Source organism: Trichomycterus rosablanca, chromosome 3, assembly GCF_030014385.1.
Source record: "Trichomycterus rosablanca isolate fTriRos1 chromosome 3, fTriRos1.hap1, whole genome shotgun sequence".
NCBI lineage: Eukaryota > Metazoa > Chordata > Actinopteri > Siluriformes > Trichomycteridae > Trichomycterus > Trichomycterus rosablanca.
The window spans coordinates 14388064-14532242 of record NC_085990.1 but is presented as its reverse complement, the minus strand read 5'-3'; the positions used below and the strand labels follow the sequence as shown (position 1 = coordinate 14532242).

At 40.4% G+C, this 144179-nt stretch overlaps 8 protein-coding genes across 10 annotated transcripts; 5 read left to right on the top strand and 3 right to left on the bottom strand.

Moving 5' to 3' along the window:
• The first annotated feature begins 568 nt into the window (after positions 1-568).
• Positions 569-39536, top strand: ddr1 (discoidin domain receptor tyrosine kinase 1). Its single transcript, XM_062992748.1, has 17 exons — positions 569-679; positions 3293-3395; positions 7320-7548; positions 9969-10116; positions 10491-10593; positions 12189-12375; positions 16832-17081; positions 19820-19945; positions 21803-21978; positions 23341-23542; positions 27846-27959; positions 29579-29868; positions 32917-33044; positions 33150-33347; positions 34022-34286; positions 34701-34850; positions 39289-39536. The coding sequence occupies exons 1-17, from the start codon at positions 583-585 to the stop codon at positions 39427-39429; spliced, it is 2907 nt and encodes a 968-aa protein (XP_062848818.1). The 5' UTR covers positions 569-582; the 3' UTR covers positions 39430-39536.
• Positions 39537-45971: 6435 nt separating this feature from the next.
• Positions 45972-63142, bottom strand: flot1b (flotillin 1b). Of its 2 annotated transcripts, none has more exons than XM_062992761.1 (13): positions 63036-63142; positions 59894-59954; positions 58203-58278; positions 57480-57570; positions 56620-56763; positions 54521-54640; positions 54323-54418; positions 53059-53211; positions 52796-52977; positions 50414-50459; positions 50182-50319; positions 49783-49947; positions 45972-49604 (listed from the first exon to the last, which is right to left on the bottom strand). In XM_062992761.1, the coding sequence occupies exons 2-13, from the start codon at positions 59934-59936 to the stop codon at positions 49581-49583; spliced, it is 1278 nt and encodes a 425-aa protein (XP_062848831.1). In that variant the 5' UTR covers positions 59937-59954; positions 63036-63142; the 3' UTR covers positions 45972-49580. The 2 variants fall into 2 exon arrangements, with proteins under 2 accessions (XP_062848831.1, XP_062848832.1); XM_062992762.1 differs by having other exon boundaries at positions 63047-63137.
• Positions 63143-65125: 1983 nt separating this feature from the next.
• LOC134310101 (uncharacterized) lies at positions 65126-68115 on the top strand. The gene is made up of 10 exons (XM_062991618.1): positions 65126-65191; positions 65525-65641; positions 65751-65912; positions 66012-66101; positions 66356-66459; positions 66562-66610; positions 66698-66951; positions 67057-67096; positions 67235-67963; positions 68038-68115. Exons 1-10 carry the CDS (start codon positions 65165-65167, stop codon positions 68113-68115), a joined length of 1650 nt encoding a protein of 549 aa, XP_062847688.1. The 5' UTR covers positions 65126-65164.
• On the top strand, positions 67447-69788 carry LOC134310962 (uncharacterized). Of its 2 annotated transcripts, none has more exons than XM_062992760.1 (3): positions 67447-69188; positions 69305-69436; positions 69531-69788. In XM_062992760.1, the coding sequence occupies exons 1-3, from the start codon at positions 68207-68209 to the stop codon at positions 69644-69646; spliced, it is 1230 nt and encodes a 409-aa protein (XP_062848830.1). In that variant the 5' UTR covers positions 67447-68206; the 3' UTR covers positions 69647-69788. The 2 variants fall into 2 exon arrangements, with proteins under 2 accessions (XP_062848830.1, XP_062848829.1); XM_062992759.1 differs by having other exon boundaries at positions 69302-69436.
• Positions 69789-73343: 3555 nt separating this feature from the next.
• Positions 73344-79775, top strand: si:ch73-54f23.4 (zinc-binding protein A33). The gene is made up of 6 exons (XM_062992763.1): positions 73344-73482; positions 73856-73951; positions 75117-75350; positions 76799-76821; positions 77623-77738; positions 79222-79775. The coding sequence occupies exons 1-6, from the start codon at positions 73417-73419 to the stop codon at positions 79773-79775; spliced, it is 1089 nt and encodes a 362-aa protein (XP_062848833.1). The 5' UTR covers positions 73344-73416.
• Positions 79776-87117: 7342 nt separating this feature from the next.
• si:dkeyp-77h1.4 (uncharacterized) lies at positions 87118-121541 on the bottom strand. The gene is made up of 9 exons (XM_062992773.1): positions 121451-121541; positions 108030-108082; positions 106243-106263; positions 105828-106097; positions 102745-103041; positions 98429-98716; positions 96954-97132; positions 88229-88327; positions 87118-88011 (listed from the first exon to the last, which is right to left on the bottom strand). Exons 2-9 carry the CDS (start codon positions 108073-108075, stop codon positions 87205-87207), a joined length of 2007 nt encoding a protein of 668 aa, XP_062848843.1. The 5' UTR covers positions 108076-108082; positions 121451-121541; the 3' UTR covers positions 87118-87204.
• Positions 97819-110952, top strand: LOC134310972 (cilia- and flagella-associated protein 251-like). Its single transcript, XM_062992772.1, has 2 exons — positions 97819-99305; positions 110932-110952. Exons 1-2 carry the CDS (start codon positions 98958-98960, stop codon positions 110935-110937), a joined length of 354 nt encoding a protein of 117 aa, XP_062848842.1. The 5' UTR covers positions 97819-98957; the 3' UTR covers positions 110938-110952.
• A 4454-nt stretch (positions 121542-125995) lies between the features above and the next one.
• On the bottom strand, positions 125996-143322 carry mdc1 (mediator of DNA damage checkpoint 1). Its single transcript, XM_062992747.1, has 11 exons — positions 143260-143322; positions 141417-141561; positions 140635-141207; positions 139542-139623; positions 137564-138441; positions 135119-135373; positions 130033-133553; positions 129194-129376; positions 128957-129082; positions 126680-126790; positions 125996-126382 (listed from the first exon to the last, which is right to left on the bottom strand). Exons 2-11 carry the CDS (start codon positions 141553-141555, stop codon positions 126188-126190), a joined length of 6063 nt encoding a protein of 2020 aa, XP_062848817.1. The 5' UTR covers positions 141556-141561; positions 143260-143322; the 3' UTR covers positions 125996-126187.
• Between the last annotated feature and the right edge of the window lie 857 nt (positions 143323-144179).

Here is a 144179-nt window from a genome sequence, read left to right as displayed (position 1 = left end):
CTGTTAGTAGTGTGTCTGAATAACCAGTCTTATAAGTCGACTTATTAGAATCCTCTTTGCTTAGGCAGCTGCCTATGTAGACAGTAAACAGCAAGGCTGTTATTAGGTTTTCGAACAGACCCCTTGATTGACCAGTGAGGGAACATTGTGAGAGCAGAAGGGTACAAGGTTTTATCTAGGATAGTCTTGTACGTGATTTAGATACATAATTCCTTCACAAAGACAAATCTGCTCGAGTCCAGCCTCGCTGAGACCCACCCAGATCATCAACGTCCCTTTAACATAATTCACGACATATCTGAGACGCTGTGGCTTTTAGGCCTTTGCAGGTCTTCATCTAACCATTAGCTGAAAATTCAGTCCCTCCAGTTTACATATATTTTGTGTTTTTATTTCAATGACTGAAACATTAAGAGGTGAACAGTGGCTGCACATGTATGTACCTAAACAAGCTTCTCAGTCATCTGATCATGTGCTGTAATACCAAAGGAATTGACGTGGTCATCTTTTCTTTTTTCTCACTTTCACAGGTATGCCTGGCACAGTCACTTCAGACAGGTAACTGGGTGTGTCGTCGTTGCTATGGCAACACGGCCGTGGCCGACGTTGCGCCTACTCCTTGCCTCCGTCCTGGTGTCCTTGGGAACAACGCAGGACCATGAGTGGCATTTCGACACAGGTAAAGAGAAAGGGCTTTTGTCCAGCAACTACTTGTATGTCAGTTTTGAATGTATGATGGGTGGGATTTAACCACTAAATGTGGGCTCACAGATTTAAAAAGTACTGTACCAGAGGGTACCATGTAGTGAAAAGGCGGTTTATCATCACACACAGTATGGCTGGCCATGCTAAATAAAAAATATCTGTATTTGTGTGGACAGAGACGTACACTCTAAGGATTGGGGTTCATCTTTAGACTGCTGAAGAGAGGGGATCTGGAAGCACAGAGTCATGTGACTTGAAGCGAAGTGGTGTGATATATTGTGTGTGTGTGTGTGTGTGTGTCTCAGCAGGGGGCAGAATTTGTCTTACAGCCCTAACATTCTTGTTGAGTGACTCATGAACAGCAACTTAGAGTCCCTCCCTGTGTACACACACACACACACACACACACACATACACGTTAGATCACAGTCGTTTTTTTTCTCCCTTTTATTTACTGTTTTGTTTCTCTAAAAGCTTTCTCACTATTTTGGGGTGTGTCTAAGAAATGTGCCCCTTAACACGCTTTTAAAAAGGTGATTCCATTGCCAAGTGACCTGTACCTTACCCACTTACCCGTGCTAAATTTGATTAACGTTCCTGTTCAGAGACCTAGCGCATTGAGGTGGAGAGAGAGAGAGAGTGCAGTCTGTGGATTGGTCAAACGCAATCATGACAGAATTGCCGGTGCGAGACAATACAGACACCATATTTAAAACCCAGCTACAACAGATTGTATCAAACTGGTGTCAGGAATAAATAAAAACTCTAATCAGTGCTACAACAATGACAGTTGCTGCTGCTATGGTATGGGTGGCATCACAGCTTCACCTTATGCCGAGTTCACACTACACGATTTTTGCGCTGATTTTCGCTCGGCGACTGGTCGGCGCTAGATTTGCCGGCTCGGAAGCAACTCGGCTCTCAATCGCTATGTGTGAACTGCTCAACAACTCAATCCAACCGAAGAGAGATATTTAGCTTGTCGAATATCTGGATCTGAGTTGCCCGACTAGCAATGAGTGCTATGTCGAACAGCCAATGAGAACGCAAGATACGGTGTGAAGGGAAACGCAGGGGAGGAGTTGTAAAAAGGTGGGACAGGGGGATAATATAGTTTAAATCAGAATAAATCGGTACACACACAGGTTTTACAGTATTTCTGACCTGATCGTTCTCTACAAAACATAACACAAACGTTGCATTGCAAAAAATATATTTATATTAACCTCAGACTCACTATAGAACAATCCATACTGTTCATGTAGCCAAATCCACTCAGATTCATTTATTTTTTCCTCTTTGTTTTTACGCTCACATCAGCGCACAAACTTTGATCGCTCGCTACTTGTTGACGTGCATTTTTGGACGTGGTATCATTAAACCCCTCGTCACTTCTCGCATTTGTTTTTGTGACAAAACGTAGTTTGGGAGACCAGAGAAGCATGCCTGCGATTCCAGTTGGTGACAGATCGTGTAGTGTGAAACCCCCTATCGCCGATCGGTCGTGTAGTGTGAATGCCACACCGACTTGAACAACTCCCGATTACAAGAGATCCAGTTGTGTTGTGTGAACTGTACAGTGACCTGATGACTTGGAAAGCAAACTCATCCAATTTTCCCTGGTACCTTTGTGTAATCGGAAGCAGGCAATCACACATTAAGGATACTGTAGGTACGGTAGAGATATTTCTGGGTTTGGATGTGTACCGTATTGTACTGTAGGTTAGTGTTCAATAAAAAAGGGACACACATAGAATTTGTGAGGTCAGACACTGATATTGGATTGGAGGCCTGGCTCACTGTTGTTCAAAGGGCCAGAGGGCATCTGGACATCCTCTATACCAGTGGTTCCCAACCGGTACCAGTCCGCGGGTCATTTATTACCGGGCCGCACAGAAAGAATAAATAATTAGAGATCACTACAAGAGCAAATATCCAGCAATTTCCAAAACTCTTTGGGTGTTATTGTCTCCAATCACCACTAGGTGGGAGCAGTGTCTCGTTGCATCGAAAAAAGCTCAGGATTCAATTCACACTGATTTTCCATTTTACAGTTATCCTATGTTCACACCCCTGCCGGTCTGTGAAATTATATCTTATATAAAACCAGTCCGTGCTGCAAAAAAGGTTGGGGACCGCTGCTTTATACCAACCTTGTCAAGCATTTTTTTAAATAAAGACCTAAAACAAAGACAGATTGGCTTAAACACAAAATCATACTTTTAGCCATGTAGTGTATATAAATAATCTGAGAGAATATAAATATTTACCTTTACCCATGGTTACAAAGTGACTCATTAAATGAGGAAAAACAGAGGACCTGGCAACTGCTTCCAGCAACTTGGCTGCACTCGGTTGTGGAAGGCTACTGTTCTTACATGGCCCTACTTTGGCCATGTTGCACCCTTGACCAAGGCCCTTAACCCTGCTTGTTCCAGGCGTGCCGTACAATGGCTGACCCTGCGCTCTGACCCCAGTTTCCAAACTGTACTGTACACATGTATATGTATATATGACAAATAAATGTGTTCTTCTTCTTTTTATAAACAAACCTTTTTTCATTTACTTGTCTTTCTCACACATGCAGCTAGCTGTCGATATGCTCTGGGGATGGAGGACGGGGCGATTCCAGATTCGGACATCTCAGCCTCCAGCGCCTGGTCGGACTCCACCGAGGCAAAACACGGCAGGTAAAATCTTGTGCAGAAATTTGGGCGTGCACAATCTAGAAATCACACACTGTCACACTATTGCATTGCGTAAGCTGTCAGCAATGAGCTGTATCCTGATATAGAGCATTAGGTAATGACATTACAGAACCCAAGGTCCAGGGTGGAATCGCTTGATGTGGAACGCATGCCAACAAACACACTGTTTAAGAGGGTCTGGGGTGTGTGTGTATGTGTGTGTGCGTGCGTGTGTGTATCCTTGGCTAACATGCTGGTCATGTGTTTGTGATTAGACTGTGATTCGGTGTAAGGCGGGCGAGGGTATTTAGATGGAGTGGGGGAGCTTTACAGGGATCATGTGGTGGTTGGAACGATTTCAGGGTCTCCATCAGCGAGCTGGTGTGGAACGGTGTTAGATATACAAACTGTGAGGTTTCTGGATGTAATTTCAGTGCAGTTTGAAGAAGGTGCTCATTTGCACAAATGTTCAGGACGCCGCTCTTTCATTTGCATCCAAATTACGTTTTAAATGATTGTATACATGTCTTCATTAGGGGTTGCAAGCGGCTCTGGCTATGAACAAGTTACCAATATCAATATGTATGTATTTATTTGAATATACACTTCAACGACAGCCTTTGACACATGAATAAATTGTGGTTTTCTGAGGTATTTGATAGATTGCAGGTCTATGTTTCAGATATTCAACACCATATAGTCTATGGACATCCTAAACTGGGACTTCACCTATACACCGATCAGCCATAACATTAAAACCACCTCCTTGTTTCCACTTGTCTCCACTTACCATATAGAAGCACTTTGTAGCCCCCTTTCATGTTCTTCAATGGTCAGGACCCCCACAGAGCAGGTATTATTTGGGTGGTGGATCATTCTCAGCACTGCAGTGACACTGACATGGTGGTGGTGTGTTAGCGTGTGTTGTGCTGGTAGTAGTGGATCAGACACAGCAGCCCTGCTGGAGTTTTTAAACACCTCACTGTCACTGCTGGACTGAGAATAGTCCACCATCCTAAAACATCCAGCCAACAGCACCCTGTGGGCAGCGTCCTGTGACCACTGATGAAGGTCTAGAAGATGACCAACTCAAACAGCAGCAACTGTCGGCGGTTACATCTACAAGGTGAGTGCGAGGGTAGGTACGAGTGTTTAATAAAGTGGACAGTGAGTGGACATGATATTAAAAAACCCCAGCAGCGCTGCTATGTCTGATCCACTCAAACCAGCACAACACACACTAACACACCACCACCATGTCATTGTCACTGCAGTGCTAAGAATGATCCACAACCTAAATAATTCCTGCAGGCTAAAAAAAGTTTGTAGAGAAACAGATGGACTACAGTCAGTAATTGTAGAACTACAAAGTGCTTCTATATGGTAAGTGGAGCTGGTAAAATGGACAGTGAGTGTAGAAACAAGGAGGTGGTTTTAATGTTATGGCTGATCTGTGTATGTCATATAAATGACAAGGTGGACATTTTATTTGGACTGTGGCTATTCAATCGAATGAACATCTGTAAAGTCAGGCACTCATGCACAGAGGTGTTTAATGGCACTGAGGCCTGCGCTCTGTGTGAGCTCTGTGCACTGGAGTTCCTTGTCAAAATGTGTCAAACCACTGTGATGTGGTCGAAATGCCTGAACTCAATAATAAAAATATTGCACTAATATAATGGAGATTGCCTGCACTTTGACTGTCCGTTCATCTCTTTCATCTGCACCATGGTGTTGGCAGATGGTAATTCTATGCTGGATGATGTAATAGGTGTGTAATGTTAGCAAGAAGTTCATGATCTGGAAAATCTCAGGTAGGTCTCGTTTAGATCTCGGCAGCTTCTTAATGAATTACCGGCACAGCGAGACATTCTGCATGGTGGCTGTAACGTTCGGCCTGTTTTATAGCGTGCTTTGATTCGCAGCAGAGCTCACTCTCCAGGTGGGTGCTAATGGAGCATGTTCATGTTGGTGTGAGGTCTTGGCTGTAGGAAGGAAATCCATCATGTGCGTACGAAGGGTGTTGGGTAACGGAACAGCCAGGATTGTTATAACAGTAAAGCCTTAGATCATCTGCAGCCTGAGGGACTAGGCTTCATCACGATGATCTCCAGCGGCTCAGAGCTTGAGAGATTCAGGGTCGGGAATCTGAGAGAAAGTAAACGAAAGTAAACCAAAGAGTATAAAACAAAGTTAAAACAGAGATGTTCACAAGTCACAAAATACGAGTCCGCGTCAAGTCACGAGTCTTTAGGCTAGAGTAAGAGTCAAGTCACGAGTCTTTAGCCTAAAGTCTGAGTCAAGTCCTGAGTCTTTAGGCTAGAGTCAGTCAAGTCACGAGTCTTTAGGCTAGAGTCTGAGTCAAGTTCTGAGTCTTTAGGCTACAGTCAGAGTCAAGTCACGAGTCTTTAGGCTAGAGTCTGAGTCAAGTCCTGAGTCTTTAGGCTAGAGTCAGAGTCAAGTCACGAGTCTTTAGGCTAGAGTCCGAGTCAAGTCCTGAGTCTTTAGGCTACAGTCCGAGTCAAGTCCTGAGTCTTTAGGCTAGAGTCCGAGTCAGGTCACGAGTCTTTAGGCTAGAGTCAGAGTCAAGTCACGAGTCTTTAGGCTAGAGTCCGAGTCAAGTCACGAGTCTTTAGGCTAGAGTCTGAGTCAAGTCCTGAGTCTTTAGGCTGGAGTCTTGAGTCAAGTCCTGAGTCTTTAGGCTAGAGTCAGAGTCAAGTCACGAGTCTTTATTCTAGAGTCGGAGTCAAGTCCTGACTCTTTAGGCTAGAGTCCGAGTCAGGTCACGAGTCTTTAGGCTAGAGTCTGAGTCAAGTCACGAGTCTTTAGGCTAGAGTCAGAGTCAAGTTCTGAGTCTTTAGGCTAGAGTCCGAGTCACGTCACGAGTCTTAAGGCTAGAGTCCGAGTCAAGTCACAAGTCAATATAATATACACAAAACATATTTTGGAAATGTAGCGCAGAAATAAACAAATGATATGTAAGTTCAGATAAAAAACAACAACAGATTAGCAATTGTATTTTGCCTTTTTACTTAGTAATTTTACTTTCCTAGTCATTGTGCCAATGAATGTAATTTCTGTAACAAGAAGGTACCAGTTAAGCGGCCAAAATCCAAAACACAGCAAAAAAAAAATCATTACCACTGCTTACCTTAGCTTATGTTCCTCCAGATGCTTTTAAACTTATAACCGTGTGTCCCATTAGGAATATAACCTGTTATTTTGTGAATGTGCTTATAATTAAGAACCTCCAAACTTTTGCCGGTTGTGAAGTAAAACACGAACTCGTTAGAAATCCAATCAAGTGTTTCATCGACAATCATCTGTGTGACGCAAACTGAATAAATGCAAATAACAGCATTTCTTACTAAAAATTAAAATCAGAAGGTCTGACTGGTTCAGAAAGCTGTTCTTTCAGCCATTAGCGCCAATTCTGGAGGAGCGTTCCATTCACCCGTTGTTCCTGTGAAGTGCACTACGTAGGGTATTCCACCATTTTAAGTGAGATTTTAATCCAAAGGTAACGAAAATGTTCAAATGAAGTGAACTTCAAACTGTGTAGGGAGTAGGAAGCGATGCTTCATTACTATGCCGGAAGCTGGCTGTAACATTTACCCATTGCATGTGTTGCAGGTTAAGACGGCCTAAATGGGTTAATTGTCACACGTAACACAGCACGCTAAAGACTTTTGTTGTTCACAAGTAATTTTTTCGAGTCATGAGTCGAGTCCGAGTCATTTGGAATGAGTCCGAGTCGAGTCTGAAGTCGCTGTGTGTGCGACTTGCGTGCTAAAAATCGTAATACATCCTAATAAACAGCTGTCACAGCTGTCAGAAAGAACCACCAACACTTGGTCTTTTATACAAGTGACATCTACTCTATATCATTTTATTTTCTAATAAAAACTGTCTCTCTCTCTTTGATAGGCTGAGTACAGGAGAGGGGGACGGTGCATGGTGTCCTTTAGGTTCCGTGTATCCCAGTGGATCAGAGTATCTCCAGGTGAACCTGCACACGCTTCACTTCCTGTCTCTGGTGGGCACGCAGGGCCGACATGCGGACGGCCTCGGACGGGAGTTTGCACGCAGCTACCGGCTCCGTTACTCCAGAGACGGACGCAGCTGGATAACCTGGAAGGACCGCTGGGGTCAGGAGGTCAGCAATAAAACTTTCGATCTCTGTTTCTCTCTTTTCCCACCTTGACAGGTTATGCTACAGTCAAAGCGGGGCGGCTCAACCCACAGCTCATGACACACAAGGGTGCAGGCTGTGCTGTGCTTCACTACAGGCACATTATACCTGGCCTTGCTTTCCACATGATTCCACTTGAAGCATTAAAAAAAAAATGCTTTTTTTTTTATTTTACCCCTTTTTCTCCCACTTTAGCGCATCCAATTTCTACCCATCAATCATCCTCTCACTAATGCTGGTCCCTGCTCCTGATTGGGGAGGACTAGGCTGCTCCACGCTCCCTCCGACACGTGCATAGCAATCGAACATCTTATCACCCACACTTGACTAGTGCAGTGCGGTACAGCGCTGTGCACGGAGGGCCACACCCTCTACCACACTCCCTCCTCATCTCCGTGCAGGCGCCACCAACCAGCCAGCAGAGGTCGTAATCGCACTAGTCTGAGAGAGAGTCCCCATCCGGCTTAGTTCCGCCCCTTATCTGAACAACAGGCCAATCGTTGTTTATGTAGCCACTCAGCCTCAGCCGGCAAGGCAGAGCCGAGATTCGATACGATGTATTCGAGATCTCAGCTCCGGTGAACAGCGTACGCTTTACCGCTGCGCCACCTGAGCGGCTTTGAAGCATATTTTAGTTTACATTGAATAATTGACAATAGTAATTATTTGGAGATGTATAAAGATTAAAATCCCAGTAAAAATGAAAGTAGGTTCATGAAATGCTTGTTTTGTCAGTCAATGAGTGAACTGAATCTAATTAAAGAGCTACTAAGCCATAACAAGCAATTCCATAATTAGAAAATTTTAAAGCAGAACCACAACAGGGTGAGCAACCACACATTTAAAGTCAAATTAAACAATTTAGAAACTGTTGCCTTTAAATGTTTAAATAAACAGTTTGTCGTATTGGTGGTGCTTTAAAAATGTCACTGGCACAGTGGGTCAAAGTTCACAGTCAGCTGTCCTATTGACCGGTGGTTGTCCATATAGACAATATTGGCTGTGTCTGAGGGAGGAATTGGTCTAACAGTTTCCTCATTGCTTCCACAACAGCTGCCTCTGCTGGTTGGTTGAAGAACCTTCACAAGGGATGGTTGAACCACAGACAGTAGCGTATGGTATTGTAGGGCGGCAGCCAGATACGCAGCACTGGCTCACTGGACTCAATAGAACAGCCAGTGCAAAGCGGTTTTGCTGCATATCATGTGAAAGCTGCTTAAATAGTAAGGCTATTGGATGCCGCTGTGGGCCCCTGTGGCCGAACTGACCTAAAGCCTATTGCGGACTACATTAGAACTTTATACACCAATTAGGCATAACATTATGACCACCTTCCTAATATTGTTTTGGTCCCCCTTGTGCTGCCAAAACAGCCCTGCAACTGCAATGCACTTTGTATTCTGACACCTTTCTATCAGAACCAGCATTAACTTCAGTGAGCCTTGGCCGCCCTTGACCCTGTCGCCGATTTACCACTGTTCCTTCCTTGGACCTTTTTGATAGATACTGACCACTGCAGACCGGGAACACCCCACAAGAGCTGCAGTTTTGGAGATTCTGACCAAGTCGTCTAGCCATCATAATTTGGCCTTTGGTCAAATTCACTCACATCCTTACGCTTGCCCATTTTTCCTGCTTCTAACACATCAACTTTGAGGATAAAATGTTCACTTGCTACCTAATATATCTCACCCACTAACAGGTGCCGTGATGAAGAGATAATCAGTGTTATTCACTTCACCTGTCAGTGGTTATAATGTTATGTTTGGTCGATGTATGTACTTTAAAAGATGTACATGACAGATGCAGGAAACAGAAAACGTGATTTGTTAGATATAGCAAGGGCCCTACTAAATTCACAGAAAAATGTTGGGAATTTTCCAAACACAATTGTCCGTGTAGTGTTTGTAGCTGCTTTAGACTTCGACACTTTGACTAACCGATTGCTAACCGAATTGTCCTAGGATTGTTTGTCTGACATACTGTTTTCTGTGGTGTAGTGTGCTGACAATGTTTGATGTATGTGTTTCTGTATTGAGTGCATTTTGTCTCTTTGGAGATTCCATAATCAATGGAAAAGTGTGCTTCTCTACTTACGTGATCATCTCTCTGTAGTCTGTAAACTCTGTAAACAGAGCCGACGCTGTTTCAGCTGACAATTTGAAGACCTGTGTGTCAAACTGCATATGTGTCAAACAATACAGGCACCTAAAATTGACCTCAGCATCGGTGAAGTTAGGGGAAGTCGGGTTTAAGGGGAATGTTTCATGTTGGAAAAATGACGTATTCTTCAAAACTTTTAATTTTCCTCTTTGCTTGAAAACCACTCAACAGCTGCAGCTCTAATCATTCTGAATTCTTTTTTTCCCCTCTTTATTTTTCAGGTGATCTCTGGCAATCAGAACACATATGATGTGGTTCTGAAGGACCTGGGTCCCCCCATCATTGCACGCATGGTCCGCTTCTACCCTCTGGCTGACCGTGTGATGAGCGTGTGTCTAAGAGTGGAGCTCTACGGCTGTGTTTGGAGTGGTGAGTTCAGGAATAGATTTTTGTAGCAAGTACACCAATTGTAATTCCTCTGCTGCTACAGAACCCTACCCTGACCCCTAGCATCATGCTATCCACACTATCATGCACACAATCAACAACCACTTCTTTTCACCCGGTGGAGACATGGTCTCACAGAGAGCCGTATTGTGTATGGAGAGCCATGCGCTACTATTTGTTAGTCATTTCTTACACAGACACCTCATCAACAGTGAGGAACTTATTTAACCAACCCTTCCTTTAGACACAGCCAGCTGTCAAGGCTAGTGCTCGTTTCTGGGCTAGTGCATTGTGTGCGTACTCGTACACGTCTGATTTGTTCTCTTTGGTGTATTTGTGTGTGTATCTATGCTTAGATGGACTGAAGGCCTACACTGCACCCATGGGTCATGTGATGCACCTCTCTGGCTCCCCTGTTAACCTCAATGACTCTATCTACGATGGCAGCATGGAAGCAGGGTAAGATTTACTGTAAATCTAATCTATCTAATGCTTTTAACTTTTGTGACAAGGCCTATCAATTCCTTGTTATTAGATATGATTAACAACACCTGTTGACTTCTCTGTGCCCACATAATTTGGCCGCACCTATTGAAATGATGCATGGAGCAGTGGTCTCTTTGTCATCGTTCAGGAAGAACTGAACGCTGACAAATGAGGACATTTTTATATCCAGAATGCAGGAACCCTCAAAATTTTGATCTGCTATAGGTTGGAAGCTGCACTTGGATGACACTGCCCACAGGCAACCAGCCAGTACTGCCATTCTCTAAATTCAACACCATAAAGCTTGTACATTGTATGGCAGTGCTACCACAGTGGTTAAGGTACTGTGATTAGTGATCAGAAGGTTGCTGGTTTGATCCACATCTTTGCCCCCTTGTCCAGTTGTTGCCTAGTGGTGAAAGTACTGGACTAGTAATTGAAAGGTTGTTGGTTCAAGCCTCACCACTCCCCGTTGTCACTGTTGGGCCCTTGAGCAAGGCCCTTAACCCACAATTGCTTAGATAAATGACTGTCACAGAACTGTAAGTCGCTTTGGATAAAAGCGTCTGCTAAATGCCGTAAATGTAAACAATGTAAACAATGTAAACAAGGCCCTTTACTATTAATTGTAAGTTGCTTTGGATAACACACAGCAATGCTGATTGAGTTTTTAAACACCTCACTGTCACTACAGCTACAAGGTGGACCAACTAGATAGGAGTGACTAACAGTGGACAGTGAGTGGACACAGTATTTAAAAACTCCAGCAGCGCTGCTGTGTCTGATCCATTCATACCAGCACAACACACACTAACACACCACCACCATGTCAGTGTCACTGCAGTGCTGAGAATGATCCACCACCCAAATAATACCTGCTCTGTGGTGGTCCTGTGGGGGTCCTGACCATTAAAGAACAGGGTGAAAGCAGGTTAAAAAAGTATGTAGAGAAACAGATGGACTACAGTCAGTAATTGTAGAACTACAAAGTGCTTCTATTTGGTAAGTGGAGCTGATAAAATGGACAGTGAGTGTAGAAACAAGGAGGTGGTTTTAATGTTATGGCTGATCAGTGTACAATTCAAGCTATTGAGGATTAAGGGCACAGATGTGAGGCTTGAACCAGCAACCTTCTGATTTAATAGTCCAGTACCCTAACCGCTGAGCTGTCTCTGCCTCATATAGCATTATTCATTATCCTTCACTCTTACTGAATTGAATACAGTAGAAACAGAATAGAAGTAGTTCAGTTGTCCATCTGTCCTGGTCCTGTGCTCTTCCTACTACAGTTTACTCACCCATTGTCGTCACTACTGTCAAATTCAGCGTGTATGGATACATCCGAGTCCGTACTCGAGCTGTGTAACAACTCACAGATGTGTTTTTAATAAGCTGACCTAACGTTTTCTCTGACCCAGGCCAGATGTGATTGTTGCAGCTGTGTGTGTCTATGGAACTTGCTGGATGATGTGTGCATGGGAATTGCCCATGTGTGTCATAACTGTATACCAAATTCCCTCTGCTCGAGTGTAAGTATTAGTCATTTATAATAGCTCTGTTTTTCACAGGGTGTCGTTTGGAGGTCTGGGGCAGCTGTGTGACGGGGTGTTGGGTGGAGATGATTTTGTGGAGACTAAGGAGCTGAGGGTCTGGCCAGGCTACGACTACGTTGGCTGGAGTCGGGAAGCACTCGGCAAAGCCACCGTCGACATCGAGTTCCACTTTGAGAGGCCACGCATCTTCCACTCCATGCAGGTGAGCATGTCTGTGTAGACAGGATTCGGTAGGTCAACAATGATTTGGATCAAAACATTGGCAGTTAATACACAATTGGTCCATAAGAATGGGTCAAAAGCCATGGACATCAACCAAGAATTGGTGGCTCAGTGGGTACTCGTCACAGCTGCCTATGAGAAACCCTTGCTGTCTTCCGCTAGTGGGGATCCCAATGGTGTCCAAGGAGGGTGTATTCGCCTGACGTGCTGATGTGTGCGTAGTCCACCGATCCCTTCCTATTTTCCCATACTTCGGTAGATTTACGTGCGAGGTCTCTTATACGTACGGAGAGCCATGCCCTGATCTCCCAGCTCTTCCACTTTTGTACTGGTGCCCTGGGCAACCAAGGTCCTTACACAGCATTGAAGACCTTATCTTCTTTTAGTCCAGTCTTTTCCCACTCAGCGGACTAGAGGCCAATTCTGCCTGCTAGGGGGTGCCCAGTCGACCTACGATTAAATCTCAGAATCTCAGCGCTGATGTGCTAGCAGAATATCCAATTTAGACCTTAATAAAGTTACCCAAATGATAATGCTGATTAGATCTGTTGCATTGAACATGATTATACTACGAGTAACTTGTGTCTCTACGCCTATGTGTGTTTCTGAGCCTGTGTGTGTGTCTCTTAGCCTGTGTGTGTCTCTGTCCGCTTGTGTGTGTGTCTTTAAACCTGTGTTTGTGTTTCTTAGCCTGTGTGTGTGTTTCGAAACCTGTGTATGTGTGTTTCTGATCTTGTGTGAGTGTTTGTCTCTGAGCCTGTGCGAGTGTGTCTCTGAGCTTTGTGTGTGTCCGAGCCTGTGTAAGTGTTTCTCAGTGTGTGTATGTGTGTCTCTGAGCGAGTGTGTGTGTGTCTCTAAGCCATTGTGTGTGTGTGTGTGTGTTTGTGTGTGCCTCTGAGCCTGTGTGCGTGTATGTCAAAACCTCTGCGTGTGTGTTTCTGAGCCTGTGCGAGTGTGTGTCTCTGAGCTTTGTGTGTGTCCGAGCCTGTGTGAGTGTTTCTCAGTGTGTGTATGTGTGTCTCTGAGCGAGTGTGTATGTGTCTCTAAGCCAATGTGTGTGTTTGTGTGCCTCTAAGCCTGTGTGCGTGTATGTCAAAACCTCTGTGTGTGTGTTTCTGAGCCTGTGTGCGTGTCTCTGTGCCCTTGCGAGTGTGTGTCTCTGTGCCTTTGTGTTTCTTAACCAGTGTATGTGTGTCTTTAAGACTGTGTGTGTGTGTGTGTGTGTGTCTGAGTCATTGTGCATGTGTCTCTGTGCCTGTGTGCCTCTGAGCCAGTGTGTGTGTTTCTGAGCCTGTGTGCAAGCGTGTGTCTCTCTGCCTGTGTGTGTTTCTTAGCTGGTGTTTGTGTGTGTCTCCGAGCTTGCATGCGGATATGTCCCAACCTCCATGTGTGTTTGTGTCTCTGACCCTGTGTGCGTGTATGTCCAAATATCTGGTTGTGTGTCTGTGTGTCTGAACCTCTGTGTGTGTTTGTATGTGTTTCTGAGCCTGTGTTTGTGTCTCTGTGCCTTTTGTCTCTGAACCAGTGTATGTGTGTCTTTAAGACAGTGTGTGTGCTTCTGAGCCTGTGTGTGTCTTTGAGACTGTGTGTGTGTGTATCTAAGTCTGTGTGTCTCTCTGTGTGATGACTTGAGAGCTGTTTTGATTAATGCCTGTCACATTTGAGCACATTTTAGCCTCCTGACCGGTCACAGCTCATGAACAGTTTGTTTGGACGGATCTTCTCCTCGTGTGCCTGTTTAAACCTGTATTTAGTTAAATTGACCCTACGCATGTCGGGTTAATCACTAACCTGTCACGCTAGTTGCCAGTGTGGCCCTTACTTCTGACCTTTCTTCTCATTCTCTCGCTTCCAGGCAGAGGTGTAAGAACATCTGGTTTAGATTTTCTACTCATGTGTTGTCAACAGATCTTTCCCCTGTGTCCTCTTCATTCCAGCCTTTCTTCTGTCTTTCTTTTTGTATTTGATTTTCAACACTGCTGAGAAGCAACGTCTCTCATCTTCTGGTCACACTGGAGTTTTAATTTATGGACGGTTGAACATTGACACAAAATTTATACGACTTAAGTGCTTTTAAATTTTTTCCCCATTTGCCATGTTTGAATCTTCTGGTTCATTGTTTTTTCACTGCAGTTTGGGACTTGCAAGCAAGCATAAATCATAGTAGCAGTGTTCAGAAAACCTTACTGTTACCTGGTAAATCTAAACTTCTTCAGTAATCTGATCAAACCACTTTGGATTTTTTAAAATATATTTTCAGAGTCTGATCTACTTCACATCATCTACACAGATTGTTAGAGAAACACGTGAACACGTTTGGGGATGAATTGAAATGTCTAGTACTAATTATTGTGCAACACAGAGGGCAGTGGTGGCTCAGCAGTAACCACCACCATTAATGCCAAGTTCACACTACACGATTTTCTGAGTTGTCGGGTCGCTGTACAGTTCACACTACACGACTGAATCATTTGCACTCGGGAGTCTTTCAGTCGGTGTGTATTTCACACTACATGACTGATCGGTGATAGGGGGTTTCACACTACACGATCTATCACCAATTGGAATCACAGGCGAGCTTCTCTGCTCTCCCAAACTAAGTTTTTTTTTTTTTTTTTTTTACAAAAACAAACGCGAGATTTGACAAAAGGTTTAATGATACCACGTCCAAAAATGCACGTCAACAAGTAGCGAGTGAGCAAAGTTTGTGCGCTGATGTGCAGCGTAAAATCAAGAAGGAAAAATAAATGAATCCGAGTGGATTTGGCAACACGAACAGTATGGATTGTTCTATGGTAAGTTGGAGGTTAATTAATATTTTTGCAATGCAGTGTTGGTGTTATGTTTTGTAGAGAACGATCAGGTCAGAAATACTGTAAAACGTGTGTGTGCTGGTGTATTCTGATATAAACTATATTAAGCCCCTGTCCCACCTGTTTACACTCCTCTCCTGCGTTTCCCCTCACACTGTATCCTGCGTTCTCATTGGCTGTTGGACATAGCACTCACTGCCAGTCGCACAACTCGGATCAGATATCTGACATGCTAGAAAACTCGATCCGGTCTCCGAGCGCTCGGCGAGCCGGTCGGATCGAGTTGTTGGGTAGTTCACGCTTGGCGATTGAGAGCCGAGTTTTGATCGCCGAGCAAACACTGAGTTGCTCCCGAGCCGGCAAATCTAGTGCCGACCAGTCGCCGAGCGAAAATCAGGGCAAAAATCGTGTAGTGTGAACTAGGCATAAGTTGACACTGTTGAGCCCCTGAGCAAGGCACTTAACCCTCAATTGCTTTCACTGTCATTAGCTAAAAAAGGTTAAGGCTGCCGTGACATACACCAGGGTTTTTTAAAAACCTTTGTCTAGAGCCAAAAATGGGTCGCAGAAAAAATTAACAATAATTAAATGAGCGATTTTTTTAACAGGCACATAAGGACGAACTGAACTTGTACATGAACGCCCCCTTGTGAAGGCTTTACTTCACACCCTGTAAACCACCATGGGACCAGATTGCCACCAATTTTATTTTTTAAGTATACAGTGGTACCTTGAAACTCAGTCAATTGGTTTATAAGGTTTCAAAGTATTTTTTCCCATAAGGATGTATGGGGGGAAACCTGTAAATGTGTTCCATGGTCCTGTGGAACTGCATATATTTTAGGCTTATGTAAAGTAATGGGGTTGTTTTTGACACTTATACACTGAAAATAACACAGATATAATATAAAAACTTTGAAATACAATTGAAAACAGTTAAATACAATAAAACCTGCACTTTACCTTTACTTTATTGTTTCCTTATGCTTCTTAATCGTGAAGATGCTTGATTTTGGAATACTGTATTCCTTAGTGATTTCAGTAAAGGCGCATTTACATGAGAAGTAGCACAATATCTTTTGCGCTGACTGTGCTGTTATTTCCTCTGGAGTGTGCCGGTGCACAAAACGTGGCTTATTGTACTAAAACGAGCGAGGAACTTATGATCAGTAAGAGAGGTTTAGTGTTCCTATGTTGTTGTTTTTAAATACACTAAGTTACAGTAAATGATAAGCGTTTTAGGCTCTCTTGGAAAAGCTGATTCTCACAATTTCTTAGCACCCCGAGCTATAACACAAGTTTAAAAGTGAAACAGGAGGAAAATCCAGCTAAACACAGATACACGTGGATGCTTTCAGAGTGAATTTGAGTTATTCCACACAAATGCAGATTCGTCTCATATTTGCACTTTACTGCACCGCTCAAGTGCTGAACAATGTGGCTGTTCACTGTTCATTTAAAATTAAATAAACACTTTTTTTTTTAAAAGCTGAACACGAGTTTAAGGGTACAAATATCTCGACAAAGGACAATATGACCAAAAGTATGTGGACGCCCATTCTTATTATTGAGTTCAAGTGTGTCAGTCACACCCATTGCTAACATCTGTCCATGTGCTTTCAGGTTCACAGCAACAACAGGCACATCCAGGGCGTGCGGGTGTTCTCCGAGGTGGTGTGCGAGTTCAAGCCGAGCTTGCTGAGCCCGTGGACCGAGCCGGCTCTGAGCTTGTCCGTACCCCTCAACGATTTGCGCGACCCCTCCTCACGCTCGGTCACGCTGCCTCTGGGTGGCCGAATCGCACACATCCTGCGCTGCCACTTCACCTTCTCCGACCAATGGCTGCTCATCAGCGAGATCAGCTTTTACTCCGGTACACACACACTCACAAACACTTACGCACACGCATGTACTGGGCAGTTTATTAGAACACATGTACACCTGCTTATTCTTGTAATGCTTTACTCAGCCATTAAACTTAGTCATGGGTCGAGAGCTTTAATAATCAGACATTTAAATGAAGGGGGGTGGGGGTGGGTGGGCTTGGAAATGATCAGTTGGAACTCCTCAGTTCGAATCTCAGCTCTGCCACCCGGCAGGCTGGGCACCTACATTGACAACGATTGGCTTGTTGTTCCAGGAAAGGGTACCAAAAGGAATTCCTCATAACTGATGCAATTACGACCTCTGCTGGCTGTTTGATGGCGCCTGCATAGAGACGGGGGATAATGAGGATCAGGGTGTGTATCTCCGTATGCAAAGCTGATCCACATTTGAACTCTCCTCGTGCAGGTGAAAACATGCAGTCGGCTACTGCACATGTGTCGGAGGGGGCGTGTGTTAGTCACGGCTCTCCTCAGTCAGAGTGGAGGTCAACATCAGTAGAGAGGAAGCATAATGCATTTGGGTAATTGGATACGACTCGATTGGGAGGAAAATTTGTGTAACTAAATGACCTTTGCAGGCCCCAATATCTATATCCATTAGAACACATCTGGACAGTGATAGAACGGGAGATTTGCAGAACAAATATGCAACAGTTCATTTATTCATGTCAATCTGGATCAAAATCTGGATCAAAATCTGAAAGCATACTTCTCACCACTTGTTCTAAGCCTGCTCTAAGAGCACAGGGGGTTCCGACCACATATCGGTATGTCATTCCTAATATCGGTATGCTTTTTCTAATAAAGTGGCCTTTAAGTATATGCACACCACACACTGTACGGCAGCACATGCTTACGTTCCTCAAACATTACACACACACATGCCTCACACAACTCGCATACACTCACATGTACACATTCCTGTACAGTACATTCCAATCACATACAGACCCTCAGTCATCACCCACACACTCTACAGTACACCTATGTACCACACACACTCTACAGAACACCCAAATACCACACACACACACACATTCTGCAGTACACCCAAATACTTTACTTACTCACACACACACACACACACTATAGTACACCTACAGGGGTTGGACAAAATAACTGAAACACCTGGTTTTAGACCACAACAATTTATTAGTATGGTGTAGGGCCTCCTTTTGCGGCCAATACAGCGTCAATTCGTCTTGGAAATGACATATACAAGTCCTGCACAGTGGTCAGAGGGATTTTAAGCCATTCTTCTTGCAGGATAGTGGCCAGGTCACTACGTGATGCTGGTGGAGGAAAACGTTTCCTGACTCGCTTCTCCAAAACACCCCAAAGTGGCTTAATAATATTTAGATCTGGTGACTGTGCAGGCCATGGGAGATGTTCAACTTCACTTTCATGTTCATCAAACCAATCTTTCACCAGTCTTGCTGTGTGTATTGGTGCATTGTCATCCTGATACACGGCACCGCCATTGGATGCACATGGTCCTCCAGAATGGTTCGGTAGTCCTTGGCAGTGACGCGCCCATCTAGCACAAGTATTGGGCCAAGGGAATGCCATGATATGGCAGCCCAAACCATCACTGATCCACCCCCATGCTTCACTCTGGGCATGCAACAGTCTGGGTGGTACGCTTCTTTGGGGCTTCTCCACACCGTAACTAACCATTGAAACCGACGTTTGGCATTGGCACGAGTGACCAAAGGTTTGGCTATAGCAGCCCGGCCGTGTATATTGACCCTGTGGAGCTCCCGACGGACAGTTCTGGTGGAAACAGGAGAGTTGAGGTGCACATTTAATTCTGCCGTGATTTGGGCAGCCGTGGTTTTATGTTTTTTGGATACAATCCGGGTTAGCACCCGAACATCCCTTTCAGACAGCTTCCTCTTGCGTCCACAGTTAATCCTGTTGGATGTGGTTTGTCCTTCTTGGTGGTATGCTGACATTACCCTGGATACTGTGGCTCTTGATACATCACAAAGACTTGCTGTCTTGGTCACAGATGCGCCAGCAAGACGTGCACCAACAATTTGTCCTCTTTTGAACTCTGGTATGTCACCCATAATGTTGTGTGCATTGCAATATTTTGAGCAAAACTGTGCTCTTACCCTGCTAATTGAACCTTCACACTCTGCTCTTACTGGTGCAATGTGCAATTAATGAAGATTGGCCACCAGACTGGTCCAATTTAGCCATGAAACCTCCCACACTAAAATGACAGGTGTTTCAGTTATTTTGTCCAACCCCTGTATATACCACACACATTCTGCAGTACACCCAAATACCACACACACTCTACAGTACACCCAGATACTTTATACACACACACACACACACACACACACTCTACAGTACACCTATGTACCACACACTCTACAGAACACCCAAATACCACACACACACACACACTCTACAGTACACCTATGCACCACACACATTCTGCAGTACACCCAAATACCACACACACACACACACACACACAGTATACCTATATACCATACACACTACAGTACACCCACACACAACACAGCACACCCATACTCTACACCAGCTTATGCATGCTCACATTTCATTATGTGGAATCTTTTCCATTACCTCATCTCATATGGAATGAGATCTCATTACAGTGTGATCTGCTTTTAATTACAACAGTTTAAACTTTGTATATACCCCAGTAATTTTTGTACCTGTTTCTCTTCCTCTCTGTCTTTTTTAGAACCGTTTAACAGTGGTTCACCATTTCCAACTGCAGCTATTCCTCCTACCACCTTTACTCCTCGCCCTCGTCTCCTTACCACCCCTGCCTTATCTCTCTCTCCCGTAACCTCAAATTCTAGCCGGCGCATTGGTAAGTACTGGGTATAGTACTAGGTTAATCTCTAGTGCTGTGTGTGAGAGAGGTATTAAGGAATGGGTTCAGTATTATAGACCTGTATTTTTAGCTCAGGAAATTATTTACTGCTGGGTGGCTGAAATCCCAGCTTTTCATCTATCTCACTAACTATGATCAAGTCAAGACTACTTTTCAGCACATGTACCTCAGACCAAAGTGCAAAACAGAGGAAAACCTAGAATCTAAGGAAATCTAGAGATGAGGTCTAGAAAGGGACTGTGTGCTTCTTTTACTACCTGCAGTATGAGTCTACATTTTTATTTAGTATTAAAATAACCCCCTAATTAAAGCTTCAAAATTCTTGCTAAAATTAGACTTAATACACAAATATAAAACAGACCCTAGTTAAATATAAAATGCTGCTCATGCGATGAATATCACAACAATGTGTGAACACGGCGTTAAACAAACAAACAAACAAAACAAATAAAGCTTTCCTGTTCAGTGTAAGGTGTGTAAGTCATTTAGATCAGCGGTCCCCAACCTTTTGTGCACCACGGACCGGTTTCATATAAGATATAAATTCACGGCCCGGCGGAAGTGAGAGTATTTACCCATACTGCTCACAAATTATTGAAAATGAGCTTTTTGGATGCAACGGGACTCCGCTCCCACCTAGGGGTGACAGGAGACAATAACACCCGAATAACACCTGAAATGGAAGCAGTGAAAACTGCTTTTCTATTGATCTCTGATTATTTATTCTTTCTATGTGGCCCGGTAAAAAATGACCCACGGGTCCGTGTCAGATTTGATCGGCTTTAAATAGAAAAAAAAAACCTGGAACAGTGATGAATCTTTCCTCAAAACAAAAGCAGAGCCAGAGATGGAACTTTCTTAAGTCCATGGTTCTGTTACTGTTACATCTGTACTTCTAATGCTTCTGTTATAAAATTTGTACTGCTCAGCATTTTCTATCAACTGTCTTTTTATCCAAGTGACATTCTGCATGTGCACAGGCCAATCTGACCGTCATTTCTATTTCTTTTATGTGGATCAAAGTGAATTGTATCCCCAAAAACATCTGTCTGACAGAGATGTGTCCACACGCACAGACATGACACACACCGACTGCCACGTGTTTGGCTTTGGAAGTGTGTCAGTAAGCCAGGTCTCTGCTGCCTGAGTGAGTCAACACATTAAGAGACGATAAGCAGAGAAGATAACGCTTTCAGTGGCTCACTGTTCAAACTGTGTGAGCTGCTTCATAATGCTATTGTTCATATCACTCATTGTAGCCCTGTGCAAAACAGTGATTCATTTTATTTAATACTGCGGGCACAGAAGATTCTCATTTCTGATTGGCTGCTAGTGGTGTATTAATTCCACAATACTGAAGTGAAAAGATATGGCACAGATGATTGATTGCCTCCATGATAGATATCCTTTTGAGTCATGTTTGATGTTATTTATACATTTTTATATGAATTTTGAAATAAGTATATTGAGTTTTTTTCTTTTTTGTAGACCTTAATTCTGTTGCTTGGTCTAGACTTTGTAGTCTAGACATTTTAGCTGGTCAAGATTGTGTACGTTAAACTGTATGACTTTTGTTTAATTTTTGGAAAATGGGTGGATCTAATTGTAGGAAAAACCAAGATCAGCACCCCTGTTGAGTGCTACACACTAATCCACATACACTATATGGTCAAAAGTACCTAGACACCTGACCATGAGCTTGTTGACCTCCCATTTAAAAAACAAATGGTATTAAAATAGAATTATATATCTGTAATGTTTTCAGCTATAACAGCAGCCACTCCTCTGAGAAGGCTTCTCACAAGTCTTCTTTTGTGTTTCTTCAAGGTCATGTTGGCGAGGAATTTCCTGCAGGCACACCTAGAGCGGGACTTCCTGTCGCAAAGGATGACAGTAGCAACACCGCTATCCTGATTGGCTGTCTGGTGGGAATAATCTTGCTATTATTGGCGGTAATAGTTGGCATTCTGTGGAGGCAGTACTGGAAGAAGCTACTGGGCAAGGTGAGATGCACTATACAGCAGTCTTATTCTTCCACTACTGCGTTTTTCTTCCACAAATTTTGTAAGTTATGAAGGCGATAGAGAGGGTTGATGACCTTGTGTGTAAAAGGGATCTCATTCTTCAGATACAAGATCTTAGGTTTTGCAGGATGTTTCTGAGTGCTGTTTTTGTATAACACAAAAGAATATATGTTAGGAATTTTTCAGTCTGATTGCATCACTGATATTATTTGTACTTCTGTTGTTTATATGTAGAATTTAATATGTAGAAATAAGTTATAAACAACTTGAAGAAAATGTTGCATCTGTTTTGTTTTGGTCCTTTTGACTGCCTGTTTACTCTCGGCTGGAAGATGTTGCTAATTTAAGGAAAGCTTGGGAAAGCTGGAGAAATTTGTAAGCTGCATTAAAATATTACTGCACCTTAAGCCTACAATATACATTTTTTAAAAATATTATTAAAATATATTAAAATATGATTAAAGTGTCATTTCGATAAAATACACCTTATTTATTGATTCCAAAGCCTTAAGACCTTACTCTTCAAAAACTGGACTACCAAATATAGTGGAACCTCGATTTAACAGACTTCCATTTAACGCATTTAGGATTTAACGGACAAAATCTGGAAAACCGAATGTCCTGTTTAAAATTCCTGCGAGAAGCGTACCAAGACTAGTAGTTCAGTAATTGTCCACTAGTCGGCGCATGTCTCTCTGTTTACATGAGTGATAGACTTTGTTTTGCCTGGAGGCTTACTTTGTTCTCGCCCTTTTCTCTGTGTTTTATGCTTAATTTTTGCAAGTGCTTAGTTATGGCTTTGAAAGACGAAGCAAAATAGGTATTGCTGAAAATTTGGAACTTAAGATAGTGGAAAGTGTTTTTGTGGCTTACGTATGTGAGCAATATGGTATGAAGAAACAGACAGTAACTGATGTACGCAGCTCTAAAGAAAAACATAAGAGTATGCTGTGAAATTAAATATTAATTTACAGGCTTTACATTAGATATTTACATATCTATTTACTGTTTATCATATGTGCATGTTTAGAACTTTTGTGGATCTTGGTGCTGTAAAAAACCTCTGGAAAAAACCTTGCTGTTTCGGACAATCGCATTTTACAGATCAGTGCTCCCCACTTTTAGTCTGTTAATTTAAGGTTCATCTGTACTTCTGTTTGGTTCAAGAGCTTAATAGACTTTTTTGTTTACACTTTCAAGATTTTCACATCATCAAGATTTGATCTGTAATGACACTTTAGGAGGCATTATAAAGTCTTAATTGAAGTTTAAGTATACCAGCAGTTTGTTGGTTAATGGTGTGTAAAGGTCTACGTTGTGTGTGTTGTGTTGTGAGTGCAGGCCCAGAACAGTCTCTCCAGTGATGAGCTGCGGGTTCACCTCTCGGTTCCCTCAGATAACGTAGTAATCAACAACACGAACACACACACCTACTCCAGCCGTTACCAGCGCATACACACTTTCCCTGACGACAGGGACAGAGAGGGAGAGTACCAGGAACCCAGCACTGTAGTCCGCCCCCGAGATCAACGTGACAGCACAGGTGAGACACACTTACAAAACTGGATGCAAATCTGTTCTACAGTTGTGTTCAAAATAATAGCAGTGTGTTTAAAAAAGTGAATAAAGCTCAGAATTCTTATAATAGCTTTTATTTTCATACACACAAATGCATTGACAACACTGCACATTCTTTTCCAAATCAAAACATGAATTAAAATTGATCAAATGTGTTATTACTTTACAGAAAGTGAAGAAAAGGGAATATTAGGCTGTTCAAAAAAATAGCAGTGTCTGCATTTTTCTTTACAAACTCAAACATTTACTGTTTAAACTGAAAAATGCTTCAATATTTAGCTTTCCTGTAAACCACTAAACTAATAATCAGTTGTATAACCACTGTTTCTGAGAATTGCTTCACATCTGTTTCATGGAGTCAACCAACTTCTGGCACCTGTGAACAGGTATTCCAGCCCAGGACGATTGGACCACATCCCACAATTCCTCTGCATTTCTCGGTTTTGCCTCAGACACAGCATTTTTGTTGTCACCCCACAAGTTTTCTATTGGTTTAAGGTCTGGAGATTGGGCTGGCCAGTCCATAACATTAATCTTGTTGGTCTGAAACCAAGATGTTGCACGCTTACTGGTGTGTTTGGGGTCATTGTCTTGTTGAAACATCCATTTCAAGGGCATTTCCTCTTTGGCATGAGGCAACATGACCTCTTCAAGTATTTGGATGTATTCAAACTGATCCATGATCCCTGGTATGCGATAAATAGGCCTGACACCATAGTATGAGAAACATCCCCATATCATGATGCTTGCGCCACCATGCTTCACTGTCTTCACAGTGTACTGTGGCTTGAATTCAGTGTTCGGGGGTCGTCTGACAAACTGTCTGCGGCCACTAGACCCAAAAAGAACAATCTTGCTTTAATCAGTCCACAAAATGTTGCGCCATTTCTCTTTAGGCCAGTCAATGTGTTCTTTGGCAAATTGTAACCTCTTCAGCACATGTCGTTTTTGCAACAATGGGACTTTGCGGGGGCTTCTTGCCGATAGCTTGGCTTCACACAGGCGTCTTCTAACTGTCACAGTACTCTTAGGTAACTTTAGACCTTCTTTGATCTCCCTGTAGCTGATCATTGGCTGAGTCTTTGCCATTTTGGCTATTCTTCAATCCATCCGAATGGTAGTTTTCCATTTTCTTCCACGTCTTTCTGATTTGGGTTGCCATTTTAAAGCATTTGAAATCATTTTAGCTGAGCAGCCTATAATTTTCTGCACTTTTTTATGTTTTTCCCTCTCCAATCGACTTTTTAATCAAAGTACGCTGTTCTTCTGAACAATGTCTGGAACGACCCATTTCACTCTGTTTTTTAGAGAGAAATGCACCATAACCAGCATGTACAACATCTGCTGCTTTTATACTTTAATAAGGGCCACCTGTTTGACACCCATTTTTTCACAGAATGAATGACCTCACTAATTGAACTTTACACTGCTATTATTTTGAACACGCCCCTTTTAGTTACTTATTCAATTACACAGAATCAGCAGCATGCATGTCATGATGGTTGGGTCTGTTGGTTTTTTATTACTCTACTACACCTACTAGTAAGTTTTTTGCCATGTATAAATATAATTTCTACCAAAAACAGTGATTGATCTGGTTAGTGATGTTGGACTGCTATTATTTTGAACACAACTGTACATTTAACTATTGACACACTGAAGCATTTGCATAGACTACATACATACTTTGTTAGAAACACCATATTGCTACTAGGTGGAACCCCCTTTACTTTCACAACAGTCTCAGTTCTTTGTGGGATGTGTTTCATAAGCTGTGGAAACAGTCTGTTAGATTAATCCTACCACATCCTGAGCAGCAAGGTGGCTCAATGGGTAGCACTGGCACCTCACAGCAAGAAGGTCCAGGTGAAGCAGTCTGAGTCCTTTCTGTATGGAGTTTGCATGTTCTCCCTGTGTCTGCGTGGTTTCCTTGGGGAGCTCTGGTTTCCTTCCAAAGTTCAAAAACATGCAAGTGAGGTGAATTGAAGATACAAAATTGTCCATGAGTGTGTTCGATTGTGTTGACCTGTCCTGTCATGAATATAACCAAAGTATGTAAAAGATTACGTTAAAATCCTAATAAATAAATAAGTAAATAAATAAATGTACCACATTCCAAAATAGTTTTATTGGATTCAGATTTGGTGACAAGGAAGGCTATTAAGGTACACTTACTGCCTGTTTATGGAACCAGTTTAATATGACTTGTTCTTCAGTATGATTGCACTGCAAGTTGAAATTGAGGCCATATATGGATACACATGGTCAGAAACAACACACTGTGCCATTCACCACACTATTACACCACCACTATTGCCCTAATTTTCCAAAAGGCAGATAGACACAGACACAACTCATGCTGTTCACATCAAACTCACACCACAGATGAAATTTCAGCTGACCAAGTAAGGTTTTTTCATTCAGTTGTCCAGCATTGGTGAACCTGTGCCTACTGTATGTAGCCTTAGACTCCAGATCTTAATTAAATTAGTAAAACGTGATGTGGTCTGCTGTTATAGCCCATAGCCCACAAGTTTTGATGTGTCGTGAGTTCAGAGATACTTCTGCTTACTATGTTTGTAAAGCGTAGTTAGTGTCTGCAGAACTGCCACTTACTGGATGTTTATTCACACTACTTTGGGTACTATTTTGCAGATTTTGCAATATACCCAGAATGCACCCAGTAATTAATGCTTTTTCATCGGTTGTTGTAATAACTTATCTTCAACTGATTATCTGTGCATAAACCGTGATTGGCAAATTTATACCTGAATTACTGGAAACACCAAAATTAAATCCACTGATCCTAGAGTAAATTGTTATCAAGCTAGCTTCATGGAACGCCACACATACAAACTAGCAAACTAAATCTGGACCTTTCAACAAGACAACAACCTGAAACATTGGTTGTTGTTTTGGTGGACATGCTTGGATGGTCAAGCCTATCTTCTGAGGTAAATACAATTATAAACTGGGTATATAAGAAGAAGGACCATTGTGACCCTATGAAATTAAAGATGTAGGTCAAGAGAAAGTAGTCAAACTAGTATCACAATGCTGCAGTTTTTTTTTTCCTTATAAAAATACAGTCAAAAGACAGTTTGTGTAAGATTGAGGTGGCTGTATGCACTGAAAGTTATTAAATAGCAAAAACAAATGTTTAAATTAGGGGTGTCACACAATAAAAAATTTTCATCATTATTAATCGACTGCAAAAATAACCAAGCAAAATTTGAACAGTTGTGCACCTTTTTATTGCATTTTATTTTAATTAGGAAAATGTTTACCAATAAAAAATTTTAATAAAATTATGATGCAATTATTAAATCTAAATTATCTTTAGAAAGCCAGCCAATGCCTATATAGACAAGTCTGGCAACATTATCTGGCAAAAGTGAGAATCTGTTCATAACCCTGCCACTGAAAACAGGCGCTCAGGGTACTACAGTGAACCATTTCTAGATGCAACACGTATAACGTCATGTAGACCCACATCGTTAACTATGTTAAAGCGTCTACAGTCCATTGTGATCCATTTAACAGTGTTTGTAATGTTCCCACGACGTGTATAGTTCATGGGCTTTCCATCCAAATTCCTCTGAAATACAGTTAGACTGAGTCTGAGCTCATTTAGCCTGTAACAGGCTCAAACGGTATTTACACCCAAAATCTCAATCGCAAACCCATCCAGGTTTGAATCTCAGCTTTGCTATCAGCTGGCCAGACTTAATTGGCTGTGTCTAACTGGGCGGTGACAAAACTCCTGCAAAGGATTGGTGCACTGTCAAGGGTATTCTTATCTTGTGCCCAGTGTTTCCTGGTGAAACCAGACCGGCCTCAGCCCTAGGATAAAGTGTTTGATAAAAATGGAATAAGAAAAAGAAAGAAAGAACTGTAATATAAAGTGGTGCAATCATGCCCGTCATAGCTCTACATACCAACATTCTTTTCTGATGTGAAATCAATGACTGTATTGAATGCTGTATTGTATGCTGATGTGATATTGATTAACTGCTTGCTGTATGAGTAATAATAACCCTGCTTGCTCCGTTTTGTGGGTTTTGCATCTTGTCTATGACAGTTACATTCTTTTGTTCCTCCACCACCCCTAACAATCTTTTGTGTTTGTTTGTGTGTGTTGTGCTATGTTGTTCTATGTTGTGACTGACTGTATATTCGTCTTGCTGCATTCTTTGCACTGTTTATGTGTTGCACAATGCATTGTGGTGTGTTCTGTGTTCTGTGAATGTGTTTGTGTATCTGACCAGCCTTGCTGTTGAACAACCCAGCTTATCATCTCCTACTTTCTGACCTGAGACATGGCTCAAACAGTCTGACAAACTCCTCCAGAGGGCCAGAAAAACCCCAAAACCTGCCCCAGGGTAAGAGCGGGCCCCATATAGGGTAACAGAGAAATGGAGAACTGGCATGTAAAAGTAAAGAGACATTTCAGAGAAATATTGAATAAACATTAAGAATACTTGCTCAAATCTAATTGCATCTGCCTGTAATTAAACAATCTATTTACACTCTGGAGAGTAAATATTTCTCCAACTGTTCAACTTTTCTGTGACTAAACGATTATATTGAACTAAGCCACCACATAGACAGCATTGTTTCATGACCTTTTACACAGTTTTACCAAGGGTGCTAATACAGTGGTTCCTTAAAATGCGACATCATTTGGGTCTGGGAGTGGTGCTGAGTTTCAAGGTATTTTTTTCCCATAAAGATGTATGGGAAACCTGTAAATGTGTTCCATGGTCCCGTGGAACTGCATATATTTTAGACTTATGTAAAATAATGGGGTTGTTTTTGACACTTATACACTGAAAATAACACAGATATAATATAAAAACACTGAAATACAATTGACAAACAGTTAAAATGAGTAAAAATACAATAAAACCTTTACCTTTACTTTTTTAACCGCTGTGCTGTTATTTCCTATGACGTGTGCCGGTGCACAAAGCTTAATGTGGCTTATTGTACTAAAACAACGAGTGAGGAATTAAATTAGAGGAGAGAACTTATGGGTTGTAATAATTTAGAGAAGTTTAGTTCTTTTAATACATTGTCACATGACTCTCTCAGAAAAGCCGATTCTCACAATGTCTTAGCACCCTGAGCTGTAACGCAAGTTTAAAAGTGATACACAGATACATGTGGAGCTTTCAGAGTGAATTTGATGGTTATTTTACACAAACGCAGATTCGTCTCATATGCACACTTTGATGACATTTTACCACACCTCTCACAGGAAACGTCGAGTTTAAGGGTACACATTTCTCAACAAAGGGTGTCGAGTTTGTAAGTTTAGGGTACGTCGAGTTACAAGGTACCACGGTAATTCTAAAGTTGACATTATGTCTTGATATATTAAAGGATTAGCCCTATAGATTGTTTGAATGGTGAACCATATAACGGTGGTTAATGAAGCAAAACCAAAATGCATCAGGTCCTAGTGTTTTCTGCAGTACCATTGGCATTTGTTCATTCTGAGTACTACAAGAGCTTATACAGACACAGATATCTCTAGAATAGAGATAGAAAACGACGTTAAAAACAGGAACAGTACCAGATCATAACAGCTCTGTTGTTAGCATTATCTGCAGAATCAGAAATGTATACGTTGCAAAATGGTACAATCAGCTTAACTGTTAAAAAGTCCAGCACCATAAGTATTTGGACACTTAAAACAGTTAGTTTTTCAAGGCACAGTAAATTATAAGTGCCATGTTTTCCAATACACAATCATAACTTTCTAACTGCATGAACAGTATTTAATCACTACTTTGAGAAGCATGTTAGTCAGCCATTGCCATGGTCACACCAGAAACTCGTTGTTTACGTCACTTTGAGGGAATTTTTTTGGAAGATGGTGGTGGGGGGTATTAGTTTGTATTTGTTTTTAAGCTTTATAAATGCAAGTCATATTTGGGGACCAAATCAGGTCCTACATATTTACGTTTTTTGTTGTTCGTGTATCATATCTTCACAGCATGCGGCATAGATGTAGAGGATAAAGCCCTGCCAGTTCAGGAAGGACCGCCTCCGTATCCCGGAGCTCCGCCCCCCATGCTACCCGGAGCTCATTACGCCGAAGCCTCGGGACCCAGCGTGCCTCATTATGCCGAGGCGGACATAATCAGCCTGCAGGGCGTAAGTGGGAACAACACATACGCCGTTCCTGCCCTGTCGGCCACGCCCACCGAGTCCCTGCACCTTCCTGAACTACCACGGGAGCAGCTGGTCTTTAAAGAGAAACTCGGCGAGGGCCAGTTCGGAGAGGTACTGTACAAATGCGTGCACAGACACACACAATGAGGTTGTTATGGCAAGTAAAATGCAGTCATTTAGTTATTTTTCATAACATCCATGTGGCAGCTTTTCTGAGAAGGCTTCTGAAGTGTGTCTGCCCATTCAGTCCAAAGAGCGCTCGTGAGCTTAGGCATGACGTCAAATTGACATAAATTAAACCCAAAGGTGTTAGAGTTAAGATCAGGGTTCTGCCCAGGCCACTGAAGTTTCTCCATATCAAACTGGTCAAACCATGTCTTTATAGAGGGGTGTCCACATACTTTAGGTCATAGTGAGCTCAAGTGGTGTAATGATAGTCAGTGCCTGACTTCTTGTGGTCTAAATCCTGGGCTCACAGATACAGAAGGCGCATGCCGTTACGTAAACCTAGCCATTGGGGGTTGGCACCGTTGGTGCAGGTCCCAAGCACGGATAAATAAGTGGGTTTGGTCAAGAAGGGCATCCGGTGTGAAAGGAATCATTTATTCTGTGCATGTCTTTGAATGATGTCCAAAAAAATCTCCTGGGTCATGTGATACATAAATAAACTTTATGATCCATTAAACATCTAGTAAACTTTGCGGCATGGCCTCATTAGTGCTCGTTAGTGGTTATGATAAATTACAACTGGTGGCACACACTCAGAGGCACACTTTTAAAGCACAAACTGTCACGATCATGCATACACAAACATGGCAGGACATAAAATAACATGGAACACAGCAGAAAAAATTCAACAAACTAATCACCTAAAAAGAACAGTAGGTTTTGTCTGTATACAGATGTAATAAACATGAGACATTGAGACAATACCAAGTTTTGAAGCAGAAATGTCAGTCATTTAATTTTTTTATAGCTGGAAATCAGAAATACTTTACGAAGTTACCACAATGTTATCATTTTCTGTGTGGTTACTGTAATTATGAATAGAATTTAAACTGTGAGTGTTTCATTAGCTTCAGGAATAGAGATCTACTCTGCCAGAATGGGAAAAGATATCTACTGTTTATTTTAATTAGATAGTGATAGCCTCATGGGTCGAGCTTTGGGCTGTAAATCAAAAGGTTGGGGGTCTAAATCCCAGCTCTGCCATATGTCCACTGTTGGGGCCTTGAGCAAGGATGTACAGCTGACCCCAGCTTCGAAACATGCTCTTATATGAGGAAAATTTTATGTTTCTATGTACAGTGTATCACAAAAGTGAGTACACCCCTCACATTTCTGCAGATATTGAAGTATATCTTTTCATGGGACAACACTGACAAAATGACACTTTGACACAATGAAAAGTAGTCTGTGTGCAGCTTATATAACAGTGTAAATGTATTCTTCCCTCAAAATAACTCAATATACAGCCATTAATGTCTAAACCACCGGCAACAAAAGTGAGTACACCCCTTAGTGAAAGTTCCTGAAGTGTCAATATTTTGTGTGGCCACCATTATTTCCCAGAACTGCCTTAACTCTCCTGGGCATGGAGTTTACCAGAGCTTCACAGGTTGCCACTGGAATGCTTTTCCACTCCTCCATGACGACATCACGGAGCTGGCGGATATTCGAGACTTTGCGCTCCTCCACCTTCCGCTTGAGGATGCCCCAAAGATGTTCTATTGGGTTTAGGTCTGGAGACATGCTTGGCCAGTCCATCACCTTTACCCTCAGCCTCTTCAATAAAGCAGTGGTCGTCTTAGAGGTGTGTTTGGGGTCATTATCATGCTGGAACACTGCCCTGCAACCCAGTTTCCGGAGGGAGGGGATCATGCTCTGCTTCAGTATTTCACAGTACATATTGGAGTTCATGTGTCCCTCAATGAAATGTAACTCCCCAACACCTGCTGCACTCATGCAGCCCCAGACCATGGCATTCCCACCACCATGCTTGACTGTAGGCATGACACACTTATCTTTGTACTCCTCACCTGATTGCCGCCACACATGCTTGAGACCATCTGAACCAAACAAATTAATCTTGGTCTCATCAGACCATAGGACATGGTTCCAGTAATCCATGTCCTTTGTTGACATGTCTTCAGCAAACTGTTTGCGGGCTTTCTTGTGTAAAGACTTCAGAAGAGGCTTCCTTCTGGGGTGACAGCCATGCAGACCAATTTGATGTAGTGTGCGGCGTATGGTCTGAGCACTGACAGGCTGACCCCCCACCTTTTCAATCTCTGCAGCAATGCTGACAGCACTCCTGCGCCTATCTTTCAAAGACAGCAGTTGGATGTGACGCTGAGCACGTGCACTCAGCTTCTTTGGACGACCAACGCGAGGTCTGTTCTGAGTGGACCCTGCTCTTTTAAAACGCTGGATGATCTTGGCCACTGTGCTGCAGCTCAGTTTCAGGGTGTTGGCAATCTTCTTGTAGCCTTGGCCATCTTTATGTAGCGCAACAATTCGTCTTTTAAGATCCTCAGAGAGTTCTTTGCCATGAGGTGCCATGTTGGAACTTTCAGTGACCAGTATGAGAGAGTGTGAGAGCTGTACTACTAAATTGAACACACCTGCTCCCTATGCATACCTGAGACCTAGTAACACTAACAAATCACATGACATTTTGGAGGGAAAATGACAAGCAGTGCTCAATTTGGACATTTAGGGGTGTATTCTCTTAGGGGTGTACTCACTTTTGTTGCCGGTGGTTTAGACATTAATGGCTGTATTTTGAGTTATTTTGAGGGAAGAATAAATTTACACTGTTATATAAGCTGCACACAGACTACTTTTCATTGTGTCAAAGTGTCATTTTGTCAGTGTTGTCCCATGAAAAGATATACTTAAATATCTGCAGAAATGTGAGGGGTGTACTCACTTTTGTGATACACTGTATATATGACGAATAAAGGCATCCATCTCCCTTAGATTATTATGCCACATAGGGAAAAACATAATCCAAAATACTGTGGTAATTTTCAATGCAGTTACTGTAATAAAAACAAAAATCAATCCACGACCATCCTACACACCCTCACAGTTTTTTCTTTGCATGTTTTTATCCTTCATTGCGAAATCAGTGTCATCTTATTTGTGTCCTCTAAGGTTCACTTGTGTGAGATTGAAAACCCTCAAGACCTCCCAAACCTGGAGTTCCCCTTCAACGTGAGGAAAGGACGCCCTCTGTTGGTTGCTGTCAAAATCCTGCGCCCTGATGCTTCAAAAAACGCCAGGTTACTATCTTCATCGATTTTATCTACCAACAAAAAAAGCAGCAGATCCTTATTTATAGCTCAGTGCTATTCTTCTTAACTTGCTTTATTTATTCTGTACTGCAGGAATGACTTCCTAAAGGAGGTAAAGATCTTGTCCCGTCTGAAAGATCCGAATATTATCCAGCTGCTGGGGGTGTGTGTAAGCAGCGACCCACTGTGTATGGTTACTGAATACATGGAGAGTGGAGACCTCAACCAGTACCTCTCCCAGCGAGTACTCCTGGATAAGACCGGCCCATCGCACAACTCGCCAACCATCAGGTACCCACAGACTTGCTTGCATGCTTTTTAACTATAATAAAAATCAAATAATAGATTACTGATTCAGTTCTTACCTATTGGTTCCTTTAACAACCCATGCTGATGTTGATGTAGTTTTGGTGACACGACTCATTTAAGACAGGGATGTCCAAACTACGGCCTGCGGGCCATTTGCGGGCCGTTACCGTTTTTGAAAAGGCTCATGAGGTATTTTCGAAATAAAATGAAAGTTGGCCAACTATTAAGCAGGTTAAAAACAGCTTGAGCTACTCCAGATGTTTTTACAGGCACAAACATGAAATAAACTTGTACACAAATACCTCTTGTGGAGGCTTTATGTTACATCTTGTAAGCTACAGTGGGACCAGATTGCCACCATTTTTATTAATTAAGCATAGTTCGTTTGTGATTGAAGCATTGTTTGTGTTGCCTGGGTTGCGGTAATCATGCACAAAATGTGGGTCGCTTGAAAAATATTAGTAGTTGATGGGCCCATTGCATAGACGTAATTGCATGGACGAATAGATACATTGATAAACAGGCAGATTGATAGATGCATAAATAGATGAGCGGATAGGTTTTTTAGATATAAGATTTATAGCAGTACACATCAACACCTACATTAACTTAATCTGCATTGTAACACAAAGTTGCCTTTTGTTTTTGCGCATCAGCTACCCAGCTCTGATCTCCATGGCGAGTCAGATTGCATCTGGAATGAAGTTTCTGGCGTCTCTGAACTTCGTGCACCGAGACTTGGCTACGCGTAACTGTCTGGTGGGAGGAGAGAGAGGGGAGGGAGACGACAGAACAGGAGAGAGACACATCAAGATCGCCGACTTTGGCATGAGCCGAAACCTGTACGCTGGAGATTATTACAGGATCCAGGGGAGAGCAGTGCTGCCCATTCGCTGGATGGCCTGGGAGTGTATCCTCATGGTGAGAAGTCTTTACTTTCACATTTTATTATTAGGCCATGTTATTCTGATAAAATGGCCTAAAATTGACTGAAGTATGCGGCTAATGGTAGTTATTTTTAGCTCACATGTTGAATGCAGTAGATCTGATCAGTGACACTTTGATACAGGCAAAATCATTATGTAGCATCTCAGAAACTCCAAGTGGTGTTCACAGGCGGCTGTGGTGAGTACCTGGTCCGAGGAAGGAACCCCCCGACAGGTTGTTGGGTGGCCAAGACTCTGGGGTCTGATACCTACCCAGACAAGATCTGCTAGGGCTCGAATTGCACATCATTTTTGATACTGTGAATAGAAGTTACTAATGCTCTTCGATTGTGAGTCTACCTGAATGCATTATTGTTTATTAAGTCTGTGTGTGCATGTTTGTGTGCAGGGCAAGTTCACTACAGCCAGTGATGTGTGGGCGTTCGGGGTGACCCTGTGGGAGATGCTTAGTGTATGTCAGGAGCAGCCTTATGGTCACATGACTGACGAACAGGTCATCGACAATGCAGGGGAGTTCTTCAGAGATCATGGAAGACAGGTGAACACACATTTCTATTGGCTTGACATGAATCCAATAGAAGAATCTTTCTTCCTTCGATATACTCAGTTCCCCTGTCTACAACCATGAGGGCTAGGGGCTAACACGCGGCTCTTCTGAGGCACGTGAAGCCACTGGCTGCATCTTCACATTAGTCAACAGCTGATTCTTATAGTCTGATCACGTACAACATACTGCACTCTGTATTCTTCTGCCGCTTGTCCCAGCATCTCTACCAGGCAGAACGAGTTACTCTTGCTGCAGCAAGCAGGCTGTTTCTAATAAGTGTCCAGCCAGAACTGTGCCATCACCGAGAATTGTTCTTTTTCTTAATTAGATAGATAGATAGATAGATAGATAGATAGATAGATAGATAGATAGATAGATAGATAGATAGATAGACACACACTGTATTTATCCCAATATAAATTATTGGCCTCCAGTAGCTGAACAGGAAGAAAATAAGAAGAACTAATACAAATACAAAAGTAGGTAGGCTGTAGGCAATGTACAATGTGCATATATACAATATACTGTAGGGCAGTTGTACAATAGGGCAGTTGTAGCCTAGTGATTAAGGTACTGGTCCAGTAGTCAGAAGGTTGCCGGTTCAAGCCCCACCACTGCCGGGTTGCCACTGTTGGGCCCTGGAGCAAGGCCCTTAACCCTCAATTGCTTAGACTGCATACTGTCACAGTACTGTAAGTCGCTTTGGATAGAAGCGTCTGTTAAATGCCGACAATGTAAATGTACTGTATGCATATAGTGCAGTTTGTTCGTATGACGATGGCATGGACTACAATTTAAAATAATAATAGCAGCAGTAGTCTATATATTTTAATAAACAATATATACAAATGTACAAATTATACAAATACATGGCAATTGTAGCCTAGCGGCTAAGGTACTGGACTATTAATCAAAAGCTCACTGATTCAAGCCCCATCACTGCCAGGTTGTCACTGTTGGGCTCTTGAGCAAGACCCTTAACCCTCAACTGCTTAGACAATATACTGTACTGTCACAGTGCTGTAAGTCACTTTGGATAAAAGCGTCTGCTAACAATTACAAAAATGTAAATATATATATTAGGGCTGTCGAAGTTAACGCGATATAACGCATTAACGCGATCTCAATTTAACGCGATTAAAAATATACAGGAAAAATTTAGAAGGAGTGCCATGTAGAATTACATCAGACCCGCATTGTTATGTTTTGTACTTAACCACGAAATACAAATGACACTAGTTATGTGGAGAACGTGTTGTCTTTATTGCTTAATCCACAACTTGGAGCATCACACTTAAACATAACACGCCGTTACCCGCTGGTCACCTGATACACATATCAGCTCAGTGACGTACAACACAGTGGTAACGTGATACGCAGATCACGTAAATGATATATATCACACGCATGATAATAATAAGCTTTTTTCACTCTTAATTTTCCCTGACAAGTGAAAAACCAAAATATAGCAACCTTAACATTATGAGGAAGAATTTTTAAAGATATTCCTTTGCAATACTTTGTCATTTCAAGAATATGATACAGACTGACCAACACTAAGCCAAATCAGTATTGAAAATTGACTTTACTTTTAAAGTAAAGTTTTAAAGACTTTACTTTGCTTCTTAAAACTGAATATTTTCTTTTAAACAGAAGTGTTATTTAAATGCTATTAAATAGTTTTCCAACAAAATCTGCCCAATTTGGCGGATAACCGCCCAATCTGGCAACAGTGGAACGCGTTATTATTATCGCGTTAACTTTGACAGCCCTAATAAAACGTATTTTGATATCCAGTTAGCAGCGTAGGGTTTATATAGCAGCAGGAAGAATAAGGTGAGAATAAGGTGCAAAAACATGCAATATTGTGCAAAGATGCAAGTAATATAGTCACTAGTATGAGTTGTCATACTACTCATGAGTTCTCATACTAGTATGTGTTGATTGTGAATGAGTTTTTGTGTATGTTAGTGTATGTACACCGATCAGCCATAACATTAAAACCACCTCCTTTTAAAAAAAAAAAAAGCAAAGCAATTAATCGCGATTAACCATATGAAATTCTGAGATTACTCGCGATTACAATTTTTTATTGTTTGACAGCCCTAATATATATATATATATATATATATATATATATATATACAGTGTATCACAAAAGTGAGTACACCCCTCACATTTCTGCAAATATTTCATTATATCTTTAAATGGGACAACACTATAGACATGAAACTTGGATATAACTTAGAGTAGTCAGTGTACAGCTTGTATAGCAGTGTAGATTTACTGTCTTCTGAAAATAACTCAACACACAGCCATTAATGTCTAAATGGCTGGCAACATAAGTGAGTACACCCCACAGTGAACATGTCCAAATTGTGCCCAAATGTGTCGTTGTCCCTCCCTGGTGTCATGTGTCAAGGTCCCAGGTGTAAATGGGGAGCAGGGCTGTTAAATTTGGTGTTTTGGGTACAATTCTCTCATACTGGCCACTGGATATTCAACATGGCACCTCATGGCAAAGAACTCTTTGAGGATGTGAGAAATAGAATTGTTGCTCTCCACAAAGATGGCCTGGGCTATAAGAAGATTGCTAACACCCTGAAACTGAGCTACAGCATGGTGGCCAAGGTCATACAGCGGTTTTCCAGGACAGGTTCCACTCGGAACAGGCTTCGCCAGGGTCGACCAAAGAAGTTGAGTCCACGTGTTCAGCGTCATATCCAGAGGTTGGCTTTAAAAAATAGACACATGAGTGCTGCCAGCATTGCTGCAGAGGTTGAAGACGTGGGAGGTCAGCCTGTCAGTGCTCAGACCATACGCCGCACACTGCATCAACTCGGTCTGCATGGTCGTCATCCCAGAAGGAAGCTGACGCACAAGAAAGCCCGCAAACAGTTTGCTGAAGACAAGCAGTCCAAGAACATGGATTACTGGAATGCCCTGTGGTCTGACGAGACCAAGATAAACTTGTTTGGCTCAGATGGTGTCCAGCATGTGTGGCGGCGCCCTGGTGAGAAGTACCAAGACAACTGTATCTTGCCTACAGTCAAGCATGGTGGTGGTAGCATCATGGTCTTGGGCTGCATGAGTGTTGCTGGCACTGGGGAGCTGCAGTTCATTGAGGGAAACATGAATTCCAACATGTACTGTGACATTCTGAAACAGAGCATGATCCCCTCCCTTCGAAAACTGGGCCTCATGGCAGTTTTCCAACAGGATAACGACCCCAAACACAACCTCCAAGATGACAACTGCCTTGCTGAGGAAGCTGAAGGTAAAGGTGATGGACTAAACCCAATTGAGCACCTGTGGTGCATCCTCAAGTGGAAGGTGGAGGAGTTCAAGGTGTCTAACATCCACCAGCTCCGTGATGTCATCATGGAGGAGTGGAAGAGGATTCCAGTAGCAACCTGTGCAGCTCTGGTGAATTCCATGCCCAGGAGGGTTAAGGCAGTGATAATAATGGTGGTCACACAAAATATTGACACTTTGGGCACAATTTGGACATGTTCACTGTGGGGTGTACTCACTTATGTTGCCAGCCATTTAGACATTAATGGCTGTGTGTTGAGTTATTTTCAGAAGACAGTAAATCTACACTGCTATACAAGCTGTACACTGACTACTCTAAGTTATATCCAAGTTTCATGTCTATAGTGTTGTCCCATGAAAAGATATAATGAAATATTTGCAGAAATGTGAGGGGTGTACTCACTTTTGTGATACACTGTATATATATATATATATATATATATATATATATATATATATATATATATATATATATATAGGTATAAATCTTGAAATAAAAACGTAAATATCTGATATACGTATAGTTATGTGTACAGTGATTATAGGTGTAAATGTATACAATAGAAAGTTATAAAAGTACTGTTTTGTAGAATGTGTATTTGCTTTCCTTTAATACAATAGAATAAAAAGCCGGTGGGGTGCAAACTGTTGATGGGGTCATTTTAATTCAAAGGCTGTCCCAAAAAAGGGTTAACATTTTTAATACCTGTATTTTGGATCAGGTGCTTGGGTGGCACAGTGATCTATCTATTCCACTAGCTTATCACTGCTAAGATCTGGGTTGGAATCTCAGCTGTGCTATTGGCCAGACGGAGTCTAGACAGGCTTGATTGGCTCTGTATAAGGAAGAGGGGAGGCATTGTGGTCGAAGCTCTGTGATGGATTGGCCCAGCGTTTTCTGGTGGATCCGGGCCTGCCACGACCCTGACCATGATAAAGCTGTTGATTGAAATGATATGAAAATATTTCGGACCAATGTGGAAGACGTGTTCTTGACCAAATCATTAAAGCAGACATTTTTCTTTAATTTGTCACTCATTTGTATGTTTATACATAAAAAAAACATACCAAGATCAATCAAACTTACTCTCTCTCTCTCTTGTCCCTGTGTTAGGTCTATCTGTCTCGGCCGGCAGTGTGCCCACAGGGTCTGTACGAGCTGATGCTGAGCTGCTGGAACAGAGACTGTAAACTCCGGCCCTCATTCACACACATCCACTCCTTCCTCACCGAGGACGCCATGAACATGGTGTAGAGCTGAATCAGCGAGACGATCCCTACCCTTCCATCTTTCTTGCTTTACAGAAGAGAGGTGTTTGTGTAGAACACACGAGCTGGTGGAGGTGTAGCTGAAATGGAAGTAGGCGGAGCTAAGCACTCTTATGTAAATTAGCGCACGTTATGTGAGGCAGGTGGGGGCTGAGAGACGCTGCTGGTTCGGCGCTCGGACTTGACCCGCTTTAGAGCTAGGACCCCAGTCTTTTTAACCTAATGTTTTAGTATTAGTTCAATTCCTAGTTCTAATGTTCTAGACCCTGTATCTGTGGGTTATCTCAAAACGGTGGAGGGTTTTTCTTTTGCTGAACGGCGTAAAACTTTACAGACTGTGAATCAAGTAGTTGGTATAACAGATATAATCTATACAATTCCAGCAAGTAAATATAGCTTACTAAACATAGCATAAATAATCTAATAAGATGCTACATGCAAGGTTTTAATAAACAGGGGTGGACCAATCATTAGCCCTGGCACCAGGCACAAGAAGTTTATGTACCTGGGGTATCAGAATTTTAGTGCGTCAGTAGAATGCTAATATAACTGGTACCTAGGCATAACATTATAACCACTGACAGGTGAAGTGAATAACACTTAGCTCTTTATCACCTGTTAGTAGGTGGGATATATTAGGCAGCAAGTGACCATTTTATCCTCAAAGTTGATGTGTTAGAAGCAGGAAAAATGTATGGAGTTTGTCAAGGGCCAAATCGTGATGGCTAGACGACAAACTGCAGCTCTTGTTGGGTGTTCCCAGTCTGCAGTGGTCAGCATCTATCAAAAATGGTCCAAAGAAGGAACAGTGGTAAACCGCCGACAGGGTCATGGGCGGCCAAGACTCATTGATGCATGTGTGGAGCGAAGGCTGGCCCGTGTGGTCCGATTCAACAGACGAGCTACTGCCTGCTTCTAACATCTTGGTGCCAGATACCACAGCACACCTTCAGGGGTCTGGTGGAGTCCATGCCTCGACGGGTCAGGGCTGTTTTGGCAGCAAAAGGGGGACCAACACAATATTAGGAAGGTGGTCATAATGGTGGTTATGCCTGATGGGTGACCATACAGATTGTTTGCTCACAAGGGTTTTTTGCCAAACAAATCTTTAAACATACCTAACGTGCATTCCTCTGTTACTGTAGAACAGCACTCAGATACCCCTTTTCCACCAACGCGGCCGGTTCGTGAACTTGATTTTGAACCGGTTCAGTGTGTTTTCACCAAAAAAAAAAGAGGTTCCAAACAGTGAACTTGCGTTCACAGCTGGCACCACAGAATCCTAGGTTTTTCAGTGCGAACCGTGTCGTCATCTGTGGGCGTGTCAAGTTGTAGAGGTTTGGGTGCTTTCACATGAGAAGCTGTGAAACCACTTTTGGGCTGCTGCGCTGTAGTTCCATCTCTTAAAGTTCACCTGATTGAAACTTGAGCCAGTTTGCCACTGATATTTTCAAAGCGCCTCAAATGAGATTAACTGTTTGATATGATGCGGTAAAAGAGATCCAGACAGTACGAACAACGCTTAACGTGGCTTGTTGTACTAAAACAATGACCGATGATAAGTATAGAGCACTTATAACTAGGGATGTAACGATACACTCTACCCACGATGCGATTCATGATACTAGGTTCACAATACAATTTTTTCCCGAATTATTATTTTTTTTTCCCCAAACAAAATGAAATTGAAGACAAATTATGACAAAGTTTACTTTTATTATTTCTCTTAAAAAATACTGTATTTGGCCGCTCAGGTGGCGCAGCGGTAAAAAGAGACGCGCTGCAACCAGGGCTGGATTCTGAGAGCGTGGTATCGAATCCAGCCTTGCTTTACCGGTTCGAAGCCGAGTGGCTATATGAGCAACGATTGGCCAGTTGCTCATATGGGGGGTGGGACAAAGAACCGGATGTGGGTCTCTCTCTGTCAGAATGCGATTGCGTTCTCTGCCGGCTGATTGGAGGCGCTTACACAGAGATGGGAGAGGGTGCCCTTAGGGTGTGTCTCTCCGCATGCAACGCTGGGTGGCGCCAAAACTCGTCAATGTGTGGGTGGCAAAGATGCATCTGGCTGCTGCTCGTGTTTCGGAGGGGATATGGGTTAGCTTCAATCACCTCCGTCAGGGCAGGGTTCGGCATAGACAGAGAGGAAGCACGATGCTAATTAAACAATTGGATGCGCTAAAAGGGGAGAAAAAGGGGTAAAAAATAAAAAAATAAATACTGTATTTGTGCTTATCTTTTATTTATCTAAATAATGAATGTCCTTTTATTTCTGAGGCAGGTACAAACTATGCAAAACAATGCTGCACATTTCCCTTTTTGTGAAAAAAAAAAAAAGAAAATTTAAAACAAATCCCACATTAAATAAATAAATGAATAATACAAATAAAGAAAGTATCCTCACATAAATAAATTTGGCTGGAAAATTCCGAAACTGGCAACCCTGTAGTGACGTCAACCAGGCGAGGTGAATAGCGCCAGTGCCCTCTGCTGTTTAAAGTAATAATCGATTCATTATACATGTAAAGCGATTTGAATCGGTGCACATGTGAAACGATTTTTAACTGTCTTGTGGTGCATCGTTACATCCCTACTTATAACCAGTAATAATGGAGAGAAATGTAGTGTTCCTGTGTTGTACTCTTAGTACATTAAGCCACATTAAGCTTTTTTATGTGAAGCTTTTTCGACTCTCTCAAGAAGCTGATTCTCAGATCCCGATCTGCAGAACCACCACACGTGAAGTAAATACAACTAAACATAAATATACAGTATGTGGACGCTTTTAGAGTAGATTTGATGGTTATTTTACACAAATGAATGCTCGTGTTGTGGAACACGTTTTACCGCACCGCTATTTGCGCCGAGGGTAGCGGTAAGAGCAAAGCGCAAAGAGCTTCTCATGTGAATGCACTAAATAAGACCTAGATAGTCGCTGTTGCTTTATTATCACCAATAGTTGAGCGATGCTTTTTGCAAAAAAAATGAACATCTGTAACGACAGCTCAACAGCAGGTTACTACTGTTTACTTCTGTTGCGCAATGCCCACCGTTGATAACGCATGCTTGGCTCCCAAAACTGGTGGAAACGCCGGCCGGTTCTCTAAAAAACACCAAGGTGGAAAAGCGCTAACAGGGGTTACAGTCTGACAAAAGTGGTTTCCACTCTACATTCAATATCACCGTGCAGCTCTTAAGTGAGAGTTGTCAGTATGAAGTACTTTTGTACTACTGAACTCGGTGCCTGACTCAGTCAGATTTTCATTTAACTGTGCTGTCATGACAGACCAGAGATAAACACACTTACACTTCGAGTGCAGAAAAAGACGTACAGCTGCTCCAGTGCCTTTATATTAATTATAGTTACAGGCAGCCATAACATGGAACTGGACTAGCACCTTGGTGGGCTAGATATTACATTTTGATTTGTTCACCCCTGGATATTACACTCATAGCATTCATATGATTTTAGCAAAGGTGGAGCGAATTCTATCTAATCTAAAGTTATCATCCTGGGTATCAGGGTTCTTTTCCTTTTTGTAGTGTAGTGGGTGATGGGTAATTCTTAAAACCCAGCACAGCACTATAGTACTTGGTCAAGGGCTTTTCTGTTTTACGTCAAATAAAATACTGTTTTTGTTTCATTACATGGTAAAATTACAGACATGGAGCATCATAACCATTTCAGCACATTCATGGAGCCTTTTTAAGAACACTTAGGTGGCGCAGCGGTAAAATATGCTAGCCCACTACCTGTGAGATCCAAGGTTCAAATCTCAGCAGTGCTATCAGCCGGCTGAGCGACTACACAGACATAATTAGCTGTCGTTTTTTGGGGGTTGGTGGCCGAACAGCCTAGCCATTGGGAGGTGCACTTGTCAGTGCAGGTCCCAAGCCAGGATGAAAATAGGAGAGTTGTGTCAGCAGGTAGGGAGTAAAAACTGTGCCAAGTCTGAAATGCAGACCAGATCTGCTGTGGATGCTCCCCAATATGTATACAGGAGTAGCCAAAAGCCAAAAAAAAGACATTACATGTTAACGTTGGTTAATTAATTACATAACTTGATGTAACGTTTTTAAGACGAGCAAAAATGTTCTCATTGTTTTTTCTTTTAAAATCAAAGTTCCTTTTTAGAAGTTCAGTAATAAAATCATTCCCTTTTTCACATGCAGCTTATTAGCCAATGAATGTAACCATGCAGAAATGAATTAGCCTATGTTCACCTCTGTGGACGTTATTTTTTACCTCACACAGACCAAGTCGTTTAGCTTGTGGGTGTTTCGGACCTCGAGTTCACTGCCGGTCACTTGGCTACGTGATCGTGTTGCCAGATTTAAGCTGTAACAAGGCCAAACTAAGAGACGATTCATGCTTATTTTGCTTTTCATCCAGAACTCATAAAGTGTCTGGACTGAACCCCACTAAGCTGGTACTGGGCATCATTTTATTTCTGTCCTGGCAGTCCTAATCATGTGCAAGGTTCAGCAAGTGCTGCTCGTTCTTCACATAAACAGACGCAATTGACAATTATGATCGAATACAATTTAAGCAATCAAGGGTTAAGGGCCTTGCTTAGGGGCCCAACGTTGGCAACTTGGCGGTGGTAGGGCTTAAACCAGCAACCTTCTGAATACTAAGCCAGTACCTTAACCACTGAGCTACCACTGTCAACAGTTTTTGTTTGTGATGACGTTTATCAGCACAAATTATTTTCATTTTAATCCCTAGAAGATTCACATGCAAATCAAATATTTTACTGTAAATAATATGTCTTAAGGTAACACATAATGTAGACATCTAAAACTAATCCATAATCATGATTTTTTTACCCTGAATACTTAGCAACAAAGCAGTGAGGCTAACACATTAGACTGCTGTACCATCTGAGTCCGCCTCCAGTTTTATTCCTGCAAAGTTTGATTTTATTTCCCATGTCAAAATACATCAGTGTATTCCTGATTGCAGAATACTCTGTATTCCAGTGATCCCCAACCTTTTTTGCACCCCGGACCGGTTTCATATAAGATATAATTTCACTGACCAGCGGGGGTGGGTGGATTTAAAATAGAATAACTATAGAATGTGAAATCAGTGTGAATCCTGAGCTTTTTTCACTGCAACGAGACGCTGCTCCCACCTAGTGGTGATTGGGGACAACAACACCCGTGGAGTATTGGAAATTTAATTGCTCTTGTTGCAATCTCTTAATTATTTCTTCTGTCTGTGCGACCCGGCAATAACTGTCCGTGGCCTGGTGGGTGGGGACCACTGCTGTATTCAGTATTTAGAATTATGCCTAAATAGATGGGCTTAATGTGACCGGACTAAATGTTTGCAGGACCTGGAGAGACTGCACTAGCAGTTTGCACGGCCTGAAATTTTGATTTTGGATGCGTCTTCCATCTTCACTTACATCACCCAGAGTATTTCAGAATAGACTTCAGTATAGAACTGGAAAGAGACGATTGTGGTATTGAGGACGTGTAAATAAATACTTTATGTATATCAGTAACTGGAAGATTATTGTTTGTTAGGCAGCAAGTGCATAAGCTTTACATGCACTTTACTGTGCACAGAGTGCTACATCCTTTGACTGTAGACACTTGTTGAAATGACTTTATGTTTATTATGAAAGCAGGACTGTAGTGAAGGTGGCAGGTGAATGATGAATGCGGGGTGGTGTCAAGTAAATGACGAAGTTTGCTAAAAAAGAAAAAAGGCACAAGTATGTGGACACTCCATAATTATTTTAGAGTTTAGGTATTTTCTTTTATACAAAAGATTTCCATTATATACCGACAAGTGCAGTTCATAAAGAAATGGTTTATCAACATCAGTTCCTAACTACAAGGCTACCAAATGTTCTTTTAATCAGGTGGCCCACCTTAATATAATAATAGTGGGGAAAGCCTGGGTATATCCCACTGTTTTTTTTAAAAGATAGGGGTGGCAGTGGTTCAGTGGGTAGCTCTGTCACCTCACAGCAAGAAGGTCCTGGGTTTGATTCCCAAGTGGAGCGGTCCTGGTCCTTTCTGCGAGGAGTTTGCATGTTCTCCCCATGTCTGCGTGGTGGGATTCCCCACATGCAAGTGAGGTGAATTGGAGATACAAAATTTGTATGAAGTGTGTAAAACATGACCTTAAAGTTATAACATATAATTGGGGGTGACATGAAAGCCACAAGAACCCTTCATACAGTAACAGACAGAAAGAATGTGATTCAGAACTGGTTATGCTGCCATGTCGACTTGTCCTTTAACGTTTTGATACACTGTAGTCCTGAATTTAACTTGTATTTTTATAAATCAGATATTTTAGGCATGCGCCGTTTCCAGCTGTGCCGTCTGTTCTTGTTTTTTAATGTAAAAAGCGAGAATAAAATGTAAATAATAAATGGGACATAATATTCTTTACTAATATTTGGTATCTTTGTCGTGAATGGTTGGGCTTGTCTCTGTCTGAGCTTTGCTGCCTGTTATGTGTCGTTTATTTTTGTAGTTTTAATAAAGTAAACATTTCAGACAATATCAATTATTGAGTGTTCTTTATTTTCATAATAACATGAGGTTACAATTGGATATATTCATTTGTCCTGGATTAGATTAGATATATAAAAGGGTACAAGTTAGTACATCAAAAAACAGACATGACGAACATTTGATTGACCTTAGACGGCATGCAGAGCCAGGCTCATCTCTAACAAGAACAAAGGCCTGAGGTGAAAATCGTGTAGAAAACTTTGGCTGATTTAGTTTGCTCTATCTTAGTGAGACGTCGTTCCCAACCACCTTTAAGCCAGTCTGTCTTTACAGAAAAGCAGCACTTGAAGCAGAGGTAATGATTAAAACAGGCTGCATTCCAATCCACAACAAGAACTCAAATTAATTACCTACTATTAATAGGTAATACACTATGCAGTGCACTGGATGGCATTCGGGACAAAGCCAGGAATTACTGGTGTGCCTTGCAAACAACGCTCACCTGTTAAAATCATGCATGTAAAGTGATGCAGCTTGAGAGTAAAAATGATTGGTTCAGTGTAAAGTCGTGTCTCACGAGTGTGGAGAACTGGTGAAATGCAGTAAAACAAATCTGTAGCTTAGTATTGAAAGAAATATAAGCTAATGGACTTGGCAGCTATGGTCAAAAAATATGAACACAAGTTGTACTGATACTCATGAGGAAACAATGCAAGAAGTATTAAAACACCCCAAAGAGAAGTGAATACGATGGTACGGTTTTATTATTTTTTTATGCATTTTCTCCCCATTTTCCTCCCGATTTAGAGCACTCAATTTTGTCTTCTGCTGCTGAGAGATACCAGATTGCATCCGAGGAGAGAATGTCGCTGTACACGCCTCTTCCGACACGTGCACAGCCCTCCTCTTCTCGCCCCTGCATTCTGCACATGCATCTCTTCCGCCAATCAGGGTCCTTACACGGCGTATGACCCATCCACCCACACATAGTCCGGCCCCCACCCTGCAGATACGGTGGCCAATTAGTATCTGCTGCAGGCACTGCCAATTATGCCCGCTAGATGGCGCCCAGCCGACCGGAGGCAACACCGAGTTTCGAACCGAGGAGTTCAGAAACTTGGTGCTGGTGTGCAAGAGGAATATCCTGCTGTGCCATCTGGGCCCCCGATGGTAAGTATTTTAAAACATTCGGTTTTAAGATTGTTTACTAATTGATTGTAAAAGTTGCTTACTAACAATTATGGCTAAAACTCCTATGGCATTCAACAGGGACAAGTTTCACAAAGGTTTTAACAAAGTGTTTAGCCTGTTTTAGGTGCAATTCATAGCCATCACAGCCCATTTTACAAAGATCCCCCCTGAATATAATCTCACTAAAGATTCTGTCTGGTCCAACATGACCTAAACAGTTCACTGCCAAGTGATTGCATGATTTATCTTCATCATCATCATCAAAAGAAAACATTTCACCCAAAGTTCTGTAAAGCAGATGTCCCAACCAGGCTTAAAACTAGTAACTGGTCCAAAACTGAGAAATGTGCATTCAGGCACTTAGTGATAACATAAGGCTGAGATTAGAGCTGCATTTGGATTTCTGACTTTTAACAAAGGAAAAAAAATACAAAGCCCCACAATTAACTAGAAATTCACATATACATGAAACTAGGTTCTCTAACTAACAGGTATATAGTAACTACTTGTCTACTTCTAAATATAAATGTATTATTTTAGATCAACAAACACATTCGGTTAATTTACGCTGACTATAAAATCTGTTTAAGCATTCATGGCAGTGTCAAACATACAGAGGTGGTGAATTATTTTGAGTCGAGGTAATAAACAGTGTAATTTTGTTTTTGCAATTTCCCCCCCCAATCTAGTCGTATCCAATTACCCTGATTGCTTAACGCTTCCCCTCTACCAATACTACCCTCCACCGGTGGCTGAGGAGCGCCGCAACCGACACACACCCCCTCCGACACGTGTGCAGTACCGACTGCATCTTTTCACCTGCATGAGGCGAGTTCATATGCGGATCAGCTTTGTGTACGGAGAGCCACACCCTGGTCAATGCATTATTCCTCGACTCTGTGCAGGCACCTCAATCAGCCAGCAGAGGTCGTAATTGCATCAGTTATGAGGAGCCCTGGTCCTGCTCCCCACCCTGTATGAACAACAGCCAATCAATGTTCATGTGCCACCCAGCCCATCAGATGGCAGAGCTGAGACTCAAAACGATGTGTTTGAAATCTCAGCTCTGGTGTGCTAGCGTGTTTTACCCATAGCATAATTTTAACAAATCAAATTTAGAATGTTCATTTTACTGAGAACATCTACTGGTACTTAATTAGCACATGTTTACTCAGGCTGTGGCCCTTGATGAAACCCAAGATTTTAGTCCCTTTTGTAGGTTTTGAAAGTAATGGCTATTAAAAATGCCCAATGAAGACTAATAAATGAACAAAAATATGATGCAGTATAAAAAATGTAACTGTCTCCACCAGGAGGAGCGTTTGGCACTATTGTAGGTTCAGTCATATGGGTACCTTACATCAATGCCACTCTGTTGTTGTAATTAATTAAATACATTCCTACAAATATTTAATTCAAGAGATCACTACAAAATTATTTCTGAATTAGAAATTAAGTCATTTTTACTTTCTTTGTTACTTCTTGAGAGCAACAGGATTTAATCGAGTACATTTTTAGTAACTCTCCCACCTCTGCTGTTCATCTACAGAGAAACTGTCAACCACAGTGTTGATGCTTGACCTACATTTAACAAACTTCACTTAGATGTGGCAACCTTCAACCCCTTCCTCTCTGTACCCCTCACAACTCCTTCCACACACGCATTTCCTTCACTCAGTCTGCAAAATCAAATTTCGGCTTTCCAAAGTTCTTTGTAGTTGCTTCGGTTTGGTTTCTAAATGATTTAATAAAGATAGAATAGTACAGCATGCAGAAGATTTGTTTTAACAGTATAACAGCTATTACTAGGGAGGATGAGCAATCACATTGGTTTCAGGACTTCATTCACACGTCAGACTTTACACATCAGAATACTTGTTTAACGCATGAACTTCCTTCAACGTTTTCACATTATAGAAAGCGATGTGCGAAACCCCCCAGCCAGGCTGTTACTTGGGCTAGAGGGGGTTTGTTGATCCCATGTTCCACCTAAAGTTGAAAATCGCTTACAAGCTTTAACTCATTGATTCAATAAGACTAAGATCCTCTTGCTCTGGATGGTCGGAGAATAAAAGCTTTTTTTTTTTTTGTCCTATTAAACCAGTTAAACAAGTATTGACCTTTGTAAAGCAAAGAGTAGTTTGCACAGAAAGTAATAACAGTAACTATGTGCGCATCACTTGTTTGTTGCCCAAAATGCACTTAAGGTTTCCAATAACAGACCTTGTAGCAGCTACATGCTTATTTTATAGATATAGACTATTCAAAAACAAGTAACAACAAATTTTCATACAAAATTAAAATGTCTCGTGCTGAACGATGTAAAAGGCTTGTTAAAAATGGAGGTTTAGCAAACCCCCACAAATTCTACCACTAACATAAGGCTCCAGGAAATAAACAGTCATGCAGTTACACATTGAGATGTTGGTCAGGTGAGGGCAGCATCCACGATGTTGGGGTTCTTGTTTAGCCCATGCGAGTAGAGGTTGCCTGTAAATGCAGAACACGATTAAGCATCGATGCTTCATCAGAACGATGCTGAACATCCAGGTAAATCTATTTTAAATACACTACTGATTTTAAAGCTTGAGTGTAATCCTGATTTGTTATGGTACCCATGCCGAGTGCAAAATAATCATGGCAAAAAGGCTACGGCGTGTGTTATCACCTGAGAGATGCTGACTCCAGTCAGTTTCTCCACGGTCATGGGCAGACGGGTCATAATATCCAGAACCTCTCCGGTCAGTTTGGCGGCTCCCACCTCAGAACCTCCGCTGGACACCATGGTGACCTTCTGAGCTGCTGCGAGCGGCTTGCTGATCTCCTCCGCTATCTGGAGAAAACATGTTAGGCATTTAACTGACAAGCTTATGAACCACAAAAAAAATATTAGGACATTTTTTGGTGTCGTCCATGACCATTTCTGGTTTTGTATTAGTCCGATTATTGTTTATTTATTTGTGAATGTAAGTGGTGCTTTTCTGTTTAAAAAACATGGAATGGTCTAGTAAAATAAATCACTCAATCTAAAACAAAGTTTTTGTAATGGGTGGATAGACTGGCTGACCAGTGGCAGTTTCTCCAGCAGCATATCCACCATGGCTCCCTCCTTGTACTGTTTGAAAGCCTCAGCCTTCTTGGCCATCTGCTCAGCCTCAGCGCGGCCCTTGGCCTCCAGAGCGAAAGCCTCTGCCTCGCCCTTCATCTGAGAGATAAAAAAATAATGTATTAATCTGCCTGAATTAAATTTTCAATCGTATTAGTTATGATTACCAAAAACATGACATTTATATACTCACCCTAATGGATTCAGCCTCAGCTTCTGCCTCCATGATCAACTGCAGCCTGTCAGACAGGAAATACATTTGGTTAAATGCTGGTGCTACCCAAAAACAGAAGTCTGTTTGTTACCCAAAACATATTTCACAAATACAACCCCTGGCAAAAATGATGGAATCACCAGTCTCTGAGGATGTTCCTTCAGTTGTTTAATTTTGTAGAAAAAAAGCAGATCACAGACATGACAAAAAACTAAAGGCATTTCAAATGGCAACTTTCTGGCTTTAAGAAACACTAAAAGAAATCAAGAAAAATTATTGTGGTAGGCAACTTTCTGGCTTTAAGAAACACTAAAAGAAATCAAGAAAAATTATTGTGGTAGCCAGTAACAGTTAGATTTTTAGAACAAGCACAGGGAATAAATTATGGAATCACTCAATTCTGAGGAAAAAATTATGGAATCATGACAAACAAAATAACACTCCAACACATCACTAGTACTTTGTTGCACCACCTCTGGCTTTTATAACTGCTTGCAGTCTCTGAGGCATTGACTTAATGAGTGACAAACAGTACTCTTCATCAATCTGGCTGCAGCTTTCTCTGATTGCTGTTGCCAGATCAGCTTTGCAGGTTGGAGCCTTGTCATGGACCATTTTCTTTAACTTCCACCACAGATTTTCAATTGGATTGAGATCCGGACTGTTTGCAGGCCATGACATTGACCATATGTGTCTTTCTTCAAGGAATGTTTTCACAGATTTTGCTCTATGGCAAGATGCATTATAATCTTGAAAAATGATTTCATCATCCCCAAACATCCTTTCGATAGATGGGATAAGAAAAGTGTCCAAAATGTCAATGTAAACCTGTGCATTTATTGAAGATGTAATGACAGCCATCTCCCCAGTGCCTTTACCTGACATGCAGCCCCATATCATCAATGACTGTGGAAATTTGCATGTTTTCTTCAGACAGTCGTCTGCATAAATCTCATTGGAACGGCACCAAACAAAAGTTCCAGCATCATCACCTTGCCCAATGCAGATTCGAGATTCATCACTGAATATGACTTTCATCCACTCATCCACAGTCCACGATTGCCTTTCCTTAGCCCATTGTAACCTTGTTTTTTTCTGTTTAGGTGTTAGTGATGGCTTTCTTTTAGCTTTTCTGTATGTAAATCCCATTTCCTTTAGGCGGTTTCTTACAGTTCGGTCACAGACGTTGACTCCAGTTTCCTGCCATTTGTTCCTCATTTGTTTTGTTGTACATTTTCTGTTTTCAAGGCATATTGCTTTAAGTTTTCTGTCTTGACGCTTTGATGTCTTCCTTGGTCTACCAGTATGCTTGCCTTTAACCACCTTCCCATGTTGTTTGTACTTGGTCCAGGTTTTAGACACAGCTGACTGTGAACAACCAACATCTTGTGCAACACTGCGTGATGATTTACCCTCTTTAAGGAGTTTGATAATCCTCTCCTTTGTTTCAATTGACATCTCTGGTGTTGGAGCCATGATTCATGTCAGTCCACTTGTTGCAACAGCTCTCCAAGGTGTGATCACTCCTTTTTACCTGCATACTAACGAGCAGCTTTAATCTGATGCAGGTGTTAGTGTTTGTAATGAAAATTTGCAGGGTGATTCCATAATTTATTCCCTGTGCTTGTTCTAAAAATCTAACTGTTACTGGCTACCACAATAATTTTTCTTGATTTCTTTTAGTGTTTCTTAAAGCCAGAAAGTTGCCATTTGAAAATGCCTTTAGTTTTTTGTCATATCTGTGATCTGCTTTTTTTCTACACAATTAAACAACTGAAGGAACATCCTCAGAGACTGGTGATTCCATAATTTTTGCCAGGGGTTGTACATGCCAGCATCATATACCTGTATAAGTCAAGACATCAGTGCCACCGCCCAAAAATGTGCATGGCAATCTTGTAACACGTGTGAATATCATGGTCAGGGTTATATCAAATGTTGGGCTAATGGTAATTACTCATAGTTCACGTGTTGAATGCAGGAGATACAATCAGAGTAAAAGCCTAAGTGACTTTCATAAGGGCCAAATCGTTGGTCAGACAACTGGGTTAAAGTATCTCTGAAACAGCAAGTGGGGTGCACACAGGTACTGTAAAACTACATTGTATGGGTCAGCTGTTATACAACCAGGTAAGGCAATCACTGGACCACATGACTTTCACATGAAGGCTGCACTATCCTCAACAGTTAGTTGAGTTAAAAACATCCTTTGGTACTATCAAAGCATTCATTTGTCCCAAACTACAAACTGTGGTGATATATCATTGGTAGCCAATCAACACATACAATACAAGTGACCTAGTATTTTCAAACAAATGTGTTTTGGTTACAGCTTAACGTTTAGTTTAGTGCTTTACTAACCTTTCAGCCTCTGCAAGTTTCTCCAGCTTGTATTTCTCAGCTTCAGCTGGTTTCTTGACCTTGGCCTCCAGCTCCTTTTCTCGGCGGGTGATCTCCTGCTCTTGCAGAGTGATCTGCTGTGTGCGCTCCACCACCTGAACTTGCATCTTTTCCTCCTCAATCCGCTGCTTCGTCTTAGCCACCTGATACACAAATGTCATGAAATGGATTATCTGCTGGTACTTAGTAGTCTAGCTATTAGGCAAGTCACATGACTGTCGTACCTGAAGCTGATAGGCCATTTCGGACTCTGCTTTCTTACTGTTGACTTCCATGTCATAGGCAGCCTTCTTCAACTCGTAGTCTCTCTGGGCTTTCGCCATCTCAATCTCATTCTTGTATTGTGCCGACACCTTTTCCTGCGTGGCATGGGCTTCCTGCACACACACATAAACAATCACACACACTGAGTAGAAGCAGATATAGAAGAGGTCTCTACTAATAATAGAAATCCTGCAAAAAATATTTTGTACTGGACAACTCAGCAACATCACCCACACCAGTACTCCACATGGTAAACACGGTAATTCCTATCTACTAAGTTTTGCCTATCACAGCTTACATTGACTAGTCACTTTTGTTCAGTAGAAGAGGGATAAATAAATGCCATCGTAAACTTCTGGCTATTAATGGCAATAGCAATGCCAAGAAGAGGTTACTCGTTTGCTTACTTTACTGTTAGTGACCCTGACTGTGCTAATTAAACAAATCTTTACTAACTTCACAGGTGTTTTATTTTTTGTGTTACAGCCACACTCATTAAAGACAGGTATATACTATCAAGATCTGATACAATCAAATATTTAAAATAAGTTACAAGCTTCCAACTTTGTTAAAGCGTTTTGTTGAATGCTCTTTCTTGTTCCTGTGCCAACATGCACAACACAAGCTACATAAAGACATGTTTTGATGAGTTTGGTGTAAAGGAATTCCAAACATCTTTGGAATAAACTACAACAATGACTGTGGACCAGGCCTTTTTCTATGTACACATCTTTCCACTGCAGACCCCTACCCTGACTGAGGAGGGCTGTACCTCCAGCCAGCAGAAGCCACAATTGCAGTGATAATAAGGAGTATATTTTGCCCTCCCACCCTCAGTCATTGCCAATCATGTCTGTGTATGCACCTGCAGAGCTAAGATTCAAACTTAAGAACTCATGGGCTTGAGATCTCAGCAATGCTTGGCTAGTAAATTAGATGAGTGTGTCACCTGGGCGGCTGTGTCAGCTGCAAAATGCAATGAACAACAAATAAATATTTGCTACAAAAACAAATATTTTGCTCTACAGTGCAAAAAAGCATCTACACCATGCTTGGCTTATATTTTTCATTCCTGCCCTGTTCATGTTGATAGCAATGGCTATTCCTCCAGTCACTGAAAGTAAACATTTGTCCTTAAAAATGAACAAATGTAACCTGCTTTGTCCTTGTTGTGAATGCAGGGTCAGAGGGTTTAAAAACAGGGAAGTGGGCATGAGTCCTTACCCGGATGACTGCGTCTCTCTTGTACTGTGCCTCTCCAATGCGAGCGTCTCTCTGCACTTGAGCTGTACGAGCTTTACCCAGGGAGTTAAGGTAGTCCTGAGAGAGAGAAATATCACAGAGAGTCAGTTTTTTTGTAAACATAATAAGGTGTGTACGTGTTTGTGTACATGTTTGTGTATGTGTATTGCACATGTTCACCTGGTTATCGTGAACATCTTTAAGAGTGTAGCTGACTACACCAATGCCCATATTGACCAAGTCAGAAGAAGCCACCTTAAACACCTGCTCTGAAAACTTCTTACGATCCTGATAGATCTCCTACAGATAAACAAAATTGATGTACATGTAAACATTATACTGTAGATTGAAGCATTACAGTTGCCATCTTATGTATGAATACGCTTTTGTAAACATAAATGCTTGGGATTGGAATCATTTTGCAACTGTTCCATTTTCTGTGACTCTGTATGGAACACAAAAACATAAAAACTGCAACATAGATTATTCGTTTGATGGCAAAAGTTCTACAACCTTTGTGGTTATGATTGACTACATACTTCTTTGCGCCCATATACAGGGGTTGGACAAAATAACTGAAACACCTGGTTTTAGACCACAATAATTTATTAGTATGGTGTAGGGCCTCCTTTTGCGGCCAATACAGCGTCAATTCATCTTGGAAATGACATATACAAGTCCTGCACAGTGGTCAGAGGGATTTTAAGCCATTCTTCTTGCAGGATAGTGGCCAGGTCACTACGTGATGCTGGTGGAGGAAAACGTTTCCTGACTCGCTTCTCCAAAACACCCCAAAGTGGCTCAATAATATTTAGATCTGGTGACTGTGCAGGCCATGGGAGATGTTCAACTTCACTTTCATGTTCATCAAACCAATCTTTCACCAGTCTTGCTGCGTGTATTAGTGCATTGTCATCCTGATACACGGCACCGCCTTCAGGATACAATGTTTGAACCATTGGATGCACATGGTCCTCCAGAATGGTTCGGTAGTCCTTGGCAGTGACGTGCCCATCTAGCACAAGTATTGGGCCAAGGGAATGCCATGATATGGCAGCCCAAACCATCACTGATCCACCCCCATGCTTCACTCTGGGCATGTAACAGTCTGGGTGGTACGCTTCTTTGGGGCTTCTCCACACCGTAACTCTCCCGGATGTGGGGAAAACAGTAAAGGTGGACTCATCAGAGAACAATACATGTTTCACATTGTCCACAGCCCAAGATTTGCGCTCCTTGCACCATTGAAACCGACGTTTGGCATTGGCACGAGTGACCAAAGGTTTGGCTATAGCAGCCCGGCCGTGTATATTGACCATGTGGAGCTCCCGACGGACAGTTCTGGTGGAAACAGGAGAGTTGAGGTGCACATTTAATTCTGCTCTGATTTGGGCAGCCGTGGTTTTATGTTTTTTGGATACAATCCGGGTTAGCACCCGAACATCCCTTTCAGACAGCTTCCTCTTGCGTCCACAGTTAATCCTGTTGGATGTGGTTTGTCCTTCTTGGTGGTATGCTGACATTACCCTGGATACCGTGGCTCTTGATACATCACAAAGACTTGCTGTCTTGGTCACAGATGCGCCAGCAAGACGTGCACCAACAATTTGTCCTCTTTTGAACTCTGGTATGTCACCCATAATGTTGTGTGCATTGCAATATTTTGAGCAAAACTGTGCTCTTACCCTGCTAATTGAACCTTCACACTCTGCTCTTACTGGTGCAATGTGCAATTAATGAAGATTGGCCACCAGACTGGTCCAATTTAGCCATGAAACCTCCCACACTAAAATGACAGGTGTTTCAGTTTCATTGTCCAACCCCTGTAAATATACTAGACTAGTTTGACTTCACCTGTTAAAAAGTACATGGAAAGACTTACGGAAAGTTATTATGTGCTAAAAGGAGAATAGTAAAGGTTTCTGGAGTGTTAAATGTTATCCAAGCATCAACAAAGAACAAGTCAGCCAATCATTTAAAGCTGCTGCAACACAGGTGACACTGTCCACAGTCAGCTCATGATCAAGCATCCATATACATTTAGACCAGGTATTATTAGTTGTACACATAAAAACATATACACATACTACTAGTCAAAATGTACGTGGATGCCTGACCATCAGTTTGCTAGTTTTAGAACTGTTGGTTTCAGAACAGTTTCAGCTTTCAGGTGTTGTTAACTGCTGCTCAAGTATTCAAGTATGAACCAGTTAAGCATAAAGTGTTTTCTTTTTGTGCAAGATTCTGTAAACATGATGTGTGTAAATACTTCTGATTACCTCAACAGTCAAATGAGCAATGATGGCTCTCTGATGGCCCTCCAGTGTCTCCAGAGCAATCTGAGAAATCTCATTCTCAGTTTTGCCTAAGAACATCTGACAGGCTGCAGCCAACATCTCCTTATTCTGGCCCTGGATCTTCATCTGCAGGGCAAAAAAACAGATCACACAATGAGTAAGCGGAGCATGTGTGTTCTGGCTGTAACTGTATTTAACTTGATCATTGCCATTGTTTCAGTCTGCCTACTTCCTTCGTCTGCCCACTTCCTTGCCACATTAGGCAAGCAGGAAGAAATCCAGTAGTGACAATGTCACAGTTACAGTGACTTCACTAAATTGTGGGTCATTGCATTGCGGTTTGGGATTGTGTAGTATTTCATCAGTACTGACATTTTAAGTTGACAGAATTATGGAGTGTACATGAGAACATAACATTGAGTAACAATTTGTTAGCTCATAGTAGGTCTATTTTGTTGGATATAAATCCTTTAGGGCCAGAGATTAAAAGAAAACATTTTTGCTTGTTAGGAAGGGATCACAGTCCAGCTGAATGAATTATTGGGTAAAGTGAACCACAACAAAAACAAAAAATAGGCCTGCATGACAATAAAAGAAATAAAAATAATAAAGTTTAACAATAAATAAATCTTGGATATCATGAACTATCACAAACTCAGAATAAATATTGTCATAGTCATTCATGGTGGAGTCTATAGATATATTTGTAAAAATAATCATTTAAAGCCACAGTTTAGGTAGTACTTTACTAGTATGTGTGACAGCTGGTTTGTGTGTGTGTGTGTGTGTGTGTGTGTGTGTGTGTGTGTGTGTGTGTGTGTGTGTGTGTGAGAAAGCCATACCTGTGCAATGCCAGTCACCGAGATGGGTACGCCATGCCTGGTGTAGACTTTATCACTCTTCACATTGAGAGTCAGAGTATTCAGAGATATTCTGATGAAGAGAAAAAAATGTCAAGAAAATGCCATTTACCATGTGGTTATATCTTAAGGTGCTCTGAGACAAACAAAGCTTTGTAAAATAAAGAATTTTGCCCAATGGAGTTCAACTTCAAGACGATCACTGTGAGCGCTGTGAACGGCCACTTCTTTTCACCTGCCAGAGGCAGTCTCACAGAGAGCCATATTGCGTACTGAGAGTCACATCTTTCGTCATTGGTCATCCCTAGACAATATGTTTGCCAAAACTCATAGTGATCATTACAACCATCCTGATAAGTCACTAAGTTACTAACGAAATAAAGACTTGTCACTGGTACACTGGTGTTTCTCTGTGGCAGATTTTGCAATTTTTACCAGCCAACAGATCAAACTCTTGGTATCGTGTTTGTTTATTTGCATCTACAGTATACACACCCATTACTATACGTTATTTATTTTAGTAATTTCTGCCAGAATTATCATTTTAAAAAGTTGTTTGCTTCTATTATTTACTTAGCCACTAAAAAAAAAAAACACTGAACCGAGTCTCAGCATTATAGGCTGTATGCATGAATGTAATTATTGGTTAACCAGGTCTCTGTCTCTAATCTAAGTATTCCTGCTTTAAGAACAAAGAATTGGTACCTCTGAATCTGCTGAATGCAAGGAACTACAAAGATTCTTCCACCAGCAATCATAACAGGTGGGGAGCGGCCACAGCCTGTAGGAAAAGAACAAACTGATCAGATAAATAATAATAAAAAAAACCTCCACGAATGACTTAATAAATCTAAGTACGGACATTGACACTTTAGTAAATAATGTCCTACAGCTTAGGTGGCACCGTGGTATATTACAGTAACCCATCACCGCTTATATCGAGGTTCAAATCTCAGCATTACTATCAACCTGGTGTGCACAAACATGATCGGCTATGTCTGGGGAAGGGGGTACACGTTAGTGGTGGCCAAAGCACTGTGATGGTGTTCCTGCCTTGCACCCAGTGATTTCCAGGTGCAGTCAGGCCTGTGGTGACTCTGACCAGGATAAAGCAGTTAATGACAATTAAATAAACGGCAGATGTCATTTTAGACTGTATAGGTCTATCACTTTTCTGCAATTTAGTTTTTAAGTAAGGACTATTCCTCATTCAGGAAACGAGGTCTTCCATTACTTTGTTAAAAATGGTTGAAGTATAAATAAGAGGAAACTGAAAACAATGGCATGGTCATAAATACATAAATGACTTCTTTTAAAAATGTAAAAGTGCAATTTAAAGGATTACTGCAGCATTTTTTATGTAATATAATGAATCTACAGCAATTACCACAATCATTTTGACATTGTACTATTCTGGAAGAAAACTCACAAGTTCTGTTTAGTGTAAGCTCACTTCATAAAAAATCTAATCAGTGTTTAGATTATCAGTGTTTGGGACTACTTTATCAAGAAAATAGTGGTTAGACAGTAACATTGCTAGATCAGCCGGCTAAGGTACAGAAATAGTACTTGGAAGGTTGCTGTTTGCAGGCCCACCACATTGCCACCGTTGGACCATAGAGCAACGCACTTAATTCTTGATTACTTGGACTATATTTGTAAGTCACCAGGAAAAAAAAGCATCCAAACATTCCAAAAATCTAAATCTATTAACAGGGCTGGTGCTTTACTGTAGTATATTGTTGATCCAAATGGTAAGAGCTCCTACAGTTGTTGTGTACTGTCAGTGAGAAAGGTTGAATTTGATTAATCTGACTGTGAAAATTGTTTTAAGACTATTGATGGTTCTGTTTTTTTAGTTACGCAAGCCATTAATTTAGCTATCTGCAACTCAAACAGGTAAGATAGTTTACAAATAATCAGCTTATCAGTGTACTCTTGACTGTCGAGAGCAATCGTCTTCAAAACACAAAAAGCTTAAGATATGTAACAATGCTTAACTGCAAAACTTAAAATGCACCCAATTATTTTAAACATATTTATGTTAAAGCATATTTGTCCTGTCCTCCAAAGTTGTCCAACATCAATACTACCCTTCACAAAATAGACATTGATGCTTTGAATTCCTAATGGACAAATGAACCACATTTCATTTGTAGGCCAACAAGCTATGAACACTAATGAATCTACTCAGGAGTGAATGCCTTTATAACACGGGGACATTTATGTATTCACAACCTCATTTCTAATTAATATTAAAATTTAAACAGGTTTTCTGTTCTTTTCTTAGCACAGGGAAACATATTGGAACTGCTATGCACTACAGATGTAGTAGATAGACCTGTGGTACAAAAACACCTACGTATTTATTAATGCAAAATGCAGTGGATTCTTACCTGAGACAACCATGGCCTCATTGGGACCACACGTGTAGAACATCTCCAGACAGAATTAAACCTTCAAAATAATTAGATGTACACATCAGTAGGTGTGCCTCAAAGTGAAATCCAACAAAACACAGAGAAAGCTACATGAGCCAAGCCTGCATCACATGACTTCTCTTTCATTACATTTCCTCCCACTCACGCTCTTTGGTCTATCACTCTTTCTCTCGGCCTGTCTTTCTCCCACATTTCCTGTTTGTACAGCTCACTTTAATTGCAGTAAAAGCAAGCCACAAAATCCATCCATTTTATAATCAACATTTGCTGAGAAGCCTACTGCATGATCTCTGTAATGTTGAAGCGAGAACAGGGTGCATTATCATCAATACACAACATATATTGTTGCAAATTCCAAAAAAATTAAAGGAGAATATTACCTCAAAAATAATTTCCATTGTAATTCTAGTTTACACTTTTTGAGCCAGTTTTAAGCAATTGTACAAGTGCTTTATATGGATTGAGCAGAAACCAAAAAAAGTCTATACAAAGCAGAAAGGATAAAAATCACAACACAAGCACTTGGGTGGCACAGCGGTTTTACATGCTAGCACATCGCCATGAGCTCAAATGTAATCAGACTTGAACACACAATAACATATCACAATTGGCTGTTTTTAATTAAGGGAAAGAGGAACCAGGTCTCTTCCCACTTCCATCTTGATATGTCCATTTCCAGGACTGGTTTTGTGCACCTATGCGAATAGGGGAGGAGTGTCACATGTAGCTATAAGCTCTGTGTGGGAACCCAACACTGGCGAGTGATTAGAAGCGTCTGTAGATTGGACACGTGTTGGAAAGGGCATGTGGTGGTCTGGCTCTCCTTGAGCAGATCGGGGGTTAAGCAAGCGGCAGCGGATTCAAAATTTGGGGATTAGAAATAACTTGATTGGGAAAAGGAAAAAATTCAGGCAAAATTGCCACCCATCACAACAGTAATATGATATCATATTAAAGAGTATGCCAAATATGTGCACCAGTATGATTATTACTGTACATTTCTGAACTACAATGGATTCAAAACTAGAGCTGCACTGATACTTTTCCCATTTCAGATCCAGTAAAACAAAAGGTCACAGAAATGCAGTAACAGGATTTAAAATGTGTGTGATAAGTCAGATGTCTTTACAGAATAAAATGTTAGTGGATTGGACATCTAAATACTAATTCAGGTTTTGCTCTACCATTTAGTCTGACATACTATAGCTAGACCATTAGACATGCACTGTAAACTGTCACAAAACTGCATTGTCGATCTAAACATCAAGTGATTTTCAAGAGCCAAAATGAAAAAGAAATGTAAAAGAGATTTATTTTATACCGGATTCTACTTAAGCATGATCTTAATCTGGTGCACAAAATGATGAACACTAGACTATTAACTTGTACACAATGCTAGATCAGCAGCTTGTGATGTGGAAAATGACGTGGCTACATTTACCTAAGAAAGATAGATTTTTTTTAATGCATTTTCTCCCCGTGTCCAATTGCCCGATTGCGCCATACTTCCTCTCCACCAATGCGATCCCTGCTCCGATTGAGGAGAACGAAGCTAACCCACACCCCCTCCGACACGTGGGCAGCATGCCGTATGCATCTTATCACCTGCACTTTGACGAGTGCAGTGCAGCCCAGCCTCAGCGTCCCAGAGACACACCCTGAGGGCACTCTTTTCTCATCTCTGTGCAGGTGCCATCAATCAGCCAGCAGAGGTCGTAATTGCACCAGTCATGAGAGAGAGACCCTATCCAGCTTAGTCTCGCCCATATCTGAACAACAGGCCAATCGTTGTTCATGTGGCCGCTCAGCCTTAGCCAGCAGGCAGAGCTGAATTTCGATACAATGTAATCGAAAAGTCTGAGTCTGAGCGGCCTAGAAAGACAGATTTTAAATGAGTTTTATAAATTCCACTGTGAATGTGCCACAACACACGGTGCATCAAACCCTTCTGTGTATGTGGCTATTAAGTTACAGGCCAGTAAAAGTGCCAGTGCAAACTCCTGTCCACTGTTGAAAGCACCAACTACGTGCACGCAGGCATCGGAATTGGACCTCGGAGCAATGGAAGAAGGTCAACTATACCAACTATAGACCAATCCTGTATTCTCCAATAGAAAATAAGATGAAAAGATGGCACCAGGATGAACTTGATTACGATCCACCTCACAACTTCCAGAGGTTGGTAATCTACTGGCTCTAAAAACCATACGACTTCTTCAGATGTCCTGTGGATTGTGGAGTACATGTCACTGTGTGTTAGATTATTTACTGTATTGGCTCATCAGTGAGTGTATAAATATGTATGCAGACAGATTTGCAGAATTTCTGTTTTTAATATTTCTAAACCATAATGGTTCATACATGTGTATATGTATGTGTATAGGGTGGCACGATGGCTCAGTGGGTAGCCTCACAGAAAGAAGGTTCGATCCCCAGGTGGGGCGGTCTGGGTCCTTTCTGTGTGGAGTCTGCATGTTCTTCCTGTGTCTGCGTGGGTTTCCTCCGGGGGCTCCGGTTTCCTCCCACAGTCCAAAGACATGCAAGTGAGGTAAATTGGAGATACGAAATTGTCCATGACTGTGTTTGATATAATCTTGTGAACTGATGAATCTTGAATGTAACCAACGCGTGTAAACATGACGTTAAAGTGTGTGTGTGTGTGTGTGTGTGTGTGTGCGTGTGCGTGTGCGTGTGCAAGACGGTATCGTGATATTTTCTTGGGTATCGAGGCGCCACTATATAAAGCAGCCCAGCCTGCAAATGTCAACACCTGTCAGAAGAGCTAAGTTAGCTTAGCTCGCTACTCAAGACAAATATTTAAATAAATATTTAGTGGATACAATGTGTATTAACATTTACAATGTATACAATGCACTTATAACATAACTTTATACCATATAAACAACATTACTTTACTTCAGAAAAAGCACATTTCAGAATGGCTGGATAAAGACGATTATAGCCGACGTTCCTCGAGGGTAACGTAAACTAACAGGAAGCTAACTACGCTAGCTACAACAATGCACTGGTACCGTTTTACTCTCATTACAACATTATATTTTTTCAATGTGCAGAATGATACTAACATGTTACTTACTGTGTGCTTACCGCGAAAATGCAACAATAAATGAACCGCCGACGGGAAACCTTTGGGACCACACAGTAATAAATCCTGGTGCTGTTTGTATCTAAAGCAAACACAGGCAGAACTCCTCCTTCCTCTGCTCCTCCCGTCCTGACATGGAACGGCTGTGTCCCAAATCACACGCTGCTCCCTAGTCCCTACAGACCACATTCAATTCAAAGGTGTCTTTATTGATAAATATGGACATTCGTATTGCCAAAACTCAGTTACAAAGTTAGGAAACAGAATAAAAAGAAAATAATAATAATAATACATCCTCATTGCACACCTTGCCTGATGTTTTACTGTTTCTTGCTGCTGCTATTTTGTTTATTAGACGTTTAGATATAGTGTTCCTTTTTATTATTTAACTTGATGTATGTATGTTGACACCTGCACCAAAAGAATTTTCTTGAACATCTGGTACTTGCAATTTATTTATAGTATATTTTTTATTGGGGTTTTTTTTTTAGATGTGTGTGTGTGTGTGTGTGTCCCTCATCTGGTGAGAGGTGTGTAGAGTGCTGCTTATGAGCAGTTAATACTTATACACTGATCAGAAATAACATTAAAACCACCTCCTTGTTTCTACACTCACTGTCCATTTTATCAGCTCCACTTACCATATAGGAGCACTTTGTAGTTCTACAATTACTGACTGTAGTCCATCTATTTTTCTACATACTTTTTTAGCCTGCTTTCACCCTGTTCACAGGACCACTACAGAGCAGGTATTATTTAGGTGGTGGATCATTCTCAGCACTGCAGTGACACTGACATGGTGGTGGTGTGTTAGTGTGTGTTGTGCTGATATGAGTGGATCAGACACAGCAGCGCTGCTGGAGTTTTTAAATACCGTGTCCACTCACTGTCCACACTATTAGTCACTCCTATCTAGTTGGTCCACCTTGTAGATGTGAAGTCAGAAACGATCGCTCATCTATTGCTGCTGTTTGAGCTGGTCATCTTATAGACCTTTATCAGGGGTCACAGGGTCCAGCAGTGACAGTGAGTTGTTTAAAAACTCCATCAACTCTGCTGTGTCTGATCCACTGATAACACCATGGTTGTTACTCAGTAACTGGTTGCTCTACTGTAATATTTAAAGTTAGGGGTCAGGGTAGGGGTCTGCAGCAGTCAAGGAAAGATACAACCGGGTAACTGGATACAGCTACGAGTAGATTAGGAGAACCAGGGAAAATGCATAAAAAGAAGGGTCGCGGGGGGTGGGTGTGCTGGAGCCTATCCGAACTTTTCAATGGTGGGCAAGGCACACAGTAACACCATGGACAGGGCGCCAGTCCATCGCAGGGCACACACACACCTATAGAGCGATTCAGTATCTCCAATTAACCTGGTTTTGGACTGTGGGAGGAAACCGGAGCTCCCGAAAGAAAACCACGCAGACACGGGGAGAACATGCAAACTCCGCACAGAAAGGACCCGGACCGCCCTGCCTGGGGATCGAACCCAGGACCTTCTTGCTGTGAGGCGACCGTGCTACCCACCGAGCCACTGTGCCACCCAATTTGGAATAAAAAACAGTTTATTAACTGTTTTCTAAAACATAAAATGTAAAATATTAGCAAAAAGGAAGTCTAGTGAGGGGCAAATATTTTTTTCACAGCACTGTATATATTAAACAAAATGTTATAGTGACTAAGTCATCTATTAAAGAAGATTCTTTGGTAAGACCCAACTAGACAGTTCATACAAAGTAAAACCTAGAACTGTGTCTAATTTAAACTTTTTTTTAACGAGGCTGGCATAAATGTTTATTAACTGTTTCCTTAATGAAATAAAATCATGCTTTATAGAATGTGTTTTTATTTCAGCTCCTTTTGTGAAATATCATTCAGTGTGACAAATAACAGGAGCAATAACAGGAGTAAACAGAAGGGGGACCAGCAGCTTTACACTGTATCACTGTATGTACAGGTGAACGGTGGCTGATGTGCTACGTCACGCTCTATGGCTGCACTCGCGCAGCGGCTGTATTGTGACGTCACAGTCAGCGCTACTTTATAAGCGCGTGATTCGATCGTGGATTCATTTGGTGAGTGGTGAGCGCGAGAGAGACTCAACTTTTATTTCTGCTTTAAATGTGGCGCAACAGAAACGAGATAAATGTGAGTAAATGTAACAAACATGTTTCTTTATTTCATCTACACTGGTGTGTTTAATGTTCATATGTTTAATGTAAATATAAATGTATAAACATACATGCATTTCACTCTATACACACAAACACTGAGAGATTAGTAGAGACAATAATGGCATATTCCAGCCTCTGGACCAGTATATGTACTGGTTTAAATCTATTACTTTAATGTCAGCAGTTATGATAATATAACAATATTAAAATATCTAGACAGAAATGTTCTGAACTTTGGTAGTGTGAGTTTCTCTAAAAAGCACTGATATAAAATTGAACATGATGGTGTTTCTTATGCAATCTCCAGATGTCCTGCAAGGACGAAACCAATGTTACTGGACCAGCTATGAACCCGAAAGACCCAGTGGTTCCTGATTCAGTAAGACGTTTGCTTCACTACTACAGGGGCAAATTAGGAGACAGTGTAAGTGTACAAACAGATTTTGCTCTTAATTATTAGATTTGATATATTTGCTGACTTTGGTTCATTTCCTCTGACTAATATTGTGCTGCACATATTCTTTTTCCAATAGCTGAATGTTAAACCTGTAGAATTTGATCTGTCAGACCCACTCATGCATGTGACATGTGGATCTTATAACAGCCTCCACGATCCACTCTTAAAGAGGTTTTTTAACCAGCCTCAGAGAAAAAAGCTTCTGCTTAAACAGGGCCTCATCAATGAGGAGGATCAGGTACACACATCTTCACAAAAACTGTTGGAAAGAACTGTTTACTGTTTTTTATCCTTAAATTTCAGATCATAGTTTAAACTGGTGCTTCCTTCTTTTAAGGTGCTCTGCTCACTGAAAGACTTTACCCAGTATGTGGAATACCTCAGAAAAGTTGATCTTGGCTGGCAAAAACTGCATCAGCAAGAACAGGTAATGTACAGTAGAACTTTTTGTTTAACAGATGTACACAATCATGATCAGAAGCTATTTTAGTAACAATCTCGGGCGTCCAGATAAAAGTATTTGTTGTAAATGTGTGAAATTTCTGTATTAAATCATGACTGCTCACTTTCTTCCTCTCTGAATACAGCTCCATTTAATTTATGCTATTGAAGAAGAAGTGTAAAAGCATGAAAGTGGGCTCATGGTCTTTACTGTTATAATTTGGGTTTATCTTATTGTAGAAGCAGCTGCTGAAAGTGGCAGCAGGTGAAGTTCCTGAGAACATTAATGCTGCCCATGCAAAGGAGTTGCTTATCTCCAGAGGCAGGACCACCTTCAGGAACAAGTATGTTACTGCTTTGCTACTTAAAATAATTTAGATCCCAAACAACTTTCTGTGCAATTCTATTGACCCTCATTGACCATCGTGTTTGTTTTCTATTTGTAGCTTCAAAAAATTCATGAACTCGAGCAGTTATCAGAAACCTGCTGAACTGGTAAATGGAGCATTTTAGTGCAATATAACTAAATACAAGCAACTGTTGTTGAATAATAATGGTTCTTTTTATTTTAATAATGTTCAGGCATGGGAGGTGAACCAACGTCTCCAGCTGGAGAAACTAGAGAAAGAAGTGATTCGAGAGCTTCAACTGGAACAACGACTTGAGCCGATTCCTACTCAGTCTGTAATTTCAGGACCTGGAATACCTTGTACATCTGGTCCATCTTCATCTAGAGCTGATGACCAGGGAATGGTCACTTTGTTAGACCAGGATTCAAGCAGTTCTGGTTCACCCAGATTGTCTTTAGTGGACCATTTTAATGGAAAATGCAATTTGTAAGTGCTTTCAACATTTACTCTAGCATTAAGCGTATTTAGTGAATACAAATTGTGACATTTTGTTTGAGACTAAAATGCTTTGGTTTGGGTTTCCATTTTTAGGATAAACAGTGAAAGTTCTGAAAAAGTACCAAGTGGGGTGGTGAGTTAATAATACAATTCTGTAAATAAATCTACAGACTTGGTATTTTGTTTCAAATTAAAATAACCTCTGAACAGGTGTGGTTAAACTATTTGTATTCTATTCTAATAAGTACATCTTTTCTCTATTCTTGTTTAGGTCACGGTGAATAAACTGCAGAATTTTGTTAGTGGAATTCAAGCCACTGTAACAGAGGAGGTTCAGAAGAATCTGCTTCCTGCTCTGGTGGAGTTTATGCAGCCTGTGCAACCCTACAGTGCGAATGTGCAAGAATTAGAAATTACTCCTACTGAAGCCCTGGACAATATAAAATTGGATAGTGCTAGAAATAAAATAGATCGCTCTGAAGATCTTAAGCACTCCACTTCAGCTGCCTCGGCTGACAACTCCATACATCAGTTGCCCTTGTTTTCAACAGCTGAGTTGTTGGTGCTGGATGTGCTGAAGTCTTCAGTGTCTCAGATCAGTCAGCAACATGAGAGATATGATGAGGCTGCAAAAGTTAAGATCGTGGATTTGGCTAGTCAATTAAGTGATCAAGACATTTCCATTGAGCTCCCAAGTCCCTCATTGTTGTCTTCCCCTGGAATCATAACAGGATGGGAGAGAGATGCCAGCTGTCAACTGTCCAGCTCTGACGAATCCCTCATCAATCGGGTGCCATCAATTGAAGATCAATGTTCTGGAATAATTCAGTCACAGACAACCACAACTGACAAGATAACAGAGGAAAATGAAATTGATGAGATCATTGAAGAAACTGTTGGACAAACCCTGGAGTCTGTGATCTCCATCCTTGAAAGCCAAGGACTTCTGTCATTTGAGTCTGATGAAGTTCCGTCAAGTAAATCCAGTAGCTCAGACTCAGTTAGTTGGGCATCTGTTAGATCATCAACAAATCTTAGAGGGTTTGGCTTAGAGGGTATCAATTTAACAAACAGAAGCCCAAGTCCAACCCAGCGCCCAGGCTCCGGCTCTCCTATCCTGCTGAGTGTAGACTCACAGAAGGTCCTAACTAAGACTTTGGTGGAAATCCAAAGAAAATTGTCAAGTTATGAACCATCTGTGTCACCTCGACAAATCATCTCACCAGACGACACTGATGCCATCATGGACCTCATTAGTGGCATACTGAGACGAATTCAAGAAACTTCAAGTTCAGATTCCAGTCTGCAGGGATCTTCCACCTCCTCGAAGAGTACCACTACGTTGAATAATCAGATGGTTCAGTTGAATAAGCAGGAACTGTTTGGACAACCATCAAGCATATCTGCTTCTTTCAGCAGCCTTGAGTCCGTACACAAAGGCTGTAAAGTCATATTGGTAAAATCTGCTGACATGTCTGCACGATCTGAAATAAGCATGAATGAGAGACCAAGGACTTGTCCCTTAACAAAGAAGGACAGTACTGACCTCAAGGAAACCATGAGGCAGATACTTAGTAAATTTGACAGCGAAAAATACCAGAAAGAAGCTGATGATAATCTGACTGATTTGCTGTCTGATGCCCTCTACAAACACATTCAGAGTAAATGCCAATCTGAGATTTCAGGGCTAAATGAATGCACCAGCTCTCAGGTTGAGTGCAATCTTTCACCCAGCGACAGTGTTACATCAAGTGATATTGAAGTGGCCTCCTCTGCACTGACCGAACTGGTGTTAAATGACCTGAAGGGCACTTTTGATAAAAAGGTGGAGAACTTCAAATCCAGCCAGAATGACATCAATCCAGAGATAGAACCGACTTTAGAGAAGCTCCTCGACCAGCCACACAGGAGTGAGACTGACCTGATCATCACTGAAGTCACAGACGAGGACTTTTCTTCTGAAGGAAGTATCAGTGATGTTGATGATAGCAACCATTGTCCTGAAGTAGCTAGTCAGATCATTGGGTCTTTTGGGTACAACCAAATTCTGAAGAAAGCAGTGGACAAAACTGCTAGAAAAGTTCTTATAGAGTTTAGCTTGCCTGAGTCATTATCTGTCAAAGAGTTTTCTCCTGATACAGAATGGCTCAGATCGCTGACTTCAGAGGCTATACGGTTGCGATCTTTGATTGTGGGAGGGGTTTTAGAAAATCTGTCTCAAAATGGTAAGTGTTTAATAATACATACTGATATATAATATATTTATTAGAACTATATACATATAAACCGTTGTATTAAAACATGTATTCGTTTGATTTGTGATTTTTTTTTTAAACAGCAGCAAGAAGAGATGCAACGGACGAGTCCAGTGAACAAATCCAGTCCATGCAAACACCAGATGCCAAAGATGAACCCAACACAGCTGGAAATTTTACAGATGCTCTAACCAACAATGTGCCTGATGACCAAAATGGTTAGTGAAAGCCTGAAGAAAAGTAAAAAAATATAAATGGTAATAGATTTCAAATTTGTCCAACACATGTCTTTATCTTCTTTCTCATACAAAGGCATCAAGCAAAAGAAGAGGAGACCTATCCGTGCCTTCTTTAGGAGAGCCTGGCAGGCAGTAAAGCAGACCTTTACCCGCAGCAAGAAACGATCCAACAAGATTTTTCCTGCTTAATTTTCCAAACCCTTCTAATCTGCAAATGCCATTGTTAGGAAAAAGACATTTGCAAGGACATTTTTGGTGAAGGCATTTTTGTTTTTTTCTCATTATGGTACTCTCCACCATACCACAATTGTCTTTAACATGTTCTGTGTATGGCTGTCTAAACTGTAATAAAGTTATTCAATAAAGATAGTGCCTGGTCTTTTTGAGCAATGGATAATTGATTAAATAGAGGCAAGTCTATAAACGACTTATGGTTGAAGTTGGTTTAAGTGGTTGTGTAGTGTGTGAGCTAAGCTTTGATGTTGAGCTTCTCTCATACTCCTTCCTCAATACCAATCATATAGTGGATTCACAATGTACAAACCCAAATCAGAAAAAATTTAGGGCTAGTATAGAGGTGAAAAAACTAAATGTGATCCCAAACAGGTGATGTCAACAGGTGATTGTAATCATGGTTTGGTACAAAAGCAGCATCCAGGAAAGGCTGAATCTTTGATGAGAAAAGATGATCAGAGGATCTCCAGTTTGTCAACAAATGTGTGAGAAGATTTTGTAACATTCAGAAACAATGTACTTCAAAGAAAGATTGGAAGGGATTTGCATACTTCTCCCTCTACAGTGCATAATATCATTAAACCATTCAAGGGATCTGGAGAAATTTCAGTGCATAAAGGTCAAGGGTGCAAGCTTAAGCTAAACGCCCAAGATCTTTGATCCCTCAGATGGGACTGCATCAAGAATCGCCACTCAACAACAGCTGATACAACCACATGGACAAGGGATTCATTTGGCAAATCACACAGTGGAAACGTGTATTGTGGTCAGATGAATCAGCATTCCAGGTCTTTTTTTGGAAAAAATGGACGCCATGTGCTCCAGACCAAAGACAAAAAAGGACCATCCAGACTGTTATCAGCAACAAGTCCAAAAGCCAGAGTCTATCATGGTATGGGGTGTGTCAGTGCCCTTGGCAAAGGTCATTAACACTTCTGTGATGGCAGCATTAATGCAGAAAAGTACATTGAGATCTTAGAGCAACATATGCTGCCTTCAATACGTCATCTTTTCCAGGGACATCCATGCAGTTTTCAACAAGACAATGCAAAACCACATGCTGCACACATTACAAAGGCATGGCTGCGGAAGAAGAGGGTACGGGTACTGGACTGGCCTGCCTTCAGTCCTGACCTGTCACCAATAGAGAATGTGTGGAGAATTTTGAAGCAAAAAATGCGGCAACCCCATACTGTTACACATCTTAAGACGTGTTTGCAGGAAGAATGGAACAAAATAAAACCTGAAACACTAAATTGCTTGGTATACTCGGAAGGAATGGCAACATTACAAAGTGGTAAATGCTTTACTGTCTGATTTGGGGTTGTATATGGTCTGTACACAACACAGTAAGTGTGCATACAGGGATTGTGTTTATTAAAAATGCAGGTACTAAGTAGTATAAGGTTTATTGCCACTGCCTAACAATGGGTGATAATTGTAAGATTTCACTTGATCAGGGTCAAGGTGGATCTGGAGTCTATCTGGAAACAATGTACAGAAGTGCGGATTTACCCAGAGACAGTAATTTGGTTGAACACAATAGACACATCTGTAATATTACTTGCATTATTTATTCACTTCGCACTTGATTTTAGTTTATTTCTCCAGTCACATGTTACCTTTTATTCAACATGAATACAATTGTAAAAGCCTTAAATTAAAATATTAATTAAGCAATATTACACGAGAGGAAGTGTTGTTTTATATTTTTTATTTCTTTTTTTCTGCAAAAACAAATAGTCCTGGACTTTGCAACTTAAACATTCTTACACTCAAACTGTTGTGTTAGGTTGGTTTGGGGTGACTTCCTTCCATTCTTAATCATTTCTGACTTATCAGCAACAGACTACATATTAGTATCATAATAATACCTCAAGTGTGAGTGGAACAAGTGTAATTATGATTTTTACATCAGTATATTTGGGGAGGACGTTTTGAGCTAGTAGAATAATTAACACCAGCATTTCGGATGAATGCTGTAGTTCCCCAAAGAGGTCACTAGATGAGGATGTTTTCTAGTATGGCTGTAAAACACTGGGCCTGTATTTTTGTGCCTGTACCACAGTTCTAACCATGCATGACAATTGCAGGATTACATCTAAGCTTTAAAAAATTGCCAGGAAAAAAATGTCCGGGAAAAAGAGGACGTATGGTCGGTCACCCAGATACACCAAACAGCCATAACATTAAAACCACCTCCTTGTTTCTACACTCACTGTCCATTTTATCAGCTCCACTTCCCACATAGAAGCACTTTGTAGTTCTACAATTACTGACTGTAGTACATCTATTTCTCTAAATACTGTTTCAGCCTGCTTTCACCCTGTTCCCCCACAGGACCACCACAGAGCAGGTATTATTTAGGTGGTGGATCATTCTCAGCGCTGCAGTGACACTGACATGGTGGTGGTGTGTTAGTGTGTGTTGTGCTGGTATGAGTGGATCAGACACAGCAGCGCTGCTGGAGTTTTTAAATACCGTGTCCACTCACTGTCCACACTATTAGACACTCCTACCTAGTTGGTCCACCTTGTAGACGTAAAGAGACGATTGCTCATCTATTGCTGCTGTTTGAAATGGTCATCTTATAGACCTTCATCAGTGGTCACAGGATGCTGCTCTTGGGGCGCTGTTGGGTTGATGTTTTTGGTTGGTGGACTATTCTCAGTCCAGCAGTGACAGTGAGGTGTTTAAAAACTCCAGCAGCGCTGCTGTGTCTTATCCACTCATACCAACACAACACACACTAACACACCACCACCATGTCAGTGTCAGTGCAGTGCTGAGAATGATCCACCACCTAAATAATACCTGCTCTGTAGTGGTTCTGGGAGAGTCCTGACCATTGAAGAACAGCATGAAAGGGGGCTAACAAAGCATGCAGAGAAACAGATGGACTACACTCAGTAATTGTAGAAAAACAAAAGTGTTAAATACTTTTCAGTTTGCTTCCAGTCTTCATCCCATTGTCTGAGTATGAAAAGTATTTGGAGATGAATACTTATGAAAAGCACTGTATATGAGGTTGAAACACACAGGTCAATGACCTGACATTTTGTATTAAAAACTGAACATCATTTTTAATGACTCCACAAAGTCTTTTGTTATAAGAGAAACTGCAGTCCTACATCATTGCTCTGAAGGCCCTCTGTGCTCTAATATTTCAAAAATGTTAAATCAGACAGAGGCGTTATTATGTTTTATAATGATCCTCTGTTTGTTCTTGTACACACACACACCACACACACACAAGCACGCTTCAACAAATATAAACCCCTCTATTTTTCCCCCCAAAGGTCTCTGCCCTCTGACGTCTCTTGTTGCAGAATAGATCCAGAAATAGAAGCTCTTTTCCAATTCCCATAAGTGCTCTGTCACTGAAGCTTGAACAACCCTCCCCCCGTTTTCTTATCCAGCCACCTATTTTAGTTTGGTATTGATGTTTTATTATTATTATGATGAGGAAGGCACCTGGTTCTGAATGTGCATTTTCTTACTGCATACATGGTCTCTATTGGTCCCCCGAAACAATGTTATAACCATGTCCTTAATTTACGACTGTCACATTGTCTCTGTCCTTCTATTCTTTCTCTCTCCTTCTCTAACTCACATTCACAGCTGACACAAACACACATACCTAACACACACATACGCACACACATACGCACATACACCACTCTCTGCTGTGACGTCTCGTGTGAAATTTTATTTCTTCACTTGGAATGTACACCAATCACATGAAGGACACCAACAACAACTGCAACAAGTCTCTCCTTAATGAGCATAAGGTAAGAAGAAACTTTTACAATGCCATGTTAAAGCAAAATGGAGAAGTTTACTCAACACAGGGTGCTGTTTGGCCTGTGTCAAACAACGTTACAGATCCCTGAAGTCAAGTCAAGTCAAATTTATTTATATAGCGCTTTCTACAATAGACATTGTCTCAAAGCAACTTTACAAAATCCAGGACCAACAGATACAAAAACCCCTGCTGAGCAAGTATGCTCAACAGAATATGCTGAATATTGTGTAGCAACTTGTAAGTTACTTTTGGTGATACTTTTTGTCTTACAAATGTTTGCCAATAACCACATGGAATTCATTATGAGATGTGCAATAAGATGTCCACATGTCCACTTTTGTCTTGCATTTGTACTACAGGGGAGGCTCATTGATGCGATCAAGAAGATTAAACATGAAATTGATGAATGTCATGAAGCTGAAAGAGACACCTATGCAGAGGCAGTAGATGTGGAGGTATGGGCAGGATATCTGATGCTAACTACTGTAATGCAATTTGATCTAATTATCTCAAACTGTCACAGTATTACAATATTTCTGGAGTACACCATAGTGCTAATTATACACTGATTCGCCATGACATTAAAACCACCTCATTGTTTCTACACTCACAGTTATCATGTTATCAGCTCCACTTACCATATAGAAGCATTTTGTAGTTCTAGAATAACTGACTGTAGTCCATCTGTTTCTCTGCATGCTTTGTTAGCCCCCTTTCATGCTGTTCTTCAATGGTCAGGACCACCACAGAGTAGGTATTATTTGGGTGGTGGATCATTCTTAGCACTGCAGTGACACTGACATGGTGGTGGTGTGTTAGTGCGTGTTGTGCTGGTATGAGTGGATAAGACACAGCAGCACTGATGGAGTTTTTAACACCTCACTGTCACCGCTGGACTGAGAATAGTCCACCAACCAAAAATATATCCAGCCAACAGCACCCCGTGGGCAGCGTCCTGTGACCACTGATGAAGGTCTAGAAGATGACCAACTCAAACAGCAGCAATAGATGAGTGATCATCTCTGACTTTACTTCTACAAGAGTGTCTAATAGAGTGGACAGTGAATGGACACGGTATTTAAAAACTCCAGCAGAGCTGCTGTGTCTGATCCACTCATACCAGAACAACACACACTCACACACCTCCACCATGTCAGTGTCACTGCAGTGCAGAGAATGATCCACCACCGATCAAAATGTGAAGAAGGAAATGATTCAACTGTCAACCAAAGTGCCCCGCTCTAACATGATATCACTCCCACTACGTGAGCAGCTTCAGTTTTAGCTGTCACCAACATGTTTCAAACTCGCAATCAACAGTAAATTGTAAACACTTTACTGTTGCACCCCGAGTTGATTAACTGATAAAGCTACACATTTTGATCTTTCAAATTTCAATCTAACCACATGTTCCGAGGGCCCTGAGTAAATAACTGTTCCCTACAAAAATGCAGCTGTCCTGGGTGGGGGTGTCAGAGTTAACCACCCAGGTTATAAACTAGTATCCCAACAACATATTTTCAGTTAACAACATCCTATATTTGAAACTACGGTATTTCTGGGAGTTTTACCTATCTTGTTCTGCTCTAGTTAATTTCACTCCCTACTGTGTCCACTCAGATTCAGTTTGATGACATGGCACGTGAAATCCAAGCCGAGTTCCAGAACCTTCATCGCTTTTTGGATGAGGAAGAGGAAAGAGACCTGGAACGACTGAGAAAAGAAAAGGACAAACGAGTAAAAATTCTAAAGGAGAGAGAGAGGAAAATCGCCATGCAGGGTCGAGAACTAGAAAGAGCCATCGAGACTCTGAACTGCAAATTAGCAGAAGATGAAAGTCCTAAACTGCTGAAGGTGATTTTTCTTTAATATATCCTGAAAATAATGTTGTCAACAATAATCCACACCACTTTTATTCTCACCTTTTTGATTTTTTATCACCATTATTACTTCAAAAGGTTGCATGTCTTGCATGACTTTGAGTTTGCAGAGTAAATTAATTAAATCTTGCCTCTTATAAATAAGAGGCTCTGTATAAAAGCAGTAATGTGGAACTTAGTTTTGTTACATGCACATAGTTTTTATGCCTTATCAATCATCAGTTGTTTATATACACTAATCAGCCATAACATTATGACCACCTCCTTGTTTCTACACACACTGTCAATTTTATCAGCTCCACTTACCACTTTGTAGTTCTACAATTACTGATTGTAGTCCATCTGTTTTTCTGCATGCTTTGTTAGCCCACTGTCATACTGTTCTTCAATGGTCAGGACTCTCCCAGGACCACTACAGAGCGGAGGCGATTTAACCTGCCTGTGGGCCCAGGGGCTATGGCTGGTTGTGGGCCCCCACGTATAGTTTTCATAAAATCAGTACACAACGCAAGACAACAGAGTTCCTTCCGAACTAATATAGCCATGTTACCCAAACCATAGTAAGGACAGAAAACAAATCGATAGCACACAGACAACAATCAACAGGTCAAACCATTAAATGTAGATTCAATAAAATAATAAGGATGTAAATATGGAATCAGGAAGAGTACCCAGGTCTACAGTCTCATCATTTCACAACACACGCGACAACAAGACTGAACAGTGCCGTTCTAACATGAAAAATAGAAAACATCTGAGCCTACCTTTAGAAGTCTTTTCTTCTACTTTTCTGGAATGAAAAGTCTCTAATAATGTCCTTAAAATCCAGATTTCTCAAAATGTCACTCTTGATAGACATCAAAGTCAAGTGGCTCACTCTTTCTTGGTGCATAGCAGATCGCAGTTTATTTTTAACTATTGCAAGTTTGGAAAAAGACCGCTTCTCGCTTGCAGAAATATGAATAACGTGTAAATTATTTCAGAAATCATTAATTTATAAGCTTCCCCATTTTTATTAATCAAAATAACTAACAAAATAAATAAAACAGCCAATCCGGGGGCCTTCAATTATTCGGGGCCCCTGGGCTGAAGCCCAGGTAAGCCAGTGCATTAAATCGCCCCTGCTACAGAGTAGGTATTTTTTGGGTGGTGGATCATTCTCAGCACTGCAGTGACACTGACATGGTGGTGGTGTGTTAGTGTGTGTTGTGCTGGTATGAGTGGATAAGACACAGAAGCGCTGCTGGAGTTTTTAACACCTCCACAACAGACCCACAGAACATGCTGGATGGATCTGGCACTGCTATCACACCACATGTTTTAGTGTGTGTAAATAGAACCTTAAGTGCTAATGTGTTGATCTGCCTGTTGACCTGCTTTTAAAATGTGACACTGGGTCTTCCTCTGTTTTTATTCTTATAGGAAATCAAAGAGCTCTTAAAGAGGTAAGTCTCCAAAGATCACCACATCGTTTCATACACAATAAATGGCCAAAGCTGGTTGTGACCATGAGCTTGTTGAACATTCCATCCCATCAATATGGACTTGCCTGGTCTGTTGAGGCTATTAGAGCCTTCATTCTTTTGAGAATGAATTTACCAGATCTTTCTTAGGGAATTTGTGCCAATTTTGTCAAAAGAGCATTTGTGAAGACAGGCACTGATGTTGGCACACAATCCATGTTCCAACATCCCAAAGGTGTTTAATGGAAATGGAAAGAAAGATGCATTCCTCAAACTGTTGACAGAAAGTGAAAAGCATGCTATTTATTTTCTATCATTTATTTATACATCTATTAGCAATTAATGTTTGCTGAAACTCTAGAACTGAATAATTGGGGGGGGGGGGGGGGGGGGGGGGGGCGGTTTAAATACCTATGCAATATAGTGTTTATTGTTTTATAATTCTATGTGTAGGTGTCATCTCTTGCCCTAAATGATTTATGTGTTTATAAATCTGGGTAGATCTGCACTAGTAATTCCATACCTCGGGTAAAGTTCCAGACTGTGGGTCTTTTGACAGTTTTTCTGACTGTTATCAATGATGCATGTAAAATACCTATAAGACATGCCTTTGGACAAACCATTCATGTAGACTTTTAATATAGATATAATGATTCTTACAGTAGCACAATAACCATCACATGCCCCCCTTAGCCATCATCCTTTTGTCAAATGTTATTAACTGTATACCTTCTTTATGTTTTTCTTTTGTTCCATTTTTTTATTTCATTCTCTGTCTGTCAGATGTGAGGTAAATTTCATCCGTTTGCCTCCAGTGGACAGTGACATATGTCCAGGACATTTTGTGGGTCCCATTCAATACAGAATATGGAAACACATGAAGGCTTCTCTCTACCCAAGTAAGGCTCTCTCTCAGTATAGACTTAAAAGGAATCCAAACAAATTAAAATGTGTTCTAAATATGTTCTGTGGAGGTTAAACGTTTGAATACTTTACACACCATAACAGTTTTGGGAAGTATAGTATTCCAGTGCTTCACTCCCAGTTGTAAGTACAGATGCAGAATTAATTGAAGTTCTATGCCACAACATACATGTCTCTATTATGTAATGTCATGTAAAAAGTACCAACCCACTGACAAGCACAAGGTTATTTTTAATTTGGGAAATAAAAGATTTGCTATTTAAAAATATTGTTGGTGTTGTTAACTTTCTTTTAAATGGTGACAGCATTTCTACTTTAATATAAAGTGACATATCAGCCAGTCAAGGTCATCTTATAAAAATGCAGAAAATAATATACAGATGTATTGAGCATGTTATGAATTTAAAACCACTAACTTAAATGCAGCTTCGTGACTTGGTTGCTAATATTATTTAAGAACACATGATTTTAAATCTTTTAATTCAATGTATAGGAAATATACACTGAACAGCCATAACATTAAAACCACCTCCTTGTTTCTACACTCACTGTCCATTTTATCAGCTCCACTTACCGTATAGGAGCACTTTGTAGTTCTACAATAACTGAGTGTAGTATATCTGTTTCTTTACATACTTTCTAGCCTGCTTTCACCATGTTCTATAATGGTCAGGACCCCCACAGAACCACTACAGAGTAGGTATTATTATTATTACTGCAGTGACACTGCCATGGTGGTGGTGTGTTAGTGTGTGTTGTGCTGGTATGAGTGGATAAGACACAGCAGCACTGATGGAGTTTTTAAAAACCTCACTGTCACTGCTGGACTGAGAATAGTCCACCAACCAAAAATATCCAGCCAACAGCGCCCCATGGGCAGCGTCCCGTGACCACTGATGAGGGTCTAGAAGATGACCAACTCAAACAACAGCAGCAATAGATGAGTGATTGTCTCTGACTTTACATCTACAAGGTGGACCAACCAGTGTTGTTGGAGTGTTGTTGGTTGGTATTCTTAGTCCAGCAGTGACAGTAAGGTGTTTAAAAACTCTATCAGCATTGCTGTGTCAGCTCAACACACACTAACACACCATCACCATGTCAGTGTCACTGCAGTGCTGAGAATCATTCACCACCCAAATAATACCTACTCTGTGGTGGTCCTGTGGGGGTTCTGACCATTGAAGAACAGGGTAAAAGCAGGTTAAAAAAGTATGTAGAGAAACAGATGGACTACAGTCAGTAATTGTAGAATTACAAAGTGCTTCTATATGGTTAGTGGAGCTGATAAAATGGACAGTGAGTGTAGAAACAAGGAGGTGGTTTTAATGTTATGGCTGTATGGCTATATCTGTAAAGCAGAATCTGAGACAAAAACAAGATTTCATTAAAAGAGTGGACAATGAAAGTTGGTTTTGGACCTCACCTAATTAATTATTGTTGTACATTCCTCTTCAGACATATCCATGCTGACTTTTGATACTGAGACAGCTCACCCATTGCTGACCGTGTCTGCTAACAACACTGCGGTTCATTTCGAGGAGGACAAAGAGGTGACAGTTAAAGACACAAATCCAAAACGTTTCCATTATTACTACTGCGTGCTGGGCCGTGAAGGCTTCACCCACGGCCGCCATTACTGGGAGGTGGAGGTCAAGGGTAAGACAGCGTGGCGCCTGGGAGTGGCCCGAGAGGATGTGTGTCGTGGTGAGATGAACTCATCCACCACGGCCAACGGGCTCTGGACGCTGGCACTAAAAAATGGCACAATCGTAGCCTGCACTGACCCTAAGCCCACAGTGGTACGCACTGCCATATTGCCTGTCCGCATTGGCATTTTTTTGGACTGTGACAGAGAGGAGGTGTCCTTCTACAATGCCATTACTATGACAGCACTCTTCTCTTTTTCCATGGAATCTGTGCTGATGCCCATCTTTCCCTTCTACAACCCCTGTGACACAGATGATGGGAGAAACCTAGGTCAGCTATCCATTTTTTATCCCTTGCTTTAATTAAATGATTGAGCAGATGGACCTTTGAATCACATTATCTAAAATTAAGTAACTCAAAATGCTATTTATTCATGTTGTGAGTGTAATTATTTATATATTGGTGTGTTAGTCATGTGTTCTTTTGGAAAGGGGGTGTATAAAGTCTGATTTACAAAGAGCTAGTGCACCTAAGCCCAGATTTCAAAGGGGTTGTTGCTGACAATCTGTAAAATCTATTAAAAGCATACATTGTAAGGTAAAGGATTACACTTGCAAAGGATTTGACTAGAGACCACTGTTCTGTGTACTTTTTAAATTTATCTTAGGTCACAGAGAAGTCACTTCATGCTTAAATCAGGAAGAAAATAGGGAGAAAATGCATAAAAAAAATAATAAAATAAACGACACTGCTTACAGTCAAACAAGCTGTTTTACTGACATGGGCTGCATTGCAAGAAGGATGTCCATGCTTCTGCTTTCTATTTGTTCATGTAGTCAGCAGCATAGTTCAGTTGAGATTTAAGGTAACAATTCTTTCCTCAAAGCTCACGGGAATCACCACAGTTTTCTTCTTAATCTTGGGAAGATACCACTGTTCTATGTATTTATTAAGTGAGATCTAGCTAGGTCTGTTTATATGAGTTCAAAGAAGTCACCAACTCTAGTTAATAAAGATCACTAACAAGCAATTGGGAAGTCATCCTTCACAGAAATTGCTACACCACCAAAATATTAAACTGTATTGTTGTATGTAAGTGTTTTGCCAATCATATTTATAGAAAACCCATAATGTAATCTTTCAGAAAATAAACGTTAGCAAAAAATAAGTAAATATGACTAAACTACATTGGCATATACACTGATCAGCCATGACATTAAAACCACCTCCTTGTTTCTACACTCACTGTCCATTTGTTCAGCTCCACTTACCATATAGAAGCACTTTGTAGTTCTACAATTACTGACTGTAGTCCATCTGTTTCTCTACATACCTTTTTAGCCTGCTTTCACCCTGTTCTTCACCACCACAGAGCAGGTATTATTTAGGTGGTGGGTCATTCTCAGCACTGCAGTGACAGTAATGTGTTTAAAAACTCCAGCAGCACTGCTGTGTCTGATCCACTCATACCAGCACAACACACACTAACACACCACCACCATGTCAGTGTCACTGCAGTGCTGAGAACGATCCACCACCTAAATAATACCTACTCTGTAGTGCTCCTGTGGGGGTCCTGACCATTGAAGAACAGGGTGAAAGGAGGCTAACAAAGCATGGAGAGAAACAGATGGACTACAGTCAGTAATTGTAGAACTGCAAAGGGCTTCTATATGGTAAGTGGAGCTGTTAAATGGACAGTGAGTGTAGAAACTTTTATTTACTTGCTACAAGATTAGATGAGAAGAACAGGAGAAAAGAAGGGAGAATTACAGGTAGGTGAATGGGTGTTCTCTTTTTCCTCTCTATAAATACTACAGTCATGCCTACTGAACTGGGCACCAGGAGAGATTTAACCTTTCAGAGTGTTTGCCTCTGTATACAATCTCACCTGTTTTTTTGTTTTTCTTTGTATGTTTTGTCTGAAACTGGTTTGCTGTGTCTAAAAGTGGAGGCATCAAAGTGCAGGCATCAAATTCTAAATTAGTTTATATTCACAAAATGCAATGTTGGACAGTGAAATCTTTCTTTGCAATTTTGTCAGTAAAATAAAGATAAGAAAGAGAATTAAAAAATAAGTCTTGTTTTTTATTGCATTTTACGAAACGTCCCAACTTTATCTGAAATGGAGTTTGTGCTCACAACTTCAGACCAATCAATTCACCCTCTGCATGTTTTGGGAGGTGGAAAGGAATGATTATTAAGAAAACCCATGTGAACACTAGAAGAATATGCACCACTCTTTACAGAGAGGCACTGAAGGGGGAGGGGGGGTCAATCAAATTGATCAATCAGATTGCTGTTTTGCAGTACTTTCTGCACCACTGTTCCACCCAAGAAAAGAATACATACAACCTGAAATATCAACAATTCAGAAGTATTTATCCCTCGTGACAGCAATTACAAGTAGTCTTTTGTGGATAAGTCTTAAATACTGTATAACATGATGTAGTGATTTTAATTAATTACTTTTTCTTCAAAGTGTTTTAGAAATGTTGGGATGTGGTAATGTGCAGTCTTTTTTTAAGTGTTCCACAGATTTTTAAATGCAGTTAAGATTAGAACACTGACTTACAAATCAAGAAGAATTTTCATTATGTTTAGCCCATCATGATGCTTTGGAAGGTTCAGACTTTAAGCCAGCAGAGCATTTTTTATATTAGACATCTTTGTGTTCCATTTGCCATTTGAAGTGTCATGCCAGCATAAATGCAGAAAAGTACATAGACATATTAGAGCAACATACTGTATGTTGCCTTAAAGACGACGTCCATGCATGTTTCCAAAAGAAAATGCAAAACCGCACACAGCACACATTATAAAAGCATGACCGTGGAGGAAGAGGGTATGGGTAGTGGACTGGCCTGCCTGCAGTTCAGTCAATAATACCCAATAGAGAATGTGTGGATATTATTTTTTAATGCATTTTCTCAATTTTTCTCCCGATTTTTTTCTTTCCAATTTTTTACCCAATTGCATTATGCTTCCTCTCTACTGGTGCTGACCCCCGTCCCTGATTGAGGAGAGCGAACTGACACACGTCCCCTCCGATATGTGAGCAGTAGCCGACTGCATTTTCTCACCTGCACCAGCCAAGTTCATATGCGAATCAGCCCTGTGCACAGAGAGCCACACCCTGATCAACACATTATTCCTCTACTCTGTGCAGATGAAACACTAAATTGCTTGGTATGCTCAGTGCCAAAACGTCTTTTAAGTGTTGTGAGAAGGAATGGCAACATTACAAAGTGGTAATGCGTTACTGTCCCGACTTTTTTTGGAATGTGTTGCAGGCCTGAAATGTAGTAATGGATATATATTAGCAAAGTTAATAAGGGTTCTAAGATAGATGTCGAAGTAAATGTAAGAAACACTGCATTTATGCAAAGAGCATTTGTATGGATGGGCATTAATGTTGGTCAAGAAAACCTCAATTGATGTTCAAGTTCATTCCAAAGCTGTACAGTGGGGCTGAGGTCAGCTTTTCTTCATGTCTTTATAGAGCATGCTTTGTGCACTGGGGCATAGTGATGCTGGAACAGGAATCTTTACTAAACTGTTGCTACAAAGTTGCAACTGTTGCAGTTGCTGCAGTTGTTGTGGCTGATCCACATGAATTGAAAAATTAGAAGGGGTGTCCCAATACCTTTGTCCACGTGTAGCAGCATCACATCATGTTGTTTCATGTCTGTTATGTGCCAAAAATAAAGTCTGAATTATTGTACGTCGCTTCTAATAATCCAAAGAGTTAGCCAAATGAAATCTGATATGAAGTAGTGAGACTTTCTCTGTGTGAGGTAAATCAGTTGTGTACAACCTGCTGTGCGCAGACAGTTCTCTTAGGAAGATGATCAGGAAATGACAACAAATTCAACAGCTGTTATTTTACTAGTGTATTTTACTGTAAACACAGAACCCACATATACACACCCTTCTACATCTACACAGTCTAATGCAGATACCTAGACATCATTAGCAAACACATAATAATCACACATACTGCACACATAGTACAAACAGATCTGTGCACGCCCGAGCGAGCATACAGTAAATATTAAACAAATTAGCACTGATTTTACAAAAAGGGATGCATGTTATCATTAGCAGAGTTTAGAAAGTGATTTAACTGAGCTCATGCATGCACCTCAGCTATTTTTTTTTTCAGCAAATACACATAGTTACTAGCACTGATACATGTCTATACATGTCTACATACTATGTACTAATTTAAACTAGCATTGTGAACAGGTACCATTCTATAACAGGGATGCATCTGTGCAAAGTTTTGTGCAGGTGAGCTAAATACAGCATAATTATACAATTTTAGAAACAAAGACTATGCTAAAGTTATAGAGCTGGTGTTACATGAGGAGGGGTTGGTTGCCCCTATTATGCTTTGCTAACTGTGTGCCCCTTAACAAGGCACTTAACCTTCGTCTGGTACAGAGGCACAACAGTACACCTGACCCTTTTACTCTTTTGGTAATATTTATATGTGAAGACCCTGCGACCAAATGCACCAACACACTTTAAATAAAGCTGTTTTAACCAACAAAAGAAACCTTTACTATTTTTTACTTTACTATTCATTCTTAGTTTAAATAAAATTGACATTCACAAACTTCACAAAATCAAGGTTTTACTGTGGAAGCAGGTGTCTAACACAGAGAAGATAATCACCTGCACAAATGGGCACAACTGTGCCAAATTTAATGATGCAAGTTCTAACTGATTTACCAGCAAATTTAAATTCACTTGGTGCTTCATTTGCTGTAATTTGTAATTAGATTTAGACTTTGCATCTGCTTCTGGTTAGGTGTATGTTGGTGCAACCAGCCACAATGTCTTCAAAGGCTGACACACGTCAGTGAATGTACTATCATGCTATGGCGAAGAACTTTACTTTAGGGCAAACACTTATCAACTCATCAAGTACCTTAATGTTAGCCAAATCATTCCGTACCTTCAATAAAAAGTATAATAATCCTAAAATATAGGGTTCCCAAATATTCATGCCATGCACACTTTTCCAAACCCTTTTACATATATGAAGCGATGACCTTCTTAAATATAAATATAACATACTTAGTATCTTCTTGTATGACTTACTTTCTTTGTAAAAATCATTACACAGAATGCAATGACGGTATCAAGATGATTCATTCTGGTTTGGTTTGCAGAACATTACTGATTTATTAATTAGTAGACATGGAACATCCTAACAAGGACCTATTCCATAAAAATTTAATACTTTAATTGCTGCATGCCTTTTGTTACTGACGTACTAACCCCATAATAGAAACCCCATAATAGAAACCCATGCCACGATTAACACTACTGCATACAGTAAATAAGTGACTGTGCATAGTCTTTGCACTTCGTATTGCTTAAAGAGGTAAAATAGATCATTAAATGATAGACCTGTTGTTAGGGGAATAAAATGACTCGCGGCCTGTAGCACTTAGATTAGGAAAACAGTGTAAATGCGTAAGTGACTAAAAGCTTTATTAGCTAATGGAACTTGGTAGCTAATATTCCCTCTGAAACTGCAATTACTAACAACAGGAATTTTATTACATAGCCATTTTAGGACAGCTTTATCTGGGGTGAATAATACAACAGACATAGGAGTACATTTATATGTGTTATGTAATGTTATATGACTTTTTAAAAAACTTACCATACTCATACAAGTGTAAAAGGCTTAGAAAGAACAAGGCCATTGTCAGGAAATAGTAAGGGGGAAGGGTTTAAAGTTGATTTCAAAAACATTGTAAAGCTTCTATTATTAGAAGGTCAGATTTTGTGCTTATTCGTTTTTATATGAGTGCACTAGAGAAAAAGTAGCATTCTCAGTTAGTCAGGGGATATAAACAAGAGCCTAAGCAAAATCCACTCCACACTAAAATCAAACCCTGGACTGGTATGTTCATATTTTGGAAACTTTATGTAAACTAGCTACCATCTACACTTTTTTGATTTAATAAAAAAGCTGACACAAACAGGTCACTGAGAGAAACTTCCCTTCCTACACTGTTGGTACAGTAACAAAAGGGCAGTGGTGTTCAAATCCTACAAGATGCACCCAGAGTTTCTGTAAACAAATTGTAACAACAAAATCTAATCTGATTTCTGAAAATTCTTCAGCATTGGACTAAGAGCACTGATTTTCCACCAGCTCGCTTTGATCTTTTTTTTTTAAATATACATAAACTGATCCTAATCCTGGAACAGAGCATGTACCCTGTGATGAATCGTAACCTAGAACAACCTGTGAACATTCAGGAGTACATCTGGAGAACATCACATGATTCACCATACGTTCACGTAAAACCTCAATTATAAACCAGGAAAGATAGGCACCTATAAATATAAATGTAATGTAACAGATTAATGCCAGTTAGAACCACAAAATTAAACAGCTTTTTGTACCACAAACAGTAAAATACTGCCATCAATTCAGATTAAAATACGCCGTCTGTTACCTTGTTAAAATCAATCCAACATTTCGCTCTGTTCTTGAGAAAGAGGAATCCAGTTAAACTGTGTCTTGCGTGACTGGAAATGCTTCAGAAATTGTTCAGAAAGTTCTTAATGCCAAAACAGTGGAAATATCCAGGCAAGATTGTGATGTCGAGTATTTGGTAGTTGTCAAGCCTCTGTAGGTGTTTCTCGTCAGGTTTCACATAGCTGGAAACACTCAGTAAAACATTTTCAGCTCTGTAAACATTTTTTTGTTCAGTTTTCTGTCCAGAACACTTGAGATACATAATTTTTAACAGATACATACAGTGTGCACAATGATACTTGAATTAATCACACACCCTATGAAATGCTGGGTTTTTTCCACAATACATTTGCTGGGTTTTGCCAATTGGGTTACATGGCTGGGTTGATGCAGTCGAATTAGGATAACTAGTAATCCTGTGCACTAGGCATAAGATGAGGACCTGAAAGAGATCAAGAGAATTTTTTTAATTACTTGTAAAACGTTGATCTGCCACTTATAGCCATCAAATTAATGCTCAGAGCAACTGGCAATACAAATCTTCAATCAAACTTTGTTTTTAACTATAAATGATTAAAATATTTATTACTGGGTTTAACTAAACACTATGTAAGCTCCTAACATTGGTGTAACTTATGTCACTTATGCCCGCTGACAGAAAATCTGCTTAAAAATGGCTAAATATGGCTAATGTTGGCGCCTTGTATTTTAATTTCATACCCAGCTTGGTTGTTTTTAACCCAGCAATGTAGTATTTCTCAATAACTAGTTTAACCTAGTAACTAGCTTTGTCTATGTTTGAACAAGTGGTGGATTTTCAAATAAATCCAATTTTTAAACCCAGCTATTTTTAGAGTATATGAACAAGACACTGGAATTAGTCATTTATCATCAATCCAGAGTCTGTTTATTACCATATTTCTGAATATGTCAAATACTATTTCATTTTCTTGAATTCCGCATGCAGTTGAATTAAATTTCAATAGAAATAAATATAATTTATGCATCTGCATATCTTGTTTGCATATTAGAGACAGCCTTATTCAGCCTGCATCAAATAAACAATCAACAGAATACCTGTAGTTTTTTAGTAGTGTTGCAAAGTGTTGCAAAGTGATTAACTAGTAATAAATCAGGTGAATGATAGTTTAGTGAAAGATTTGAAAGACTAAAGAAGCCCTCCTTCATAATACCGCTTAGGTTCTTGCTCGTTGTTATGTCTCGATTGTCAGCGATGGTATAGACATCATGGAGGGAGCAGAATACTGGCAGTGGTTTGAACCTCAAGTGGTGGTAGTTTCCTCCAGACCTCCAGCAGGAGTACCCTTGCTGGGTGAAGCCTCATGAGCTGCTTTTACTGAGCTTTTCTCAGTATCTGGGGTTTTCTCTCCTATGTCTTGCTTGGACTCAAGGGTACCATTGGTGGTTGGCATTGGGTCTGGAGTGGGCGAGAGAGATGGTTTAGGATCTGGAGATGGAGACAGAGCAGGCTTGGATGTTGCTGGTGATGGGATTGCAGCAGGTGGTGTTGGGGAGGTTGCTGGTTTGGTTGGTGTAGGATCAGGAACTGCTACCTTAGTAGGAGTGGAGGCAAGTTTGGGTTCAGGTGTTGGTGTCACAGCTTTGGGAGGTTCGGGACTAGGGGGCGGTTTGGCATCAGGGGTTAAACTGACCGTTGGTTTCAACTCAGGTGTCACTGCAGGCTTGGGTACTGGAGATGGACTCAAGCTTGGTTTGGACTCAGGTATAGGTGAGATTGCTGTTTTGGTTTCCTGTGTGGGTGTTACAGAAAGTTTAGGTTCAGGAGATGGTTTTAGAGCTTCGGGCACTGGTGTTTCTTTCTTTGCTTCAGGAGTTAAAGCTGGTTTAGGAGGGGAGGTAAGAGTAAGTTTGGGCTGTTCATTAGCAGTAGGTTTGGTATCAGGAGCTTCAGAGGAGGTCTGGAAATCAGTCTCCGTAATGGGTGCTGTTGGTGCTTCAGTATCGCTGTCCAGTGGGAGCCCAGCCGTGTTTTCAATGCCCACTCCAGAGTCGCTGGTCTCCAAATTCTTTTCATTGATACTTGTGTCCTTGGCAGAGACTTCCAGACCCTAAACACATGACGGGATGGATTAGAATAGAGGTTCCTAATGACCAGACTGCAGGCTAGTTTTGGAGAGAGGATTAATTGTTACCAGGTAACAGTTTGGACATTAAGCCTTTCATAACAAAGGCAAAAACAACTATTAAACAAAACATCACATGTGGTTTATCTACTTAGCTAATTATCAAGCTTAAACTTCTAGCATTATTCTTCATGGTACAAACCTTAATGCTGACTTCAGTGCTCTGTGATTTCTCTGTGATATCTTCTTTCTGTGAAGTTGGCGCTTCCTCGTTGTGACGGGTATAGACATTCTCTACCACCTGCAGACAAGAGTTCATGTTCACCAAAGATATATTATTATTATTTTGTTTATGCATTTTCTCCCGACTTTAGCGTATCCAATTACCCAATTGCATTACGCTTCCTCTATACTGATGTTGATCTCCACCCTGGTTGAGGAGTGCCGAGACTGACACATGTGCACTAGCTGACTGCATCTTTTTACCTGCACGAGGTGAGTTCATATGTGGATCAGCTTTGTGTATGGAGAGACACACCCTGATCAAGGCATTTTCCCTTGACTCTGTGCAGGCGCCATCAATCAGCCAGCAGAGGTCATAATTGCATCAGTTATGAGGAATCCCCATCTGGCTCCCAACCTGTATGAACAGTTGTTCATGTAGGCACCCAGCCTGCTGAATTCGAAACGATGAATTTGAAATGTCAGCTCTGGTGTGGTAGCTTGATTTCCAGCTGCACCAATGTTCAACAAAGCTTTTATCACAACTGCTATGTTACTGCTGTTGCTAACAAATATATGGGCTCCGATGGGCAAAATGATTTGTCATGATTACTAATGAAGTGCCTGCAACTGTAATTTATCATTTACACGTCAGAGGAGTCAACTTTGCTACCCTCTCATAAATCCCTTTTTTACCTAGTGTTGTCTCAAAAAGATCAATACAAAGTATTATATCCTTAACGTACACTGATCAGCCATAACGTTATGACCACCCCCTTGTTTCTACACTCACTTTATCAGCTCCACTTACCATATAGAAGCACTTTGTAGTTCTACAATTACTGACTGTAGTCCATCTGTTTCTCGGCATGCTTTGTTAGCCCCCTTTCATGCTGTTCTTCAATAGTCAGGACTCTCCCAGGACCACTACAGAGTAGGTATTATTTGGGTGGTGGATTATTCTCAACATTGCAGTGACACTGACATGGTGGTGGTGTATTAGTGTGTGTTCTGCTGGTATGAGTGGATCAGACACACCAATATGGAGTTTTTAAACACCTCACTGTCACTGCTTGACTGAGAATAGTCCACCAAACAAAAATATTCAGCCAACAGCGCCCCGTGGGCAGCTTCCTGTGACCACTGATGAAGGTCTAGAAAATAACCAACTCAAACAGCAGCAATAGTGAGCAATCGTCTCTGACTTTACATCTACAAGGTGAATTAACTAGGTAGGAGTGTCTAATAGAGTGGACAGTGAGTGGACACGGTATTTAGAAACTTCAGCAGTGCTGCTGTGTCTGATCCACTCATACCAGCACAACACACACTAACACAACACCACCATGTCATTGTCACTGCAGTGCTGAGAATGATCCACCACCTAAATAATACCTGCTCTGTGGTGGGCCTGTGGGGGTCCTGACCATTGAAGAACAGGGAGAATGCAGGCTAATACAGCATGTAGAGAAACAGATGGACTACAGTCAGTAATTGTAGAACTACAAAGTGTTTCTATATGGTAAGTGGAGCTGATAAAATATAATATATATATATATATATATATATATATATATATATATATATATATATATATACACAATATATATATATATATATATATACTGTATATATATATATATATACTGTATATATATATATATATACAGTATATATATATATATATATTAGGGCTGTCGAAGTTAACGCGATAATAACGCATTAACGCGATCTCAATTTAACGCGATTAAAAAATATAGTGCCGTTAACGCAAATTCCTATTTGGCCCTGCGAGTCATCCGTAGTTCATGTTGAGGCTTGACCGTGCACGGCATCTCTCATTAAGACGGCGTTTCTGAAATGTAACCGAGCGTGGTAGTGATGTACTTTCTTAATAAAGAAATAAATACACGCTATATTCACAAGTTTCGGGAGCATTTAACATTTTATTAACAACTTCTGTTACGGTACCGAATAGCTGACAGCTAGAGTCCTCGCGTTAGCCGAGCATGCTATTACATGCACTATGGAAGACCCAAAGGGTCAAAACACACTCACTTCGTGTAAAAACGTCCATCAAACCATTGTCACAATACAAGCACAGAAAAGTCTGTTACAATAACTACGCTTTATCCCACCTAAAGCACCGCTGATCTACAATGTTTGCTGATGGAGAAATTCTAACCTACAATCTGACATTTACTGCCTAGTATGTGAGTGAATAAAACTCCCTTACAGTTTTCTCTTGTTCCAGCAGTTTTTAACATCAGTACATTTAGCATAAAATGTGTTCACCATTTTAATTGTAACATTTCACTTAAAAATTCTTGTTTTCTATAACATTTACACAGATTTTTTTAAATGCGATTAATCGCGATTAACTATATAAAATTCTGAGATTAATCGCGATTAAAATTTTTAATCGTTTGACAGCCCTAATATATATATATATATATATATATATATATATATATATATATATATATATATATATATATATATATATATATATATATATATATATTATGGCAAGCCAAACAGGAAATATATAGCAAATGCTGATATATATGGAATGAAACTTGATATATATATAATGAAACTCGATATATATATAATGAAACTCGATATATATATAATGAAACCTGATAAATATATATAATGAAACTCGATATATATATAAAGAATCTCGATATATATATAATGAAACTCGATATATATAGATGAAACCTGATATATATATAATGAAACTCGATATATATATAATGAAACTCAATATATATATAATGAAACTCGATATATATATATATATATAATGAAACCTGATATATATATAATGAAACTTGATATATATATATAATAAAACTCAATATATATATAAAGAAACTCAATATATATATAATGAAACCTGATATATATATAATGAAACCTGATATATATATAATGAAACTTCATATATATATATATATAATGAAACTTGATATATATAATGAAACTTGATATATACAGTGTATCACAAAAGTGAGTACACCCCTCACATTTTTGCAAATATTTCATTATATCTTTTCATGGGACAACACTATAGACATGAAACTTGGATATAACTTAGAGTAGTCAGTGTACAACTTGTATAGCAGTGTAGATTTACTGTCTTCTGAAAATAACTCAACACACAGCCATTAATGTCTAAATAGCTGGAAACATAAGTGAGTACACCCCACAGTGAACATGTCCAAATTGTGCCCAAATGTGTCGTTGTCCCTCCCTGGTGTCATGTGTCAAGGTCCCAGGTGTAAATGGGGAGCAGGGCTGTTAAATTTGGTGTTTTGGGTACAATTCTCTCATACTGGCCACTGGATATTCAACATGGCACCTCATGGCAAAGAACTCTCTGAGGATGTGAGAAATAGAATTGTTGCTCTCCACAAAGATGGCCTGGGCTATAAGAAGATTGCTAACACCCTGAAACTGAGCTACAGCATGGTGGCCAAGGTCATACAGCAATTTTCCAGGACAGGTTCCACTCGGAACAGGCTTCGCCAGGGTCGACCAAAGAAGTCGAGTCCACGTGTTCGGCGTCATATCCAGAGGTTGGCTTTAAAAATAGACACATGAGTGCTGCCAGCATTGCTGCAGAGGTTGAAGACGTGGGAGGTCAGCCTGTCAGTGCTCAGACCATACGCCGCACACTGCATCAACTCAGTCTGCATGGTCGTCATCCCAGAAGGAAGCTGACGCACAAGAAAGCCAGCAAACAGTTTGCTGAAAACAAGCAGTCCAAGAACATGGATTACTGGAATGCCCTGTGGTCTGACGAGACCAAGATAAACTTGTTTGGCTCAGATGGTGTCCAGCATGTGTGGCGGCGCCCTGGTGAGAAGTACCAAGACAACTGTATCTTGCCTACAGTCAAGCATGGTGGTGGTAGCATCATGGTCTTGGGCTGCATGAGTGTTGCTGGCACTGGGGAGCTGCAGTTCATTGAGGGAAACATGAATTTCAACATGTACTGTGACATTCTGAAACAGAGCATGATCCCCTCCCTTCGAAAACTGGGCCTCATGGCAGTTTTCCAACAAGATAACGACCCCAAACACAACCTCCAAGATGACAACTGCCTTGCTGAGGAAGCTGAAGGTAAAGGTGATGGACTAAACCCAATTGAGCACCTGTGGCGCATCCTCAAGTGGAAGGTGGAGGAGTTCAAGGTGTCTAACATCCACCAGCTCCGTGATGTCATCATGGAGGAGTGGAAGAGGATTCCAGTAGCAACCTGTGCAGCTCTGGTGAATTCCATGCCCAGGAGGGTTAAGGCAGTGCTAGTTTCATTATATATATATCTAGTTTCATTATATATATATCAAGTTTCATTATATATATATCAAGTTTCATTATATATATATATAGTTTCATTATATATATATCTAGTTTCATTATATATATATCAAGTTTCATTATATATATATCTAGTTTCATTATATATATATCAAGTTTCATTATATATATATCGAGTTTCATTATATATATATCAAGTTTCATTATATATATATCTAGTTTCATTATATATATATCTAGTTTCATTATATATATATCAAGTTTCATTATATATATATCTAGTTTCATTATATATATATCTAGTTTCATTATATATATATCAAGTTTCATTATATATATATCAAGTTTCATTATATATATATCTAGTTTCATTATATATATATCTAGTTTCATTATATATATATCAAGTTTCATTATATATATATCTAGTTTCATTTTATATATATATCAAGTTTCATTATATATATATCAAGTTTCATTATATATATATCAAGTTTCATTATATATATATCAAGTTTCATAATATATATATCTAGTTTCATTATATATATATCAAGTTTCATTATATATATATCAAGTTTCATTATATATATATCTAGTTTCATTATATATATATCAAGTTTCATTATATATATATCAAGTTTCATTATATATATATCAAGTTTCATTATATATATATCTAGTTTCATTATATATATATCAAGTTTCATAATATATATATCTAGTTTCATTATATATATATCAAGTTTCATTATATATATATCTAGTTTCATTATATATATATCTAGTTTCATTATATATATATCAAGTTTCAGTATATATATATCAAGTTTCATTATATATATATCTAGTTTCATTATATATATATCTAGTTTCATTATATATATATCAAGTTTTATTATATATATATCTAGTTTCATTATATATATATCAAGTTTCATTATATATATATCAAGTTTCATTATATATATATCTAGTTTCATTATATATATATCAAGTTTATTATATATACAGTGTATCACAAAAGTGAGTACACCCCTCACATTTCTGCAGATATTGAAGTATATCTTTTCATGGGACAACACTGACAAAATGACACTTTGACACAATGAAAAGTAGTCTGTGTGCAGCTTATATAACAGTGTAAATTTATTCTTCCCTCAAAATAACTCAATATACAGCCATTAATGTCTAAACCACCGGCAACAAAAGTGAGTACACCCCTTAGTGAAAGTTCCTGAAGTGTCAATATTTTGTGTGGCCACCATTATTTCCCAGAACTGCCTTAACTCTCCTGGGCATGGAGTTTACCAGAGCTTCACAGGTTGCCACTGGAATGCTTTTCCACTCCTCCATGACGACATCACGGAGCTGGCGGATATTCAAGACTTTGCGCTCCTCCACCTTCCGCTTGAGGATGCCCCAAAGATGTTCTATTGGGTTTAGGTCTGGAGACATGCTTGGCCAGTCCATCACCTTTACCCTCAGCCTCTTCAATAAAGCAGTGGTCGTCTTAGAGGTGTGTTTGGGGTCATTATCATGCTGGAACACTGCCCTGCGACCCAGTTTCCGGAGGGAGGGGATCATGCTCTGCTTCAGTATTTCACAGTACATATTGGAGTTCATGTGTCCCTCAAGGAAATGTAACTCCCCAACACCTGCTGCACTCATGCAGCCCCAGACCATGGCATTCCCACCACCATGCTTGACTGTAGGCATGACACACTTATCTTTGTACTCCTCACCTGATTGCCGCCACACATGCTTGAGACCATCTGAACCAAACAAATTAATCTTGGTCTCATCAGACCATAGGACATGGTTCCAGTAATCCATGTCCTTTGTTGACATGTCTTCAGCAAACTGTTTGCGGGCTTTCTTGTGTAGAGACTTCAGAAGAGGCTTCCTTCTGGGGTGACAGCCATGCAGACCAATTTGATGTAGTGTGCGGTGTATGGTCTGAGCACTGACAGGCTGACCCCCCACCTTTTCAATCTCTGCAGCAATGCTGACAGCACTCCTGCGCCTATCTTTCAAAGACAGCAGTTGGATGTGACGCTGAGCACGTGCACTCAGCTTCTTTGGACGACCAACGCGAGGTCTGTTCTGAGTGGACCCTGCTCTTTTAAAACGCTGGATAATCTTGGCCACTGTGCTGCAGCTCAGTTTCAGGGTGTTGGCAATCTTCTTGTAGCCTTGGCCATCTTCATGTAGCGCAACAATTCGTCTTTTAAGATCCTCAGAGAGTTCTTTGCCATGAGGTGCCATGTTGGAACATTCAGTGACCAGTATGAGAGAGTGTGAGAGCTGTACTACTAAATTGAACACACCTGCTCCCTATGCACACCTGAGACCTAGTAACACTAACGAGTCACATGACATTTTGGAGGGAAAATGACAAGCAGTGCTCAATTTGGACATTTAGGGGTGTAGTCTCTTAGGGGTGTACTCACTTTTGTTGCCGGTGGTTTAGACATTAATGGCTGTATATTGAGTTATTTTGAGGGAAGAATAAATTTACACTGTTATATAACTTTTCATTGTGTCAAAGTGTCATTTTGTCAGTGTTGTCCCATGAAAAGATATACTTAAATATCTGCAGAAATGTGAGGGGTGTACTCACTTTTGTGATACACTGTATATCAAGTTTCATTATATATATATCGAGTTTCATTATATATATATATATCAAGTTTATTATATATATATCAAGTTTCATTATATATATATCGAGTTTCATTATATATATATCAAGTTTATTATATATATATCAAGTTTCATTATATATATATCGAGTTTCATTATATATATATCAAGTTTCATCATATATATATCGAGTTTCATTATATATATATCAAGTTTCATTATATATATATCGAGTTTCATGAAACTGGATGTATATGGAATGAAACCTGATATATATATATAATGAAACTTGAATGAAACGAGGCAGGCGCTAGGACCACCCCATCCCCCCCCCCCCCGATTTCCTCATTGCTCCTCCAAACGCAAAGCAAGCTCTTTGATCATCAGTTTTATACTTCACATTCCAGGTTTCAGTTTTCAGTTTGTTTCCAAATAACAGCAAACACACATTGAAAACAAACGGCTCGTATTTTAATTTTCCGAAATCAGCATTTATATCAGTTCAATTGGAAATAAACGCGCACGCGCGTGCATGCGCCTACATGCTTATATTATTGTTTAGACAGTGTAAATCAAACACAAGTGTTAAAAAAGTAATAATAACGACGCGTCCTGTTGTTCTGACTTTTGTGTTTGTATTTGTGATGTGCACATATTTGCTCTATCTGCAAAAAATTAAAGTGAGGAAGCGATTTTCGTACTGGATGTTGTAACGTTGTCATGTTAGTTACATACACAAAAGTCAGAACAGGGGTCAGATCATGTCGTTATTACTATCAATGTGTGTTTGTTTATTATTTGAAACGAAACTGAAAACTGAAACCTTATTAATTTTGGGATTTGAAGTGAAAAACTAATGACCAAAGGTACACAAACCCCTTTGCATTGCGCTTGGGGGTAGTTTTCATTCCATATATATCAAGTTTCATTATATATATATCAGGTTTCATTATATATATATATATATATCGAGTTTCATTATATATATATCGAGTTTCATTATATATATATATATATCAGGTTTTATTATATATATATCGAGTTTCTTTATATATATATATCAGGTTTCATTATATATATATCAGGTTTCATTATATATATATATCGAGTTTCATTATATATATATCGAGTTTCATTATATATATATCGAGTTTCATTATATATATATATATCAGGTTTCATTATATATACTGTATATCGAGTTTCATTATATATATATATGAGTTTCATTATATATATATCAAGTTTCATTATATATATATCGAGTTTCATTATATATATATCAAGTTTCTTTATATATATATCGAGTTTCATTATATATATATCAAGTTTCATTCCATATATATCAGCATTTGCTATATATTTCCTGTTTGGCTTGCCATAATATATATATATATATATATATATAAATATAATATATAATATAATATAATATAAAATGGACAGTGAGTGTAGAAACAAGGTTATGGCTGATTCTTAGACTGCATTGAATGCCTAGACTTAAAATGACCCACTTTTGTCCCAACACTCACAGTGCCTTAAGCTGTCTGTAAAATTCTTCCTAATGAGTTTCTCCACTACCTTTATTACTCAACATATTGAACATCTGTCAGTGAGGCTAATGGAGTCTGGGTGTTGGAGTGGAATAGGTCAGGCATTTAGCTCTCAGTGAAGTTAATGTCTGATAGTATCAAAGCTGAATGGCTTTTTCATTTGTTGTGCTTTACCTTTCTAAAGGCATCTCCTTCATCATTTCCAGCATTTTTTGCAATCTTCTCAATGGCTCTGGCTTTTGCTGCTCTTCGGCGTACCTTCACTATACAAGATACCAAACACACAAAGAGCAGCACCACCACTAAGGCCACCATAGTAATCAGGACCAGAAAAAGGTTTGGCAGGCTGTATGCTGAAAGGTCAAGTTTGGTACAGAGGAGAGAGGATATTTATTAATAACAGAAACAACTTTTTAGTAACATTTTGCTACATTCATCCCAAACTAATGTACATTATTGCTTCATAGCGGTGCATGGTTTTTAGACATAAGTAAGTAAATAGACATAAGAAGAATATCGGTACAACAAATGTTGCACATTTTTGAGTAAACTGTCATAGTATGCCAACCCCAAATCAGAAAATAATAAAGGAACACAGAGTTTCTTACATTTACTTTGACTTTTATTTCATTGCAGACAGGATGAACCTGAGGTATTTCATGTTTTTCTGGTCAACTTTATTTATTTATTAATAAACATGCATTCCTGCATTTCAGGCCTGCAACACATTTCAAAAAAAGTTGGGATAGTAAAGCATTTACCACTTTGTATTGTTGCCATTCCTTTTCACCACATTTAAAAGATGTTTTGGCACTGAGGATACTAAGCAATTTAGTGTTTCAGCTTCTATTTTGTCCCATTCTTCCTGCAAACACCTCTTAAGATGTGCAACAGTACAGGGTCGTCGTTGTCGCATTTTTCGTTTCAAAATTCTCCACACATTCTCTATTGAGGACAGGTCAGGACTGCAGGCAGGCCAGTCCAGTACCTGTACCCTCTACTTCTGCAGCCATGACTTTGTAATGTGTGCAGCATGTGGTTTTGCATTGTCTTGTTGAAAAATGCATGGACGTCCCTGGAAAAGATTTCCAGCTGTTTTTTGGACTTGTTGCTGATAACAGTCTGGATGGTCCTTTTCGTCTTTCGTCACACACGGCGTCCATTATTCCAAAAAATGTGTGATGGTCCATCCTAGATGCCTCCGAGCCCAGAGAAGTCGACGCCGCTTATGGACATGGTTAACATAAGGCTTCTTTTTTGCACAGTAAAGTTTTAAGTGGCATTTGTGCATGTAACTCTGTATTGTAGTGCTTGACAAAGGTTTGCCAAAGTACTCCCTTACCCATGTGGTTATATCAGCTATTGTTGAATGGCAGTTCTTGATGCAGTGCCATCTAAGAAATCGAAGATCACGGACACTCAGCTTAAGCTTGTGCCCTTGGCCTTTACACACTGAAATTCCTCCAAATTCCAGATTGAAACTACAAATTGGGCAGATTATTTTAATGCTGCATCAAAACTAACAATCTGATTCTTTCATTTGCTAGCTGCATTTAATCCATGTTCAGCAGTTTAAATGAACTAAAATGCACTGGTATGACCTTACTATGTAGATGTTTTATATAGTTCAGGTATAAAAGTTTACTTACGTTCCACTTTCAGGTGGTATTTGGACACTAGGAAGCCCTGTTGGTCCGTGATCTGAAACAGTCCTTTGTCGCTGGCCTTCACCTCCTTAAGTGTACATGAAAAGTCCTCCACGCTAAACCGTCCTTCCAGCTGAGGTGGCAGGTTTAACTCGCCCCTCTCCATGATTACCCAGGTTTTTTCAGATCCACTGGAGTCAGAAGAGTAGGTCAGATGGGCAGTGGAACTGTTTATTGGCAGAGTAAAAGTGAACATTTCTCCAGGCTGAACGGTCACAAAGTTCTGATGCTCTGTAAGTCAGGAAAGAAGGAAGTAAAAGAAGGTAGAAAATGAGAAAGGAAGGGATAAAAGAGAAAGGAAGGAAGGAAAGAAGGAAGGAAGGAAGGAAGGAAGGAAGGAAGGAAGGAAGGAAGGAAGGAAGGAAAGAAGGAAGGAAGGTGGGAAAGGAAGGAAGAAAGGAAGAAAGGAAGGACGAAAGGAAGGAAAGAAGGAAGGAAAAAATGAAGGAAGGAAGGATGGAAGGAAGGGAGGATGGAAGGACGGAAGGAAGAAATGAAGGAAGAAATGAAGGAAGGAAGGACGGAAGGAAAGAAAGAAAAAGAGGGAAGGAAGGACAAAAGGAAGGAAGGAAGGAAGGAAGGAAGAAAGGAAGGAAGGAAGGAAGGAAGGAAGGAAGGAAGGAAGGAAGGAAGGAAGAAAGGAAGGACAGAGAAAGGAAAGAAGGAAGGAAGGAAGAAAGGAAGGACGGAGAAGAAAGAAGAAAGGAAGGAAGAAAGGAAGGACGGAGAAAGGAAAGAAGAAAGGAAGGAAGAAAGGAAGGACGGAGAAAGGAAGGAAGAAAGGAAGGATGGAAGGAAAGAAGGTGGGAAGGAAGGAATGGTAAGGGAAGGAAGGAAGGAAGGTAGAAAATAAGAAAGGAAGGAAAGAAAGAAAGAAAGAAAGAAAGAAAGAAAGAAAGAAAGAAAGAAAGAAAGAAAGAAAGAAAGAAAGAAAGAAAGAAAGAAAGAAAGAAAGAAGTTAATACACTGTACTCTTAAGGTATTTTTTTTCCTACTGCAGGATGATCTCATAAACAGCAAGAAAAGAATAAATGAATTGATGAAGATGAGTAAGAGAAAGGGATGAAGTCAGTGGCAGAAAGGCGAGAGCATGTGAATAATTTATTGGATGAATGGTGCAGTCACCAAAGGAGAAATTCTGTCTCCTTCCTCTCTTTCTCCCTCTTTCTTTATTATTTAATATTTTTTTTTCCTGCCTGCATATAAGCTTGGTTTTTTTGCTTATATACAGTGGGGGAAATAAGTATTTGATCCCCTGCTGATTTTGTAAGTTTACCCCCTTACAAAGACTTGAACAGTCTGTAATTTTTATGGAAGGTTTATTTTAACAGAGAGAGACAGAATATCAACAAAAAATCCAGAAAAAAAACATTAAATAAAAGTTATAAATTAATTTGTATTTAATTAAGGGAAATAAGTATTTGATCCCCTACCAACCAGCAAGAATTCTGACCCCCACAGACCGGTTATGTGCACAAAAGGCACACAAATTAGTCCTGTCCCTGTATAAAAGACTCCTGTCACAGAATCAGTTTCTTCAGTTCAAATCTCTCGACCACCATGGGCAAGACCAAAGAGCTATCAAAGGACGTCAGGGACAAGATTGTAGACCTGCACAAGGCTGAAATGGGCTACAAGACCATCAGCAAGAAGCTTGGTGAGAAAGAGACCACTGTTGGTGCGATAATTTGAAGACGGAAGAAATACAAGATCACAGTCAATCGCCCTCGCTCTGGAGCTTCATGCAAGCTCTCACCTGGTGGGGTAAGAATGATTCTGAGAAAGGTGAGGTCAGCCCAGAATTACACGGGAGGAGCTTGTCAATGATCTCAAGGGAGCTGGGAGCACAGTCACCAAGAAAACCATTAGTAACACACTTCGCCGTAATGGATTGAGATCCTGCAGTGCCCGCAAAGTCCCTTTGCTCAAGAAGGCTCATGTACAGGCCCGTCTGAAGTTTGCCAATGAACACCTGAATGATTCAGAGAAAGCTTGGGAGAATGTGATATGGTCAGATGAGACCAAAATTGAGCTCTTCGGCATCAACTCCACTCGCCGTGTTTGGAGGCAGAGAAATGCCCAGTGGGGATGGTGTTCTTGGGGTCATATCCAGCATTTCTCTGCTCACAGCTCCCTTGAGATCATTGACAAGCTCCTGCCATGTAATTCTGGGCTGACCTCGCCTTTCTCCGAATCATTCTTACCCCACCAGGTGAGATCTTGCATGGAGCTTCAGAGCGAGGGCGATTGACTGTGATCTTGTATTTCTTCCAATTTCGAATTATCGTGCCAACAGTGGTCTCTTTCTCACCAAGCTTCTTAATGATGGTCTTGTAGCCCATTCCAGCCTTGTGCAGGTCTACAATCTTGTCCCTGACGTCCTTTGATAGCTCTTTGGTCTTGCCCATGGTGGTCGAGAGATTTGAACGGAAGAAACTGATTCTGTGACAGGTGTCTTTTATACAGGGACAGGACTAATTTGTGTGCCTTTTGTGCACATAACCGGTCTGTGGGGGTCAGAATTCTTGCTGGTTGGTAGGGGATCAAATACTTATTTCCCTTAAATAAATACAAATTAATTTATAACTTTTATTTAATGTTTTTTCTGGATTTTTTGTTGATATTCTGTCTCTCTCTGTTAAAATAAACCTTCCATACAAATTATAGACTGTTCAAGTCTTTGTAAGGGGGTAAACTTACAAAATCAGCAGGGGATCAAATACTTATTTCCCCCACTGTAAATGCACCGTCCCATCATGCTTACTTAAATGCAGACTTCACTGTAATTATTACATCCTGTTATACTGCTCGCTTCCTTTTAAAAGATACCAAATACTCTTTAATCAACCAAGTGAACATAGACAGACTTGATTTTAGCCAGGAAGACACACGACAGAAGAGAGAAAACAGCAAGGACTAAGGCAGGCAGGAAGGCAAAAATAAATTAAAGGAGGAGGGAAGAAAGGATGGAAGCAGAAAAAGCGAAAGCAGAAAGGAAGAAAATAGGGAGGAAGAAAAGTGAGGGAAGGGTTCTTTGTTAATTATTTTGAAGATTATACTAGGACTGGCACCGATCCGATACTCTGTATCGGTATCAGTCCGATGTTGGCCCAAATCACTGGATCGGATATCGGAAGGAAAAAACGTGTAATCCGATCCGATACTGTTGCTTATGTAAATAAGGCCATTGTTTGTGTGTAAAGCAAATAACACACAAAGATACGTTCCAACAAAGGGCTGTTTATTGCCACTCACTCTTGATGACATCATTAACATGTGCCACTGATCTACAACTCATCCGCAACATCGCTCACCTGAGATAAACCCTATCTTGTCCCGGCTTGGAGATATCTCACATCCTCGACCATTAATCCATTAGTGTTATGAAATAAAACAAACTACACAGACGTCCTCTTCAAAATCCAGCAGGGTTTTTAATAAGCGCGCTTTGGTTTTTAATAATCTATAAACATGACAGAACTTTAACGGAAAAGCTCAATTCTGCGTCAATTCTAATTGGTCCATCGCGTTTAATTGACATCCACATCTTCCAATTGTAGACACTTTTGTTAAACAAGCCAAATATGCTGCTAAACTTTCTTTGTGTAAAAGTGAAAATAAAAACAGCAGTTTTGCAGAAGTGTGATGTTGTAGGTTCTGTATTTATTCCTTTAGAATATTTGTTTCACAGTCTGAGCATTGTTATTTAGATAGCTAGTTTAACCATGGTGCATTGAGACATGTATTATTACTGCTTAGTTGTTTGAGAGGAGAAATAACGGTATCGGATTGGTATCAGTATCAGCAGATACTCAATTTGCAGTATCGGTATCAGATGGAATCGAGCCAGCCCTATATAGTACTGTCTTTCTGTTGAGTCTTAGAGGCTTGTTTTTATAGGTCTTTTCTGGAATTTTCTTAGATTGTCACATGGTGACTGCTTTGACAGTAAGGCATAAAATATGTGGTTTGTATTCCAAGCCTTTCTGTGTCCAACTGTTTATAGTTCACCAGTTTAAGCTGGTATATTAAGCTGTTTAAGTAACCAAGGTGGCACCTCCCCATTACTATTTTCTCAAGGATAAAACATTTTGGTTTGTGTATGTTGTGTTTTTACTAATGTTCCCTTTCTGTAATATATTTTTTGTTTAATCTCAATACACTTATTCTTACTAACATAGAACATAGTATTATGGGTTTCTGTTATTCTCTTAGGAAGTAGGTAGCTCCTTCACAAATAGATCAACATGTTCTCTTACCTATCACATTAAGGCAGACCTTGTTGCTGACTTTACCACTGGAATTAGTGATGGTGTAGCTTCCCTCATCAGTCCCAGTTACAGCCCGCAGGACGAAGTTCTTCTCAGTCACAATAATGCGATTTTCATACCCATCCTGAAAATTTCCATTACGATTTAGCAGTTCTTGGGCTGGATGAGAAGTCTGATTGGCCTCCACAGCACTGGGGCGAAATTCTACCCCAATAGGGATGGATTTCTCGGGCAGGGTCAGTTGAAAGTTGTCTCCATACTTTACATTCCCTTCAACCGTACAGTCTGAGAAAAAGAGAAAGAAAGAGAGAGAGATGTTGAGATTGCTCAATTATTAGAGCACGGTGTCTAGTGGGTAGCTCTGTCACCTAACAGCAAGGTCCTAGTTTCGATTACGGGTCTGGGTCCTTTCTATATTTTTATATTCTTCCCGTGTCTGCGTGGGTTTCCTCCAGGTGCTCTAGAGTTACTTAAAATTGCTGTGAATGGGGCGCAGTGGAAAAAAAAAAACGCTAGCACACCAGAGCTGACATTTTGAACCCGTTGGTTCGAAACTCAGCTTTGCCACCGGGCAGGCTGGGCGCCTACATGAACAACGATTGGCTGTTGTTCAAGGGGGGGTGCCGGAGAAGACCTCATAACTGATGCAATTACGACCTCTGCTGGCGCCTGCACAGAGGCGAGGGATAATTAGGATCAGGGTGTGTCTCCTCTTATACAAAGCTGACCCACATATGAACTCGCCACGTGCAGGTGAAAAGATGCAGTCGGGGTGGGGGGCGTGTGTTAGTCATGACTGGATTGGGAGGAATATTGGGGGGGAAATGCAAAAAGAAAATTCATATGCGAGTTTATATGCGAATCAGCCCTGTGCATGGAGAGCCACACCCTGATCAGCATTATTCCTCTACTCTGTGCAGATGCCATTAACCAGCCAGCAGAAGTCGTAATTGCATCAGTTATGAGGTCCCTATCCGGCTTCCTAACCCTGTATGAACAATAGCCAAACGTTGTTCATGTAGCCGCCCAGCCCAGCCAAATGGCAGAGCTGAGATTCGATACGATGTATTTGAAATGTCAGCTCTGGTGTGCTAGCATATTTTATCGCTGCGCCACCTGAGTGGCCGAATACTTTCTTAATTCACTGGATATACTCACAAGGGGCAACTATACAACTATGAATTATCTAATAAACTGGCAAGCAAATGTACTGTATATTCTTACTATACTTAGACTAAAACAGTGTAGATAAAAGAAAGAGCCAGCTAGATAGAAAAAAAGATAGCGGAAGCACCAAGAGGGGGTTGACAGATCTGCAATTACTTTTCTGCATCATTACGCCTCTATGCTGTTAACTACATGCACCCAGTAATAATGAGGACTATTCTGAGGGTAGGCTGGATTTGCATCTGTGTGTGTGCAGAGAACTATAATAAACAGTCAAAAGTGTACGAGGCATGTACGAGGCATGGCACTTGTTAAGAGACATGTTTGTCATAGCAATCTTGAAATGTCAGTTTATTTCTGTGAATAATGGAGCACATCATTTTTTATGTTTTTGTCATAGCTCTGGTTGGGTTAGTAATTATTCTACTTGGAAGAAGAGTTAAAGCAAATTTGTTGGGGTTTTTTTGGAAGGGACTTGACTTTTTCCATAAAGTCCACTTATCTCAAAAGGGTTCATGCCAGTATTTGGGTAAATCAACATTAAAACTTTATTGTAGATTAATTTAGTCTGCCACTTGTGTTTTTATTACATTTTCCCCATTACATATTTGGATATATCCAATGTCATTTATGCACTTTCATCCCTACACTCCTACAATACGCCTAATGCCAAGTTCACACTACACGACTTTAAGGTGTTCAGATCGCTGTACAGTTCACACTACAGAACTGGATCTCTTGCACTCGGGAGTCTTTTCAGTCGTTGTGTATTTCACACTACACGACTGATCGGCGATAGGGGGTTTCACACTACACGAGGCGAGTCTGTCTGGTCTCCCAAACTACATTTTGTCATGAAAACATACGCGAGAAGTGATGAGGGTTTAACTTTACTACGTCCAAAAATGCACATCAACAATAAGCGAGCGATCAAAGTTGTTTGTGCGCTGGATGTGTAAAAGCGTAAAAGCAAAGAGAAAAAATAAATGAATATGAGTTGATTTCACTACACGACCGGCAGGGATTGTCTATTCTGTAGTTAGTTGGAGGTTTATAAATATTTTTTGCAATGCAACGTTGGTGTTATGTTTTGTCGAGAACGATAAGGTCAGAAATACTGTAAAACGTGTGTGTGCCGATGCATTCTGATAGAAACTATATTATGCCCCTGTCCCCCGTTTTACAACTCCTCCCCTGCCAGTCACCCGACTGATATCCACATATTTAACATGGTCGGCGAGCCACTCAGATCAAGTCGTTGAGCAGTTCACACATAGCGATCGAGAGCTTCGATCACTGAGCGAACGCTAGGTTGCCTCCAAGCTGGCAAATCTAGTGCCGACCAGTCGGCGAGCGAAAATCAGGGCAAAAATCGTGTAGTGTGAACTAGGCATAAGCTGGCTGAGGAGGACTGCAGGGTGGCACTTTATTACAAATGGCCCTATAAAGAATCACTGTGTGAATAAAGTGTCCTATAAATAAATAAATACACTAATAAATATATAAAAAGTCTATAAGGGGAAAACTGGAAAAAGTGTGCATTTGGGTTAAATTTTAGAGTTGTTAAAAGTATTTCTTGCATTTATTTTACAACTTAAATCCTAAAACAGTCATAAAGGACAATACTGCTACAAATATAAAATTGAGAACCAATTACGTAAATGAAGTTTTTGCCTCAATTTATTAATGTGGATACATGGTTTTCCAATATGCTACTTCTTTTGCAACTCACTGTGTGTGTGTAGGACATGGGGGGGGGGGTAAAATTGCTTCTTCTTTTAGTCAGGTTTATTTCAGCCCCGGTTATTTTAATTTTCTTAATTATAACAATGTATACAGGATAAAAATGTTGCAAAATCAAGCAAGATGATCTTAATTCATAAAAAACTGTTGTTGGGTGGCACCTCTGACGATGAGATAAAAGTTCTTGACATCCTCAGGGTTTTCTGTGGATTTAACGATGTACAGTCCTTCATCGCTCTCTCCGACATTCTCCAGAAGCAGGATGTTCAGCTCCTCGTTCAGTTTGACCCGATGACTCACCACTTTGCCAGCCTTTATCATCTCCAGTTCCCTGCCTCTTGGACCAATCCTGGGCTGAAAGACCACCTCAGCGCTGCCCACTGGCAATGGAATGGAATAACCCTCACCCAGAAAAAGCTTATCAGTCCTGGCTGAGAAAGAAAAAGGAAAAAAGAAACTGTTAAAGTCATGCACAAGAATAAATAAATAAACCAAATAAGAACATATCATACATGTTATACAATATACTGTATATAAAATATACTGTATATATACAATGCACAGAACAAAACCTACCATTCAGAGTCTCAGAGAAACCTGAAAAATAGAAAAAATATATGTATTATGTTAAACATCACAATAAAAATACATTACAAGTCTTGGTACACTTGTAGTGCACAGTTACAGTGTATCACAAAAGTGAGTACACCCCTCACATTTCTGCAAATATTTCATTATATCTTTTCATGGGACAACATTATAGACATAAAACTTGGATATAACTTAGAGTAGTCAGTGTACAACTTGTATAGCAGTGTAGATTTACTGTCTTCTGAAAATAACTCAACACACAGCCATTAATGTCTAAATAGCTGCAACATAAGTGAGTACACCCCACAGTGAACATGTCCAAATTGTGCCAAAATATGTCGTTGTCCCTCCCTGGTGTCATGTGTCAAGGTCCCAGGTGTAAATGGGGAGCAGGGCTGTTAAATTTGGTGTTTTGGGTACAATTCTCTCATACTGGCCACTGGATATTCAACATGGCACCTCATGGCAAAGAACTCTCTGAGGATGTGAGAAATAGAATTGTTGCTCTCCACAAAGATGGCCTGGGCTATAAGAAGATTGCTAACACCCTGAAACTGAGCTACAGCATGGTGGCCAAGGTCATACAGCGGTTTTCCAGGACAGGTTCCACTCGGAACAGGCTTCGCCAGGGTCGACCAAAGAAGTTGAGTCCACGTGTTCGGTGTCATATCCAGAGGTTGGCTTTAAAAAATAGACACATGAGTGCTGCCAGCATTGCTGCAGAGGTTGGAGACGTGGGAGGTCAGCCTGTCAGTGCTCAGACCATACGCCGCACACTGCATCAACTCGGTCTGCATGGTCGTCATCCCAGAAGGAAGCTGATGCACAAGAAAGCCAGCAAACAGTTTGCTGAAGACAAGCAGTCCAAGAACATGGATTACTGGAATGCCCTGTGGTCTGACGAGACCAAGATAAACTTGTTTGGCTCAGATGGTGTCCAGCATGTGTGGCGGCGCCCTGGTGAGAAGTACCAAGACAACTGTATCTTGCCTACAGTCAAGCATGGTGGTGGTAGCATCATGGTCTTGGGCTGCATGAGTGTTGCTGGCACTGGGGAGCTGCGGTTCATTGAGGGAAACATGAATTCCAACATGTACTGTGACATTCTGAAACAGAGCATGATCCCCTCCCTTCGAAAACTGGATAACGACCCCAAACACAACCTCCAAGATGACAACTGCCTTGCTGAGGAAGCTGAAGGTAAAGGTGATGGACTAAACCCAATTGAGCACCTGTGGCGCATCCTCAAGTGAAAGGTGGAGGAGTTCAAGGTGTCTAACATCCACCAGCTCCGTGATGTCATCATGGAGGAATGGAAGAGGATTCCAGTAGCAACCTGTGCAGCTCTGGTGAATTCCATGCCCAGGAGGGTTAAGGCAGTGCTGGATAATAATGGTGGTCACACAAAATATTGACACTTTGGGCACAATTTGGACATGTTCACTGTGGGGTGTACTCACTTATGTTGCCAGCCATTTAGACATTAATGGCTGTGTGTTGAGTTATTTTCAGAAGACAGTAAATCTACACTGCTATACAAGTTGTACACTGACTACTCTAAGTTATATCCAAGTTTTATTTCTATAGTGTTGTCCCATGAAAAGATATAATGAAATATTTGCAGAAATGTGAGGGGTGTACTCACTTTTGTGATACACTGTATATTAAGTATTGGTATTGTTATATTGAAGTTATGTATTTTATATCAAAGATATAACAATAGCGTTTGTATTATAAACAATTATTGATAAGAATGATAAGATGCATCTTACCTACACACAGCAACATGCTGAAGACCACAACCCTGAGCATCTCCATGTTGGATCTAGAAAAAAGGACAGATTCATTGTTATTGTTCTTATTTATTTCATTTCATTTTCATCAACTGCTAAATCCTGGCTAGTGTTGCTGTGGGTCTAAAGGAATTGAATCCTGAATTTGTCAAGATGCTGCTGTTGGGCTTAGAGACATTTTAGAAGTCAGTGCTAAAGCAAAAAAGGCCTGCACAGAGCCCTGACCTCAGCCCCACTGAACAGCTTTGGAATGAACTGGAACATCAATTTATGCTAGCTCTACCAACATCAGTGCAGGCCTGAAATGCAGGAATGGATGTTTATCAATAAATTAAATGAAGTTGAGCAAATAAAACATGGAATATCTCAGATATCATCCTGTCTGCAATCAAATAAAAGTCAACGTAAATGTAAGAAACGTTTTATGTTAAATGTTTTTTTATTATTTGTATTTTTCATGCTGACTTTTTCTGATTCGGGGTTGTAGAATAATAGTGCTTAATTGGCTTAATAGAAAGTAAATACAGGTTTTTTCGTAATTATGGGAGTTCAGTTTCTGCTGCTTAATTGCTTTTTCAAGCTGTTTTTCAATCGATTGATTCATCTATCTGTGCAGGAAATACAGATAGATAAATTAGATCTCTGTGCATTTTAGTTTCTGGGTGTGAATTATTGACATTATTTTTTTTTTGCATTTTTTGATGTGCAATGTTTTTCACATGTACATACATAAAAAAAGAAAGTTTGCAAATTAAAAGTAGTGTAGGGCACTTTAAATATGTGATTTAAGGCTAAGGCTTGGGCAGAATAATTAAAAAAAGAATTAAAAACTAAAGAATACACTGTAGTACTTGATTGATTACATGAATAACTACAGTGTTAACTACAGTGGCATAGTCAGTATTCAGTAATAATTACCTAAGGCACACTATTCCTCAGTGTTATAGGAGTTGTAGAGTTGTCACAATTACCTGATACAACAGCAGAAGTAAAAATTATATTATACATAGGGTGACCATATTTTGGTTTTTAAAAAAGAGGACGCCTGGTTCGGGGAAGGAAGGGGGGGGGGGGGGATATTTCATGTCGTTGGTGACACCATGGCAATGTTTACATAGTTGACAAATGAGTCAATAACCATCCAGCTGTATTACTGAACTTTAATAAATGTACAGCTGCTCTTTAACAAAGGCCTTTAGGGTCAGATAATCTTATTCCTTCACATTCAGCATTAAGCCCTAAACAATAATAACAACAAATTAAAAAACAGTTGTCACCTATATATAAAAATACCTTTATTTTTTAGTTTCTTTGAGTGTTTTTAACTTTAATTTGATTCACTTTAATTACTTGCTCCCATCAGTAGAAACCCAGCAGTAAGATGTGTCTTCTAGTGCTTGCTGAGCAATTTCCACAGAATGCAGTGCCATCACGGTGTTGACAAGAGCCTCTGTGTTAGTATGTGCATGTGAAAATCAGACTTTTTAACAAAACAGATGCACTCCTAAAAAAGACTTTAAAACATACCAATGCAAAACAGAATAGCGAGTGCAGACTAGAAAAGCAGAAACCCGGACATTTTTGGTGATTTAAAAAAATCAATGCGTACGCATTTCTTAGGTCTCAAAAAGAGCACATGTCTGGGAAAAAGAGGACGTATGGTCACCCTAATTATACACAGCCCAGTATATTTCTACAAACTACTTTAATAACATCTAGATGCATTTTAACTGTGTAAAATATAATCAAACCAAACACACAAATTTGTTCAGTTTCAGTATGATCAGATTTGGGTTTAAAGTGTTGATCTAGGTTGAGGTTATCTGTTTCCCCCACTACAAAAAAGGGCATTAGGAGTTACATGATACAGAGATGCAGAATGTAAGAATAAAAGATACAGTGTTTACAGCATTAGTGTAAGCTTAGGATAATCCATTATACGCTGCTCAAAAAAATAAAAAGAGGACACTTAATTATCATAGTACAACACCAAGTCTATTAAGCTTTAGGGATTTCAATCTGTTCAGGTAGAAAGCATGAGAAAGCATTGCAAATCAATTTCACAATGCCTTGCTTTGGTGCAAAATAGTGACAACGGGTAAACTGGAGAGGCAACAGCAAGACAACCCCCAAAAAATGAATGGTTTGACAGGTGGTAGCCACAGAAAATTACTTTCTCCTTATCCTTGACTGATTTAGCTCTAGTTTGGCATTTTGCCTGGTGTCCAATTCACTACTGGTTGCATCCATATGTGCCATCACAAGCTGTGTCTCAAGAGCATGAAGAGCATACCGGGACATGGGCCATTACATAAGAAGAGCTGGACAGGGACAGAAACTGGCATCAACTCCTCCGCATGAACGGGATCTACTCCTTTGTGCAAGGAGGAACAGAAGGAGCACTGCCAGAGCTCTACAAAATGACCTCCAGCAGGCTCCAAGAGGGTGGCATGAGGGTAAACATCCTTTAGTGGGACCTGTGCTTACAGCCCAGCACCATGCCGCTCTATTGGCATTCGCCAGAGAACGCCAGAAATGGCAGGTGTGCCAGTGGCATCCTGGTCTCTTCACAGATGAGAGCAAATTCGCATTGAGCACATGTGGAGACATCATGGTAAATGTTATGCATCCTGTAACATCATCCAGAATGACTGGTTTGGTGGTGGGTCAGTGATGGTCTGGGAAGGCATATGCTTGGATTGTCACACAAACCTGCTGTTAGGTACTGGAATGAAATTCTCAGAGCCATTGTCAGAGCTTACACTGGTGCAGTGGGCTTTGGTAGTGTAAAACAATGCCCAACCTTATGTGTAAAGAGTGTGTAGGCAGTTCCTGGATAATGAAGATATTGATGCTATTGACTGGCTCTCATGTTCCCTAGTCCTAAATCCAACTGAGAACCCTTGGGACTCTATATATCCCCCAAGACATCATCTGCCTTCTCATCAGAAGCATGCCCAGACATTATCGGAAATGGATACAAGCACGTGGGCTATACACACTACTGAGTCATGTTAAGAGTTGCTTAATCAGACTGTGATTTCAATTTTTTACTTTGATTTATGTCCTTTAGCAGAATATTTTTCTGTTGCTCTGCTGTTTTCATACAAACCAGCTTTCATAATTAATTTAAGGTTAATTTTACTGTGTGAATTTTGTGGAGAAAAAGCACACTGCGGTTTCAGTAATGAGAACATTTTCATCAATATGCTAGACGTACCTAATTATTAGAAATTAAATGAATGTATTTCAAGTTTTTAGGACCTTCTATACATTTATAGGCATACTGACTTTGAACCATGAATGTGGCATCATTGTATATGTTGTACTCAATTATGCTTTAATTTCTGCGTGGGTTTCCTCCGGGGGTTCCGGTTTCCTCCCACAGTCCAAAAACATGCCACCAGGCTAATTGGAAACACTGAATTGTCCAGTAGATACCTAGCCGCTAGATGCACAAACCAGTGCATTGTAGTGCCGGTCCCAAGCCCGGATAAAATAGGGAGGGTTGTGTCAGGAAGGGCATCTGACTTAAAAATTGTGCAAAATCAATGCGGATCATGATCCGCCGAGAGCCGACCTCACAATCGAACGGGAAAAAGGCAGAGGAAGAAGAAGAATAACTATGCTTTAATTTGTTAACTACATCCACTGATGGTCTGTAACGCGTTACTTAGTAACGCGTTACTCTAATCTGACCACATTTTTTAGTAACGAGTAATCTAACGCGTTACTATTTCCAATCCAGTAATCAGATTAAAGTTACTTATCCAAATTACTGTGCGTTACTATTTTTGTCATTTTCCTTAGTGAAAAGATATTTTTGCTTTCTTCTTGGCAGGGGCGGAGCCAGGGGGTGGCCAGTGGTTGCCATGGCCACCATAAAGTAATCTTCGGCCACCCCCCTGGCCACCCTGACCACCGCTTTGCCGGCAATTTTTTGAAGCATTTCTGCACGCAGGAGCAGCGCACCTCAGATGAGTAGTTCTTCACCAAAACAGTGCAGTAATACACTCAACATAAATGTCAACCACCAACACAATTACAGAAGTACAGTAGTACTATTTAGTAGTATTCGTGGCGCGCTACGAGTAAAAGCGCCAGCTTCTCTGCGCATTCCAGTGTTGCCAGATTGGGCGATTATCCGCCAAATTGGGCGGATTTTGTTGGAAAACAATTTAATAGCAGGTAAATAACACTTCTATTTAAAAGAAAATCTTCCGTTTTAAGAAGCTCCCGCATTGTAGAAGGCTATTAAAAGTAAAGTCAATTTTCAATGCTGATTTAGCGTAATAGTGTTGGTCAGTCTGTATCATATTCTTGAAAGAAAATTAAAATTTGTTTTCCATGCATTCACACTAGCATGTTCTGGGATTCAATTGAGTCTCATCAGTACACACAAGTTGGCAGCCAAATGATAAAGTATTGCAAAGGAATATCTTTGAAATATTCCGCATTATATAACTAATAAAGTAACTTGTAATCTAACTTAGTTACTTTTAAAATCAAGTAATCCATAAAGTAACTAAGTTACTTTTTAAAGGAGTAATCAGTAATCAGTAATCAGATTACTTTTTCAAGGTAACTAAGCCATCACTGACTACATCACACTGATTTTTGGAAGCCACATTTGGGGGATATATGACCCTACCTATGACATGATATACTAACCCCCAAATGAGCAGCCACACATAATGGACATAATGGCCAGCTTTAAACCCTAGACTGAGTGGTGTAAAGCATGCTGTCTATCATTGGGTGGTATATGTAAAGCTTTCCATTGGTGTTTTATCAGGTATTTAAGATAGGATTTCCTTTATTTGTCATATATACAAATACAGGTGTACAGTACAATGAAATTCTTTCTTTGCATAACCCATCTGGTTTAGAAGCAGGGGTCAGAGCACAGGGTCAGCCATCGTACGGCGCCCCTGGAGCAGACAGGGTTAAGGGCCTTGCTCATGGAGAGCCTGGATTTGAACCGCCAATCTTCTGGTTGATAGCCCAAAGCTCTACCCACTAGGCTCCCACTGTCCCAATTTATTTATTTATTTACGTAAGACAACACTGGATCATCTGACCCCAGTTGAACTGGGGTTGTCTTTTGCTGAAGTATTAGCTGCAACAGAAAAAAAACTAATTCTCCTTCAACAGATTTACACTCTTTGCCATTCTTGCTGCTCATAAAATACCCAAGCCAACACATAATCCATAATTAGATTTAAGCAAGATTTCACAGAATGAATACAAGTAGGCTGATACAGACTAGATGGCATAAAACCAAGTGGAAATTCAATAAAATTTTGCAGGATCTAATTCTGTTATGCTTTCAGACGTATTTTTTTTTAAATGTACTCAGACATGAAGACAAGAAAAGCAACATGGACTACACATGCACTTTGCCTTGCTCTACACCTAAACCATGTTCCGATGTCATTCCCTCCGGTTAAAATCTTGCATTACCTTCCTCCCTCTCTACTTGTTACCAGCCTCTCCACCTGCCCCCTTTCTGTTACATAACCATGATAACATCCAATAATATTCCAACGGCACAGTTATGCCTTTCCCCAAAAAACACTTGGCAAATATGCAGTGCACACTTCATTTATAAAACATAAAATATTACAGACACATGAACGGAGACCTGAATCAGCAGGCCAGTTTAGAGCACACACAAGTCAACTACTGATTGTATGATCATATAGAAATAACTATGTCCAGGTACTGTAAGTCGTTTTGGATGAAGGCGTCTGCTAAATGCCAAAAATGTAAATGTAACTAGGGACATATTGACCAAATATGACCACAAATAAAAGGACCTGCCTCCAAATTATGGAGTTCAGATGTTTCTGCCACATCCATTGTGCTTGTAGACACTATAATAAAATAATTTCTTAATAATAACATTGTAATAACTATTTTCTTACAAGGATGGCAAGGTGGCACATTGGGTAGTGTTTGTCCCACATTGCTTAAGCGAGCCTGGTTCAATACTCTTTTAATTCTTTTCTTTAGTTATGGTCTGCTCTACCACCTACCAAAAACCTTCAAGTAGATTGATCATCTATCCACATTTGCCCATAGGTGGGACAGATAGAGGTGGGACTGGGCAAGTAGCATGTGTTTTGCTTATTTAATAAATTGTATATAACACAAATAAAATATTTACAGAAATGAGGATATATGTGGACTTCCACCTTATTAACAGTGCTTTGTGACTTCTGCTGTTAATAACATGCCTGTCGGTGCAGAGCTTTTTAATTGTCTATCTGAAGTAATTACCACCAGCATTTAGAGCAGGGTGCACAATATACACTATGAGGCCACCTGATTAGGCACACAACAAGCCTGTTACCTTCACACTACCTGCTGTTACAGGGGTTTAAAATCCAAGCTCCAACTACATGGTAAATGTTTTGCCTAGTAGAGGATGATGTACTTAATTACAGACACACTCCAAACACAGGGGCAAAATAAGAGCGAAAGGTTTATAGAAACATTGTCCCTATGTTTTGAAATATTCTGCAATAAGCAGATAACTTGGTAAAAGGTGAGGGAATCATGATTGAGTATAAAAGGAGTATCCACCAAAGGTTTAGTCTTTGCAATCTGAGGGTTCAGTCTCATCACTTTGTGCCAACCCACATGGAAATGTAATATATGACATATATGCTACTATATCAATAATGGCTTTTCCACATACAGTGTATCACAAAAGTGGGTACACCCCTCACATTTCTGCAAATATTTCATTATATCTTTTCATGGGACAACACTATAGACATGAAACTTGGATATAACTTAGAGTAGTCAGTGTACAACTTGTATAGCAGTGTAGATTTACTGTCTTCTGAAAATAACTCAACATACAGCCATTAATGTCTAAATAGCTGGCAACATAAGTGAGTACACCCCACAGTGAACATGTCCTAATTGTGCCCAAATGTGTCGTTGTCCCTCCCTGGTGTCATGTGTCAAGGTCCCAGGTGTAAATGGGGAGCAGGGCTGTTAAATTTGGTGTTTTGGGTACAATTCTCTCATACTGGCCACTGGATATTCAACATGGCACCTCATGGCAAAGAACTCTCTGAGGATGTGAGAAATAGAATTGTTGCTCTCCACAAAGATGGCCTGGGCTATAAGAAGATTGCTAACACCCTGAAACTGAGCTACAGCATGGTGGCCAAGGTCATACAGCGGTTTTCCAGGACAGGTTCCACTCGGAACAGGCTTCGCCAGGGTCGACCAAAGAAGTTGAGTCCACGTGTTCGGCGTCATATCCAGAGGTTGGCTTTAAAAAATAGACACATGAGTGCTGCCAGCATTGCTGCAGAGGTTGAAGACGTGGGAGGTCAGCCTGTCAGTGCTCAGACCATACGCCGCACACTGCATCAACTCGGTCTGCATGGTCGTCATCCTAGAAGGAAGCTGACGCACAAGAAAGCCCGCAAACAGTTTGCTGAAGACAAGCAGTCCAAGAACATGGATTACTGGAATGCCCTGTGGTCTGACGAGACCAAGATAAACTTGTTTGGCTCAAATGGTGTCCAGCATGTGTGGCCGCGCCCTGGTGAGAAGTACCAAGACAACTGTATCTTGCCTACAGTCAAGCATGGTGGTGGTAGCATCATGGTCTTGGGCTGCATGAGTGTTGCTGGCACTGGGGAGCTGCAGTTCATTAAGGGATACATGAATTCCAACATGTACTGTGACATTCTGAAACAGAGCATGATCCCCTCCCTTTGAAAACTGGGCCTCATGGCAGTTTTCCAACAGGATAACGACCCCAAACACAACCTCCAAGATGACAACTGCCTTGCTGAGGAAGCTGAAGGTAAAGGTGATGGACTAAACCCAATTGAGCACCTGTGGCGCATCCTCAAGTGGAAGGTGGAGGAGTTCAAGGTGTCTAACATCCACCAGCTCCGTGATGTCATCATGGAGGAGTGGAAGAGGATTCCAGTAGCAACCTGTGCAGCTCTGGTGAATTCCATGCCCAGGAGGGTTAAGGCAGTGCTGGATAATAATGGTGGTCACACAAAATATTGACACTTTGGGCACAATTTGGACATGTTCACTGTGGGGTGTACTCACTTATGTTGCCAGCCATTTAGACATTAATGGCTGTGTGTTGAGTTATTTTCAGAAGACAGTAAATCTACACTGCTATACAAGTTGTACACTGACTACTCTAAGTTATATCCAAGTTTTATTTCTATAGTGTTGTCCCATGAAAAGATATAATAAAATATTTGCAGAAATGTGAGGGGTGTACTCACTTTTGTGATACACTGTATATTACCCATAAGGTGATATATTATTATTACATACATGTATCCTCTGGATATACAGTATGTAATATATGTAGATATAAGTTTATAACATTTATAACATATATGTATGTTTTATTAACATAACATAACATATGTAATTTTATTAACATAACATATATAAAAAGGCTGTATGTCAAAATTTTTTTTTCAGGCATTCATGTATATGTTTTATATTTAAATGTTGTGTAGTATACACGCACACACACACACACACACACATATATATATATATATATATATATATATATATATATATATGCAACAACGCTGTTGGTAAAACTCAAAGCAATATATATTTAATTGCTCTAGCAATATATATTTATATTTAATTAACATTTAATGCTTCTAAATGTTTTCATTTCATTGAACATATTATTTGTCTTGTAAACTAAACAAGCTCTTCAAAATGTGCTTGATTTCTCTAGACTTCAGAGCAATATTGATAACTTACTGTATATTTGTTCAGTTCAAATTTGGGCAAAGAGGCTGCAACATAAGCACCAAATCCTTGTTTTAAGTTAAAAAGAAGTTGACTTAGTAGTATTAAATGATTGTATTTCGATTCGAATCGATCATATTAGGGTTCGAATCTCGGCTCTGCTACCATTTGGCTGGGTGCCCTCTAGCAGGCATAATTGGCTAATGCCCTCAGCAGACAAAATTGGCTTTCAGTCTTCTGGATAGGAAAGACTGGACTAAGGGGGAGGGGTTATTTTATATATTTGAGTAACTTATATATAGAAATAAGGATTTTTGACATATATGTTACATATATGACATTACACATACATGAGCATACATATTTCTATGGGCCACATGTATATGTCAATATATGAAATTGTCCCAATTTCTAATAGGTTTTATACATAGTTTGCACAAATATGGGAAATTATATATGCATACATATATACATATATTCTCAAAACAAGATTACAAATAATTTAGGTCTTTTACTATCTACTGTGTATTATATTGTAAAAGAATTTCTCAATCCATGTAGAGCAAGGCCGTAAACCACTACTAAAGGTGCAGGAGCTTTAAGCAATAGAAGAAAACAAAATGCAGTTGGGTAATTAGATTGGACTAGATTGGAAAATTGAGGGGGGGGGGGGATTAAATAGTCTCATTCGCAGGACAAAAACACTCAATAAGTGAAAAGTAAGATTGTGTTGCAGGGTTGTGAGAATGTTAAACCCTTAGGAAAGGGACACTAGACAAAATAGATTTAATTTTTGTCAGTCAATAATAAAAAATAAATTTTTAAAAATGAATAAAAAATGTGCCTTGGAAATTTGGTGAGGCATAAAATACAGCAAATAATCAGAAATGCGAGTGAACAGTCAACAAATTCGTTTAAATTTAATGTGAATTTATGTTAAACTTTGAGAACTGTTTACAGGATGTATAAAATATATAATGACAAAATATGTGGGTATAATATTCACAACTCACTGTATCAGGCAAGCTGGGACTGTGCCTCAATCCACATGATAGCCTATAATAGAGGTGCATAGCTACCTGAATATTGGCGGAGATCAAATTTAGCTCACTATTTTGGGATACAGCAGCTCTCATCTGGTCTTTGTACATGCTGATGCAGCAGATTACATGCACTCTGTGATCCACCTAATACATTTAATACATTTTATGTTCCTATGTTTTAGGGTTTTCTTACTCTCTAATTACTCTGAGGGCTGCACCTGCACATCTGCATCTGAATATGAGGTTGTTGGACATCCCATTGTAAAACCATAGGTGCTTATTTCAGCCTGGAATTTGAAAGTATACACTGATCAGCCATAACATTAAAACCACCTCCTTGTTGCTACACTCACTGTCCATTTTATCAGCTCCACTTACCATATAGGAGCACTTTGAAGTTCTACAATTACTGACTGTAGTCCATCTGTTTCTCTGCATGCTTTGTTAACCCCCTTTCATGCAGTTCTTCAATGGTCATGACTCCCACAGGACCACTACAGAGCAGGTATTATTTAGGTGGTGGATCATTCTCAGCACTGCAGTGACACTGACATGGTGGTGGTGTGTTAGTGTGTGTTGTGTTGGTATGAGTGGATCAGACACAGCAGCGCTGCTGGAGTTTTTTAAACACATCACTGTCACTGCTGGACTGAGAATAGTCCACCAACCAAAAAATATCCAGCCAACAGCGCCCCGTGGGCAGCGTCCTGTGACCACTGATGAAGGTCTAGAAGATTACCAACTCAAACAGCAGCAATAGATGAGCGATCGTCTCTGACTTTACATTTACAAGGTGGACCAACTAGGTAGGAGTGTCTAATAGAGTGGACAGTGAGTGGACACGATGTTTGAAAACTCACAACACACACTAACACACCACCACTATGTCAGTGTCACTGCAGTGCTAAGAATGACCCACCACCCAAATAATACCTGCTCTGTAGTGCTCCTATATGGTAAGTGGAGCTGATAGGACAGTGAGTGTAGGAACAAGGAGGTGGTTTTAATGTTATGCCTGATCAGTGTATGTTTAATTTTATTTTATATCACAGATTTTATACACCAAAGTAAGTGTGGCCAGAACTCCACACCTTCACAGAGAGGTGTCTGAATACTTTTGGTCATATAGTGTATTTATAATTATTGCAATGACTGCCTTTACAGTATTCATACCAAATCTGATAGTCTGCAGTTTGCTGGATTGAAAAAGCTGAAGTATGCAGCTGAGCTCTCACTGTGAATGATGTGTATTCATGAATCAAAGTATTCTGGCAGTAATCTTGGTCCAAAATGTTTGAGGTAAATTAAAACAGCCAATTTACTAACTGGCATAAGGGATAAAAGGAAATCAAAACACAGCAAGTCAACAAAAACACAAGGAAAACATGCCAGCTTTCAAATAAAACAGTAAAATGAGCTGCAGATCAAACCCAGGTCTCGAAGCACCTGAAGTTGTGCAACACTCAAACATCATGCTGCCTGGCTGCCATAACTTTAATTATGTTTTATTAATTATCTTTCATTTATCTTTAGAAACCACTTCACTTTGAACAAAATCCCAGTCAAGAGCTTAGCCAGAGCCTTATCTTTGATTACTGGCTGCATAGACATTGGCATGTTCATCATGTCTCTCCAGTTTTCTACCACCTGCCCAAAACATGCCAGTAGGTAAATTGTCTACTTTACTTGTATAGTCCACTTTAATAGGTGGGAGTGAGTGTGAATGAAAATTCTTTGCATACATTCCTGACCGATTATGACAATGAGTCATACCTGAAATTGGAACCCCCATGACTATGTTCACAGCAAGCAGTCTTGCTACCACACAGCCCTAACAGCAAAGGATCTATCTTAACTCACTGTCTGTGCCATGTTCCCACATGTCCACATGGACTTTTGTAACCATTCCATTACGTTTACTGGCTTTGCCCCTATTTTAATTTGTCCCTTTTAACAAGCACTGTATTAGGTACACCTGTCTGGTATGTACATTCATTTATTATTTTATAAGCTACACCTAACATACAGGTACACTTTGGGGGTATTATCACTATACCCCTTTTATCACTCAAATTCTTACAAGGATGACATGGTGGCACATCGGGTAGTGTTTGTCCCACATTGCTTGAGCAACCCTGGTTCAATACTCTTTTAATTCTGCATAGATGTTGGCATGTTCTGCATGTCTTTCAAGTTTTTTACCACCTACCAAAAACCCTCAAGTAGACTGATCATCTATCCTCGTTTGCTCATAGGTAGGACTGGGTGATGTTAAAAACAAGTGTCCAAATACTTTTGGGCAAGGTGCATGTGTTTTGCTTATTTTATAAAATTATTTGATTAAATTAGAACTGTATCTCAATTGTACCCCTTTTATCAATCAAAAAAGACCCCCATAGGAGCCAGACTGACCAGATGACGATAATGATGTTAGTGGACGATTTTAGCAATGCAATGACACTACCATGGTAATCAATTGTACTGGTATGAGAACACCAGGTGCATTATATTTAAAGTAGGTGGATTGGCACATATACTTGCATTTAGGTGTAGATAGATAGATAGATAGATAGCTATAGATAGCTATAGATAGATACTTCATTAAACCTGAAGGAAATTAAATGTGAATATATTTCTGTGTGGTGCCATGTGGTGGAATGGCACCCTGTCTGGGGTGTGTACCTATCTTGTGCCAACTGTTTATGTCACTGTGCAGGATAAAGCAGTAACTAAAGATGAATGAATCTGTGATTTTATTTACCCCAAAATTGCCTTTTTAGCTATTATGTGAAGTTTTTTTTTTTTTACTGCTGGTGTATAATTTTACATTTTGGTATGCCAGCCAGCAGTAGACAGGGTGAAATCTGTATCAGCCAGCACCACGCATCCCTGCTGCAATACAGCATATGCAGCAGATGCAGTAATGAAATACCAGTTGATATTATGGATACATTTTGCTCATATAGCCGGTTTGTTCAGTCAATTTGCGGTCATTAGGTGCGTCAAATGTTCAATCGGGAAAAATATAGAAATGTGCCAAACATTTCTAACAGTACAATTAAAAGAAAAAATACAAATAGAGAGATTATAACATGATGTTTCTACAACGCGTGAATAAAATACCGGTAAACTACACAGCTCCATCATTAACATATCGCCGGTCTCATTAATAGGCTATTTGATCTAATACCAAACCACATGTTTTAATATTACTCTTTATAAAATAAGACACCCAATACCTATATCAGATCTTTGTTTTATTTCAGAAGCCTTATTTCATTGCAATTAGTAAAATGTGTCAATTATTAAAGCCGCACTACCCTGGTGTGATTTTTTGCGCTGACGCTGCGTTTTGCGCGTCGCTCTGCATTATTAAACGCCGGTAAATCTCACAATTTCTCACCAGCCATTAATGTTTCACATGCCCAGGCTTAACCTAATTAAAACAATAAATTCCTCAAATCCAATTTACCCTACATGTCCTTGAAAACTACCAGACAGAGCAACGGGGGGAAAATCTGCAGAATTTAACCCCTAGTGTGCCGCAGCATCATGCATATGAATTTTAGGTGTTCTTATTCTTACCGTGTCTGTTATAAGTAGCCCCACAATAATTTAGAGCTGGTGTCCGATGATGCTGATGGATAATATGTCCTGTAATTTCTCCTCTCTAATCGTTCTCCTCGCCCCTCTTTTTTTCCACCTCCTTTTCAGTAGCTCCTCCCGAGCAGTGAAGCCACTTGAGGAGCGAGAGGGAAAAGGAGGGAGCGTCGCACCCTATCGGAGATGCTCGGACATCTTCGGGAGAGTTCGGATTTCCCGCTTCACGCTGCAAAACTGGCCTCAATGACGCCAAGGTGTGTGTACTGTGTAGACGCATTCAGTCGAAGAAAACACGTTATATGCTCAATAATATGTGGACACCTCTCTTAATTAGCTGGTTAACTTTTCTTTTGAGGGATATGAAATGATCATAGGGTGGTGTCTTTACAGCAAGACAATTTTAACTGCATAATTAGCTTAGCCAAATTGACTGACCAGCATAAACACAGTTGGCAGACAAGCTACACAAATTTAACCAAGCTAGTTAATAAGAATGACCAGATTGGCTTAATTTATTTATTTAATAAGATTTTAACAGCATGTTTTACACACTTTGCTTTCATTCATGACAGGACAGGTAAGTACTGGTGAAGTTCAAGTCTTTTAATGCCAAACACAGACATGGACAATGTCATATCTTCAAATCACCTCACTTGCATGTCTTTGGACTGTGGGAGGAAACTGGAACTCCTGGAGGAAAGCCACGCAGACATAGGGAGAACATGCAAACTCCACACAGAAAGAACCCAGACCACTCCACCTGGGGATCGAACTTTCTGTATCAATATCACAGTGATTTAATAACTATATCCGGTATGGTTACAGTAATCCAGTTTGAATCAATATCGCAGTGATTTAATAACTATATCCGGTATGGTTACAGTAGTCCAGTTTGAATCAATATCACAGTGATTTAATAACTATATCCGGTATGGTTACAGTAGTCCAGTTTGAATCAATATCGCAGTGATTTAATAACTATATCCGGTATGGTTACAGTAGTCCAGTTTGAATCAATATCGCAGTGATTTAATAACTATATCCGGTATGGTTACAGTAGTCCAGTTTGAATCAATATCGCAGTGATTTAATAACTATATCCGGTATGGTTACAGTAGTCCAGTTTGAATCAATATCACAGTGATTTAATAACTATATCCGGTATCTGGTACAGTAATCCAGTTTGAATCAATATCACAGTGATTTAATAACTATATCCGGTATGGTTACAGTAGTCCAGTTTGAATCAATATCGCAGTGATTTAATAACTATATCCGGTATGGTTACAGTAGTCCAGTTTGAATCAATATCACAGTGATTTAATAACTATATCCGGTATGGTTACAGTAGTCCAGTTTGAATCAATATCGCAGTGATTTAATAACTATATCCGGTATGGTTACAGTAATCCAGTTTGAATCAATATCGCAGTGATTTAATAACTATATCCGGTATGGTTACAGTAATCCAGTTTGAATCAATATCGCAGTGATTTAATAACTATATCCGGTATGGTTACAGTAGTCCAGTTTGAATCAATATCGCAGTGATTTAATAACTATATCCGGTATGGTTACAGTAGTCCAGTTTGAATCAATATCGCAGTGATTTAATAACTATATCCGGTATGGTTACAGTAGTCCAGTTTGAATCAATATCACAGTGATTTAATAACTATATCCGGTATGGTTACAGTAGTCCAGTTTGAATCAATATCACAGTGATTTAATAACTATATCCGGTATGGTTACAGTAATCCAGTTTGAATCAATATCGCAGTGATTTAATAACTATATCCGGTATGGTTACAGTAGTCCAGTTTGAATCAATATCGCAGTGATTTAATAACTATATCCGGTATGGTTACAGTAGTCCAGTTTGAATCAATATCGCAGTGATTTAATAACTATATCCGGTATGGTTACAGTAGTCCAGTTTGAATCAATATCGCAGTGATTTAATAACTATATCCGGTATGGTTACAGTAGTCCAGTTTGAATCAATATCACAGTGATTTAATAACTATATCCGGTATCTGGTACAGTAATCCAGTTTGAATCAATATCACAGTGATTTAATAACTATATCCGGTATGGTTACAGTAGTCCAGTTTGAATCAATATCACAGTGATTTAATAACTATATCCGGTATGGTTACAGTAGTCCAGTTTGAATCAATATCGCAGTGATTTAATAACTATATCCGGTATGGTTACAGTAGTCCAGTTTGAATCAATATCGCAGTGATTTAATAACTATATCCGGTATGGTTACAGTAGTCCAGTTTGAATCAATATCACAGTGATTTAATAACTATATCCGGTATGGTTACAGTAGTCCAGTTTGAATCAATATCGCAGTGATTTAATAACTATATCCGGTATGGTTACAGTAGTCCAGTTTGAATCAATATCGCAGTGATTTAATAACTATATCCGGTATGGTTACAGTAGTCCAGTTTGAATCAATATCGCAGTGATTTAATAACTATATCCGGTATGGTTACAGTAGTCCAGTTTGAATCAATATCACAGTGATTTAATAACTATATCCGGTATGGTTACAGTAGTCCAGTTTGAATCAATATCACAGTGATTTAATAACTATATCCGGTATCTGGTACAGTAATCCAGTTTGAATCAATATCACAGTGATTTAATAACTATATCCGGTATCTGGTACAGTAATCCAGTTTGAATCAATATCACAGTGATTTAATAACTATATCCGGTATCTGGTACAGTAATCCAGTTTGAATCAATATCACAGTGATTTAATAACTATATCCGGTATCTGGTACAGTAATCCAGTTTGAATCAATATCACAGTGATTTAATAACAATATCCGGTAAAAACACAACAAGTTACTATTGACCTTCTTTGACTCTTGACATCTGTGATTATTTGGGCAAATTACAGAGTTAATGTTCATATAATCTGGCCTGTATGAATGAATGAAAAATTGCATTAGCATATCCCTCTGGTAAAAAAAAATCAAGTTGAAATAGTGCATAAAACTATTAGGTAGCATAAAACTCTTTCAAAAAACAGCTGTGTATTTAGCGAGGCATGATTTTCTTCCATTAAGCACTGAGCCATTTTCCACTGCAGGGTTGCATTTAGCAGAAATGCTCATGGGACAGAGATTTTATTAAGGAAGGCAGCTCAATAGCTTTGCCATATTCCTGAGTGACTTTGATAAGGGCCACATTGTTATAGATAGATGACTGGGTTGAAGGGCAGTGGTAGGTCAGCAGGTAAGGTACTGAATTAGTGATCAGAAGACTGTCGGTTCAAGCCCTACGACCACCAAGTTGCCATTGTTGGGTCCCAGAGCAAGGCCCTTATCCCTCGTTTGTTTAAACTGTATTCAGTCATAATTGTAAGTCACTTTGGATAAAAGCGTCTGCTAAATGCCATAAATGTTAAGTAAATGTTGAGAACCCACCAACAATGGTCCAAAAAGGAACAAGCCATGGAATGAGATTCACTGATGTTAGAGAACATGAAGGCTATGACATCTTGTATGGACCAACCAAATGCCTACTGTGGCTCAAACTGCAGATCATTTTAATCCTGGTGATGAGGTGAAAACTTAGTACAACAGGGCTACATAGTCATATGCAAGTCAAAAAAAGTGGCAATGCTAACTCCTGCAAACTTATTATCAAGTCACATTTGGTCCAAAATCTAGAAAATCATACAATTAAAATAAAAATGACATGCTTTAAAATGCATTATCCACCCTTACCATAAACAAATCATTACAAGCTTAACAAATGAAGTACGCTTAGTTAAACGGTTTGGACTACAATGCAAAGCACAGCAATCACATTCTATTATTCCTAACCAAAGGGACATGGTTACATGGTTGTTTAAAATTATATCATGATACAATCCAGATACTGTTACACAGTAGTATTATTAGTGAGTATGACACATGCATCATTGTAAGTAGCTCTCTGTGTAGGTATATTGGTAATGCTAGAAGTTCAGCACTAGATTCAAAGCTATGCACAATGTAAGCATTGCTTTTCTAAAATGTAATCTGCTACTGCATGTATGTTAAGTCTAGATCCAGAAAGCAAACACCGGCAGTCGGCAATCAGATCTCGCTCCTGGCCAGCGCATGCAGTGATCTTGATTCTTGATGAAGTCTGGTTGCTCATGGGTACTGACAACTCAAAATGTAAATGACCTCCGCAGTCCAAGAGAACCATGTCAACCACAAAAGCTGTTTCATAGGGCTAAAAGACAATATCCTCTGGTATCCAGGCATTTGAATTGTGCAACCAGTTAGTAAGTGAAGGCTTAAATTAATTGGCAGCTACATTGCAGGGATCCTAATCAGTCAGGATTGGTGCTGTTAGGAGGCAACCAAAAAGAACATTTGCAATACATTTTTATCAAGGAAGGTTACAACTACAACAAATCTGACCTTCGTCTCATGAATCAAAATAAAAATTTGATTTCCACCGGTGTGAACAATTCATATGTCATACATTTACAAACAAAAAGCAACATAATTGTAAAGTTAACAAAAGTTTATTCACTTGGTAGCTTAAAATGCCTGGACAGAAAGTTCAAAGGCACGTTGAGGATTGGCAACCCTCTTACAGTCAATAGCAGCTTTTTAAATAAAGATGTGAAATGCTCTGGAACATTTCATTAGACTTCAGACCTCAGAACAAATCTTCATGATGTTTTTTTTGTTGAAGCTACTTTCCACGGCTTCGAGCAGCAGGTTTGGTTGAAGTAGTAGGTGAAAGCGGGAGCGCATGTGTGTTCAAGTCTACTTTCTGCTGAAGAATGCCAGTCAACAGAAACTCAGCACTGACAACTGGAAGAGACAACCTCCGAGCATTTTGACACTGCACCCTGTCCTCCTCAGATGATACCACCAACACCTGATCCTGGCACAGTAAAAGGGGCATTATAGTTACTTTAATTCAATTCAACATGTAAGAAAGCCAGTTCAGAAGGAATAGGATATGTTTCCCTATATAGTAGCTTCCCGTTACATTTTAAAACCCTTACTTGACATAAAGCCCTCCCTAGTGTTGCTTTAATTAATAAGGATCAAAGGGATGCTATTCCATCAACCAAAGAGCAGGACCAGTAAGGCTCTTCTGAACTTTTAGACAATAATGGTTATGGTTATGTCATATGCTGTTTGCATGGACATTTAAATAATGTCAGTGTATTATCACCTTGCGAGAAGAGGGCATCTTGGGAAGGTAGCGGGCCCCACAGCAGGTAATGATCTCCTTCATCTGAAGTGGTTCAGGCTTTACAGAAGGCGTTACATGAATCTCATAACCCTGTCGAGAAGTGAAATGCACTGTTTAAAGCAAGACTCAAGTAACTCTGTTCAAGTGAACAATATTTGTTTCTATAGACTAAAATGAAAGTGAAAGACTCAGTGTCCATGGTTTTGACATTCGATGTCCAAGAAGCTCATTGTCAGGTGCCCACATATACTATATAGCCAACATTATAGAGACATCCACTAATTATTCAGTATGAGTGTCTCAGCCACACCCACTCTTAAGATGTGTTTAATATTAATAATATAATATATTAATATAAAATAAATCATATGCTTTTAACTTTGAGGCAACAGTTTAGGAAAGGCACTTTAATGTTTCAGCATGATTGTGCTTCCATCCACAAACCAATTTCTATAAAGACATGATTTGTTGTGGAGGAACTTCAGAGGTCTGACCTTAGTAAGTCAGGCCTTATCAACCAACATTAGTGCCTACCCTAAAAACACTGTTCTGACTTAATAGGTACGAATTCCCAGACTCATACCTCAAAATCTTCTGGAAAGGCTTCCTAGAGAAGTAGAGACTTTTTTTTAGCCACAAGCAGGATGGTTTTGGAATGTCCAAAACGCTCATGGTCAGTTGTCATATATTGGCCATATAGTGTACATTCAGACATGTGGTTTTTTTCAGCCATACACAAACTAAAACAAATAATTTAAAATTAACCCTTTGATGCACAACCTGGGTCAAAAGTGACCCAACTGAGTTTTTATTTTCTATATCTTTGCAATAAATTAATTTCATCATTCAAGCTTCCATGAATTCCTCAATTAACTTGTTTTTGATCATCACAAATACTTATTTCAGTTTTATATATATATAGTTTTTAATAAAAATCTTTTTTGTATCACTACCCTTCTAATGCACAACATGGGTCAAAAATGTATGGAATTTGACAGAAACTACTGACATTTGTAAGTGTTTGTAGTCAAAAACATATTTACTGATCTTTTGAAAGACAACCAAAGATTAGGCTCTTAAATCTTGAATATGTCCAATACTATTTGCTTGCTAGCTGTTTACATATTCTAGTATAGATAGCTTTTATTAGATAAGACAGCAAATACACGAATAACTGACAAATGTGCATATGAAAATATTCTTGAATGGATGAATATGGGTCATTTTTGACCCATGTTGTGCATTAGAAGGGATTTGCTTAGCTTGTGCATCAAAGGGTTAAACTAAATAAAAAAAACATTTAATGCTGAGTTGATCTGTGCTGTCAATAGCAATAAATGTACATCCAAGTTATATTGAGGACTAGCTTGGGATTTAATAAAAAAAAAACCTTAATGAACTAGGCTTTACAGACATATTGTTAAAAAAGCACAGCTATGCAAACAAAATTTGACAGTAAGAGTCTGGATTTTGCTGCATGTTACTGGAACTTTGGAACTATGGTCAGTTGAGAAAAAATAATGCTTTTGGGACCTAATAATCAAGTCCTGTTTGGTGTAAAAACCTGTGAAGTTGCTGGTTGGAAATTTTAAATAAAAATCTGACTGCCAAGAAGCTCAAACAGGGTCGTGGTTGGATCAGATCAATAATCAAAAACATGCCTCTAAATTAACCGATGGTCATTGGTTTGTATGACTACAGATTTTCCACTTGCTTTTACAGTCATCTATCCTGAAGCCCATAAAACAATGTGGTGGGCTAAAGAAAAAAGAGAGGACTGAAGGATCTGAAGAGATTGTGTATTGAGAAGTGCTCTTAGATTACTGGTTCCGGGTTGTCAAACCTCTTTAAGCACTATAGAAGAGGACTTAATGATGTTATGTTAGTAAAGGAAGGCTGCCAGAAATACTTAAAGCATGAAAGCCACAGAATTTTTTCTTGGAATACATTTACTTCAATTAAATGTTAAAAATGCTCAAAGAGATCGGGCTAATTAATCTTGAGGACAACTTCTCCCATCAATAAGGCCAATAATGTTGAAGCCTACTGTTAAAAGTAGTATTAATGTTACCAATAAACTGGCAACTGAGTGCTTTTATGTGCATATACTAATGGATATTGCTCAAATAAATAAATAAAAAGAAATGCATCTAGTTTGTAATCAGTGCTTCCACTCCAAATGGGAGTATTCGATTGTTGGTGCTAGTGATTCACTATTGCTTGGAAACATATGACAATATATAGGAGACGATATACCTGTAATAGGGGCTGACGGCTGGCTGCTCTCAGAGACTCTTGCAGAGTAAAATTAAACTTCCTCTCTTGCTCCACATCCTTTACTAAGAAGCCATTAGAAGAGAGAAAGCTCTCTGCTTTACCACACTGATTGGAAAAGGTAGGGCAGTTAAAGGAGAGAAAGAAAGAGAGAGATATTGAGAGAGAGTATTTCTGTACTTAATCTGGACTTGATCTCTTGCTTGGCTAATAAGTTACCTTAATCAGCCAGTCAGGGGTGACGATGGGCACTCCTCGGGCCACAGCACACAAGAACTTAACAGTGCGACGAACTTTGTCAGTTACTAGGTGGGTCATATCACCCACTCCTTTTGCAAGGCATCCACCCAGGCGCATTAAAACCTTTTCCCCGTCCTCATCCACCACTCCTGTAAACAGGACCTAAAAGAGATTGTACATAAGAAATTTGGTATACTGGTTATATGGATGTGCTCAGCGAAATCATGCCTACTGCTTGTCTTAAGTTCTTTCTACAGGTAATTATGTGCTTAACTGTGAAACACTGAGAAAAAGGCTGACAAAATTTATACATATATTTTCTTTATGCATTTGCTTCCCTTTTTAGCGCGTCCAATTGCCCGATTGCGTCATGCTTCCTCTCCACCAATGCCGATCCCTGCTCTAATAGAGGAAAATGAAGCTAACCCACGTCCCCTCCGACACGTGGGCAGCATGCCATATGCATCTTATCACCTACACTTTGACGAGTGCAGTGCAGCTCAGCACTGTGTACGGAGAGACACACCCTGTGAGCACTCTTTTCTTAATAATTAGATATATATAATTGTCACACGTAACTAATGTTAACACATGCTGACGCTTGGGACTTGTTTATGAGTCATTTTTTGCGAGTCATGAGCCGAGTCATTTAAAACGAGTCCGAGTCGAGTCTGAAGTCGCTGTGTGCGACCCATCTCTGGTGTATTGACAATTGAATTATCTTGATATACATTTCTTTTTGCACTAAAATGAGAATAAACTTAATTTGAAATAAAACAATTTCTGGACAAATATCTGTAGAAAGCGTTTTCTTCTACCTTGTACGCCTGTCCTGCTGTTGAGCGACGAGGGGTTTTTGGAGTTGGCTGCGGCGTTTCCTCTGTCAGAATGGAGGAATCAGCACCTCTCTTCCGCCCTCTGCTGTTGGTACGGCTCACAACACTTTCATTCATTGCAGCCATGTCGTCCTTTTCTAGCTCACAAGTTGCCTCTAATTTAACATCATGTTTTCCACCTCTTCCCTTTCCTCTGCCTCTTCCTTTCGCTGCAACTGCAGGGTGCTGTCCCTCCTCTTCGGCCTCTGGCTCTTCTATTTTAATACTCTTTCTACCTCTCCCTCTGCCTCGGTTCGGAGTGGCGACATTGCTGCTGGATCTCTCTAAGCTTCTGGAGCTGGAGCGAGCCTCCTCCTTCTCATTAGATGTCCTGTTTTGTTCATTTGGTTTTTCGACACTCCTCCTTCCCGGTCTTCCCCTTACTCCACTTTGGCTCTCCAGGGTGGATGTAGACAGTTCAGAGCACACAGAGTTAGAGGAGTTGGACCGTGAGCGAGTTCTTTTAGCAGGAACATCATCATACATGTCAGCAGAGGGGGCCAACAATTTCCTGGTGGAGCATCTGCCTCGTCTGGGTTTCACGTCCGTTTTCTCTTCTGGTTCTTGCTTTATAGTTTCACATTTCACAGTTTGTTGTTCTAATTGTTGATCCTCTTCTTTCTGGCTCTCGTTTTTCTTTTCGAGACCTGCTTTCCGTTTTCCTTTTCTCTTTTTCTTATCAATGACTTCCGTCTCCTCTTCATCTCGCATCTCATTTTCTCTCATTTTGTTGTCCTTTTCCTGTTGTCCATTCCTTTCTTGCTCCTTCTCCTTTTCAAGCCTCTCATTTTCTTCCTTCTCTCTTTCTATCCTTTCTTGCTCTCTTGCTTCCTTGTCTTTTTGCTCCTTCTCCAACCTTTCCTTCTCCTCTTTGTCCGTTCTCTTCGATGTGGCATTCTTTTCATGCTCACAACTTTCCACCTCTTCATTCTCTTCTTTTCTTCCTTTTCCTCTAACCTTTACCCCCTTGCCTTCACTTTCGCTGTCTTCTTCTTCCTTCGGTGCTGATGCAACCTTCTTCCTCTTGCTCTCTCTCTTGGCAGTAGCTTCTCCTTTGCCCCTGCTGGATGTTGCTCTTCCTCTTTGACTTTTCCTGGGCTGTTCCTCCTCTTCATCCTGCTCAATGACATCAATCTGTGGGGTTTCAGCAGCCAGATGGGTGTTAGAATCAGAATCAAGAGGCAGTGTTGGCTCCCTTCTCCTGCCAGATCTTCTGCTAGACCTGTCTTTATTTGCTTGTTCTTCCTCCTGTACCTTTTTATCTTCATCAGCAATGACATGGTGAACCTCTGCCCCAAGAGGCAATGTTGGTTCAACTTCAGCAATCTGTGTCATCCTGCCAGTTGTCCCCTTAGAAGGGGCTTTAAACTGGTGCTCTTTCATCTGTTCTCCTTTATTGTTAACAGTGAGAACATGAGTATCACCAGATTCTATTGGCTGTGTTGGCTCAACTTTAGCGGACTGTCTTACTCTGCAAGACCTTCTACTAGACCTAGGCTTTGTTTGTTTCTCCTCTTGTCCTACAGTGGTGATGTGAGTGTCAACAGAATCGATTGGCTGTATTGGTTCAACTTTAGTGACTGGTTTACCTCTTCCTCTGTGGGATCTCTTGACCAAACTGGCTTCAACCTGTGGCTCTTCCCTGCATGCTTCCTGATCTTCAACAATGGGAACATGGGTACCATCAGCTTCAGGAGGCAGTGTTTGTTCCTCTTCTCTAAGAGAATTATTTGTAGAATTGAGATCAACTTGTTCTTTCTCCAGTTCTTTCACATCCTTAACAGAGGCAACCTGGTTATCATCAACCTCAGAGGGTTGTGTTGGTTCAAGTTTTGCAGCCTGGTCTCCTTTGCAAGATGTCTTTCTAGAACTGGGTTTGTGCTGTTTCTCGTCCTCCTGTTTTTTCTTATCCTCAACAACAGAGACGTGGATATCAGCCTCAATATGCGGCGTTTGCTCCTTGTCTGCAGACAGTGTTGGCTCAACTTTTCCGGCTCGTTTAGGTTTTTTATGTGTCCTGCTAGATCTAGGTTCATTTTGTTGTTCTTCCTTTTGTCCGCCCTCATCCTGAGAACTAATATTTTCTGTTAAATCAGACTCAATAGGCTGTGTTTGCTCCTGGTCTACAGGCAGTGCTGGCTCAACTTCACTAGCTTGTCTCCTTCTTCCACGGGTCGTGCTAGACCTGGGTTCATTTTGTTTTTCTTCCTTTTGTTCGTCCTCATCCTGAGCAAAACCAGCATCGGTATCATCAGTCTCAATAGGCTGCGTTTGCTCCTGGACTACAGGCAGTGCTGGCTCAACTTCACTAGCTTGTCTCCCTTGACGGGTCCTGCTAGCACTGGGTTCATTTTGTTTTTCTTCCCTTTGCCCATCCTCATCCGGAGCACTAATATTGTCTGTTAAATCAGACTCAGTAGGCTGCGTTTGCTCCTGGTCTACAGGCAGTGCTGGCTCAACTTCACTGGCTTGTCTCCTTCTTTGACGTGTCATGCTAGTACTGGGTTCATTTTGTTTTTCTTCCTTTTGTTCGTCCTCATCCTGAGCAAAACCAGCATCGGTATCATCAGTCTCAATAGGCTGCGTTTGCTCCTGGACTACAGGCAGTGCTGGCTCAACTTCACCAGCTTGTCTCCTCCTTTTATGTGTCATGCTAGAACTGGCTTCATTTTGCTGTTCTTCCTTTTGTTCGTCCTCATCCTGAGCAAAACCAACATCAGTATCATCAGCCTCAAGAGGTTGTGTTGGCTCAACTGTAGTAGTCTGTCTTTTCCTGCTGCTTCTTTTGCTTAACCTGGAATTGCTCGGCAACGTTTTTACCTGCTCTTCCTCTTCCTCAGACATAGGCTGTGTTTCAGCAATAGTGACATGGGTATCCTCCGAGTCAATAGGCTGTGTTTGCTCTTCCTCTGCATCATCATCTGTCAAACCTTTCCTCTCTTCTTGTTCGTTCTTCTCATGTTCAAGATTATTTCTAGATTCTTCCTTCTTTTCATGTATTTTTCCTTTTTGTTCCAACCTTTCATTCATTTTATTTTCGCATCCATATTTCTCCCCCTGATCTCTGCTCTCTTTCTCTGCTCTCTCTTTTTCTTCCTGTTCTTTCAAAGCAGCAAGAAAGGCAAAGGGCTGAGTTTCCTCCTCCTGCCTTGGACTCCTGATAATAAGCAAGGTGTCAGCAGTAGAGAGATGTGAATCAAAATGCATCTCTTCAGTCCCTCCTCTATTTTCACTAGCAACTGGCACCTTAGTAGCAACATGATCGCTGTTATCTTTATCCTGCTCTTGGGCAATGAGCTGGGTTTCAGCAGTATAAACACTGGCGTGGGCCAAAGCAGTGAATGGCTGTGTTTGCTTTTCCTCCTCGTTCACCTCCTCTTGGTAGAACTGGGTTGCGTAGGCTTGCGTGGCCTCCAGATCCTGCTGCAGCTGCCCAGTTTTTGCATTGCCTTCTGAATTTTTATCTATAGGAAAAACATAATACAAATGATTTTTACTATAAAATAAAGGAGTCTATAAAACAATACATGTTGGGTGATGCATATTTACATTTTACATTTTCAGCATTTAGCAGACGCTTTTTTTTATCCAAAGCAACTTACATTATACAGTCTAAGCAATTGAGGGTTAAGGGCCTTGCTCAAGGGCCCAACGGCGGCAACCTGGCAGTACAGTTTGAACCAGCAACCTTCTGCTTACTAGTCCAGTACCATAACCGCTAGGCTACAGCTGCCCTGATCACAGTCTAAACCTTCAGCCTATACCTAAGCTTGGTTAGCAAGCTTGTCTTAGCTCAGATGACCAGATCTTGAAATTAAGTGACTTTCAAAGGTGACTGAATACAACCCCAGCAAATAAGGGTTAAGAGCCTCGCTCAGGGGCCCAATAGTGGCAACCTGGTGGTGAACAAGCAGCCTTCTAACCAATAGAGCCACTAAGCAACTGCCTAAATTCAATTGACATCTCAAATCTAGTGATTCATTCCATGTTTTATGTTCCTGCATCTACTACAAAGTCATGTTTTGTACCATGTACACTGATCAGCCATAACATTAAAACCACCTCCTTGTTTCTACACTCACTGTCCATTTTATCAGCTCCACTTACCATATAGAAGCACTTTGTAGCTCTACAATTACTGACTGTAGTCCATCTGTTTCACTGCATGCTTTGTTAGCCCCCTTTTATGCTGTTCTTCAATGGTCAGGACTCTTCCAGGACCCCCACAGGACCACTACAGAGCAGGTATTATTTGGGTGTTGGATCATTCTCAGCACTGCAGTGAGACTGACATGGTGGTGGTGTGTTAGTGTGTGTTGCGCTGGTATGAGTGGATAAGACACAGCAATGCTGATGGAGTTTTTAAACACCTCACTGTCACTGCTGGACTGAGAATAGTCCACCAACCAAAAAATCCAGCCAAAAGCGCTCCGTGGGCAGCGTCCTGTGACCACTGGTGAAGGTCTAGAAGATGACCAACTCAAACAGCAGCAATAGATGAACGATCGTCTCTGACTTTACATCTACAAGGTGGACCAACTAGGTAGGAGTGTCTAAAAGAGTGGACAGTGAGTGGACACGATATTTAAAAACTCCAGCAGCGCTGCTGTGTCTGATCCACTCATAACAGCACAACACACACTAACACACCACCACCATGTCAGTGTCACTGCAGTGCTGAGAATGATCCACCACCTAAATAATACCTGCTCTGTGGTGGTCCTGTAGGGGTCCTGACCATTGAAGAACAGGGTGAAAGCAGGCTAAAAACGGATGTAGAGAAACAGATGGACCACAGTCAGTAATTGTAGAACTACAAAGTGCTTCTATATGGTAAGTGGAGCTGATAAAATGGACAGTGAGTGTAGAAACAAGGAGGTGGTTTTAATGTTATGGCTGATCAGTGTAAATCTAATTAATAAAAGATTGAGTCTGAAACTAGCACATTTCTTAAGACTAGGTACAGTGCTGGAAAGCTGGATTCTACAGGGCATTTCAGAGTGGCAGAATGGAGTGATAATTGGCTTACCAAATAGCAGGGTTGGGTGCAGGTGCCAGTCCTCCTCTGTCAAACTCTGATCATTCTCCTTAGGTTCTGCCAGTCGGTCATCTGAGTGCCGAGATTCATGGCCGTTCAGAGACTGTGGTGTCTCGTCCAGTGTGGCATCGGCAGGGGCAGCATCACACACAAAAGACTGAGTTTCAGCCACAGCAAAGTCATCATCGTATTGACTGATGGCACCAGGAGAGATAACCGGGTGGAGAAGAGAAGGGAGTGCCGGTCCTGAACAAGGAGGAGAAATCAATACAGTCAGAGAAAAGACTGTTTACATAATATACATCTTTAAATTATATAGGTTCAGATGTTTAGGTCACATTCATTGCTGACCAATAATTAAAATTAATTATATAAAACAAGTTATATGTTTTTCAAACTGTGCCAACAGTTTAGGAAAGGCCTTTTCTGTTTCATGACTGTATTGCTGTGCACAAAGCAAGGTCTTTATGGAAATAGCTTAACAAATTGAACATTGAACACCTTTGAAATGAACTGGAATGCCGATTGGGATCCAGACCTTCTCGTCCAACATCAGTGTCTGACCTCACAAGTGCTTTTTTGTAAATCTTGTTTAAAGCCTCAGAAAAGTAAAGGCAGTTACAGCTCAAGGGAAAGGGGCAACTCGATAGTAATGCCCATTGTTTTGGAATGGAATGTCCAGTAAGCTTATTTTTGGGGATCCACATACTCTGTTGGATGCCTGGCCAGGTAGGTAGCACCACTGTTTGTTTGTTTATTAGGATTTTAACTTCATGTTTTTACACTTTGGTTACATTCATGACAGGAACGGTAGTTACTCATTACACAAAGTTAACCAGTTCACACAAGGTTATATCGAACACAGACATGGACAATTTTGTATCTCCAATTCACCTCACTTGCATGTCTTTGGACTGTGGGAGGAAACCGGAGCACCCGGAGGAAACCCACGCGGACACGGGGAAAACATGCAAACTCCACACAGAAAGGACCCGGGCCGCCCCACCTGGGGATCAAACCACTGTCCATTTTATCAGCTCCACTTACCATATAGAAGCACTTTGTAGCTCTACAATTACTGACTGTAGTCCATCTGTTTCACTGCATGCTTTGTTAGCCCCCTTTCATGCAGTTCTTCAATGGTCAGGACTCTCCCAGGACCACTACAGAGCAGGTATTATTTAGGTGGTGGATCATTCTCAGCACTGCAGTGACACTGACATGGTGGTGGTGTGTTAGTGTGTGTTGTGCTGGTATGAGTGGATCAGACACAGCAGCGCTGATGGAGTTTTTAAACACCTCACTGTCACTGCTGGACTGAGAATAGTCCACCAACCAAAAAATCCCGCCAAAAGCGCTCCGTGGGCAGCGTCCTGTGACCACTGGTGAAGGTCTAGAAGATGACCAACTCAAACAGCAGCAAGAGATGAACGATCGTCTCTGACTTTACATCTACAAGGTGGACCAACTAGGTAGGAGTGTCTAAAAGAGTGGACAGTGAGTGGACACGATATTTAAAAACTCCAGCAGCGCTGCTGTGTCTGATCCACTCATAACAGCACAACACACACTAACACACCACCACCATGTCAGTGTCACTGCAGTGCTGAGAATGATCCACCACCCAAATAATACCTGCTCTGTGGTGGTCCTGTAGGGGTCCTGACCATTGAAGAACAGGGTTGAAGAACCCGGAGGAAACCCACGCGGACACGGGGAAAACATGCAAACTCCACACAGAAAGGACCCGGACCGCCCCACCTGGGGATCAAACCCAGGACCTTCTTGCTGTGAGGCAACAGTAGCACCACTGAAATTCAGAACTGGATAGCTTGAGCTCGCCATAGTGATGGGATAGCATATTGCATATAGCACGATGCCACTCAAGCACCCCAACTTTTCTTTCATTTTTCCTTTTCATTCTCTTTTCAAATTACTAGGGATGTACGATACACTCTACCCACGATGCAATGCGATTCACGATACTGGGTTCACGATACGATTTTTTCCTGATTTTTTAAACTGAAATTGAAGACAAATGATGACAAAGTTTCGTTTTATTATTTCTTTAAAAAAAAGAAAATAAAATACTGTATTTGTGCTTCTCTTTTATTTATAAATAATGTATGCCCTTTTATTTCTGAGTTAGATACAAACTATACAAAACTATTTTGAATTAAGCCCAATTTGGCTGAAAAACCCAGAATCTGGCAACCAGGCGTATAGCGCCAGTGACGTCAACCAGGCGAGGTATATAGCGCCAGCGCCCTCTGCTGTTTAAAGTGAAAATCGTTTCATTTTCATGTCAAATCGATTTGAATCGTGGAATTTTTGGCTCGGTTATTAACTGTCTTGTGGTGCATCGGTACATCCCTACAAATTATTATTTATGCCTATTAAATATCATGTTTTCTTTCTTAGAAGTGGCCATATTACCTGCATCGTGATCGTGACCTGCACCTCTTGGTGTTGAAGACTGCATAATGCCTGCTGCTTCCTCTCTCTTCTGCTTGCTCTCCTTCACCTCCTCTTCCTCTTCCACATCTGTATCACTGTCTATGCAAAACTCATCTATCTTCTTTTCCGACTGGACCTTAACAGGACTGACATGGTGTGCATCTGCGCTGATTTCCAAAGGTGAGATTTTGGGCACAGTGGGAGTCTTGATATGAGTGTTGTCATCCTCAACATCTGTATCGCTGTACGATTGCGGCATCTTGGGATCCTTCAGGGATTCCAAAACTTTGCTGCTATTTAACTGATTCTTGTCACCAGCTTTGATATTCTTCACAGTCTGCTCATCCTCTGCGTCAGCATCACTGTCCAGGTGAAATTTGGCTGCAGGGCTGGTTGGGGGTCTGGTGTTCACAGGAATATCTTTATCCTCCTCATCAGTATCGCTGTCCATGTGAAACTCTGCAGAACTCATCGCCTGTTTCTTCTGCTCAGGAACAGCCCTGGATGCAGAAGGAGGCTCGCCCTCCTCTTCGTCTGTATCACTGTCCATTATGAGAGCAGCTGGATTTACAGTGCCCGGTTTTGCAGAACCAGCTGAAACATCTGGATCACTTTTGGACTTGTCTGCCTCTTCTTCTTCTACATCAGTGTCACTGTCCATATGCAAAGGATCTGGATTTGCTTCTGCCTTTACAGAAGCTTTAACTTTCGGTTCAGGCTTTGTCACCTCCACCTCCTCTTCTTCAATGTCTGTATCACTGTCCAGGTTGAAGTGCAATGGGTCAGGTTTAGAGGATTCTGAGGAGATGGAGTCATCTTTTACTCCTGAGGATGGAGTAATGGAGCACTCATCCTCACTGGAAAAAGGGGATGAATGTTAAATTAAATATTAAATTATTTAACAGATGGAATAACAGGCAGAATGTAGACAAAATAAAACATGGACTGAAAAAAAACCCGTCCTTTCACTACACTGGCATCTGAGTCTTGATTGTTTGTTTGTTTATTTGGATTTTTAACGTCATGTTTTACACCCTTCGGTTACATCCACAACAACAACGGTAGTTACTCGCTACACAAGACTCATCATCTCACAAGGTTATATCAAACACAGTCATGGACAATTTTGTATCTCCAATTCACCTCACTTGCATGTCTTTGGACTGTGGAAGGAAACCAGAGCACCCGGAGGAAACCCACGTAGACACGTGAAGAACATGCAAACTCCACACAGAAAGGACCCAGACCGCCCCATCTGGGGATCGAAACCCAGGACCTTCTTGCTGTGTGGCGACAGTGCTACCCACTTAGCCACCGTGCCACCCTCTGAGTCTTAAAATCTAAACCCACTATCCCAAGTCACAACAGTCAGTACTGGCTGTATTGGTTATTTAGGCACATTATCATCATATCATTGGTCTTACACTAAAAATATGTGGACACCTAGGTATGAGCTTGGTAGACATCCCATTTTAAAACCATGCTCAAAGTTGACCCACTTTTGCAGCAAAAAAACTCCACTGTAGGAATGCTTATTGTATTAATCAAAAAAACATTTGTGAGATCAGGCACTGACATTTGATGAGAAAGCTCGGCTCACAGATGATATTTCGATTTATCCCAATGATATTTAATTACTTTCAGGGTACTATGCAGGCTATCAAACTCATCAAACCATGTTTTTATCAACCTTGCTTTGGAACAAGAAATGACTTTTCCCAAAGTGTTGCCACAAAGTTGGACGGATATTATCTATTTTATTTCATCGATTGTATACACCTGATAGCAGTGGGTGTGACTGAAACACCTGAACCTTATGATTAGAAGGGGTGTGCTGTCATTTTGTCAGTGTCCTGTATAAATGTATCTCTAATTTTAATCACAAAATTGTAGTAACTTTAACAAATGCTGAGCTGAGATAAAGTTAAGCAAGGTGTTACTGGCTTTTTAAATTTACCTCTCTGGAACGACTTTGCTTGCTGGGGTCAGGAATGTTGAACATATGGGGCTTGAGAGGTCTGAAGAAGCTGATTCTGAGGCTAAAACATAACAAAAGATATGTATTTATTTATTTATTAGTATTTTAACACCATGTTTCACACTCTTTGGTTACATTCATGACAGAAACGGTAGTAACTCATTACACAAGATTCATCAGTACACAAGTTTAATGTCAAACACAGTCATGGACAATTTAGTATCTCCAATTCACCTCACTTGTATGTCTTTGGACTGTGGGAGAAAACAGGAGCTTCCAGAGTAAACCCACGCAGACACTGGGAGAACATGCAAACTCCACAGAGAAAGGACCCAGACCGCCCCACCTGGGGATCAAACCCAGGACCTTCTTGCTGTGAGACGACAGTGCTACCCCCTAAGCCACCGTGCCGCCCCATAACAAAATATGAAAAAAATAAATAAATACAATTTATGACCGCTCAGGTGGCGCAGCGGTAAAAACACACGCTGGAACACCAGAGCTGGGATCTCGAATACATCGTATCGAGTCTCAGCTCTGCCTGCCGACTGGGCTGAGCAGCCACATGAACAACGATTGGCCTGTTGTTCAGATAGGGGTAAGATATTAAAAGCTGGATAGGGACTCTCTTATAACCAATGCAATTATGACCTCTGGCTGATTGATGCCACCTGCACAGAAACGGGGAAAAGAGCGCTGTCAGGGTGTGTCTCTCCGTACACAGTGCTGATCCGCATTGTACTCGTCAAAGTGTAGGTGACAAAATGCATATGGCTGCTGGCCACGTGTCAGAGGGGGCATGGGTTAACTTCGTTCTCCTCAATCAGAGCGGGGATCGGCATTGGTGGAGAGGAAGCATGACGCAATCGGTATATAAATGTATATATTATGTATATAAAAAAAACAATTTATATATTGTGTGTGCAGCTGAGGTCCCCATCCAAACTTTCTTACTCTTAGACATAGCCTACAGTGTCTAAGTGCCCGGCAAACTGCTTCAAGTCCTCAGCCTGAATTATCTTATTGTTATTAAACCAGAGTCCTATTACTAGCCGGAATTCTCTGTACCTACCTACAAACCTCCTTCTGTCTCTTCGTCCACACTTCTCTCCATCCGAGTCTGAGTCCGACTCGGGCACCAACGTCCTTTCTGGTTGTTTAGGAGTCGTCTGAGGTGACTGAACACTATTCTTGTCTTTCTCACTCCATGATGGCACAGGTGGTAACACATTCTTCTTCCCGACTTTCTCCACCCCCTTTCCTGTCCTCTCCTCTGAGCTACTGCTATTCAGTGCTAGACAATTCACATTCCCCTTTTCAGGTAAGGTCATATTTGTATCGTTTTCAGAGTTCTTCAGGCTGACGTATTGACATGGCAGATCTGCAAGGACCACACTGTCTCCATCAGTCAGTGCATAGCGTACCCGTGGGGTCAGCTTAGTCCGGCCCTTTCTGGTACCGTTTAAACTGCCAAGGTCCCACAACAGAGCCTCTGTGGATTCACTGGGAGCTTGCCGATCGTTTGTGCGAAATACAGAGATGGAGATGATGGCGTGTCGGCTGGATATGGAACGGGCTTGGAGTGGCACAGGGCAGGATGAAGGGTCTCGTCCCAAAGTATTCTCGCCCAGGTAGAGAGGCACCTCTGTGGATGAGAGAAACTCATAACCTCACATTTCTTTATGCACAGAAACAAAACCTTGTCTGCCAAACTATTTACATCCATATTAGCTAATTGAACACAAATAGGCTTGATGAACAGAAATCTGACTCATCTTGAAATACATCATCAAAGTGGCCATTTCAATAGGCATAAAAGCGACTGCTAGTGTGACCAAACTATGTTATGTTTACCTATTTCTGGGATGTGGTTATTTTTAAAAACCTTCAATGTCGCCAGTGGTTCTTTTTTCTTATTTTCTTCCTCCTGTTCATTTTCATCTGTATCTTCCTCTCTGAAAAAGGAGTCCTCGATCTGCTGTGTCGCGTCCATTTTGGCCTGTTGGGGAACCCATTATTAGAGATTATTAATATAATACTGTAGATTGCAAATACATCTGTATAAATCACGTGAGTGCATAACCTGTTCCAGTTTTCAGAACATTGAGTGTCATAGCGACCAATAATTCATTTTTCCCCTTTTTATCCAATCTAGTCGTGGCAAATTGGAGCATATTTCTCCCTTAAAATTGCTGCCACCCACACAGCCAATCGAGGAGGGCCGAGTCTGTCACGTGCCCCCTCCAACACATGCATTTACATTTATATTTAAATTTTCTGCATTTAGCAGACGCTCTTATCCAGAGCGACTTACAGAGGAGTAAACATTTCATTTCTCAAGTTTTAGTAAACAACAGTCGAAGAACACAAATCTGCTGAAACCTGTTAGAACCAAAGTGTTTTTTTTTTTTTTTGGAAATGGAAATTTTTTTTTTGTAAAATGCACAGCTGGCGATCACTTCTTTTTACCTGCTAGAAGTGCAGTATCACAAAGCACAGTATTGTGTGTGTAGAGCCACACTGTCATTAGTGATCAGCTGATCAAATTACAAAACAAGACCAAACCAAAACCACAGCTTGAAGCATAACTCAAGCCTAGAAAGACAGCAACCGGCCCACTAAAGCAGTGCCAATGAATCCAGAAAACAAAGAGATAGACAAGAGAACAAGAAAAAAAGTGTTGGGTTGCAACTGTGCCAACTACTCAATCCATGAGCAAGTCCTAAGTGAGGGGCACTAAGTGAACTGGAAGCAACAAAAACATAAACGTGATCATGTCACTACTGGACACAATAGGCACCCAGAATGTCACCATAACAGCTACACACAGGAATGCTGGCAAAAAAGCTGCTATGCCCACTGTTCCTGGAATTCAGGACAAAAGAAGGCTGCCAAAAAGGTCAGTGGGAGAAGCCGGGCTGGTCATCAACTTTTAGCACTAAATGTTAACCAACAAACCACAAACAAAACCAAACAAACAAGGAATCAGTAAGTCAATTAAGCACTCAGCAATGAGCCAAGTTGGTAAAGAGCCAACCCTAGGTAGGTGAAACAAGTAATGCCTAATTAAGTGCAGAGAATGCTTTTGAAGTGCACTTTCCGTCAATCTGCACCATCACCTGCATGCTGGCCAACATGGGCACAGCAGGTGGGCATGTTACAAGTTTAAAATAACAAAAGACTGGATTAATTAGAAGTATCCAGTGACCTTATGTCACAATCATGACATAATTAGTTTTTCTGTAATTATTAGATACAATGTAGATAATAAAATGTGCAAATACATCTTGTTACAACACTGTCTGTAATAATATGGATTGGTTACCCAATTGCTGCTCTAAAACTCCAATAATATCCACTCCAGTAAATATCCAAAGAAGACAGAGGATCATACCAAAGCAATATTCCAACATTAAAATTTTAATAAGTGCAGATTCATGTTCTAACCCTGTTTGGTTGAATTAATCACTGTAGGGTTTCCACACTGTGATAATAAACGTGCTGTTTACATTTAAACGTGCTGCACCAATATGTTTATGTGGTCTGTACAGCCTAATCAATTATACTGTTCAAGAAATAACAAAATCGACAATCACATGTGCACATCTAATGTGTTTAAATGTAATAACTGTTAGTTTGTGGTACAAACATGCCTGCGATCGTTTATTTACACATTAATTCAAAATTAATACTTTACCACGCAGTTGCAGCAGAGCAGGAAAACTTCCTGATCACCCAGGTACCGCCTTGAAACCAAACACGACCGCCTATTGGGCAAATTAACCCTATCCTAAAGTTGATTAGTTTAGATGAATGTCACTCAACAAATACTGGCCTGTGATTGGACGCTGGTTAAACCACGCTGGCTTTCGTTACTTCGCGCTCTACCCGACTAAACAAATCGGTGTACTTAATTATTCTGTGACCATTTTATTCTTAGGTCTAAAATTAATGGCTGTAAGAGTAAATTAAATGGTTAGCAGGGTTTTCTAGAGACCCTTTGTTTTACCATTGCCAAAGTGTTCATTTTCATCAACTTCATCTTTGCACGTATGAACCGAATCGATTCCGTGAATTGAATCTTTAGAGTCGACTCTCCGTGCTCACACACGTAGAAAATCGTAGAAATGACTCTTTACATCATTTGACTCTTAGAACTCAATTTCAGAAGACGTAAAAACTGAACCACTAATGCATTATATTTTAGACATTGTTAACTTATATATGGAAATGTTTACATCCAGCAGTTCAACAAAAATGCATTTTGGACACAAGGGACAAAGAAGCAGAGGGCTAGGTAGTAGGGGTGGATCGATCCAAATATGGATATTATCATACCAACGTTGGTATTGTAATCGGATCGATAGTTTAGTTTTACTTTTACTCCACTACATTCAGCACGTTTCTCCCGTTTCATCAGAAAGTAAAGACCATGTCTGTACAGACTCCGCTCCTCTCACATCTTACATGCACAACTACTCCTCCCCTCCTGCTCTAAAGTGTTTTGTTGAGGTACCGTCACATTGTTAAAATTCTAACAGACATCAGTACATTGGTAGGCATTGGAAGATTGTAAGTTTAAGAATACTTTGCTTTGCACATACAGAAATAGGGGCA

Excerpts from the sequence above, each read along its gene's own strand:
- ddr1 (XM_062992748.1), top strand. The coding sequence starts at position 583 with ATGGCAACACGGCCGTGGCCGACGTTGCGCCTACTCCTTGCCTCCGTC. Across the intron at positions 23,543-27,845 it reads AGATCAACGTGACAGCACAG|CCTTGCTGTTGAACAACCCA; the intron begins GTGAGACACACT and ends GTATCTGACCAG. Across the intron at positions 33,348-34,021 it reads CACAACTCGCCAACCATCAG|CTACCCAGCTCTGATCTCCA; the intron begins GTACCCACAGAC and ends TTTGCGCATCAG.
- flot1b (XM_062992761.1), bottom strand. The coding sequence starts at position 59,936 with ATGTTCTACACGTGTGGTCCCAATGAGGCCATGGTTGTCTCAG. Across the intron at positions 50,320-50,413 it reads CTGAGGCTGAATCCATTAGG|ATGAAGGGCGAGGCAGAGGC; the intron begins GTGAGTATATAA and ends TTTATCTCTCAG. Across the intron at positions 49,948-50,181 it reads TGCTGGAGAAACTGCCACTG|ATAGCGGAGGAGATCAGCAA; the intron begins GTCAGCCAGTCT and ends TGTTTTCTCCAG.
- LOC134310101 (XM_062991618.1), top strand. The coding sequence starts at position 65,165 with ATGTGGCGCAACAGAAACGAGATAAAT. Across the intron at positions 66,460-66,561 it reads AGGACCACCTTCAGGAACAA|CTTCAAAAAATTCATGAACT; the intron begins GTATGTTACTGC and ends TTCTATTTGTAG. Across the intron at positions 67,964-68,037 it reads AATCCAGTAGCTCAGACTCA|AAGCCCAAGTCCAACCCAGC; the intron begins GTTAGTTGGGCA and ends TTTAACAAACAG.
- LOC134310962 (XM_062992759.1), top strand. The coding sequence starts at position 68,207 with ATGGACCTCATTAGTGGCATACTGAGACGAATTCAAGAAACTTCAAGT. Across the intron at positions 69,189-69,301 it reads AGAAAATCTGTCTCAAAATG|CAGCAAGAAGAGATGCAACG; the intron begins GTAAGTGTTTAA and ends TTTTTTAAACAG. Across the intron at positions 69,437-69,530 it reads TGTGCCTGATGACCAAAATG|GCATCAAGCAAAAGAAGAGG; the intron begins GTTAGTGAAAGC and ends TCTCATACAAAG.
- si:ch73-54f23.4 (XM_062992763.1), top strand. The coding sequence starts at position 73,417 with ATGTACACCAATCACATGAAGGACACCAACAACAACTGCAACAAGTCT. Across the intron at positions 75,351-76,798 it reads AAAGTCCTAAACTGCTGAAG|GAAATCAAAGAGCTCTTAAA; the intron begins GTGATTTTTCTT and ends TTATTCTTATAG. Across the intron at positions 76,822-77,622 it reads ATCAAAGAGCTCTTAAAGAG|ATGTGAGGTAAATTTCATCC; the intron begins GTAAGTCTCCAA and ends TCTGTCTGTCAG.
- LOC134310972 (XM_062992772.1), top strand. The coding sequence starts at position 98,958 with ATGGAAGGACGGAAGGAAGAAATGAAGGAAGAAATGAAGGAAGGAAGG.
- si:dkeyp-77h1.4 (XM_062992773.1), bottom strand. The coding sequence starts at position 108,075 with ATGGAGATGCTCAGGGTTGTGGTCTTCAGCATGTTGCTGTGTGTAG. Across the intron at positions 106,264-108,029 it reads CAGCATGTTGCTGTGTGTAG|GTTTCTCTGAGACTCTGAAT; the intron begins GTAAGATGCATC and ends TCTATTTTTCAG. Across the intron at positions 88,328-96,953 it reads AAGGAGATGCCTTTAGAAAG|GTGGTAGAGAATGTCTATAC; the intron begins GTAAAGCACAAC and ends TCTTGTCTGCAG.
- mdc1 (XM_062992747.1), bottom strand. The coding sequence starts at position 141,555 with ATGGACGCGACACAGCAGATCGAGGACTCCTTTTTCAGAGAGGAAGAT. Across the intron at positions 129,377-130,032 it reads CAGCAGGACAGGCGTACAAG|GTCCTGTTTACAGGAGTGGT; the intron begins GTAGAAGAAAAC and ends AATCTCTTTTAG. Across the intron at positions 126,791-128,956 it reads GCCGTCAGCCCCTATTACAG|GGTTATGAGATTCATGTAAC; the intron begins GTATATCGTCTC and ends ACTTCTCGACAG.